This window comes from Amblyomma americanum, chromosome 4 (genome assembly GCF_052857255.1).
Source record: "Amblyomma americanum isolate KBUSLIRL-KWMA chromosome 4, ASM5285725v1, whole genome shotgun sequence".
Lineage (NCBI taxonomy): Eukaryota > Metazoa > Arthropoda > Arachnida > Ixodida > Ixodidae > Amblyomma > Amblyomma americanum.
This window is the reverse complement of record NC_135500.1, coordinates 26,506,191-26,650,369: the sequence shown is the minus strand read 5'-3', so window position 1 is coordinate 26,650,369 and position 144,179 is coordinate 26,506,191. Positions and strand designations below refer to the sequence as shown.

The 144,179-nt window shown below is 48.2% G+C and overlaps 1 protein-coding gene and 1 pseudogene across 1 annotated transcript; both read right to left on the bottom strand.

Annotated features, from left to right (window-relative positions):
* Nucleotides 1-26,121: 26,121 nt before the first annotated feature.
* On the bottom strand, nt 26,122-92,777 carry LOC144130053 (uncharacterized). The gene is made up of 2 exons (XM_077664082.1): nt 92,696-92,777; nt 26,122-26,966 (listed from the first exon to the last, which is right to left on the bottom strand). The coding sequence occupies exon 2, from the start codon at nt 26,851-26,853 to the stop codon at nt 26,491-26,493; it is 363 nt and encodes a 120-aa protein (XP_077520208.1). The 5' UTR covers nt 26,854-26,966; nt 92,696-92,777; the 3' UTR covers nt 26,122-26,490.
* LOC144127761 (uncharacterized) lies at nt 44,090-92,905 on the bottom strand (annotated as a pseudogene).
* Between the last annotated feature and the right edge of the window lie 51,274 nt (nt 92,906-144,179).

The following is a 144,179-nucleotide window of genomic DNA, read 5'->3' as shown; positions in this document are numbered from 1 at the left end:
ACATGTCGGCATGCAGGCGCAAGGGGCAGCCAGAGTGGCAGGTCGAACACGGAGCAGGAAACTGATTATGCCAGCTTGTTCATGAGCATAAATGACAAACTGGAACAGCTTATGACATTGAATTGCACGGTGGAGAACATTGAGCAGTCGGTACTAACAATGTCAGATCAGTATGACAATTCTTCAGCACATTACCCGCCAAGATAAGGACATTGCCGAATTAAGGAAACGGGTTGACGCTATAGAAAGCAGGGAACCCTTGCTTGACTCTGAACAGATAATGAAGGATATTAATGACCTTGAGTGGCAGAGCAGGAAATTAAACCTCGAATTCCATGGAATTTCAGAGAATGAAAATGAAGACCTGTTGTCGAAGGTTAACGCTGTTACGAGCAAGGTGAGCCTGCCCGCGCTGACGGGTGAGCGATGTGGCCGCTGTGCATCGATTGCCAGCAGCTAAAGATAAGGTCCCAGCGATTCTTGTCCGGTTTTCAAGACAATCACACAAAGATCTGTTCTTGAGCAAGAGGGCAGAACTGAACCAAATGAAAACAAACTGCTTTATGCTCGAGAACTAGACAAAAAGGAACAAGGAGTTGCTTAGGGACGCAAAAAACTGGGCAAAAAACAACAACTTCAAGTACGTTTGGCACAGAAATGGGAAAATTTTTGTCAGACAGCGAGACGGGGCGAATGCAATTCATGTTGCGTGTACGGCAGATTTGGATAAAGCTGCTTAGCTTTATTACGTGTTCCTTTTTCGTTAGTCTTTTTCAGTTTCAGTTTTGTCAGTGACAGCGTCAAGGTGCAATTCCTTCATTGCACATGGCGTTGGACACTTCTGATTGTGCAATGCCAAGTGAATTTCTGAATGTTTGCGGATCTCAGAACCCGCAATCATTTAGTGTATTTCATTTAAATGCTCGTTCAGCGGTGGCTAAGACAGCCGATCTCGAGTTGCTTTTTACGCAGTTAGACTTTGATTTTGATACGGTCATGCTGACCGAAACTTGGTATACTGAACATAACAATGTATTCAAGCTTCCTTTGTATGACTCACACTTTATCAATCGCACGAACAGTCGCGGTGGTGGCGTACTATTGATGGTAAAAAAACATTTTCAATCTGAAGTGTTGCATGAATTTTCTTTTGTCCACCCTGATTATGAAGTCCTGTCTCTTGTTATCGAAAGGAAGGTTGTGGCAGTTATCTATCGCCCCCCAAGCGGAAACTTAAAATCCTTTTTTTCCTTTCTCGACTTTTTCTTATCTTTTATAAGCGAAAACAAATACGATGTCATTTTAGGTGGTGATTTCAATATCAACTTCCTTGTAGACAACCCCACGAAAATTGAATTTGAAAATCTATTAATTTCCTTCGCTGTTCAGAACGCGATTCCCAATCCTACACGTGTTACACTGCAGTCTGAATCACTAATTGACCTAATTATAACCAATACGCACATGCCTGTCCTGAACGCAGGTGTAATAAATACAGATATCAGTGACCACCGCGCCACTTTTATGTGCATTCCGAAAAGTAAATTTCCTAATAGAAAAGTGACAACTAAATTATTTCGGGATATTTCGACAAAAAAACTGAACACTTTCAAAGAGGAAGTTAATAGTCATGATTGGAGTGACGTTCTCAATGAAACAGCTGCCGAAAGGGCTTACGCTTTGTTTTTAACGGCCTTTTTACGTATATACAACAAGTGTTTTCCTTATAAACATGCAGAGAAACGTAAGAACATTAGGAAGCCATGGATTACACCTGAATTGCTGAAGAAAATTCGTAAAAAGGACAAGCCTTACAAAAAGTTTGAGAAAACACGAGACCCTGACATATTTAAAGCATTTAAAGTGTTTCGAAATAAACTGACGACGGAAATACGGAGAGCGCGCGATCAATATTTTTGTGACAAGTTTTCCTCTATGAATAAGTCAGATGAATTATGGAGGAAACTGAATGCACTTCTGGGCAGGTCTACAGGTTCAAGCCCAATAACAACAATTCAGAATGGGGGTAAGGAATTGACAGGCATTGACTTAGCTAATGCATTTAACAGCCACTTTACAGATATAACTAGTAATTTCGTCGATTCAAATACTCTTAATACTCGAAACGAGAAATCTATGTTCTTATCGCCAATATCAGAGTCAGAGGTGATATCGGTTTTCATGGGCTTAAAAAACAGTAAAAGTGCTGACGCAGACGACATTGTAATAAAACCAGTAAAGTATGTGATAGAAGACATAGCAGGGTGCTTAACTCAAATATATAACCTTTGTTTATCTCAAGGACCATTTCCGAAGCAAATGCAGCTTGCCAAAGTGAGTGTACTGCACAAGAAAGGAAGTAAGAATGAATTTACAAACTTTAGACCCGTGTCAATACTTCCAGTTTTTTCTAAAAGATTTGAAAAAATGGTTCTCTCTAGAATAACAAATTTTAGTGAACAATGCAATATTCTTCAAGACGCGCAATACGGCTTCAGAAAACACAGATCAACAGAAATGGCACTGCTGGAGCAAAAGGAATTTGTTCTAGAATCTCTCGAAAACAAAGAAGTAGCCCTTGGGGTATACGTCGATTTCACAAAAGCTTTTGATTACTTAAATCACTCTATCCTACTGAAAAAACTTGAAATGTACGGCTTCCGTGGAACTGTGCTATCGCTTTTGACATCCTACCTAAATGATCGAAACCAGTACGTATATTTAAATGGCTACTCGTCCCATGTATTGCCCATTTCTGCAGGTGTGCCTCAGGGGAGTATTCTTGGCCCGTTTCTTTTTAATTTGTACCTAAATGACATCATAAGCATCGATCCCACGATAAAATTTGTCATTTACGCGGATGATGTGACACTGTTGTTCACTGCAGCTAGCGCAGATGAGGTCATCACTAGAGCGAACAAAACTCTTGAGAAATTAGACATATGGGCCCAACTGAACAAATTAAAAATAAACGTTAGTAAAACGAAGGCTGTCCTATACCGTGCGAAAAACAAAATTATTAGCATAGACAGAGCATTAAGTTGAACAACTCAAAGATAGAGATAGTAAGCACATTCAAAATACTTGGAGTATATTTCACCGAAAATATGACGTGGGACAATCACGTGAGCCACGTTATCTCAAAACTGTCTTGCATCGTGGGAGTAACGTACGCAAACAGATATACTCTACCTCCAAAGGTTAAACTTTTATTGTACAATGCACTATTCCGCTCACACATAAACTATTGCCAACTAGTCTGGGGGAATACAACCAAAGGAAATTTGCAAAACATTCTGACATTGCAGAAAAATATGTTAAGAAACATTGAAAACGTCCCCAGAAGTCACCCTTCCCACCTTTTCTTCTCGAAATATTGCATAATGAAAATAGACAGCCTATACTCGCACGGCTTGTGTTCGCGTTATAGGATTGAAATAAAAAACAACACTCATTGTCTATTACGGTTGGCATCTCTTTGTAAAAGGACACTAGCTTATGAATATAGAAGCACACAGCCTTGGTTAGTAAAAACGTGCAGGACAGATTATGGACGACAAATGATAAACAGATTGCTACCACACTTGTTAAATATCTGTTACAGAAACGGTATCACTCCCGAGTTAACTTCAAAAAGAGAACTGAAATTACTGTTCATAGAAAACAATTCCTTCATATGAAGGGGTATTTCTAGCATTTTGCGTATGTACGCTGTACCTTTCCTTGAGCAACGCTTTTCTGTTCATGCGCATTGTTTTCTCCGTCTTTTTCCTTTACTTATGTAACGTTCTTGTTTTTTCGGGCTTTTTCCGGCATGTACTTTCGCTTATCACCGGTGTATCGTACAGTTTAATTAGAATTGTTTTGTTTATTTTCCTTGTACAAGCCGATCTGACTTTGTAAACAAAGCATTTCTGTATTTTGATTTGTGTTGTTATTATGCCGCTCTGCCATTATTTTATTTTTTTTCCTTGTCCTCCCTTTTGTTTCTTGAATTTTTTTTGTAATCTGGGGAGCTGTAAACTAGTCAGGCTGAATTTTCAGCTTTTTTTCCCGCACTCCCTCACTTCATGAGTGAAATAAAGAATTTATTTATTATTTATTATGTTTTACGTCGTCACGTCTGTCCAACTGGAACGATCCGGCCTGACTCGCGCTCTCTGGAGTCTTGCCCCTCAAAATCTCATCATCCAGTTTCTTTAGCTCATACGTATGCGCTGTTTCACAATACTGTTTTACGTCGTCAAGTCTGTCCAACTGGAACGATCCGGCCTGACTCACTCTCTCTGGAGTCTTTCCTCTCGAGATCTCGTCATCCAGTTTCTTTATTTCATGCGCAAGCTGCAACCTTCTGAGCTCCCGTTCCTTTTTCTCTGCCGCTAGCCTTTGTTCCTCTATGTTTCTCCGCTCATCTTCCTTTTTCTTTCTCTTTCGGTCTGCATTGAGGAGTTCCCACGTATCGATTATTATTCCTTCCTCAGCGATTTCCAAGAGCAATTTGCAAATGTCCGTCTTTTTTATCTTAACCCCTACATCTAACCCAACTCTTCACACAATGACAGCAAATCTGACCTTAGCAACTTCATTAAGTCCATGTTTGCTGCTCTGAGCCTTGACTTTGCTGAACAACTGTTGACGTGAGCTACACGCACTCAGACTCACTGATCAACTTCCCTCGATTCCCAGCAGTTCAATGTATTAATTCAAACATTTGAAGCCTGGCGAATCTCAAGCAAAGTTCAAGCACTCACCCACAGAAGCAACACCACGCCGCATGGTCGATCCAACCGCTGCCAACCAGTTGTTAGATGTGGGGTTCCAACCCCATAGCAGGCCACCGGTGTTGGGGGATTGCGCTTCGATCCCACCGCTGCCACCAGTTGTTAGATGCGGGGCATCTCTCCCGTAGCAGGCCACCGGTGTTGGGGGATTGCGCTTCGATCCCACCGCTGCCACCAGTTGATAGATGCGGGCCCCTGGTTCGCCTGTGCCGACACTCGCCAAGGTCGGTGTCCCCGGGTTCGGAATCGGGAGACTGCTGTAGTGGGGTTGACGAAGAGATGAGAGGGTCTTCGAGGTGAAGAAGAGACTGAAAGGTTTATTTACATTTTTACAAATTTCGAAAGAGTGAATCGGGAGCTGGCTGATCACACGCCAGATCGGTGCTTAAATAGGGTCCGCTGTCCCCAGGTCCCTAGTTGGGGAATCTAGTTCATTAAAAATGCGTCGAATCACTGTGATGTAGATCACGTGTCCAGTCTTCCGGGTCCGCCTTCCAGGACGCCCCCAACCACACACTCTTGCCACTTCTGGCAGATTATGGTCCGCGCTGTTCAGGCTTCAGTGATGAATAGCCCGAAGGGGGTCCCATGGCAGCGTCGAAGGTCAGTCACCTGCACTTCACAGCGGTAGCGTGGGAGCGAAAGGTTTCCACCGCAGTTTGCAGAAGCTTTCACGTGGAGCGTGGGACCGAAAGGTTCGCACTGTAGTTTGGAGAAGGTTCCACGTATAAGGAAAAGCACAGTCTAAGACGAAGTTGTTTTCGAAGCACGAGGATTCCAGCGACGTTGGCTTAGTCAAACCCGGCCGCATTTGCCACGGCTCATTTGCAGTCCCGCCGCTCGCCGGCTCCCCCGCCGTCCCATCCGGGAGAAACATGTCCCGGGTGGGTCCGGCGTTGAGAACAAAAGACAGGTTCACCAAAGCCGTTCTCAGACAGCGGATGGCCGTTTCACCCCGTAAACAGAAGGGGGAGGGGGACCCTTGCAGACGCCACCACCTGTACTCGTGGCGCTGCAACCCCGTCGACGGCCCTTTGAAGCCTCTGTCGATTGATGATTCCCAGTGGCTTGAATATTCTTGGCATGTTGGCGCCTCCAAATGTAACACTGTCAACGAACCTACGTAGGGAAAACGGGCAGATGCCTGAAAAAGAGGCTGGGAGAGCACGAAACATTATGCGAGCAAGTAGCAAAATCAGGGAATTTGGCACCACATTGAGCACGCTGCAAATGCACCCCAATGCTAAAAAACACCAAGGTAATAGGTCGGGCTAGAAACAGCCGGGAACATGAAATTATCGAAGCTTTCGCTATGCATGTTGCTCCAGATAACCAATGCTTCAGCTCCCCTTCAGTGATGCTAGGGAGAACTGAATTAAGCTGCCTCAGGATTATTAATCTTGGGCTGTTGTAAAGGCACGTGTTGATCTTTTTATTATATATTTTATTATTATATATTTTTCCTTCATATCGCGCTTGTCAGCGCTGTGTGATCTTCCCTCTTCTGTGTATGATTTGGCGTTAATATGTGTATATAGTGATGCTTCTTCCGAGAATAAACAGTTGTTAGAAAGCGCTTGTCCTGTGTGTTCGTCCCTTTCCGTATTTTGGAGCGCTCACCAATAAGTTCAAGGATGCATTTCCAACTAGCCCCAGTTGTAACTCTCGACTTTAATTTCCAGTACATCGGGCCTGAATGTTCCTCATCTTCCTCCCCTACTAAAAGTGCACTATTTAGTCAGAATCATTGCAGAAGAAAGGTTCCGCACTCGCGCTCTCTCATACGCCCTCAGCCATGGAATTTCCAACACAGTTCTGACAGCGATGCTTGAAGTATGGCCCCTGCAGAAAAGACATCCAGACGGCTCTGCAAGCATCTTCGAGCAAAAAGCTGGAGAAAAATACGACTCTTCAGGATGCACATCAACGTGACATGTGCGACTTTCCTGGATGAAACAGCCTCGCGACAGATGACAAGGTATTTCATCCAACACGCCGAAGCATGCGGCGAACAGCTATCGAAAACCAGCTTTGCTAGTCTTCCAAAAAGACCAAAGAAATTTATGTCTAACGATCACAGAGCAATCAACCTTTCGGGGCGCACGCTGCCTCAACAGGTCAGCAACATCCTAGACAAGGGATCAAAATTTGCACTTCAACCCAAGCCCGGGCCGGCAGAGAACCTCGCGAGGATTCATGGAATAGCAGACAGATTGACCGACAAGGAAAGAGCCGCATGCATTATTGAGGCAGTGCGAACCATCAGACTAGATAACGAGCTAAGCCACGAGACAGCACGACAAAGGATACTATCAACTTTCTGAGAGACAACAGCCTCTGCCTGCTCACTTCGGACAAGACAGGTCGCTTCGTGGTCATTGACAGAGGCGTGTATCACAGTAAGGCTTTGGAAGGACTAAGAAAGAAATTCGATCCCGCCAAAATCAGCAAAAGGAATTTTGCCAAACTTCGAAGCAGTGTGGCTTTGAAATGCGGCTCCACCGGAAATGAAAAGCTGCAGAAACAGAACACAGAGTGCAAGGCGACCTGTCTAAATCCTTTCTTCACAATCAAGACGCACGAAGAAGGCATGCCTTTCAGGGTAATTGTTGAAGACCGAGGGACCTGGCAACGATGCTTGTCTCAATTTTTAAGAGTCCATCTTTCGATCTTTCCGATTCGGGACCCGTTCTTGGTAAAATGTTCTGAGGAAATCGTAATTTTTTTAAGATAAAGACATCGGTGGTGTGCCTTCCAATTGATGAGGTTGACATGTGTTATAGCATTCCACGGAGCGCCGCCTTGAAAGCTGTGGAAGAAAGCATTGAACACTTCGGAACTGTCAGGTTTCAAAGCCAGTGTGGAATGAATGTTAACTGCTTTCTTGAATTGATTGAATGCTACCTGTGCTCCTTGTACGTGGAATTTGAAGGCGAAATGTTTTTGCAAAAAGGAGGCATAAATATTGGATCTTGTTTGGCACCTGTGCTGTCCGACATTCTTTTGGCACAGGGCAATAGGAAGAATCGAGCACACTAAATACGCACAATATTTTAGCTGGCTTTAGGTACGCCGATGATTACCTGCTTTGCTTTTCAACAGCCTAACTGACTCTATAAACGTGTAAAGAATTCTTAATGAATGGAAGAGTGCTTTTCCTGGCCTCGAGTTCTCATCTGAAACCCCACAGGGCAGCCAGATTAGATTCCTAGACCTGCTGTTGACTTGGAGCGAAAACCACATCTGCTGGGCTTATAAGCAGAGGGCCGAAAAACCGCTGTTGCGATTTGATTCTGGTCATTCTAAAATTGTTAAACGACCTGCAGCAAGTTCTTGCCTAAAACTAGCTATAAAAAAATCATGCCCCTACTCGGTTATTCACAGCATTGTTCAATCGTTTTCCAGATTGAGGGCTAGTGGCTATCCGGAGCAGTTACTTGGCAGCATTGCATAATGCTTCCTAAGGGAAGTTACTGGGTCCGATAAGAATAACAAAACCGAGCTATGCGGGACGCCACGTTGTGATGCCGTACATTCATAACATCTCCCACAGAATAAGGAAGACAGCGAAGTACGGAGTTGAGGTGGTTTTTTCAGCTCCCAATAAGCTCATTGGAATGTGCAAAAAGGTAAACGAGAATGTAGATCACAAAAAGAAGCCTGGGTTCAACGTCAAACACGACATCACCTATGTAGAGTTTGAAGAAAATGTCATTTACAGCATTCCACTTAGCTGTCAACGAACCTACGAAGGGCAAACGGGTAGAAGCCTGAACAAGAGGCTGAGAGAGCACGAAAGATTATGCGAGCAAGTAGCAAAATTCGGAAATTTGGCACCACATTGCGCACGCTGCAAATGCACCCCTATGCTAAACAACACCAAGGTAATAGCTCGGTCAAGAAACAGGCGGGAACGCGAAATTATTGAAGCTTTCGCTATGCGTGTTACTCCAGATAACCAATGCGTCAGCTCCCCTTAAGTGATGCTAGGGAGAACTTCATTAAGCTGCCTCAGGAATAGTAATCATGGGCTGTTGTAAAAGCACGTGTTGATCTTTTTATTATATATTTTATTATTAGATTTTTTCCTTCATATCGCTCTTATCAGCGCCGCGTGATCTTCCCTCTTCTGTGTATGATTGGGCGTTAATATGTGTATATAGTGATGCTTCTTCAGAGAATAAACAGTTGTTATAAAGCGCTTGTCCTGCGTGTTCGTCCCTTTCCGTATTTTGGTAGCGCTCACCAATACCTTCAAGGATGCATTTCCAACTAGCCCCAGTTGTAGCTCTTTTGGCAATACGATGCCCTGACAAAAAAATGACTGCAAAGAAATGTGTGTGGTTGGCATTCTATAGTGGGATACAAGTTGAAAAAAACTGCTAATAATTTGGGGTCATTCTATAGCTAGTGCATTACTCCATTAAAGAATTCTTTGAAGTAATTGTTTTGAATGGCCATGCCAAAGAAGGAAGAGGTAATTACTAGGTCACCTTGATATCAATATTTACAGAGGATGGCTGTGAAATAATGACTAACCAAATGTTTCGTAATTGTGGCAGTATGGGCTTTTATTTTCCATATTCAGTTAGAAGAGTGAAAGCCACTCATGGGAGTGATAACATTCTTTAGAGCTGTGGTAGAATTGGTTTGCACAGAAGCCTTTTTCAAAATAAACAATTTCAAATTTGTCATCTGTATTTGCCTGTGTATCTTTCTTGTGGTGTACACTGCAGCAACGGTCTAGGCGCCCATGTGCTGTTTAATGTCAGTGCACTATAAAGAACCCCAGGTGGTAGAAATTTTCGGAGCCCTTTACTGCGACATCTGTCATAGCCTGAGTTGCTTTGAGACGTTAAACCTCATATATACCAGACCGAAATAAATGTAATAAGGCTTCCTTTAAGCAAGTAAATATTCAACATAATTGCATCATGATCTGTCTATGCCTCTCTTTGCTGAGGTGAGCTGCACATTGCACTCAATGCGAACGCTGCCTCCTGACCAGACGCATGACCTGCCGTCGCAATCGTCTTAGATATTCGACGTGCTGATTATTCGGGCGTGCGAACATGTTAACTATTCTACTACGAGCTTGTTTTGCCCGGTTTGAGTCACCTCTCAGTGTTGCCACAGCTGCAGGCTGTGGAGGCTGCCCCAGGTCGGTGCTATCAGAATCACTGCTGCTGTCGTCATCGTCATTGCTGCAGCAGTTTTCAATAGGAACCCCTTCTTGAAGGCACAAGTTGTGCAGAGCTGCACATGCAGCGACGTAGAGGGCTGCACGCTCCGGGCAGTAGTGGAGGGTCCTATAACGCTGCAAGCAGCGGAACCTGCTCTTCAGGATTCCATTGCAGCTTTCTACTACAGCCCTCATTTTGGAATGTGGCTTGTTGTAGCGGCCCTCTGATGTCTGGATGCTTGGGTGCCCGGGCACTTGCGTCATCAGCACCTCCTCCAGAGGATATGCACTGTCACCTGCAGGAAAAACAGTGTTCTATTCCTATGTCTTTTTTTTTTGCCAAGCAGCACTTACCGAGACGTGCTGTCCCTCTGAGAGATCCGCGGTTACTCGTTGTCGCAGGGCTGAATATTGCCAAACAAAGGGGTCGTGGGTTGAGCCCGGCCGGCGTGGATCAATTGCCTGGATGCGCGCACACGAATCGAACGCCTGTTGGGACACCAGAAGAAAACAATACTTAATACCATAATCATTACAGTGTACCACGAATTTGTAGAAACTGACATGGCCAGGATGACCAATCGAGTATTTCAAATTTTCCTCAAGTAGGACATTAACACCCATATAAAAAGCTTGATCAAAATACCAAGAATGCACTTATTTACACAGTACTGCGGACCATAACGATCTATGCAGCAGGGTGTACTGCCAGTTTGCTAAATAGTATGGCATTATTGCATTAAGAATAAAGTTACCCAAGAAGGCATAATAATGCAAAAAAGTTGCAAAACAAAGTGATTGGATGAAGAACGATGCATGCCATAAGCAAAGCTATTTGAACAAAGTAGTGCAGCTTGGCGCTCACAAATAATCATAGTTTGTAATCATGGTACGTAAGCTCTCACTATTAATAATATTGGAGAAGGGACGGAGAATCTTGAGATAACGAGCTGTTTCGGTGCACAACTATACTGACAGTTGTGCTGCCTTTAACATGCATTAACTATCAATACTGTAACTGTACGGCAAGAAGCGAGCAGCTACACTTATTTTGAGCGGCTTTGTGTTGCCACAAATTCGTCCAAAAATTGCATACATCAGATGTTTGGTTATATACTAGTATAATGTAAATAATCCACTTACCAACATTGTATTAAGGGCGTAGTACCTTCTTCTCGTCATAAAAACCTGCGTCTCGCCGGGGCTAACATACTTGGGCGCACTTATGGCAATCATTGTTCCATCAACGCACCCGACGACGCCGGGGATGCGACCACAATCCAAAAACTCTGCCTTGGCGCGGCACTTTTCCTCTGGAGTCGAAGGAAACGACACCAAGTTTTTCTCAGTGCCAACACGCACTATTGCCAGAGCGACGGCCATAATCGTCCGGCTCACAGACGACTGCGGGAGCCGTATAGTTGCCTCACTGCCGACTGCCGCCTGGAAGCCCCCGGTAGCGATGAACCGTAGCGCGCACATTACGTTGAGCTCTGTTGTGAGCGCACTTTTCCTCGTTGCTCCAAGGTAGGGCTCTAGCTCTTCGCATAGCCGGCATACAAGTCCCTTCTACAGCCTGAAATGCCTTCAGAAGGCATCGTCAGGCATGTCGAAGGTACACTCATGCATGCACGACCGCCGATGCCGCCGATCACAGAAGATCGCCGTGAGCGCTCGGAGCGAACGGACGCACCTCACATGCGCGCCGTTTTTCTCCGGCAAAATCCCGTGTTGCCGGCAACTTACGTCCAACGTTTTAGCCCTGGGCGAACAACTACCGCTCCGGACTCGTTGTTGTGTTTTTAAGACGCAGGCAGGCAATATTTCCTGATTTCTTTACCAATTTTGTTTGGCCACGCCAGCATCTGGGGCAGCTAAGCCTAACAGCTGCCGCACGTCCTCAGCGCGTTGGCACGCAGCTGCTGCGGCGCCGCCGCGTCTCGCCGAGGCCAACTACGCCTCGACTATGCCGTATACTGTAGACGGCACCGACATTACCGCCGCGGAGTTATCCGACGGCACATGAACGGCATTCGAGATGCAACGCCGGCACCGAAGACCATCTCCGATTCACCTACAACCCGCTGGAGCCCAGGCTCGACACCTGCTATCCCGAAACCGCGGCCTCGGGGCCACCCTCCACCGCCGACCAAGAAGCGTCCGCTTCCCCGCCTGTCCTCCGAAAACCTCAAGATAGTCCTCCGCCCGCAGGGCACACTCAACCTCCACACCGCCGGCCCCGCACGACTGGCTGTTGCCATCTACGAAGCCGCCAAAGTCGACAAACGCTTGGCAGTCACTGGCGACCAGGTCGAAATTCACCCCACTAACAACACAGTCACAGTCAGCACGCCTGACCGTGCTCGTGCGATGTCTTATACCAAGGTCCAAACCACCAAGATCGACACCACAGACGTACCGGTCGCCGCCGATGCCGCAGCCCCGGACAATTTCGTGCGGGGTATTCTGTACCCGGCCTAGAGCTATGAAAGCGACGCTGAAATCCTAGCCGAGTTTCGGGCTCGCAACTCCGACCTCCCCATCGTTGCTGCCCACAGTATGGGACAGACACGACACTTTGTCGTCACTTTCACTAACGCCAAGCTTCCCCGATACATGCGGTACTTGGGCTTTACCTTCGAGGTGTTCCCTTACAATTCGCGCCCGGAGGCGTGTTTCAACTGTCGCAAGCTGGGCCACAGAGCGGACGTGTGCCCTCAACCACGCCAACCCACTGCCGGCGCTGGGGCGTGGCCCATGAGCCCCAAGCAGCCGGCCAACCATCCACCTGTCAAGCCACGTGCATCGTGTGCAAAGGCTCACATCCCACCGGCAGCAGGAGCTGCAAATACCGTTTTGTGGCCACCAACCGGCCCAAATCATCAAAATCATCCACGGATACTGGCACTGACTCCGGAACCTTGTCACATGGCCGCCAGTCCCGTTCTCGAGGCTGCGGCAACCAACAACGACCCCCAAGAGAAGACTCTGTCCCGCCACTGCGAAGCAGAAGCTCCAGCCACAACACCCGTAGCCGCTCCTCCTCACACTCTCGGGATTGCCGGGCTAACTCTCAGACCAGGTCGGAGAACAAGCCCGCCAAGCAAGTCGGTTGGAAGACTCCTTCACCAGCTACAAGCCAACTGGCCAATCCGCAGGTAAGGGAACTGGCAGACATGGTCAAACAACTACAGCTCCAGTTTCCATAGGCCAATGCTAAAATTCACAACCTGGAGTCCGCACAGGCACACCAAAATCCGCAGCCGAAGCAGATGGCGCGCGTTCCCAACCCGACCATGCCAATTAATCCAACATGGGCAACGACCAGCCCAAATGAACTAAGCGTAAGGCTCTCTCGCCCTCCACCTTCGACAGTGATGCCAAATTCGATGCCTTTGACGCTAGTATCTTTAAAATAGAGGACACCCTCAAACGGCTGACCCCCGCTATTGACCGTCTCACTGACAGCTGTTCCGCCATGGGAGCCAATATCCACACCCTCAATATCCGTCTCGACCGCCTTACGGGGCCCCCGCAAATGGTCGACCTCAGCACCCTCCACAAGGCGCCACTCAGGCCACAAGGCGCACTCAGGCGCCTTGTCTGGCTCCTGCGCCCAGGAGTGCAGCCGCGCGCGCGTGAGCTGGCGGTATTCTCAAAACCGCCATAGCGCTTCCGCAGCGCCCCGAACCCTACCCGAGACGTGATGGCTAGCGTGCCCATCACGGTATGGCAGTGGAACTGCAGGGGCTAAAAGGCAAAGCGGAGAGCCTTGGAGCATACCCTGCAGGCCCAGCCATACACACCCCACATTATCGCGCTCCAAGAAACGTACGTTGACGCCAAATTCACCAGTTATGCCGCCTACGTCCAACCGGTGATGCCGGATCTCCGCCCGAGTACCGCCATCCTCGTGCACCGCAACCTCACAGCCAATAAGCTAGATCTCGACTACGCTGAAGTCGCGCACACTTTCGTGCACGTCCTATCCAACAGCTGAGCCGAATCCCCGCTCAACATCTTAAACGTGTACAGCCCCCAACTGACAAGAGCACTAAGATAGCCTCTCACCTCCGCGAGGCCTGTGCAGGCGCGCCGAACGAGATCCTACTTTTAGCGGGCGACTTTAACTCACCGCACGCCGAGTGGGGCTACCCCCGCAAAGCCTGTGGTCGCAAAGGAGCCAAGGTTTGGGAGACAGCCCAGACACTGGGCCTCACGCTACTCCTCGACCCCGAACGTCTCACCCGTTTCGGCAACAGCGTCACGCAAGACAGCTGTCCGGACCTCACTTTCGCCCGCAATATCCCAAACGCGCGCTGTGAAAATCTCTGTATGAACATAGGCAGTGATCACTATGTTCTCAGCACTACCTTTACTGCCACACACAGCAAGGCCTCCCGTCGCACAGTCGCACACACCAACTGGGATGCTTTCCGATACGTGGGAGCTCAGCGTCCGCAGAGCCCCATAACCGACCTCGACACATGGAGAGAGACACTGCTCCGTGACGCCGCCAACGCCACCTCCATGGCCATCCAGGAGGAGGATGGCCCCACCCCCGGCGCCAAACTCATGCACATGTGGGAAGGCCAGCGCGGCCTCCACGCTCGCTGTCTCAGGCGCAAAAACAACCGTTATCTCAAGCTTCGCCTCGCTCGCCTCGAAGGAGAGATCGAAGCCTACTCTTCCAAACTCAGCCAGGAGCAATGGCACCAGATTTTCGGTCACCTCGACAGGCAGTTGGGATTCAGGAGCACTTGGTTTCTGCTCAAGAACTTGCTTTATCCGACACACACCGTCTGCATCCCACAAGAATCTCAACCGCGTCATACACGCTTTTCAAGGCACCAACGAGGAACTCCTTGTTACCTTGAAAGACAAATACATCAACACCTCCACAGACATACCCATCCCCTAGGAATACACGGGATCTAAGAACCCAAACATGGACAGAGACATCATGGCGTCGGAAGTCCACGTCGCCCTGAACCACATCAAGACTACCGCGGCCGCCGGCGACGACCGCATCACCAACCAGATGCTACGCAACCTCGACGACGATTCAGTCGAAGCACTTGCGGACCTTTTCAACCCCCACTGGCATGAAGGTCGCCTTCCAGACTCCTGGAAGCATGCCAAGGTAATCTTCATACCCAAACAAGGCAAACGACTCGAGCTAGGCAACCTCCGGCCCATCTCCCTCACGTCTTGCCTGGGGAAGGTTATGGAGCACATAATTCTACACAGAATTCACACCCATGTAGACAAGGAGGACCTCCTCCCCCCCATGATTGGTTTCCAGGCTGGACTGTTCACCCAGGACACCACAAGGCAGATACAACAAGACATACTCGACCCGGATCCCATCCGGGCCACGCGCACCATTCGCGGTCTCGACGTCAGTAAGGCGTTTGACAACGTGTCGCACGCATCTATACTGACCAACCTCTCCCAGATGAATGTAGGCACCCGCACCCACAACTGTATATCCAACCTTCTCCACACCCGCACAGCAGAACTCCACATTGGAGACCTCTGCAGCGACAAAATCACCATGGGTACCAGGGGGACACCACAGGGAGCAGTCTTGTCCCCGTTCTTATTTAACATAACTATGCGAAGCCTCCCCTCACTTCTGGACACCATACCCCATATCAAACACTCACTATACGCCGACGATATCCCCCTTTGTACCAATTCCGGCTCGAGCGGGGAGATACAGGACTCACTCCAACAGGCAATTGACACCGTCCACGCTTTCGTGCAGGCGAACGGTCTCGTTTGCTCTCCCACCAAATCCGAGCTGTTAGTCAATCCGGGATAGGCGGGTTCGCCGACCCATCCCCAACCTTCAAGAGCCGATCACACTCCACATCGACACCCACTTCATACCTCCCGTGCAGTCCATCCGCGTGCTAGGTATGCTGATGCTGAACTCTGAAGCCATCCAACGCTTCCGAACCACCGCCCACCAGATCAACGGCCTTATCTTCCGCATTGCCACTCGTCGCACAGGCATGCGGTAGACCGACCTCTGTCGCATCACACAAGCCTTCCTTCTTAGTAGGATTGTCTACTCTTTCCCCTATTACCACCTGCGCCGCAAAGATAAAGAGGCCGTAAACAGCGTCATCCGCTCGGCGTACAAGGCGGCAATGAGGCTGCCCCAGTTCGCCGGCACGCAGCGTCTGCTCCTGCTCGGAGTATACAACACCCTCACAGAGCTTATAGAAGCACACAAGACTGCCCAGATACATTGCCTTTCTCGCACCAAACACGGTCGTAACATTCTCGGCCGTCTTAACATCAACCCTGTAGGTGATATCCACCTCACTTCTTTTCCAACTGGAGTCTATAGTAGGCTGATCGTCAAACCCATGGCCAAGAACATGTTGCCCGGCCGCCACGATACGCGCCGGCAACTCAAGGCCCAGGCTCTGGACGACACGTACTTAATTGACGAACACGCCATGTACATGGACGCGTCGAAATACGACAACACATACGTGGCCTGCGTAGCCACGCAAACCACCACCCTAATCAACGCTTCCACAGTGCGCACAAACTCCCCCGCCTCTGCCGAAGAGTTCGCGATCGCGCTGGCCATCGCAGATCCTTGCACACGCACGATTATCAGTGACTCTAAACGAGCAATTCAAAATTTCTCGACGAACTCAATTTGTCCACCTGCCGCACACATCCTCCGCGGCTGCACTCTCGACCGCACTGTAAGTTTAGTGTGGGTACCTGTGCACACGGGGAACTCTGGGAACGAGGGGGTCGACTGTTTAGCCCGAGACCTATCCAACCGGGCAGACGACCCCTCGAACCCGGATGTTCTCGCCGAGGCCTACCTATCCTATGCGGAAATCACCAACTTCTACATGGAGACGAGACGCGTGTACCCGCCTCCCCACCCCGACCTCGACAGAGCGGAAGCCACCATGCTTCGCGGACTGCAGACCAATTCGATTCTCAGTCATTCTTGACTATATCTCATCACTGACGGGAAATATGACCCCGTCTGTCCTAATTGCGACCACGGAGTGTTTGCCACTCAGGCGCACATCCTCTGGGGATGCGGGGTTAACCCGCCCCACAAATTTTACTGCCAGATCCCTCATTGGAGGGTTGAACCCAACTTCTTGCAAGAAGGGACAAGAAGACACAACTGGCAATCGTCTCGTGGGCTCTAGACGTCGCCCTCACCTGGGGTCCACACTCAGCTCACCTGCCTTAACTCCCAACTCTCAAGTGGCAAATAAAGTTGTTCTCTCTCTCTCTCTCTCTCTCCGGCGATCACATTCGCTGAGCAGCGCGAACAACAGCGGGGCGACGGGAGGTACCGGCATGTTTCTTCTAGCGCTGAAGCGAACGCCACTTCACGAGTTCCACACAGGGCGACCGAACGCGTTCGCTTTCACTTGATTGACATGTCTCGTGACGTAAACAAAATCCTGGTCCCGCCTCCCTCAAGTGATGTCACCGCCAGCGATGACGACACACGGACAATGGAGCGAGGTGGCGAGAGCGAAAGCGAACTCTTTCGTGGAAACTCTTTCGTGGATTCGGCTGGTCAGTGTAGCAGAAAACATTTATTTCCAAAAAGGTAGGATAGAGAGGCGAAAATACAGATTTTGGGCGGAGTACTTATTTTAGGACCCCAATGTCGACCGCAGTTGCTCTTGCTTCGGATATCAGCTTTCGCTGCGTCGCCAAGTCAGAGCAGAGCAGGGCAGACTCCCACTGTTCCTCGGAGTGATGTTTGTCTAGTTCGGGGGGCTTGGGACCGGAGCAGCCCACGTTACATGACATGTTGTTGGAATTCCGCCACACCAGGGGCAGTTGCTGTCATATCTGTCGGGGAAGATGATGTGGTACTTGTGTAGGTTAGGAAAGGTGTTCGTCTGTAGTTGTCGCCATTCCCTCGCCTCTGCCGCCGTTAGCTTACGGTGTGGTGGGGGATAGACTTGTCTTTGTGTTCGGAGAAGGAGCAGGCGCTCGCCTTACGTAGAGGGGAGAGGGGTGAGGTCGGGGAGGTTAGTCGCTTGGTTAGTATATCCTCGAGCTTGACTGTCCACGGCCTCATTTCCCTCGAGCCCCTCGTGCCCAGGAGTCCAAGTGATTTGGTGCTTGCATGTGGAATTTTGAACTTGTGGGGTAGTCAAAATGGGAGCGACGGAGTGTGGAAGTCTGCCAGAGAGGAAGAGGCGACACGCGGACTGGGAGTCGGTAATAATTTTTAAATCATTTCCCGTCGCATCGCCGTGCTTGATTGCGAGGGCAATTGCAGCAGTTTCTGCTACTGTGGGAGAGCAGTTTCGTAGGGAGGCGCTGGCGATTTCCTTGAAATTGGTGTCCAAGACGACCGCCACCGCGTTTGTTGAATCGGGGTACATGGCTGCGTCCACGTATACAGCATTTTGTGCCTGTCGATGTGTGCGGCGCAGATAGTCAAACTCGCGCCTTTCGTCCTTCCTTTTGTGAGTCCGGGTGCATGTTCTCCGTGAGTGGAGCTACATACACGCGATTTCGCAGAGTTGAGGGTAAGTCTCGGTTGTCCTGGACGGCGCGTATGTCAGCCGGGGAACCCACTCTTTCCAAGATTGCGCGTCCAGCTTTGGTGGTGAGGAGGCGTTCCTTTTGCGATGCTAGGACGGCTTCTCGAATTTCTTCTATTGTGTTGCGCACCCGACAAATCCGAAATTATCCGCATTCAAGGCTATGCCTACAATTCACCCGGCGACATGGAGGTTTACCTTGAAGGCACGAGAATAAAGGAAGTCCCTCTTATCCGCATCCTGGGCTTTTGGCTTCAGAGCTACAGGAAAGCCAACCACACGTTACAGCGTCTCCGGACAACTGCCCTCCAGATCTCCCGCATGATTCGGCGCATCACTCGCGACCGAAAAGGCATGAGAGAGGAGGATACAATTCTACTGATACAGGCTCTAGTTATGAGCCGCCTGTCATATGGTCTCCCATTCCTACCACTTCTGTGGAATGAGCGAGACAAAGAAGATGCCATCATCTGTACCGCCTACAAACATGCGTTAGGCCTCCCGATGTACGCGGCCAACTGCCACCTCGAGGACCGGCTGGTCAGTGGCCTTTTATGGAAAGGAGATGACGCCTGTCTCACATATCTCTGTGGGCACCCGAACAGCTCCTTAAGGAAAGGAAACTGAAATGAAAATTGATTTTAAGGAAAGGAAGTGACCCGTCGCGGTGGCTGAGTGGTTAGGGCGCTCGACTACTGATCCGAAGTTCCCGGGTTTGAACCCGACCGCGGCGGCTGCGTTTTTATGGAGGAAAAACGCTAAGGCGCCCGTGTGCTGTGCGCTGTCAGTGCACGTTAAAGATCCCCAGGTGGACGAAATTATCCCGGAGCCCTCCACTACGGCACCTCTTTCTTCCTTTCTTCTTTCACTCCCTCTTTTCTCCCTTCCCTTGCTGCGCGGTTCAGGTGTCCAACGTTATATGAGACAAATACTGCGCCTTTTCCTTTCCCCAAAAACAAATTAATTATTATTATTAAGGAAAGGAACTGACGCGTCTGACATATCTCTCGTTCGGACGCAGTGGGGCACGCATGAATCACGTGGTGAGCGGCGAACAACGCAGCGAGCATCCAAAGCGCGTTGACCACGAAGCTTGCGGCTTGCTGTCCGTTCGTTCGGCGCGGAATCTATGCTGGGCCGGTATTACGGATCGCTCTCAAAAACTCTCTCCATTTTGTGATCGTAACGTCAAAATGACGACACCGAGAGATGCCGACAGCGGAATCGGCCAATGATGAGCAAGGTTGCGGTGGCTAGTCGCAAGGGCTCCGCCCCGGAACCGTATATTCGCACGACAACGGACTGTAGACTAATGTTTTGCTGTAAAGACGCAGTGAATAAGACGAGTAATGTTTTATTTAGCAAAGAAACTGTTTTTCAAACTCAACAACACCAAGCTAAACATGTAATATTTTCAGTTTTGCAATTAACTTTGCTGTTCAGTAACTTTTTTGCCGCGAAGGTGTGCTGTCAGCGGTAAAGCGTGAACATATGTCAGTCTAAACATAAATAGAAACGCAATGAAGAAAACAAATAATGTTTTGTTTTGGTAATAAACTTTGTTGTAAAGGTAATAACACGACGGAAAATTAGAAGCGTTCTCGTTTTTTCAAATAAATTTGCTGTAGGGTAACTTCTTCCGCATAAGGGCGCGCTGGCAGTGGCATCGCGTGATCGTGGTGGCCGGCAAGAAAACAGCTGATTCCATGGCTAGTTCCTGTTTTTTGCATGTAGTCTAAAATCAAGGTACTTTTCGCATATCTTAAGTGCGCAGAAAAATCTGTTTGAAGGCGGTGAATGCTACGGGCCTGCGGTGATCAACTTACAAGGAGTGCTGGCCTAGAAAATCGAGGAGGACAACATATAGTGGTGTGTTCTTCCCTATTATCGATGACAACGATGACCCAAAGATGCTTTTAGGTTGACGCGTGGGATGTGTGGTTCTGTTTTTTGTTTGCTAAATACAAGACGACCGGGAAGTGTGAAACATGGGGCGAAATCAAGTAGTATGGCCGCATGACCGTCTGTTCATTGTATGTAGGTGTGTAAGTAAGGAACGAACAAGCACGAGAAAAACACTTAGGCGCACTCTACCAACCGTCTTGCTCGCCCTTGCTGCTTCTTAACCTTGTATAAGTTGTTGCAATAGAGCGCACGTCTATGCTCTGCTGTGGGAACCCAAGTTATATATAGCGCACCTCCGTGTGAAGGCAAATTGTACAATCCCCATTATTCCCCATTTCATTCCCTGACCGATACCAAAAAATCGCTGGCGGAATTGGCATGATAGACCGTTATCATTCGAAATGGCCATGTCTGTAAAGTCAAGCATGCGTGTCTCGACGGCGCAGTACTAACTCATGGTAGAATTTATTAATCAGCACCCGGCGCTCGCTCACGCTGCCTAACCCCTTTCCGCGGGCTACACGGCTGCTCGCAAGCGCGAGCTGTGGCAGGAACTTGCCAACCTGCTCAACGCCGCAGGCCCCGTTGCCAAAAGTGTGCCCCTCTGCCGTTACACGTGGCAGGTGTGGTGTACCCGGTGCAAGAGAGAGGAGGCGCAGTTCTTGGTTTTTGGCAGCGGGAAGTTGAGCGTGTCAACAACAGTCTGTCGAATGGCCCTTGAATATGCCTCTCCGCACCCTGTCGCAGGGGCACTGGAGGCGGCAGGCTGCCGGGGCTGCCAGGCCGTGTGTGTAAGCTGCGGTCGCCAGAGCTCGTGAAGGAACGTCGCAGCTCCAATGTTCTCTTCCTCCAGCCAGGTATGTGGCAAGCCTCGGGGACGTAACTAATAATGGAGGGAGAATAATAGTGGAGGCTAATGAAGGATAATGAATGTAAACCTTGAGGCCAAGTACTGTGAGCAATGCACGCACAGAATGAACTTCGATACACTCGTGCATGAACGTGGGGCGCTGTGCCTCTTGCAGAAGCAGCCCCATGTGCCCGTGGGGGATGTACCAGGAACGAGCGGCCAGCAGCAGGCAGAGGCACGCTCTCCATCTGGTAAGTGAATTTTTAGTCATTTGATATGTACACCTAACAACTTGTGTACATTGTTGACCTCATTGTGGTTCTTCTTTTAGTTAGGAAGGTATGCGAATGCTGAGGTCACAAACGCAACCTCGAGTTATGTACCTTGCATTATCTTGCCCTCTTGGCACAGCTGTTTTTCCTCTTGTGTCTCAGTACCTAGTAACCGTGCGTTTTGCGCCAATACGTGCTCTGCTGGAACTGTCCATTAAGCAGTGGTGTCTTGTGGAATGAATTCACATAGATGGCACCCTCTCCCCCGCTGTGAAGAGGAGACGCAGGAGGAGCTGGAGGAGGAGGACATGGCTTGTGACACAGCCTGAGAGTTGATGTTCCAATATCAGGCTCCACATTATCCGTTTCACAAGCTACCTAACATTAATACCATTTGCATGAGCACACTATCGGTATTACTTTACAATACCCACAGAAGTGCCTTTCATATGCACCACTGGTACCTTGTGCAAGCTTTTTTCCTCTTAGAACGAAAACTGTGATGTCTGCGATGGTTACACAAATGTGCACATTGAGACAATGCTGTTTTTGTCATACCGCTGATTATGAATGCTTTTATGTACTGCTCCCCAGTATGCATGCCAACAGCCCTCTGATATATTGCCCCAAACGGTCAGGTTATTGCACATCGTGCTCCACTATATGACAAGTGTACTACATTCAGTCACTTTCTCCTTTTGACAGCTACACAGGAGCAACCAGCTGCGGTGCCGGGCCGTCCGAATCAGCAGCAGAGGAGCACCCGGGCGGAGAAGGTGCGCCAGCTGCTGGTGGAGATCCGGCGCAACAATGACGTGCTTGAAGCTCGCAATCTTGAGGACATTGTGTTTAACACACGCCTCCTGGAGGTATGTGCAGACAGCACCCATCACATTTAGTGAAGGAGAAGCAGCTGCATGCAGAATGTAATATCTACATTCAGAGTTCGAAACCTCTGCCTGACCTCTATATGACAGCGTGTTGAGGAACATAGTCCATATTTCAGTAGGCCATATTTAATGTGAAATGAGCCCTCCATGTCCATCAAGTGTGCAAATGAAGCTTCTTTTATGTGCAGCACCGCAGCGAAACAGCAGAAGTCCGTAGCCTCACTGCTGCAGTGAGGAACCTCACTGGTGCCCTGTGAGAAATTGGAGCAGCGATGGCGCGGGCAGCAGAGGCAGCAAGGGTCGATTCGATGCGCCTCACCGAACAAATGCCGCCGCGGCGGCTGAGTGGTTATGGCGCTCGTCTACTGGCCGGAAAGACGCGGGTTCGATCCCGGCCGCGGCGGTCGAATTTCGATGGAGGCGAAATTCTAGAGGCCCGTGTACTGTGCGATGTCAGGGCACGTTAAACAACCCCAAGTGGTCTATATTTCCGGAGCCCTTCACTACGGCGTCTCTTGTAGCCTTTGTCGCCTTGGGACGTTAAACGCCCGTCATCTAACCAAACCAATCACCGAACAAATGGTGCTTGCGGTGGCTTTAATTATGCGTATCCTGCAGACCAGGTACAGCCACCGCAGTAACTTGCTCGGTGAGGCTTCATTTTCTTTTTTACCTGTTTTTTCAGTTTTTTTTCCTTCTGCAAGGTGCAGAAAAATTTTTTAATTCCTTGCCAGGTGCAGACGTTATGCATTTATTCGTTTTCCTTCTGCAAGGTTCAGAATATTTTCTTTAATTACCTGCCAGGTGCAGATGTTATGCATTTATCTTTTCCCTCCTGCAAGGTGCAGGAAGTGTTTCTAATTTTTTTTTTCTCTAGGAGGGGCAGAACTGTCACGTATTTCTTCTTCCCGCTTTCTGAAGGATGCAGTAAGCGTGCATATGACTGCTTTGGATTGTCTTCTGCAAAGTGCAGGGTGTCTATACATTTGTTTTTTATTCCTGCTACCTGTAGGAGGCCTATGTATGAATGTTTTTTTTTCCTTTGGTACTTTTTAACTTCTGTGAAGTGTACAGGGTGTGCAATATTCGTTGTCCACTTTGGTTTCGTGTTTCAATGTGGAAGCCTTGCTAGTCCGATTACGAGAAAACTTGACGGCATGTATGCGCACTCGCAGAGGGTATACAAAATCCCAGTCATGTCAAGATAAATACGCCGTCATCAAGTGGTCGCAACACGCACACAGCAAGCTGAGGACCGACTTTTCAGACGGTCATATACATGACATTCGCCTTGTATATCCCCCACTGGCTGAGCTCAATATGGCGCAACTTTTCCCTGCTAAATTCGTGTCAAAATTGCGACCAACCATTTCTCGTACAGTGTTCCAGGTGGTGTCATACGCACGTGCTTTCGCATACCCGCACATAACCAGTCTGAAGTGTGTGTGTCAGTTTGTTGTGATGGTACCTTGCCACCTTTTGCAAGACGCACAAGCTTTGTGATATGTACTATTTACTTTGATTTCGTTTTTAGATGTTACCTTTTTACCTTCTGCAAGACACAAGAGGTATGCAATATCTAGTCAGTGTTTGGTCTTTCATGTGTTCATTATTTTCCTCCTTCGCACATTCACTTAATTGTGTGCTTTAACGACCCGATGTGACACACGTGCTTATAGGGACACTGTTTTTTGGAGGGCTCCGGGTGAATTTACACAACGGGGTTCTTGAACGTGTCTACACATTGCTCAGCACACGCGCACTGTTTGTCCATCGCAATGTGACCGCCATGGCTGACAGTTAACCTGCTCCAGATCAGTAACAGAATAATTCAAACACTGAGGTGCCACGATGGGGTTTAGCAAGCCATATGCCAAAATATTGGAAGATATATATATAGGAACTGAACAGCTACCATAGTCCTACACAAAGTCACCAATAAAATTCCAATAAGGAAGGGCGTCAGGCGAGGAGACACGGTCTCGCCAATGCTATTCACCGCATGTATACCAATCTATTCCGAGGCCTGAATTGAGAACAGTTGGGGATAAGAGCTAACGCAGAATACCTCAGTGACCTGCGATTCGCTGATGACATTGCCTTGCTATGTCACTCAGGTGATGAACGAGTTAGACAGGCAGAGCAGAACGGTCGGTCTAAAAATTAACATGCAGCATGCCAAAGTAATGTTCAACAGTCTAGCAAGGGAACAGCAGTTCGCAATTGGCAGTGACAGTGACAGGCAGTGATAACTGGAAAGACGAAAATTGGGGGGAGTGGAAATGGCCGATTCTCTCAGATCATGAATAGCAGCTTACCAATATCCCTCGGGGAGGGCATGTAATTGGAAGGGAAGATAACCGCTGCTCCTTAAGGGTAACGGAGTGTATTCCAAGAGAAGGCAAGCATAGCCGGGGGCGGAACAAAATTAGGTTGGTGGATGAGATTAAGAAGTTTGCGGGATCACTGTGGGTGCAGCTGGCAAAGGACAGGATTAATTAGAGACGTGGAAGACGCCTTTGCCCGGTAGTGGGTGTAGTCAAGCTGATGATGATGAATAAGAATTTTGTCATGTTACAGTCATTCTGACAGTGCAACTTGCCATATTCATGATCAATTCAGTTGTGCGTCATTCTTTTCGGAACTGCTAGGGTTCGGCATTGAGCAAAACTTCATCACACGTCATCGTATTGATATTCATGCATCTTGTGGGTGATAAACACTTTATAGTCAGGCGAAATGTATTACACACTTATACAGCATTGCTTTATATGTGTACGATTGTTTAAAACGTGTGCTGAAGTACGTTTTCAGTTTGAATAACTCACGTAGAAGCTGTGGTAACACGTAGGCCGTTAGTCTTGTCATGTTTGTTTATCATGTTGGTATATGTTGCAATTTGTGTACCACTCGTGAAGATGCTATTTATTGTTCATCGTATTGCAAGCAGTGCATTTTGAACCTGCCTGTTAGAATAAAAAGGCTTGTGATAAATGCCGCTCAAAAAAAAATAAAAGTGCATGCTGAAAAGAACCCTGAAATGAGCGGTATGAGCATATTGTAGTGCAAGAGGTGTACAGGCGCTCTATCTAGGTATTTCAGTTATATTTGAAAGGTGTGCTTGTACCCTGTAATTTAGGAATAACTAAAAAATTCCTCCCATTAGCACACAACCAAAGAGGACAACATACCTCACCGCGTGTCCCCTAACTCGATGACGCTAGTTGGCAGACTGGGCGAGTTTGAAGGATGGCCCGTCTGCCCAATTATGTCATCACGGTAGGGGATGCGCAATGAGGTGTCTTGTCCTCTTTGGTTGTGTCCTGCTGTGAGGAGTGTTTATTTATTCCTAAACTACAGCGTTCAAGAACACCTTTCAAATTTTGCCTGAAATACCAACAAAGAGACCCTGTACACAGCTTTTGCACTACAATATGTCCATCGAAAACATTTCAGCCCTTGAATGCATGTCGAGCAAAAAAATTGCTTCAGTGGGACTTACTCATTTCAATAAGCATCACAAACATTCGGAGCCTTGTTTTAGCAGTACACTTTTTATTCACCCACTTATGCACGCGCCCACCTGCACACACACAGACACGTACACACACCAAAGGAGAAAGAGAGGCAGGTGCTTTGACGACAACAACGGCATAGGAGGGTGCACAAAGACGCTTTTCACTTGCCGGACGAGCTGTTTCGATGCCAATTTCGACTCAGGAAGGATACTGCACAGTGCCTGTGTGACCAACTCGCCGATGAACTGGGAGGTGCGCGGGCGAGTGCGCTGTCAGTGCAGCCAAAGGTGTTGTGCACGCTGCGCTTCTTCGGTGCCGGCAGCTTGTAGGCACACACAGGAAACAAACAAAAAAAGTAGGCACTTTTCGGGCTGCGGCTAAGGGCACAGCCACAATGCAGAGTTGCTCACACACAAGTGTACACTGTACACTGACACGAGGGGATGACGCTGCCAACAGTAACCGTGGCTGCTGTGTTGCACAAATGAACACCTCGGCCAGCTACCCTGCGAGATGGTGTCAATGGGCTCAGTGCTGGCGACGCTGGAGTTGCCGCCGCAACTGACGACGCACCGTGCGCAGGCATGTCAGCCTCTGGAGACGGGTTCTCCGAAAAAGCTCAACAAAACCGTTGCGCACGGCTCTCCACCGCAGGTAGGTAAGACGGCCTGCAGCGCCTTGCGTGTAGACTGCAACCGGAGGTGGCTCGTTGTCGTCCGGGTCAGTGGCATCCACGTCTTCTTCTTCTGTCAAGGGTTCATCCAAACAGAGGTTCTGCAGCGCAGAACATGCTCCAATTATGAAGGCCGCTCGCTCCGGCTCGTATTGGAGCCTCCGGTACGTTTGCAGGGACCGGAAGCGGCTCTTCAACACGCCGATGGCGCGCTCCATGACGGATTGCGTGGAGCTGTGTGCTGCGTTGTTAAACCCCTCTGGAGACGCCAGACTGGGATGCCCTGACACAGGTGTTAGAAGCCAGGGCTCCAAAGGGTAGCCACTGTCCCCTGCATAACCAGAAATGATGCGCAGTTAGGCGTGGCCTTTGTCGTCCTCAATCTCAACACTCTTGATACAATGGCAGCACATTAATTGCAATGTAAAATAAAATGCGCGAGGACGACGGGTAAACAAGAGGCACAAAGACGCACACGCAAAGAGCAGAGCTTGGAACTCTGGAACTGACTATTTTGTGAAAACAGGGGCACTTATAAAGGAGGAGGAAACAAGGTACGCACGCAAACACATCATGTGCAGTGCGAATACATTATCGACAGGGCCATGTGTGATTAGTACTAAAAGAAAGCACTAGTATACCCTTGTTTGAAGTTTGAAGTTTGAGGTTTATTTTCACTTGAAAAAGAAATGAGGGACCCGAGACAAAAAGTGAAGGTTAATTCATTTGACAGCGCTCGGGCCCTATTACATGGCAAAACAGCAAGGTGTCGTTGTAACAATTGGTGCACTTCCAATTTAGGCAGTAAATCCCAGTACATTTACAGACATTATAGCTCTTACTACGCATAGTTTAGTCTTTTGTTGTTAAAGGTAAAGGCACAATATGAATGACAAACGTTATTAGCGAATAAGAGCAATTTTACATAGCCACAAACCCGCAAAAAATCAAAAAGACATGAGAGAAACACCTCACGAAAAGCAGAAAAATTACATCTGCCAGAGAAAGAATGAATGTATTCTTTTCTTATTTACATTTTCAATATCAACTTTATTTTCGCGAAAATAGATTAACAGAGTGGGCAGGGTATGTGCAAGCATTTTCTGGCCAAACGTCGTTCTTACGAAAGGTACCATCCAGTTATGAGCAGAACGCGAAGGATATGTTCGTGTAAGTGTTATTAGATTGGCGATCGAAAGCATTGTACTCTCAGTGGTAGTTATGTGCTGTTTGTAGCGAGCTGCTAAGTTATACGAGCAGAGATAATGTACTGACATTGCTTTGAAATTCTGAAAAAGCGGCGCAGTATTTGTGTAGTAGTCTTTTCCAGCTTTATGGCGAATAGCTTGTTTTTGTAGTGCATATATTCTATTTAAATTTCTTTTTGTAAAAGAACGTCTTCTTGGGCGAGTTGGTCACAATTCATCTTTGGTACTAGGCGCGAACACACACAGAACACAAGGAAGGGAACGGGACAAAGCGCCACTTACAACTGCTTTATTCGGAGGCACATCACACACACTTTCTTAAACGCAAGGAACACAATCAAATCAGGATCGATGAGCACGTGCACTGGTTAAAAATTTCTTTCCCGCCTTATATAAAGATACGGATGGATCACTGACGCACAGGTTTCCTTTCTCTCCGATAAACAAAGCTTCAATTAATTCCCGAGCTTTGGTATTTTTACTGGAAGTTAGAATCCTCGCCCCTGAAAAATATGCCTCAAAGGAGCATGATGGGCAGGACCTAATATGCTTGGGTATGTTTGGCCCTTCTTTATTTTGCTCTAGATTTCTCTCATGTTCCCTAATCCGGTCATTGACGCTGCGCCCGGTTTACCCTTCGTATGAGTGACCGCATGAGAGGAGAATTTCATACACCACCCCTACGGGGCACTTCAAAAACGGTCGCCCATGCTTAGTGCCGCATCCTTTTTCCTCTTCACGTACTCTTTCGATACGCGAGGACAGGTTTCTGAGCTTTTGGGGGGCTGAAAACACAAGCGACACCCCATGCCTGCTTGCGACCTTCTTTAAATTGTGGGCCATCTTATGTACATAGGGCACCACTACTCACCACCTCTTCTCGAGGGGGACCTTCACCAGCTCTAACCGCCACAGTCCTCATTTTTTGCAGTAGGCTTTCGGCGACTGCCATCACAACCGAATCAGGGAATCCGACTGAAGACAGCCTGGCCAATTGGTTCTGAAAGCTAACCTGCATCCTGTGAGGACACGATTTCCTGAGGGCGGATTTCCTGAGGGCGGAAGTGAAGCAATTCCTCTTTTTATCAACTTCGAATGGGTAGAGTCATACGGCAGGAGCCCTTTTCTTGCACGAGGAGCATATCCCCAACAAAGCTTATCCTCACAAAACTGAATATTTATATCTAGAAACTGCAGACAGTTACCATCAGGCACTTCACAAGTGAATTGCAAGCCATTTCGATGTTGCCGGAATAAGGTTAAAATATCATGCACTCTCTCTTCGAAGTTCAAACTTCCGTCCTTTGTAAAAAATATGAAAAAATCGTCCCCGTATCTGAACACTTTAAAAACATGTCAGGGCGGTAAAACCTGATGTAAAACTTGATCCATTTTGAAAGAAAAATATTACACAATACCGGTGCCACACAGGATCCTATACATATGCCCGCTTTCAGCAGAAAACACTGCTGGTGAAATGTTATGAAAGTCGATTGCAAGTAAAACTCTAAAAGGGTTAAAAAATTGGCAATAGAAACTCCCACAGTATTCTGAAAGGAAATGGGGTCGTTTTTTTTCTATACACTCTCGGACTGCAGCGAATAGGGCCTTGTGAGGAACAGAGTAAAATAAATCCGCCACATCCACGGAAAAAGCGCGCCCCACATCACATTGCGATTTCAGGAAGTCACAAACTTTGTCAGAGTTCTTTGTAAGAAATTTTTTGATATTTTTTTACCAAGGACGGAAGTTTGAACATCGAAGAGAGTGTGCATGATATTTTAACCTTATTCCGACAGCATGGAAATGGCTTGCGATTCACTTGTGAAGTGCCTGATGGTAACTGCCTGCAGTTTCTAGATATAAATATTCAGTTTTGTGAGGATCAGCTTTGTTGGGGATATGCTCCTCGTGCAAGAAAAGGGCTCCTGCCGTATGACTCTACCCATGCGAAGATGATAAAAAGAGGAATTGCTTCAGTTTGAATAAAATCCGCCCTCAGGAAATCATGTCCTCACAGGATGCAGGTTAGCTTTCAGAACCAACTGGCCAGGCTGTCTTCAGCCGGATTCCCTGATTCGGTTGTGATGGCAGTCGCCGAAAGCCTACTGCAAAAAATGAGGACTGTGGCGGTTAGACCTGGGGAAGGTCCCCCTCGAGAAGAGGTGGTGAGACCGGTAGTGGTGCCCTATGTACATAAGATGGCCCACAATTTAAAGAAGGTCGCAAGCAGGCATGGGGTGCCGCTTGTGTTTTCAGCCCCCCAAAAGCTCGGAAACCTGTGCTGGCGTATCGAAAGAGTACGTGAAGAGGAAAAAGGATGCGGCACTAAGCATGGGCTATCGTTTTTGAAGTGCGCCGTAGGGGTGGTGTATGAAATTCCCCTCTTATGCGGTCACTCATACGTAGGGCAAACCGGGCGCTGCGTCAATGACCGCATTAGGGAACATGAGAGAAGGGCCAAACATACCCAAGCATATTAGGTGCTGCCCGTCACGCTCCTGTGAGACATATTTTTCAGGGATGAGGATTCTAGCTTCCACTGAAGATACCAAAGCTCGGGAATTAATTGAAGCTTTTTTTATCGGAGAGAAATGAAACATGTGGTGTCAGTAATGCATCCGTATCTGTATATAAGGCAGAAAAGAAATTTTTAACCAGTGCACGTGCTCATCGATCCTGATTTGATTGCGTTCCTTGCGTTTAAGAGAGTGTGTGTGATGTGCTTCTGAATGAAGCAGTTGTAAGTGGCGCTTTGTCCCGTTCCCTTCCTTGTGTTCTGTGTGTGTTCGCGCCTAGTACCAAAGATGAATTGTTTTTGTAGTTGTACCCCATACAAGGAAACAGTAGTTTAGTTGAGAGAAGAATAATGAATGTACCTTAAAGGGACGCTGAAGGACTTTTAGAAAAAATTGAGTTCTCTACGTCATTTTATAATTTTAAGTCCACTGAAACAGAATATTTCCTTCATAAAGAGCGGAAATAAACGCAAAAAGTTCTTTTTTTACAAGAAAACGCGCCCCATCGCCTTAGGGCGCCGAGCGAACGCCGCTCTTGCCCGCGATTGGTCGGGACCGTCGTGACGTCATCCACGGGGATCGCCGGCCGGCACCGACGGCGTTGCTGAGTAGCGCGTTGCTTCAGCGGGCTTTTAAGGACTACGTTCTAGAAATAATGGATAATTCAAGCAGTGTTGAACAGTTTGGACTTTCACCATGCATTTTCGAGCCATCAGCAGCTTCAAAAAACGGCGGAACCAACGACGCCGCGGAGTGCGCCGGCAGCGAATGTCAAGTCGCGACATTTTCACGTGTTGAAAATCTCGACTGGATGGATGGGTGGATGACAGCTTTTATTTCCACCGGAAATGGAGACCCCTTACTGCTCACCGCCCCCGGCACGCAGGCCTGGAGGGCGGGGGCCGGAGCCTCCGGGACTAAAGGCTAACAAAGAGACTTTATCTCTTCGCGGCAGCAGCCGCCAGTCGGATTGGCTTGTTTCTGCCGAGCGGGTTCTTCGCTGCGCAGCAGGGCAACTCAGCGTTCTCTGCTATCAATATCTTCGTCGACTCCGGGGTAGTCAGCGCATTCCCGTATTCTTTGCTTCCGGGTAACCGTGGAACCGCCGGGCTGTCGGAATCTGGACGAGTGCGCGCAAACCTATTCAGAAATGGTTGAGAACTACAGACTAAACAGATAACTGGTGCCAACGCCTGATAAGAAGTTAGCAGAGAAGCGACCGCATGGCGGCGCCTGCAAGCCGGAAATTTCGTTAACCCAGTATAGGCCTTTCACGTCCTACCAGGGTAACACGAAAACCAAATCTCGACTGATACCTATGTTTTGCGTAGGCGCGTATGTTTTGTGTAGGTCCAAGTGGCAATAAAAAAAAAGTAAATGGCGCCGAAACGTTTCTGTGTACAGCTACTGCATAATAGCCTGGCCACCAACTTCTTGTAACGCCTGCAAAAGTGATCTAAATCAGATCACCGGCACGCTTACACGAGTCGTGCGAGGTAAAGCTTTTGTTTGTTCATTTATTTATAGTTACTTGCCTAATTTCCCCGAAGGCCTTTTAAAACTACAAAAGAATGCAAAACTGCATGAGTTAGAGTGGGTGCACTGCTGTACTACAGCGCGAAGAGACGAGGCGACCGGGAGGAAGCTAACGTGTGCGCTTTCCTTCTGTCGCATGTTCTGGCTACTGTTCAACCATCAAACTTTTGCACTTACCCCCGTGCGTTGTTTTTTTTTTCATGCTGAACACGCTTTTGAAAATAATTATGGCTGCGTTTCGGAGCTCGCCGTGCTGCTCATCCAAACTAGTGTGCTGCGAGATATAGTTGCTGCTTTTGCGTATCGAGATAACGAGTAGAATTACTTGTCGCAGATATATGCGTACCGCTGCTCGACCACTTTGCCGTTCTGACTCAAGGACAAATTTGTATGAATTCTAGCCCCATTGTCGATCGTCAGCCATGACCAAGCGCTCATGAATGCAAATCTTTGCTTTGCTCAAGTATATATTATAAACGGTTTTTTGTTCAGTTAGGTGCGGCTGCATGTGCTGCGCGCTGATGACAGAATAAGAGCATTGCTCGTGCTGCCACGAGGTGCAAGCAATCAGGAAAAAGCAAAAAAGGCATACAGTGCGTAACGAGCTCAAAAAAGTTCAAGACTATGTGCCTCAGTAAAGCATTGCTGGAAGTGGCTTTAGCTCAGCATGGATGTAAACCAGCTGGAAAAGGCAAAAAGTTTACAAACTGGTAAGAAAGTAATATAATGAAAAGAGAAATATTGCTGCACATATTTTGTGCAGGCATTTTCGTCATGCTGCGTATCACCAGATTGTCTGGTTAACGTGGAAGAGGCTGAGGGAGAACAACCTACGGATTCTACCAAGCTGTGGGCTGTGTGCTGTTCGAAAGAAGTACCATGCCAAAACTGGTTTATATACAGGCTTCAAGCATTATAGCGAACGCCCGAACGAGAGAAAGTAAACGGCGATGGCAGAAAATTACGTTGATCTGTGGTTCGCCAAAGCGCGGGCCGCAGTGAAGCAAGCGCAGCCGGACGGCCGGCCGACTCTCCGTGAATGGCGTCACTTCCGCCAGTTCTCCCTCTCTGCCGTGCCCCCCCCCCCCCCCCCCCCGGCACTTCCGGAAGCGACGAGGGCGTGCCGGCGGCGGGTTTTAAGAAGCAATTGCAGCTCTGTTTGCGGATAGAATCGGGAAAAATTTACACACATGATTTTCAAGGTCCTTTCTTCCCAACCAAAGCATTTCATGCGATTTGAAAACCGTTTCAGCTTCCCTTTAATTTCCGGCGGTAGGAAAAAATGGAGTTTTGCTAATATACCTACAGTTTTGGACAGGCGTGAGATTACTTCATTTATGTGCGTATCCCAGGACATATTTTTGTTGAAATAAACACCACGTGTTTTCATTTCATCAACAACTTCAATAGGAGGATGGTCAAAAATGAGATTATTATTTGAGGGCATGATAGGTATCGGAGACTGCCTTGTGGAAAAAAGCACGGCTTTAGTTTTGGTTATATTTATCTCCAGTGAATTCAGTTTGCTCCAAGCGCTTAAATTTTGCAATGATTGATTAATGTTATATACAAGCTGGCTGTGATCATTGTTTGGAAATAAAAGTGTTGTGTCATCAGCGTGTATTATATATTCTGGCCTTGTACTAATATTTACAATGTCACTGACATAAAGGTTACACAATAGGGGCCCTAGGATGCTTCCTTGAGGCACGCCTGTAGTAACACGCTTAGAAAAAGAAAGATTTTCGCATATTACAACTTTTTGTGTGCGATGCTCCAGGTACGAACGTATTAAGTTCAGGGGTATAACTCGAATTCCATATGTTTCTAACTTTTTTAGTAAAGTCTGATGATTTAAGCGGTCGAACGTTTTGGAGTAGTCAATGTATACACCAGCAACCATCTCTTTGTTTTCAAATTCTTTCAGAATAAATTCTTTCTGTGCCAGGAGGGCCAGTTCACAGGATCGGCCTCTACGAAAACCATATTGTGCAGAACTAATTAGATTACATTTTTCTGCAAATTTAATGATTCTAGATTGCATTATTTTTCTAAGGCCGTAGAAAAAATAGGTAGTATAGATATCGGACGGTAGTTCGACAAGTTGTTTTTGTCACCCCCCTTGTACAGTACGACTACTTTTGATGTCTGCATTTTTGAGGAAAGTTTCCTGTGGAAAGAGCCAAATTATATATAAATGAAAGAGGCGGTAAGATTAGATCTAAAACATGTTTCACCGGTTTGATTTGTATGTCATCGATATCACGAACCGTGCCATTGTTCAAAGAAATGAATGCTGTATGAATCTCACTCTCATCTGTGGGACTCAAGTACTAACTCTCACAGTTTTTATTGATTCCATTTATAGCCTCAGGATGATATGAACTAGAAACTAAATTAACAAAATAATTATTGAATGCCTCCGCCAACTCAATGCCAGAATCCGGGGAGTTGTTTATTGTTAATTCGCTAACGCCACGATCTGTAATAGAAAGGTTTAGGATTTTATTTATGTTTTTCCCGAGAACATCCGGTTTACAGTTGCACTCTGGCTTATCAATGTCCCGCTCACATTTCACAAGCAGCACGTTTGACTTTTCTTCCTTACGGGCAAGGATTTTGCTATCCTTATCCCAGACAAATTTCCAGTTCCTAGCCTTTCTCTTTTGAACAGTTTTACTCAATAGCACCTTTAGGGCTGGGCCGAGGTGCTCATTGATCAAAATGGGGTTACTTGAAGAGTGTCCCAGGTCAGTCATTGAAATTTTAGTTTTTTTGGCTTTCTGAAGAAGCAGGCTGTGTTGCAATTGGCTTTTCAGTTTAACAACAATGTTTGGACAGGTTGAGTCATTGCGAGCCTTTACTCTGTGGCAAACGTCAATGTCATCAGGCGTTATTGTCATGTCTAGCAATTTCGCAACCTTGCACACAGTGCCTGTCACATCCTCATTCCGCTCCCGCAAAACACCGTTCATTTCGACATTGCAGTTTCTAGAATACTGTTCTCCTGCTGTGATCCTGAGATCGTACTCCTCTAGTTGCTTTATTATGTTGTCATATTCGTTCCGCAGAGCCTCGTTTTCCTTTTTCAATGCTGCATTCTCCTCCTCTAGGGCTTCGTTTTTAGCTTTAGCGTCTTCAAAATTGTTGAAGAACTGAAGATTTTCTTTAATATTCCTCAGTTAATTTCGAAGGTCTAGTTCGACCTTGCTCTGAAATTCTCTCATTTCTTTCTTTAACTCTTCCCTGAGGTCCTCAGACAGACAAGCAAACAGGAATGACAAAAACAATACTGGCAGCAGCGAAAGCTGCAGTATGCCGCATAAAAAAACGAACCTTAAAAATCGATGTCTAACCTGAATAGGCAAGAAAAGAGTCCTTTTCTGCCTCGCTGCTGCCTAGTTGCCCTAGGCAACGATGTTCCCAGTTTTTTGTAGCCTTGAGGTGACCACGTGGCAGCTGTCATGCAGGGTCACGCCCCACTTTAGGCGATGATAGTCCGATGTTCTTGGCCTCGCTATCTGATGCAGTCAAAGTGCAGCCGTAGGAACCGGTGCAAAATCGCTCGTTGTCGGGTTGTATCTGAATAGGCAAAAAAGCGCTGTGTCCCCTCTGTGTCGTTGTTTGTGAGTGCCTGGATTTATCATCATGAACGTATACCAGCTAGCTCAGTTTTCTGCCCTAGGCAAGAAAAGAAGATTCTTGGTGAAGAAAGCGTCCTTTGCTGGCTCGCTGCTGCCGAGTAAGATTTCGATGTTCCTTTGCTAGACATAATTCAGACGAACCGACACAGTTGTCACCCCTTTTAGAGGTGATGTAAGCCTCGATAATCTTCAATAATCTTCAGGTTGGAGTCGCGCACCTGAGAGAAAGCACACCACAAGCTTAGTTGTGAAGTTCCAGCGTCAAGGCCCGAGCTTGCAGCTGAACATGCAGTCAAAAACGGAGAGTGAAGCCTGCTCACAATCGTTGTGTTGAGGGCGTAGTAGCCCTTACGACTCCAAAAGGCGGCCTTGTGTGCAGCATCACCCCGTGGCGCCTTGATAGCGATAAGTGTGCCATCCACACACCCAACGACCCCGGGATGCTGCCGTGGCGAAGGAAGCCCTCCTTCGCCGCCGCCTTCTCTTCCAGGCTCGCCGGGAACCGAATACAACCGTCCCGCAACACCACTTTGACTACTGCTGCTGACACCCGCCGCACACACTTGCTGACAGTGGGCTGGGCTATAGCGACGTTGCCCTCATTGCCCACGGCGCCTTGAAATCCGCCGGTGCCTATGAAGCGCGGCACGCACAACACCTGTCGCTGCACTGACAGCGCACCTCCAAGTTCATCAGCGAGTTGGTCGCACAGCCACAGTGGAGTCTCTTCCTGAGTGGAAATTCGCGTCGAAACAGCTCGTCTGGCAAGTCAAAACCGTCCTCGTGCACCCTCCTACGCTGTTGCTCGCGCTGCCAGCCGTGTATGGCGAAGTAAACAGCCGCCATTTTGTGTCTCAAACGTTTTCAGACTACATTTCCCATTGTGAAAAAATCGTATCAATCTTCCCGCATAGTTAGGTGACCAACGACAACACTTTTGGGCCGTTAAAGATGTCAGTCAGTGAAGCAAAAAATCAAAATGGCCACCGCCCGCGGCCGACCAATAGAAGAGGGGCAAATGACACTTTTTGAGACAGTTTCGATTGAAAGAGATCCTTAATACCACGCCTGGCGTTTGTGGCATCGGGTTTGTCAAGAACAATGTGCCGACAAACTAAGACTGCAACTTGAGTCCCTCACATTCCGGCAAGGCGCCTGGCAGCACTTCTACGTGGTTTGCTGCTCCGCGCGTCCGTTTCACCGTACGCAACAGAGCGATTTGTCTAACAGGCAAGGCGTCGCGCCGAACGGCCGATGGCGTTCGGTGGACACCCTGGCAGTGCTGCAACAAGCTGTCGCGTTCCACTCTAAAAGGCGAAGCTTAAGCGTCCTCCAATTTTCTTTCGAATAATGAAGAACGGATGCTGCCTGCTAAGGAATTCCAAACTTCAGTGATATTAGGGTAAAAGCTTTAAAGAATTTAGTGCCGGAATAAAAGGGCGAAATGTTTGGGAGGTTGTGGAGTTCGCTGACCTTTCCGCAAAATCGTTGGTCTTGTGTTTGCAAGCAAGGCCGCTCGGAAGTCGCCAACAAAGGGACCCGTCCCGTCCCAGCCTCCCCTGCTTGCGGCGAATGTCCTTATCTACTCCGCGCCGTCACAGGCATAACCAGCCGGGAAGAACCCTAACCAGATACAGATTTTGGCATGTGTGCGTTGCCAAGGGGTTGCCGAGGCTTCGGGAATGAAGGAGATACGGCTGGGTAGGAGCCGAGTCACCATGAAACTCATTATTCCCGTAACGAATGTCTTCTTCTCTTTCGATGTCTGTAAACAACTTCAGTGATCGCCTCGTCGGCATCTTTGTCGCGTGTGCGAAAGAGAAAACAAATGGCAATGCTAGGAAAGTAGTAACGGCTGTGCCGTGGGTACCGTAGGAAAGAGTGGTCGCGTTTGTGCTGTTTGAGTATTTAATTGTAACCTCTCCTTTCCCAAATGTTTAATCAGTGCTCTTTCACCAATCTGTGATTAGTTGGCGGAAACCTTATTTTCCTTTCCCTAACCACTGATTGTTGAGGTGTGTCGCTTGTAATTTTATTGGATGCTGTTGCCACCAAGGACGGAGACGGAGGGTTTAAAACAAGCGCTCCGAGTTGAACTGGGGCTGAATTCGTCTGATCAACGGTTTAGTCATGAAAATAGTTTTATCCTTTATTTGTTTCTTCTTGTTTTATTTATGTTGTAAGTAAATAGTTAACCTTCTCTTTTCTTCGAGTAACGTAAATGTTTTCGAGTTAGAACCACCGGGTGATCAAGAAACCCTGATTTCATCAACAATGTGTTTCCTCTGATCGCCACCTGAAGCGGGTAACGCACCTGGCGCAGCCGACTAGATCGCAACTTCTTTCTACTCGTGGCATTGGGCGGAAGGTAAGAAGAACAAGCCGGTGGACAAGCTGTTTGTCCTAAAGGAACAAACGTGAAGCTGCGTCGAAAGACTGACGTCGAGAGCTTCAGGATCACGGGTCGAGTTCGAGAGGACGTCGGAGGCTCAAGTCAGCGAGGAGCTGAAGGATCCTAGCAAGGACAAGCCATCATGGGTTCGAGTCAGCTCAAAAGGAACAGACGTCCACATCGAAAAGGTTCAGAAAAGAACCAGGCGACCAAGTCAAGCCAGTCAAACGAGGCAGAATTCAACGAGCTGCTGATAGATCCAGGGCTCAAGTCGCCCGAGGAGCCTGTCGTCATCACTGAGGACGACGAGATCACCGGGGCAGTGAGCAACCAGTAAGGTAGGTGAAGGGTTCGGCGCGCTGTCGCATCTTTTTGTACATGTGTTGCGAATATTCCGCGAGAGCGCAGTGACATAGGCTGCGCGTCCGGTTTTGTTTTATTTTGTTTTGCTTTGCTGCACGCCGTTAGAAGGGGACTCATGCCTTTTTGGCTAGTCTCCCCATTCGTCCTTGCGGTTTCCTTCGCCGCTCCGGACGGCGGGGCTATCTGCCGGCCTCGACCTTGGACCCCTGTCCCCTTGGCGAAGGATTGCGAGACCACCTAGGGACGAACTCGGGGGTAAGGGAAAACGCTGACACCAGTTCTGAGCTTTCCTGTACGTCAAAACAGATGAGCCGCAGTTAGCAGTTTATTTTTACGTGTGGAAAGGGGCGCGGGCATTCTTCGGGGTGTACCCGCGAAGGGAGCCGCGCCCGTGGGCTTTCGTCTCTAGCTACTCCTAGCTGGCAGGCGCTCGGTCTGGCCGAGTGCAGAGCGAGTGACCGTTGAGAGCTGGTGCAAGGCCCGCCAGTTTTACTGTTGGGACGCGGTGTCCCTCGACTCTGTGCAGGCGGTCGGCTAGGCCGGCCGCGTATAGTTGTGGCCGTATACTGACTTTTGTTTGTACCCATCTGTAAATAGCCTGTATAAAAGTTCGTTCTCACTAAATCGCTTCGTCTGCAAGTCATATCATCGAAAAGCCTCCAAGGGGTGCATCCTGTTTCTGGAAATCACCGGACCAACACCACCGGCAAACCTTTTACTGGCGCAGTCGACAGGATTGGTGCTCTGCAGCAGCCCCGAGGAACGGACGAAGACATCCACGGATAGAGCGACGAAGTTCGGCATCCAAGGCGAGATACCGAAAGGACGACAGGCTACGGGGGTACGAAGGTGCGAACCGCATCGGGCGTGAAACGCCGAAGACAAGGCCTTCAACAGACAGAGAGTGGTATCCCTGAGCAACGGCGGCAGTTGGAAGATTCAAGCGGATACGGCTTTCTGCGGAGCGGACACGGGCGCTATGGGACACCAGCAGAGGACGGCACCTTGGTGAGAGGCCCTGCCGCTGCGGCTGATCATCGCGACAAGTGAGCGCCGTTGCGGAGGAAGTAAGCGAGCTCCTGTTGACGGGCTTCGGAGGCTGTTGGGAGCGAAGAGAGGCGTCATCCTGGTGCGAAGCCTCTGGAGCTGTTGGAGTCGAAGAGGGGACGCCAGCTGAGGAGTGTCTTGGACGAAGACTGGTGCAAATCTGCGGAGCAACGAGGAGGCAACAAGAGGCCTCCGAGGAAGAGAGTGCTGCAGCCGTGGGAAAGGACGAGGCGGCATCTGACTGAGAGGTTCGGAGAGGTCGCAGGAGCCATGGGCAGCGACGCGACGGCAGAGCGAGTCCCCCTTCCCATTTGCTTGCCTCCGTAGCGCTCGAGCCGCAGGGTTAGGGAGCAACGGGTGTGATGGCCGCATTCAGGTGTTCGAGTGGGCAATACGCCAGGCGCGCCTTATGGTCCAGGCTGGACGATGTCAGCCTGGAATCTCTCGAGCGCAAACTAGCGATAGCCAAACAAGAGTACAAGGAGATGAAAGAATCTCTCCAGAAAGAGCGAAGTGCGCAGCAGGAGGTGGTACGGCTAGAGCGAGCTCAGAGCCGATCCCCCCTCCGGGTAGAGGAGATGGCAACGAATCGCTGAGCAATGTAACAGAAGAGGTGGTTAGTTGCTGCAGCTTGAAGCCGGTAGGGATCGAAAGCGCTTCGAGCGAAGCGAAAGTCCCGGCAAACAATGTAGAGATTGCTGGCGCTGAGTTGCCGGATGCTGCTCAGTCACCAATCCAGGTTGAAAGAGAACAGCGGTCCCTACCTGCTGGCTTGGAGATGAGCCCCGTGGAGGGGAAGGCCGATAAAACCCATCCGGTGGGCGACGCACGGGAGGGCATGACAAACTTTTGCGCTGAACCTCATGAGCATGAGGAAAAGGGTGGCTCACCAGGCGCAGGCGTCCAGTGTGAACTTTCTTTGCGCATCGACATGGAAGCGGTGCGTCGGGGGTGTTTCACCAATGACACGGATGAAACATTAAGCTCAGCGGTAGCGGCGTCGCTCGAGGCGCAGGTGTCGCAGCTGACTAGAGCTGATTCTGAGACAGCGGACACGGGTACAAGCAATGCTACAGTGTAGAGATTGCCATACGGCAGATCAGCTGGTGTGGACAGAGTCTGCGTCCTTTACCGTGAACAGAGCACGGAAACACGTCAAAAGTTTGCGACGCACGCCAAATCACGGCACGATCTTGGCGTGCCTTTGCCTATGCAGCCCGAGGGACTGGCGTCCAGCGTAAAGACGCTACAGCAGTTGAGCATGCAAAGCATGAAGGCCTCAGAAAACATGGCTCTGTCCATAGTGAAGGCTCGTGGCCTAAGTGCGCTCACCGCCAACGAGGGTCGTAAGTTGGATAGACAGCAGCGCAAACGGAATGTCACTGCGCTGACCGCCTGTGCCGCACCGATATTCGGTCGTAGACGGCGGGTGCGAGTGTTCGACCCGGGAGGACGCCGCTGAATCGTAGGCTGCGTTGGCCATGCCCCCTCCACCTTTAACAGGACTCGCCATGTCCCAACAAGGACCCGTGCGCAGGTATGCAACACGGCTAGCCTTGGTAGCACGTCTCGAGATGAAACAGAAGGCTCGAGTAAGCGCGGATGCAGTAGGTGGGTGTGGGGGATCCAGAGTTGGCAAGACTCAGTGTTCAGGGACTACAGACATGGACATGACCGAATGTTCTTGTGCGGCAGTTATGCTGATTTTACCTTGTGTGCTTCAGTGATTACGGAGAGTGTTATATATACTGCTCGGAACTATCTTTGTTTGCATATTACAGATGTTTGAGTGCCCCGAGAATGATGTGTTGTCTTAGTTACAAGATTGAAAGTATTTGTCATTGGCACTGTCATTAGCATTGTCATTAGCATTTTCATTAGCATTGTCCTCGGGATGGGTGTGAGTGTGTGACGAAGGGTCGCAGCATGTGGGCTCGCAGGCTCCGGTTGCTTGCTCGTGCAGAGGTACTCAACCGCCACTGGCCGAACTCTTTTTGTTGTTTGTTGCCTCGGCTTATCTGTGAATAGATTAGCCGAGCCTTGGGGGGAAGGTGTAGGGTTCGGCGCGCTGTCGCATCTTTTGCGAAAACTGAATGGATGTAGTGAGAAAAGCACAGGAAAGTATCAGTGGTTCAGAAACTTTGACATCTTTTGTTATTGATGTATTCTAAGTGAACCCAGGGGGTAGTAGAGTGTGTTTGCGCTTGTCGGTCTTGTTGCATGGCTTAACGCGAAAAGACGAGAACAAACAGAGAAGCTAACAGGAAAGGCGCTGAACTACCAACAATTTATTGAGAGCGATGAGCAGGTTTTAAAGGCATGCCAGAGCACACGTGACACTAGAAAACAGCTACCAGCACTCAAGGAAAAGAAATATTTATATCAAGACATCATTTATCAATAGCATACCAAACGTTTGGCATGTTTACAGGAAAAATTCGACACTCAGGAAACCTGGAAAGCCGAAACCAAAACCAGTAGAAAAAAAGAAAATAGTGAAAAGTGGCAAAATAAAAAGCGCGATCCAGAATACCATCAAAAACGAAATCTAAAGTCGAAATTACAATATAACAGGAACAAAAACCTGTTATAAAGTCAAGAGTAAAAATAACAAGAAACAAAACATTTCTAACAAGGATAATAGAACACAGCGTAAGCTCCGCAACTCCTGTAAGAACTACGCAATGATAACTACTAACACGAGGCAATTTAACTAAAATGAGCAAAAAAGGGATAACGGAAAGGCAGTCAATACATGAACGTGAAAGCTGTGTCAAATTTAACAACGTTCCAAGAAACCATATCCTTTGTGAGTGAGTAAAATAGACGGGATGCTACAACACTCCTCCCCGGCTTTGGAAATCAGCAGAGCCTCTAAGATAACCCTTTCGATTTCAGTCCGAGAGCACGTACTTTGATTTGCGTACGTGTGTACAGTGGCTCACATTTTTGGCGTGTCTTGAAGTGGTCATCCAAATGGCCGCCGGCCTTGTTTCTTACAGAGCGGCGGTGTGCTAGTTAACTGTCATTTAGCCACCTGCCGGTTTGGCCTATGTACACACGCGCGCTCTTCAAAGGGACCTCATATATAATACACGTGGTCCTTTCCGTGAAAGGATCAACGTCTGCCTTTGCGCATGGCTTATTATTTGGCTTGGTCAGCGAGGTACAGACCTTCGCAAGAGTGCAAGGGTCGAAAAGGGTACATTAACTCCGCATCGCTTCCATACCCTCTTTAAGATGTGCGAGATCTTATGAAGGTACGGAATAACAGCTAGCGGTGGCTTCCTCCCTGCACCCTCTTGCTTGCTACCCTTCTTGCCTTTGGCCTTGAGCTTCTGAAGCAGGGTTTCCGAGATGCTACGCACCAGGTGTGGAGTCTAGCCTGCGCTGTGCAGATTTTCGATCTGTGCTGCGACGCTGTTCTGCATACTATGCGGGTGTGAGGTGCACAAAAGATCCTCGGGGGATTTGTGAACGCGGCGCGTCGACAGTGGTGCGTCGGAGAGCGGAGCGCTGCGAGTGCAGCCCAGCGTTGCGCGTGTGCGCGTGCGAAGGCTGTGTGCGAGGCGACGGCAACGAAGAGCGTGACGAGCACGAGGAGCGGAGAGCTGACGTGTCAGAAAACCGAGGTGTTAAGGAAGACAGCGCAGCGGAGATCGGGGTCATTAAAGTGTGGAGGTGGCAGCCGTCGGACGTTGGGTCCGTGCTGCCTGGACCTCCCTTGGATCACCGATGCAAACCTACTGCGTTCCATGGAAGCGTAGAGGTGGCAGCCAACGGACTCAGGGTCCGTGCTGCCTAAAGGCACCCCTGGATAGCCTGCTTTAAGCCTCCGGCGTTTCGGGCTGCCGTCGACGGGATCTGGCTACGGTTTTCCTGCCGCTGCCAAGTTCTTCGTGTTGTTAACTGAAGACTACCGGCGTCTTCCTGCAGTTTTCTCGGCTCATAATACCACCTAGCTACCTTCCGCCACTTCTGTGGAACCAACGCCTGCGGCACGACGCAGTTCATCAACCAGCCAGAGTTCCGTCCTGTCTACAAGGTATCCCCATTTCACCTGGAACGCTCAGCACAGGGTGAACACTTTCTTTTATTCTGTAGTGTTGTACGCGTGTTGAGTGTGTGTTTTTCTTGTTTTCGTGTGCGTTTCTTATTGGCCCCTTTTCCTTTAAATTATAAATACCGCTTCGTTTTGTTTCGTTTGGTCTCTTTGTTCTTTTGTTCGAACCTACACGCGATAGCGTTCCCCTTCGGAGAGTCGGGGACACGCTACCAATTCGCGAGAGTGAGAAACTAACGCCTGGTCAGCGCTGCTTGGGGAGCAGAACACACATTACCATAATTAATAAATTTTTAGTGCGCGCTATCAAAGGGCAGCAGTCCTTTCTTTGAACGAGAGTGGTATGTCCAACCCTATATACGCAATTCCTTATGACCTCATCCGCACCAGAAGCTTCGAAAAACACAAATATTATCTAAATTCACAAGAAAAGAGACGCCAAGGTCTTGAAACCTTACAGACCGATCAGCTTACTGTGCATTGCCTCCACCGTATTTACTAAGGTAATCACTAAAAGAGTCAGGGCAACCATAGACTTTAATCAACCAAATCGTCAGGCAGGCATTCGTAAAGGATGTTCCACAATAGATCATATTTACATTATCAATGAAGTGATACAGGAATGCGCAGCATATAACCAACCCCGCATATAACCCCCCCCCGCACCATTTCCCGGGAGCGGTCATCTCCGTGGGAAGTAGGAGTTTACTGAGAGGTGCGACGCCCGCTCGTAGGGTGCCTCGATGTCGGCTAGCCGGCTTTTCGGCTCTGGCGCCGACTCATCCCCTGCTGACTGGCGGTGCACGAGGGGTAGAACGGTGACAGTGCATCGCGCGTTCCGGACGCTGTCCAAAGCCCTGGGAAAGCGGGAGAAGGACCCTGAACTGTTTTGTCAGAGTTGCAGGGGGCCGACGACATTGTACCGCTGAAGAAGTTCCTTTGCTCTCAGTGGAGACGGCAAAGCCGATGCGTGGTGGCGCCTCGATGGAATGAACATGCAGCGAGCCGCGTACGCGAAATCGCGCGTCCTGCACATTGCAAGAGGTGCGGGGTCGACTGGGTCGGACTCTGGTGAGCCCTGGGCTCGGCCCACTTACCTGCACGGTGGCATTGCACTGCTATTGGTTCCAATTGGGCGAGAGCTGGTTTAGTAAAGCTCCGCCCAATTATCGAAGGGGTTAAAACCCACTGAAAACAAAGACTTTGGAAGAGCGCACCGAGTCTCAGTCTTGGTCGCTTTTAAACAGCCCTTTTTTTCACTGCTTTATTCTCACTGCATTGTATTTCATCCCTTCTTTAAAAATAAGTTTTGTCTTAAGAAGTTGGAATTGCTGCCCCAAACGGCAACGTGTCGCCAGACGAGCGGACGAAGACCTGGAAGCTCTTAGTACTGCTAACCGCCGTATATTCTATCACCGGCCAGCGTGCCATCATCACTCACCGCTGGCGACGAGCAACTGACCAGCCCAATCCGTCCATCCCATCAGAGAAGGATTGACTGGAACATCTTAACTGCAGTGTTCCACTGTCCCTCAAGAGAAAATTGTACAACAGCTGTATCTTACCGGTACTCTCCTACGGGGCAGAAACGTGGAGGCTAATGAAAAGGGTTCAGCTTAAGTTAAGGACAACGTAGCGAGCCATGGAAAGAGAAATGATAGGTGTAACGTTAAGATACCGGAAGCGGCCGGAATGGGTGAGGAAACAAACGTGTGTTAATGAAATTCTAGTGGAAACAATAGGAAGAAATGGGCTTAGGCAGGGCATGTAAATCGAAGGCAAGACAACCGCTGGCTTTTAGGGGTAATGGAGTGGATTCCAAGAGCAGGCAAGCGTGCAGAGGGCGGTAGAAGGTTAGGTGGACGGATAAGATTAATAATTTTGTAGGCATACGGTGGGTGCAGATGGCAAAGTACAAGGTTAATTAGAGGGACATGAGAGAGGCCTTTGCCCTGCAGTAGGTATAGTCAGGCTATGGTGATGTCTAATAGGGGTCATCAGGCTCAAAAGTGATGAGCAAATCAAGAAACTGAACAGAAATGCCTTTCGGAGGCTCCCAAGTGAAGTTCAGACCTCCGGAATGCTTTGTGAAAAGAGTGCCAACATCAGCTATGATTAGGTCTAGGGAGTCAGTACAGCTGCTTTTCATTAATTAAGAAAACAAACAAGTCAAAAAGACACGCAGAGGAAAACTGAGAAAAAGATAGGAATGAGGCTGGACTACCAAATATTTATTCGAAAGTTCGAGGCTAAAATATATACAGGGCACTCAGTCATGACCCTGTCACAATCGCTATTACGTCAAGCTTCCGTCGTGTAAACCAAATTTACTATGACCACAACACCTTCAGTTGAGTTGAGTTTAGGTGTTGAATGCTACAGGTGGGGTTAGCCTTGCTTTATCTGTCGGCAATCGCTCCACCGCAGCGTCCCTTCTATATTAACAATGTCGCATCTACCCCGATATGCGCACAGTCTCTTATAAGAGCACACATTCTCTCCCGCAGTCACCATCTATGCACACAATCAATACACACAGTCCACATCACAGTCCACTCCAGAAGTCACCATCTATGCACATATTCAGTCACAGTAGAACATAGGGCATTGTAGTGCCACAATCCATACACACATTCACTCACAGTATAATGTAGTCCAGTCCGGAAGACACCATCTACGCACACATTCAATCACAGTAGGCCATAGTCCGTTCCAGCTGTAACCATTTAGAAACAAGATCCGTGTCCTGCAGAAATGTTAAAAGAAGGCGTGAAGCCTCCCTTCTGCATGTCTGGTTTCCACTCGGGTAGACAATGTCCTCAACTGTGCTGTGACGGGTTCCTGTCTTCTTGAAGGAAGTGAACATCACATGCCTTTCCGCGTTGTACTCTGGGCAGTACATAATAAATATGTTCGATATCCCCGAACACACCACATAAAGAGCAGAGCGGAGACGATGCTATGCCGGTCTTATGCATCCATGCAGGAGTGCGAGCAGAGGCCGTGCGAATTCGATGTAGAAGGGTCGCCTGAGATCTTCTCAGTCTTTGGTCACACATGGCTTGTGGGACGCACTCCACAGGGTACTGAAGTGATCGAGCACCGTTTTCCTGCAGAGACTTTTTCCATCCTGAGGTACATTTTTTGCTGGAATCCTTGAGAGAGCTTTATGGGCGAGACTGTCTGCCACCTCATTACCGTTGGCTGCTATGTGAGAGGGCACCCATTAGAAATGTAGAGTAAAGCCTCTGCTGTGCAAATTCTGCACCAAGCTCAGAGAGCATATAGACAAGGCGTCATTAGGGAATCCGCGCTCTAACCTCTGAAGGGCAGATTTTGAATCAGTTAGGATGACAACAGGTTGAGCCGGACAAGACCCTAACTTGCGTAAAGCCGCCTCAATAGCGACACTTTCAGCCTTTGTGGAGGACACGACAGAAGTACAGCGTACGGACCACTTACAGTCCAAAGAAGGAATGTAAAAAGCCACTGCGCTAGCTTGTTTGACCTTGTCCACAGAACCGTCCGTGAAAATTTTTGAAGATGGCAGGCATTCTCTGTTTTCAAGTGTTCCAGTACAAGCGAACGCGTTGCTGCCAAAGGAGAGCTGCACTTTGCACTCACATGGGGAATTGTGACCTTACAGTCGAGGGTCGCAAAAGACCAGGGGGGTTTCAACCGTTTCCTTTGCCTTCGGACATTAATGCCTAAAGAACTAAGAGTATTGAGTGCCAAGTAAGCCTTCGACTCATATCTCTTACAGAGCCGCTGGAGAAGGGATCGCCCAGCTTTCGTCTCTTCTAGGCGGTCAAGATGCATTAGTAGTCTCTGAGAAGCGATAAGGCTAAGAGGTTTCGATAGGGACTCATGAAGTACTGGCTTATTCGTAGCCGCCTGGGGAACTCCAATGGCTCTTCTTAGGCCCTTTCTGTGGACAACTTCGAGACGTTCAAGTTGTGATGCCGAGGGGGAAATTAAAGGCAATTGATACATTATGCGACTGACCACCAGCCCTTCATGAAATTTGACCTTTGAAGAAGGATGGTTTCTCCATTGCTCACGTGCAATTCTACGGATCACTTCGAGACGAGAAGATATAGATGAAACAATCGCGTCTACAGCTTTTCGCCAGTGTAGACGGGAGTCAATAATGACGCCCAGGAAACGCGTGTGGTTGAATTGACGGATGCAAGAGTGACCGAGGTCTATCTTCAACCGCGCTTGACGTCTTCCTACACCTGGAAACAGAACAAAGCCGGATTTTTCCACTGACAGAGACAACCCCACACCTTGAAGGTAAGCTTGTGCGGAAAGTAGAACCTGTCGAGCTATCAGGGCTAATCGCTTGTGTTGGTAGCCAGTAATCGAAATAGAGATGTCGTCAGCATAAAATCACATACGCACTTGCCTGAAACTTTTTTTCAACGCATCAGAAATGCCAGCCATTACGGCGTTAAAGAGCAAGGGGGAATGAATGAATGAATGAATGAAAAACTTTATTGTATAAGGGTTATTTCTCGCAGCGTAGGTGGAGCCCTCAGTCCAGGGCCCCAGCGGCCTTTGCAGTCTTGCGAGCCCTGTCGATCAGCTTGAGCTGCTCTTCAGGCTTCGAGCTGGACAGCGCAGCCTCCCACTGCTCCGGTGTAGGTGTGTTGTTTATCGGCGCTGCCTGCATTTTCTGACAGGCCCATGTAACGTGGTAAAGCGTTGCGTGTTCACCGCATAGCGGGCATTTGTTTTCATAAGTGGATGGATAGATTTTGCTGAGTAAACTCAAATTGGGGTATGTATTAGTCTGTAGTTGTCTCCAGGCAACCGACTGCTGTTTACTAAGGTCTTTGTGGGGAGGCGGGTAGGTCGTCCGGAGGGCTCGTTGGTGTTCTAAGATGGCTCCATACCGTCTAGTGACTGCGTCCAGTTCCCCTTCGGTGCGCGCCTCCCGGTTGGCGTATGCTCGGGCATTGGCGTCCGCACATTGGTTCCCTTTGACAGCCTCATGGCCTGGTGTCCACGTGATGAAGCATCTCGTAAAAGTGATTGTCCTCGCCTTGAGTATGTGAATGGCTGCAGTGGATATGCGTCCACTGCTGTATCTTCTGCCCGCCTCTTGCGAGTCTGTAATGATGTGTGCATGGGGCTCGTCACTCTGCTGGGTGATGGCGAGTGCAATTGCTGCTTCCTCAGCCTCGAGTATGTTGTTGGTTTTTATCGAAGCGCAGTTGATTTCCCTGAGCTGGTGATCCACCACGCTGGCTACCGAGCCATATCGGTGTCTGTATGTTGTTGCGTCAACATATAATACGTCTTTTGCCCCGGCGAAGCTTCTTTCATGGAATTCAGATCTTGCCTTTCTTCTCGCCTTATGTATATCTGGATGCATGTTTTTTGGAATCGGACTGACCTCAATGATCCTCCTGATTTCATTTGGAACGCTCGCTGTGCTATTGATTTCTTTCAAAGCGTCCCTCATGCCCAGCAACCGCAGAGTGTTTCTGCCTGTTGCGAACAGCATCAGTCTTGTTTTCTGCGCGATAAGGTGGGCCTCGATATGTTCTTGTACTGTGTTGTTTATGCCCAGTTTAAGGAATTTCTCCGTCGAAGTGCTGACCGGCAGTCCGAGAGCGCATTTGTAGGCTTTTCTAAGAATTGCCTCCAACTGCTCCTTTTCTTGCTCGAGCGGTGTTTGGTAGGGGACGCCGTATAAGATCCTACTGACCACGAGGGCCTGTACTAGCCTACATGTGTCTTCCTCCTTCATACCGCTTCTTCTGTTGGAAATTCTTGCAATCATCCTGGTGATCTGTGCTGTGGTATTTGCTAGCTGTCTAATCGTGTGATCAATACGATGGTTGCTTTGGACCCACATGCCGAGGATCCTAACTTTCGATACTTCTGGAACCTTCGTTTCCCCTATGTAGATATCTATGGAGTTTTGCAGATCATACCCTTGTCTGTAGACTCTGAGCACCTCGAATTTTTCAGGGGAGCATGCAAGTCCACAGTGTCGGGCGTATGCGTTGACCGTGTCTGCCGCTCGCTGAAGAAAGCTCTTGTTTTTCGCCTAAGGATCCCCTTGTCACCCAGATTGTGATATCATCTGCGTAAATGGCATGCCTGATTCCTTCAATTTCTTCGAGCGCCCTTGCTAAACCAATCATTGCAATATTAAAAAGCATAGGTGATAGCACAGAGCCTTGTGGTGTTCCTTTTTCTGGGCTGTTGAAGGTGTCAGTCCTGATGCCTCCTATTCCAACGGTAGCGGTTCGGTTAGTCAGAAAGGCTTTCACATAGTTGAATATTCTCTGCCCACAACCCAGTTTGCTGAGCCCCTCCAGCACAGCCCTGTGACTGACGTTGTCGAAGGCCGCTTGAAGATCGAGAGCGAGCAAGATGTTTTCTCCATATTTTGGAACGGAAGTAAGCACCTCCTCCTTGATCTGCAGGAGAACGTCCTGTGTCGATAGGTATTTTCGAAATCCAAACATAGTGTGCGGCATGAGTTCGTTGTCCTCAAGGTGGGTCTGCAACCTGTGATGCACAACTCTCTCGTACACTTTTCCCAAGCATGATGTTAAGGAAATGGGTCTAAGAATGTCCAGGTGTGGAGTCTTTCCGGACTTCGGAATCATTGCTATTTCCGCATGTCTCCAGTCGTCCGGGAGGGTCCCCTGTTCCCAGTGTTTATTGGTGAACTCCGTGAATCTTTTGATTGAATTGTCATCCAGATTCCTTATCATGGCATTGGTGATGCCATCCCTCCCTGGTGTTGTGTTCTTTGTGGCGGACATCACAGCGTGTCTGACTTCTTCTATGGTAAGGGGTTCGTCCAGAGCGGGATTCGTTTCGCCCGTGTATGCCAAGCTGCTGTCGGAGTATGTTGCATTGCTGATGTAACGCTGCTTGATGTTCTGTAGCATTTCCTCGTCAGTGCCTTGGAACTGGTGCGCGATCCTTTGGATCGTCTTACGGGTTTCGGATTTTGTGGTGGTTGAGTCTATGAGAGCCCTTAGCAAGGCCCATGTCTTGGCCCAACCTAGAGTCCCCTGAAGTTCGTTGCACTTTTGGTTCCAGTCGCACCTCGAGAGCTCCGTCGCATATTCTTCAGCTTGTCTGGTGACCTCAGCGATCTTACGCTTGAGCCGCCTATTATGCTTTTGCCTTTTCCACCTTTTTAGTAGGCCCCGTCTGGCGTCCCAAAGGTGTAAGAGATGTTTGTCCACCTCGGGTGTGTTGGTAGTGAGGGCGACCTTTCGGGTTAGTTTTCGCCAGTCTGTCTTGATTCTTGCGACCCAGCCTTCTATGTCGGTGATCTCAGCGTCTTCATGCTGTGCCCTGGATTTCCTATAGGCTTCCCAGTTTGTCAGTCTAGCCTGGCCATGTTGTCGCCTGATCGGGAGGGTTTCTATATGGATGCGCAGGATGCAGTGGTCACTGCCTAGAGTTTCGCCGTCGTTTTCCCATCTTGCGTGCCTTACCCCTTTGACAAATGATAAGTCTGGGCACGAATCCCGGTTGATGCTCTTCCCCACTCGCGTGGGTTGGGTGTGGTCAGTGATGAGGGTGAGCCTTCTACGATCAGCTTCCCTGGCTAGATCCCTGCCTTTCGGGGTTTCCCGAACGTAGCCCCAACTTTTATGCCAGGCATTAAAGTCCCCCAGAATAACGATACCGTTCTTGCCTGCTGCTTCTTCTGCTTTGCCTAGCAGGTAGCTGAAATTGGCTTTCCTCTGGCTTGGCGGGCTGTACACGTTAAGTAGGAAGGTGCTTTCTTGGCTTCTCTTTTGGGTAATGATTTCTATAAGGACGTGGTCAATGTCCGTTCCGTCGATGTCGTGTCTGATTGCGGTGACTGCTTTTGCAACCAGCGTGGCGACCTTGCTTTGCCCCTGCCCCTCGTAGACGGAGTACCCCGCGAGAGTGAGTGAGCAGCCGGTTTCCTGTAGGGCGATTATGTCTGGCGGAGAGGTGCAATTTGTGATGTGTTGTTTAAGAAGACCCTGCTTTCGGCGGACCCCACGGCAGTTCCACTGCCATATTTCAAGGGTTTCCAACTTGACCGAGCGTTTACGGTTGCTCGCCATAGTGGGATGGCCTGTTATAGGGTTTTCCTCTGGATTTCATGGCTGTGAATTGTACTAGACGCTCTCTATCCTTGCGCGTCTCGTCTTGGTTGTTGGAGATGAGGTTGCTAAGATTTGCCAGTGCATTGTTAACAGCAACCATGGCAGTTGTAAATTCCTGGCGCCCTATAGTTGTCGCCTGAGCTTCGTCTGTTTGCGGGTTAGTGCTGTTCTGCCTTGTTCTTTGGGCCTTTAGTTCGTCTAACAGATCGTTTAGTTTCTGTCTCAGCTCGGCGTTTTCTGCCCTGAGCGTCTGAATTATTTGTCTTAGCTCTTGAACGTCCTCGTTAACTTCCCCATTAGCGTTGTTACCTATCACTGTTTTCTGTGTGTTTGTGTTTTTTGGAGCAGTGGGAGAGGGGGGGAAAAGATGCTCTTTCCAGCTCACCCTGGTTGCTTCCTCCTTTTTTGGTGCGGTCTTCTTCTGCTCCTGCTTCTTTTTGGTTTCTGGATCCTCCCGGGTCCTGGACGCCGATCTCGACTTTGATCCTGATCTCGATGCCGATCTGGACTTGGATCTCGAACTGGAGTCCTCGCTGAACCAGCGTTTTCGGGCCCGGCCGCGTCCGCCGTTGTCTCCGCCGCCTGGTTCCTCTTTTTTTCTCGTCCGTGGTCTCGGTTTCCTGAGGCGTTCCTTGCACTCCTTTGCCCCCGTAGGATGCGCTTCCGTGCATAGCACACACCTGGGCTCGCAGGAGTGTCCGTCCTCGATCACTGGCTCGGTGCATTTGGAGCAGACGACAACGTCAGGTGTCGGGCATACGTCCGCCCTATGTCCGGCCTTTAAGCATGTATAACACACTTGCCGCGATGATCGATAGAGGTAGCAACGTATCTCGCCGCCGTAGTAATAGACGTAGCGCGGAACGATCTTTCCCTCGAAGGTAATGACCGCGCTTTGGGATTTGCCAAGCATTCTTGCATAAAGTATTTTGACTCCTTGGGTACGTACCCGGAGATGCGATAGTAGTTCAGTTGGCGTGGTCCCGGCGTCCACTCCATGAATGACACCTTTGCACGAATTGTCCGGCGCGGCCACGTAAGCTGTCACTGCATAGTTCTTTGCAGCAAAGCGTAGACTTGAAATACACTGCACAGCACTGGCAGTCTCCATGCTTGGCGTGCTTAGTATAGCGATGTTGGATCCGTTGTGCAGCCGTATAAAGAAGCTGCCTTCGTTGCAGATGTCTGGTTTTCCGCATGCTTTGGCTATAGCCCGGGCCATCTGATGCGTGCTCAGTTCGCTGATGTTGAGTCCATTCTTCGGTCTAAGGATGACTTTGAAGTCGTTTTTTGGCAAAGGAGGTAGCTTCTCTCGCCAAACGGGATTCCACTTGAGTTTGGGTTGGCTCAGCGCTGAATTGTCCGCCGCGCCTGTCCCTGCCTCTGGAACGGCAATCAGTCTCGAGTTCTGGTATTTGGCAGTGAACCATCCCCCGTTGTCGATTGTTCTCTTCTGCGAGAGGTCCGTAGCGTTGTCGGTAGCGTGGTCGGTAGCGTTGTCGGTAGCATTGTTGGTAGCGTTGTCGTCGCTGTGAAGATTCTCTTCGAGCGGTGTCGTGGCTCCAGCCGACGCCGCCGCGTCAGCGTCCGCCATCCTCACGGGTGCGGCGTGAGCTGTAGCAGCGTTCCTTCGGGCCGCCGGCCCGACGCCGCCTAGGCTTAGCGCGGCGTTCTCTGCCTTGGATTTTCTGACGGGCAGAAAATGGCGAAATCTGGACTCACGGATGTAAAGCGGGTATCCACGGATTCCGCTTGATCGGTAGAAAGCGATGGAGTACTCCATTTTCTACTGCGTTGATGTTTGAGGGGTGTAAGGAGGCGTCGAGGCAGGAGCACTTGCGAAGGGCGTTCTCTTCGTCTGGCCCCCTAGCGGCCTTAGAACACTTCCTTGAGGCACACCTCGTGGTAGAACCCTTTCGGTGCTTAACGTACTCCCTAACCGTACACGAACCGCGCGATCACTTATAAACTTGTAAATGAATCTTAACATATGGCCCTGTATGCCCATGCCTTCCAAAATGTTTAGAATTGAGCTCTGAAGCACGCTGTCGTACGCTTTCGCAACGTCAGGAAAAATGGCTAAGGTGGAAAGGCCGAAAGCTCTCTGGTGTTCAATGTGACTGACCAAGTCTAAGACGCTATATTGGGCACTAAGACCTCGGCGGAATCCTGTCATACATGTTGGCAATGCCTTGCTGTCCTCAAGCCACAACGATAAGCGTTCATTTACCAGCTTCTCCATCAACTTAGTTACACAGGAGGTCAATGACACAGGGCGATACGAGGCAAGGTCTGTCATGTCTTTGCCAGACTTCAGTACTGGAACTACATGGGCCACCTTCCATGACGGAGGAGCATCGCCAGTCTCCCAAACTACATTGATGTAGTTGAGGAGCTCCTTTCTTAGTTGCAAGGGCAGATTATTCAGCATTTGATCGGTAATGCCGTCGTGACCTGGTGCACACCGGCGCCGCAGGCCACTGAGCGCAGTCTGAAGCTCACGAAGCGTGAACGGGACGTCCATGATTGACCTGGAGGAATCAGGCGGTGTATATATGTCTATTCCAGAATCAGCGCGTACGAGTGCGTCTGCAAATTCCTCTATCAAGCTCGCAATATGTTTTTCCTTGCGTATTGCAAGAGCTCCAAAAGGCTTCGAAGGACGACATTCTCCAGCAAGGCTGCCAATAACTCGCCATATTCGCGTCATCGGTGAGAACGCAGTCAAAATAGCACAGAATGAGGCCCATTGCGACCTGTACAGCTTGTTCGTGTGCCGTCTAATTGCAGAATTCAGCCTATTGAAGGTCGTCTTCAGTTGCCTGTCGTCCTTCTTCCGCACGAGTTGGCGCTCCGCCCTTCTCGCTGCGCAAAGGTTCCTGAGTTTTAAATCCGGGGCCGGAAAATGATGAGGTAACTTGACCGCCTTAGTTGCTGCTAGCTTATTAGATATCATTTTGTCAACAACATCACGAGAAACACTTTCTGGGTACTCTCTGTACTTGTCCCAATTGACCACATTGCTAATTTTAGGACCGTGCATACGAAAGTCGGCAGCAAACACAAAAATCGGATAGTGATCAGTTCCCATGCGGTCGGGCGCTGTTGACCAACTCACGCGGACGTCAAGCGAATGCAGTGTCAGGTCTATAGCTGTCGCTGAGGCTGGAAGCCGGAAGAAAGTGGGGCTTCCGTCATTGGCAACACACAGGTCCAAACTGTCAATAACCTCTACGAGTTTGCGTCCACGGGAATTCGTATTCCTGTCACCCCAATCGTCATGACGCCTTCAATCACAGCTACCGTTGCTTACTTCTAGTACAAAACCATTGTTACAAAACAGCGTCTGAATAATCTTTGCAAAACAGTCATTTACAATACTACAACAAAAGAGAAAAATTTGGTAAGCTTTCAGAGCATAAGTGTCATACAAGAAGGACACAAACTGCAGAACAAAATTTTTCTTTGTTGGAACACACTTATTCGCTATAAAGACCTCGTGATTTTGAAAGCGTTACTATGAAGGCGATTTCACTAATTCGAATGGGGAACAGAACAATAACTACAGCATGAGTCTTCTTTGCAATGAGAAGCGCCTCTAGAACCTCACAAGCTGTCTTATAGCGACTCCTGCTTTTTAGGATAACAAGAAAGTAATTCATATCCCTAAACATGGATAAGACTTCTGTCCCTGGAAGATTTTCCTGAATATCCTTGTCTTCTGCGGCAACGTAAGCGTCAATAGAACTGGGACTATTGGAGATCCGATGCAGATGCCATTCTTTTGCACGAAGTGCTGTCCAGTGCCTTGTACGACAGTGAATCAAGGTAAAATTCCAGTGAACGGAGGAAGTTTTCACTGCTAAGACCCGATGACTTCTGGAATGGTAGCTTACTCGAGTGTTGGATGGCGACACGCACAGCTGAGAACAGACATATCCTCTAAGTTGATTGTGAATCCGATGGTTGCGTCCTTCACGCCTTCCTTTAGTTGCAGAGCTACTCCGACGGCCTCCTTAAGAGAAAAGTGTCGTCCACACTCACGGTGTTAAGGTGACGCTATAAAGGGCGCCTACTTAAGCTTTCCATGTGCCTTTTTCCGAGACGTCAGTCCTCAAAAGGCCATTCAGGCTTGTGGGTATCTCCCGTAAAGAAGACTTCCAGGGAAGTGCTTCTTTCCTTCTCGGCTTGCGTACTAGTACTTTCAGGATGAAAATTACGAAGTTATTATTGTATTAACACTCAAAGGCTAGAAGCTAGCAGGAGTAGTCGCTGTATAGCACCAGCGTGCCAGCCATTGCAGTCAACGCCCTGACCCCCCAACCCGCATTGCGGTAAGTCGCCACCACGGCAGGCTCGGGCCAGAGGGGGCAAACACGAGCATTCTACTCGGATGAGCGTTTATTGCTCCAGAGCAATAAAAGTAGCGACAACAGAACCATCATAACAAGGCAGTACTGTTCCGCTCGCGCATGGGGGTGATAAGCACAAAAGGGGAGAACGCATGCGAAATGACGGGGCCGGAAGGTTCCGCTCACCTCGCGTGGCTCATCCCTCAAGGCCCGCGGCGGTCAAGTCACGCGCGGTGGCCGGGCGAAACGGTCATGGCAGCGGTCGCCGTGGCAGATCTGAGATCCGTGCCTGTGCACGGCTCCTGCCAAAAGACCAGCAAGCTTCGGGAGAAACGCGCATTGTCCCGGGCTCTGGAGATGAGGTCTCTCAGTTATACGAGGGGAGAGAAAGTCTACGCGGGGCGCGAAAGAAAGAGGAAGGGGGGGGGGGGCAGCGTGAGTGTCCTCCGTGGCAAACCTCCAGAACTATTCGCACATAATATCACGTGATAATTACGCGTAGCTGTTACTATGGGGCAGGGAGTTCATGTGTACTCCCACATCCCCCCTCCTTAAACTAGCGCACAGGGATTCCGCCGAAGTACCAAGCGGAAGAAAACCCGATCGGTCAGGACCGAATTCTGCCGCCGGAAAAAATTCCGCCGATCCTCATCAGCCAATAGGACGGCGAGTACGGATTGCATTCCCGCGGCGGCAGACATGGCGGCGCCCTTCAATGCAGGACGCCTCGCTTCGGACTGAATTTGTGGCCGTTACTGCCCTTTTCAGCGCGTTCAATGGCCATAAACGGGCCACCGCTCTTTCGCTTCGTCTCATCTCGCCCATATGGAAACATATGAGTGATAAATTTGCATATTTTTTTTGTTAGAGAGACAAGCTGCCGCTTTTAGGCTTAAGAGGAGCGTCGTTTTGTTGACAAGAATGGTTCCCCTCCAAGTCACTAGATGGCGGCACTAGGCTAAACTTATCGTTTTAAAGGTGATAATGTTAGAAATGGCGTTACGTCCGGTAAAATATCTGCATTTAGTGTACGTAAGAGAGCATACGTTCATGGTACGTAGACAGCATCGATTAACCCTTGTCATGTCTGTGTACGCCGTGAGCAGACGACACACAGACGACGAGCGGCGACGTGGTGGCCGAGAAGTGTGAACGAGGCAACATTTCGGCGGCCGCGAATTTCGCTCACTCTCGCCGCCGAATGTCAAAGTGTGCGTTCACACTTGTCCAAAAATCCGGCGAGTGAAGCGGATTTTCTCGCCGAAAAAACTAGGACCTGTTCACATCTGTTGACTCCCTGGTGAGGCGAAACCGCCCCGCCGCTCCTGTTTCTCGCTTTTCCGCAACTTCCCGACCACCCCGTCAGCGCTCACGGCGTACACATATATGGTTAGAAAAGAGCATAAATCCATGCTGTCTGTGCACCATAACCGTATGCAGGCTTACGTACGTTAAGCACAGTCACATTCCCATTTTTATACTCGCAACTTGAAGCCAAGCCTAGCGTCGCCATCTGCTTCTCAGGACGGGAACCGGTTCTGCCAGGACGGGAACAAAAACGACGCTCCTCTTAAGCTAAGGAGCAGCAGAATCGTCACTCCAAATAAAAAAAAATTATCATCTACACATTTACGTAAGGATGAGGTGAAACGAAGCGAAAGACCGGTGTCCCCTTAACGGCCCGTGAACGCGCTGAAAAAGGCGGCAACAACGAAGAATTCATTACGAGGCGAGGGTTCCCGCTTCGAAGGGCGCCGCCAAGTTTGTCGTTGCGGAATTTTTCTTAAGGCGAAAATCGGTCCCGGACAGATCGGCCACGCCGCGCCGCTTCCCGCCCTTGTCAGCGTCAAAAGCGACCGAATCCGCTTCGCTCGCCGCATTTTTGCACTAGTGTTAAGAGGGGAACGAGGGAAAGCCCCGCGGTGACGCCGCTGCGGAGAGCGAAAGGAAGCGGGGGCGGCGTGAGTACCTTCGTTCGGAAACCATCCGAACGGCGCACGCATAATATCGCATGGTAATTGCGCGTGGCCGTTACTACGGGCAGGGGATTCATGAGTATCCCCACATCCCCCCTCCTTAAAACGGCCCTACGGCCGAGAAGTGACTGCGTTCGCCGAGGGGTGTACCGAGTAGGAGGCGAAACGCCGTTTTACTTTATTACAACCCATTAAAAAAGGTCAAACTCGCAGCCACCAGTGCCGTCGTCGAAGGCCGTGGACGCCAGGACAGGAAGGCAGTGCGGACAACCGCCATGGACGACCGTGGAACCAAGCAATGAAGGGTGTCGATGATCGCAAGCCCCGCTTCAGATGGTCAGTCGGCCAAGGCAGCTTTCCTGGGACGCGCGGGTACAGGCAGGCTCGGACCAATTACGCACTGTGTTGTTCCGTAGCCTAGCCTACAATTGCAAATTCTTTGCGCAAAAATACGTGGACAAGGTAAAATGTATTTTACTTCAAATATGTGATGTTAAAGCACACTTAACGAGATACTGAGAATCAGAATCACGGACACGTCCAGAAGGGCTGCTGCTGTCATGCTCGAGCCCAAAACGATGAAAATAAGAAGAGAAACGATGTGGCCTGTTATGGCGGAGTGGGCTCGGCGGGCCCAACGTCAGCATGTTGCTACAAAATCCTTTCTGCTGCCTTATGCAGGTTATCTCCTTTTATCTGACCGCAGCGTATGCACAGCCTTATCCATCATCAGGACACACGTGCAGCATTGCTTCAACCACGTCATCGCCACATGGACATCCCTACTACGTACCCTGTGACGTCCCATTTGCAGCGCCACCTTTCGGACACGTGACTTCGTCATAGCTGCCTTTAAAAGAGCGGCCAGCAAGCTCCTGCTTCAGTGGGCTCGGCGGACCCAGCGTCAGCATGTTGCTAAAGAATCCTTTCTGCTGCCTTGTGCAGGTTGGTCGCTATTATTCTGCCATTAAAAGTGACTCTCGCTGTCTACTGGTCGTGCCGAGCCCCAAGAAGCTTGACAAGGGTGGAATGTTGGGCGAGTCGGATTGATAGCGCTCGTGCTGTGTGTTCTGTCTTCGTCCGTCGTCTTGTTTCCGCGCTCCTTTTCTCATAGAACAAGTAGCTTGTTTGTTCTGTGCATGATTTTCAGTGCGTATGCACTTTGCTTTTGTGCGGAGACATCGAAATAAACCTCGGTCCTGATCTATACTATACCATTAGTACTGAACTCCTGCAAAAACTGCTGCTAGGATAAAATAAACTGATAGCTGAGATAGCTTCACTCAGGACGGAGCAAACGAAGACGAGAAAACTTATTTCCGATATGAATCTCAGGTATACGGATCTGGAAAAGAGAGTAGCCGTTGTGGACGCCCTGGAAAAGACAGTCAACATTCTTCAGGCGAAGGTTATAGAAATGGAGGATCATAGCAGGCGCTGAAACTCAGTTATTTTCGGCATTAAGCAAGACGATGATGAGGACGCCATCGCATTAAAAAAGAAAGTTATCACTGACCTTTTTTCTACGACACCTAATGTCAGTTGCACTTCGGTGGGCAGGATTCATAGGCTAGGGAGAGACAGTGGCAACCGACCAGTAATTGTATTTTTCCAGAATTACAACGAAAAACAAGACTCTGCTGAATAACTGTCATAGTTAAAGGGACTCTGACGAGAAATTGAAGTTGGCTTGTATCGATAGAATACAAGCTCCTGGTCACAAAAACACCGCTATTACTGAAAACAAAGCTCTTACAAGGTAGAAAATAGCAAGAACCAAAATACAGGTATCGCCGCCACAGGCCAATCTCGCAAGTACAAGCGTGGCGACGTCATAGGACAAGAGACGCCACCGTGGAGGAATTATCCTTCCTACATACGCGCGAATCTCTGAGGCTGACAAAGGAAGGTTGCTTGGTTCAATATTGAAGTAAGTTTTGTTTTCAAAACCGATAGCACACATTTATCACACAACGAAGGCAGACAAAAGACAACCTGAATGTTGGAAGCAAAGAAAACCGATGCTTAGCGGCGCCACAGGCGGCCAGGAGAGTTTCGATTTTTTATGGCGCTTTTCGCGTATATGAGCTTTGCGTGCCCCGTGGTTTTGTTTCTAATGAGCCTCGACATACAAGCGCCGAACAGCAGAACTCCAAGTGCCGCTTCAAGTGCTAGTTAACCTTTGAAGGAGCCTGTAAAGGTTTGTCAGATGATCGCCACGGTCGATGGAAAACTATGATGGTACCATGGTCGGTAATCATACAAGGCAGTTTGAAGTACAATGAGCACTTGTGTCCTCGCACGCGCGCCCGGCGAAACATTCCCGGCTATGCCACTCAACTTCAAACTACTTAACGGATATTGTTTATTAGGGACGGGAGACAAGGTACAAGGCAATTAAGAAAAATTGCTGATAGCATAGATTTGTTAGGCTAGGATATACGACAGGACTTGTCGGGCTAGTTGGTTGATCATAATGCAAAAAAGACGAACTGCGCAACAAGAACACGGACGAAAGGGAGGCAGACACACACTAACGCAGTTAGTGTGTGTCTGCCTCCCTTTCGTCCGTGTTCTTGTTGCGCAGTTCGTCTTTTTTGCATTAGGATATACGGAGCGAAAGCGCGAAGATTTCTGCATCGGAAGAGTGCATTCACTAGTTGCGCCTTTATTAATGCTTTTGCCATGAGCTGTCCCGGCGGAGTGGTAGCGTCTCCGCCTCAAACGCCAAAAGCCCTGGTTCGATTCCACGGGATTTATTTTTATTCAGTCAGTGGGCGGGGGGTTTTAGTGGCTCCCATAGATGCCGCCACCGAATACGTTGGTTAGCGGTTACGCGCAGGCTCTGTTAAGGCGCGTTTATGATCCGGCGTGACGCGCGCACTCGCGCGAGCTTCACGGCTCACGTCGGCCAAAGCGGGACCCTCTATACTAAAACTGCGCTTGACCGCCGACGTTTCAGGCGGCTTCGGCGCACACTGGCAGCACTGGCGGAGAGTTGGACCATGTCTCTATTTCGCGCCGAGCGCGCCAGCCGCCGCCGGCCCGGCCAGACTGATCGGCTCCACGGCGAGGTACGCGTTGTGACGCAATTCAATAGCTTCGGCAGTTGAGCGGAGCTGTTCTTTGCGTGCTCTCGGCTAATTTAATCCTTTCACAGTACACATCCGAAGGTACATGCAAGTGGGCGAGAGAGCCCGATCCAGTGGACCCGTTGGATCTAGCGGAAGCCGTTGAAGCGTCGTGCGTCGTCTTTAGTTTCAAGCCGCCAACAACTTTAAACGCGACCGCCCTTGAGCACCCATCTGTTTTTTGTGACAAAAAAAAAATAAACAACTTGGCCCTTGCGACCGTGGGAGACCTCGACGCCGCCTGCTGCACCGTGCAACCGCGCCGTTCAAGGATAACAATTCGTTGGCCCCAAAGCCCCGGCCAGCCTCCGATGGGCGCAACGCGCCGACCTTGTCCTGGCCACTCGCGCTCCCCGCTCTGGGGTTATGATATTTAGTTTGCTACGGCTACTCACGGCTGAAGGGGGAAACGACCCGCCTGCGCCGAACCTGACCGGGCTCCCTCAAAAGCATCGCACGCTCTGTGGGGCTGAGGTCGCTGAAATGCAGGCCAGAGTTTTTGCGAGAACTTCGTCGTCGGGTTCGGGAACGGGATCCATCGTAACGCTGGCAAGACGCCGGTGCAAACGTAAACGAAGCGACGGTTGCGACCCTCGATAGATGCCTTCAATGTGCGGCGGCGGTAGCCTTAATTTCGGCAGCCGCTAGACCGCACCGCTAGGCACCAGAAATCACGGAGTCTGCGTTTACGTCACGTTTCACGTCACTCCGTCCTACGAAGTCATAAGAGTTCTCCGTGACGTCATAAGAGTTCTGGAGTTTGATTCGGAGCGGCGGGAAAATTTTTTCAACTTCGAATCGAAATTTCTTTGAAATAAATGCATCTCTTGCTCCCGCACAAGCGGCAATAATGCCATGATATGCGGAACTATCAGATTTTGCTCACAAAAAAAAAATTGAAAGAGCTCTCCTCAGTGTCCCTTTATGCTAAAAGGTGAAAAAATATCGATTTAGAACGACTATTCTCGAGATACGCTCAGGAAGCTACCACTTCTGTAGGAAAGCGCTAAGGAAGGAAGATTGCTGAAACAAAAAAGTGCCCTTTGTGAATGACAAACTGAAGATCAGAAAAATATATGTTCGTTTGGGATGACAATAAAAAAGGAGGAGTTAAGCTGGCCAGAACTGAAAACAACTCGCCTAATTAATGACGTGTCACCCCGCAAGTCATAGACCTGCGCCTGCTGAATTTAAACGCGGGAAGCATCGTGAGCAAAAGCGGAAAACTGGAAGCTGTTTGCTTAGTATATAACCTATATATAGGGGTAATAACGGAAACTTGGTTACATGAAAATACTTATGATGATATTTTTCCTAGCACTTTTCGCGGAGTTGCCGTTCGAGCAAAAAAACCATTGTCTGCTTTTCTTTTACAACAGATTGATAATAATGAGAATGTCACCTTAAATGTCAATTTTGCGTGCAGAGTATTTTGTAATTTCCTGTATATAGAGCACCCGATTCTCACCCCCATTTATGAATAATTTGTGTGAACATCTAGCTATATTTACTCACAAGATAGTATTGACAGCGGATTTCAACTTGCATGACACTATTTGGAACAAACCACCCCTTGACAGCATGCACAACAGTCATTCAAATTATATGTTTGACATAATGCTTGCTAAAAACATAATACAAGTAGTCAAAAAGCGTACTCGGATTACTGACTCCTTTAGTTCTGTACTGGATCTAGTCTTTGTTAGCCGTTCAATTGAAAATTTTGAAGTGACTGTTGAGTCTGGCATATCTGATCACAAAATGGTGCGCTTTTCATGTGTTTTCAATGCTTCACGTGACTTCCCGTCGTACAGCCTGAAACTGTGGAAGAATTTTCACGCGCAAGCGAAGAAAGTGTGCTCGACTATCTTGATCATCGACTAAGTGATTGTCATGGGTCTGACGTCACTGTGCTAAGGCACCAGTTTAAGGAGATATGCAGTCATTGTCTCGACAATTCTATCCTAAACAAAATCAGGAAACGTACAAAACCGACAGCTTGTATTACACGATGTATCTTACAAACCAAAAGGAAACAAGCGTTTGAAACAAAGTGGCGCCTGCCAGCGCATCACTGATCGTACACGAGCCCCTCTTACTCAAGCTGTGACCAGAGCAAAGCGGCATTATTTTCAGGTTGCTTTACCTAACTTTATAAAGAATAAGCTTGATAAAGTTTGGAGCCATTTATCCAAAAAGAGAAATCCAGTACATCAAATACTGCATGGCGGTGCTATCATTCATGACAAACAAGTCATCGCGAATCATTTTAATGAACATTTCCAGAGTGTTTTTTTTTTCATTCTAATCAGACATGCGCAAAGCGGTGTCATTAACCAACAAAACGACGATGAGTGTGACTTGGGGTCGTTACCCGGTGTCTATGCAATGCTTTTGAACTTAGAACTACGATCGTGTCCAGGACCAGATCACATCCAAAATATATTCCTGCATCGTTACGCTGAAATGTTATCAAAGTTCTTAGTCGTTATTTTCCGAGCGCCCTTTTCGTGGGCTAACCCTCCATGTGACTGGCGAGCGGCTCGTAGAGTCCCTATGCTAAAAAAAGGCAACTCCAATCTCCTCCAGAACTGTCGCCCCCATTTCATTGCTATCATCATGTTGTAAAATGCTAGAACACATCATTGCCAATTACGTAACTGAATTTCTAAATAAAAAGTTTTCTAACTCCGCTTCAGCATGGTTTTAGGAAAGGTTACTCAACTGTAGCTCAATTAACTTCAGTTGTGCGCAACTTCGCAGAAATCCTCGATAGATCAGGCCTAGTAGATGTAATTTTTTTTAGATTTTACGAAAGCCTTTGATCTTGTTTCACAAAACAAACTAAATTGTGAAGTCAAATTCGCTGGTCTACCTTCTTTCTTAATCGGATGGATTACTGCATACCTCACTGACAAAACCCAATTTTTTTGTGTTGGTGGTGACTCCTCGCGCTCCCTCCCGGCAACATCTGGAGTCCCTCAGGGAAGCGTCCTTGGCCCTTTATTATTTCTTATCAATATAAACGATATTGTTAACGTTACCACAGAACCACTTCTGATTAGGCTGTTCGCGGACGACTGCGTGTTATCCGCAGAAATTAAAACTCCGGAGGACCAAGTACTGCTTAACTCTATCCTAAACAGCATTAACGATTGGTGTTGCAGACACGATATGAAACTAAATGCTGAAAAAACAGTTTACACGAGAATAAGTAACAAAATACACAGTCTCTCTTATCAGTACCGCTTATCATCACGGTGCCTATCAGAAGTAACACAGTACAAGTACCTTGGTGTAACAACAATACTTTAAGATGGAATGCTCACATTTCTAACATTTGTGCATCATCCTTTCGTAAACTGTATTAGATATAAATAAAACGAGCCCCTTCAGCAACTAAGCTTTTATCTTATACATCAATCATTAAATCAAAATTAGAATATACCTGTACAGTGTGGGATCCTTTCACTAAAACTAATATTCATATGTTAGAAATGATTCAGCGCAAAACAGTTCGTTTTATTTTTTGTAAATTCCGCTCCACCGATTCCCCTAAGACTTTAATGAACGTTAATGGCAGACAGACACTGGAATCTCGAACAATGCTTTTGCAACTAAAATTTTTTTTGTTGAAAAATAACAAGTTATCAATGAGCGCAGACCCTTACATAAAACCACTAGTGACGCGATTAACGAGACATCGTCACGCCCAGTCCTTAACACCATATCATGCCAGAACCAACTTGAATAAATATTCTTATTTTCCCCGAAAATTAACGGAGTGGAATCAGCTTCCTATGAGTGCACTATTAAGCAGTGAGAGCATTGCCAGTTTTTTATAAAGAATTTTGAATATTGTATGTCCAGTTCTGGCAAAAAATTGTGTTCAATTTACCTATTTTTGTTCGAATCATGCTTGTCTTGTCTTTGGTGTGTTTATGTTTTAATTTGTGTGATAAATGTTACCTTGCCTTGCACCTCATTGTGTTGCCCCTCCTGCCTGGGCCTACCAAGGCTGGCAGTATTGAATAAATGAAAATAAATGAAATGCAGGAAGCATATCGGAGGAGAGAATTCTTCAATGCGAGGTACATAAGGGACCCAGCGGTAAAATTGAGTACCGCTGTGAGAAGAATGGCACTGTGCAGACCATCGCATACGGACAGCAGCAAAGGCGCCTCTGGCACAACAGTGGGAAAATTAAGAAGAGCGGTTAAAGCCTTGACGTGCAGCCGAGGCCGCTACAATGCATAATAATAATAATAATAATAATAATAATTGGTTTTTGGTGGAATGGAAATGGCGCAGCATCTGTCTCATATATCGTTGGCCACCTGAACCGCGCCGTAAGGAAAGGGATAAAGGAGGGAGTGAAAGAAGACAGGAACGAATAGGTCCGTAGTGGAGGGCTCCGGAATAATTTCGACCACCTGGGGATCTTTAACGTGCACTGACATCGCACAGCACACGGGCGCCTTAGCGTTTTTCCTCCATAAAAACGCAGCCTGTAATTTCATTACTGACGACACCGCAGTATATGCAAGAGCCGGCATATGCAAGGCGTGTGCAATAGCTGGAAGTACTATTTTACCATAAAGCAAATGGTGGGCCGATGGCTAAACCTAAAAATGTATGCCAAGAACACCGCCAAGCTTGGAAGCCGTCATGGTCATCACTTTTCTGCGGCTTTCCGGTTGCTGCACTGTGCATTGCAGTGGAGCACGCCTTTGCGTCGGCAGGCCTGGCGGCTTGGCCATCGTCGCTGTTTCAGCATAGGCCTGAAATAGGATCATGTGCCTTTTGGCATGGTTGTGAGGTAGAATCTAAACATTTTAGTGACGATCATGCTATCTGCCTGTTTGCAGGCAAAAAAGACGTATCATAACATTCCTCATGGATAATCACTTATTACAGACGGATGTTATACACGCTGAAAGGAGTGTTGTGCCGGGTACGTCGGTGCAGAACTGCAGACGGCGCAAATGCTAGTAAAAGCATGCTTAAATTACGAGTAGTTCGAGCTACTCACAGGTTACGGGACTCTTCACTAAATGTAAAGCGAAGGCACTGACTGTATCTCTGCCTGTGTCGCTTGCGTGAACGGTGTTCGCCGCGTGCAAGCGGGCATTAATCCTTTGATAGTTTTAGCCCGCTTTGGTGGATTTTAAGTGAACAGCGCGGTTCATCACCATCCAATCCAATCCAATCCAATTTATTCCAACATCAATATCAACAGACAATGATGTCGCGGACAATGGACAAAAAGCCTCAAAATAGGGCTTGACAGCGTCCACTGACCGTCTTCTTGGCAACGACACAGCATTGAAAATATACATTAGATATGAACAAAATATGAATTCGAAGAACAAAAGATGTACAAAGAGTAGGTGAGGAACACTTTACATATAAGAAATAATAATTGAAAAGCAGCAATATAATTACACAAAAGGAAAATGTGAATAAACAGCCAATGAATATATGCAAAGAAGCACACTTACAGAGGCGAACGCTTTGTAACATGCAAGGGAAACAAATATATGTGCGTCATCAGTTATTAAGTAAATTCGGCAGTTGAAATCGCAGCATCTGACTACGCCCAGTGCAGGACAAAGGCCTCTCGAATATCTCTCTAATGAAGCCCGTCCTACGCATAGCGAAAAAAGGCTCTGCTAAAAATGCATTTCAAACACGATTATTAATTTTGTATTTTGTGTTTCATTTTTTGTCCCTATGTTTAAATTGCTATACGAATGCTTTTTAAGTATGCTACTAGTAATATTCTGAACATTTTTACAAATGCATAAAAAATGCATTTGCTGTCCGCTTAGTGTACTTATTATACATTAAAAATATATTTAAAATACACATCAACTACGTTTAAAATATACTAAAACTACACATTAAATACGTTAAAAATATACTAAAAGTATAGAGTTAATACATCAAAAGTTTACTAAAAATATACAATTAATACTTTGAAAATATATTCACTTCGGCTCGGCTTACAAAAGGTATGCTAGTCGGATTCGCCGGATAATCCTGGTCAATGTTGTCAGCAGCAGACGGAATGACTGAACTGGTTGTAAGCATCAAGAGGCAGACAAACCCAGATAAAACGCGTCGTCATTAAGAAAGCTATGCCAATGCAAGGTCACGTGACAGTACTTGAAATTGAAAGTTGTCGCCACGCAGGAAATGCCGACAGAAAATGACGTCAGCAAACACGAACTGCTCCGAAAAGCCTAATACTTGGCTTGGCCTATATATATACCCCTCGAGAGGGGGCACATTATCTTGCCCGGTGAGGCGCTTTTTTCGCAGACTGCGGGTTCGCAAATTGTCGCACAAGCGTCAGAGTGGTCGCGTTCGAATCTGCGGTCTATCAAGAACCGAACAGTTAGTCGTAACTTGCGTCAATCATCGTTCAGGAGTCCAACTGTCAATCAACAAATACATGGGCATATATGGGAGCCGATCGGCCCTGCCAGTCAGGATCCTCTTCGCTGGCATGCTCGGGCCCAGAGGTACGCATGGCGCCCTTGCTGGTACAATGCAATCACGCTGTCCACACTTAATCTAAATAAGTAATAACTGCCTTTCTGTTGGAAGTTAACATAAATCAATAGTTGAAATATACTAAGCACGAGTTAACTTCGTACTTACGAAATTACACTTTAAAGGCATTGCCAGCATGCCATTTACCGACACGCGATTTCGAGCACGGACTGTTCAACGAATGCTTGAAGTGTGCTGAAAATACGTTTACGCGGACAGCTCATTCGTTATAATTGAAGTGTACTTTGGACGAATTAATGTCTTATTTGCAAAAGTACACTTGAAGTACATTGCCAACATGCAAAGGCCATTTCTCGAAACGCCATTGCGAGCACTAGATTGTTCTACGGCAGCTAAAACTGTGCTTCAAATATGTTTAAAGGACTGCCCGTTTGTTAAAATTGAGGTATACTTGAGACATATTAATATCATATTTTACGAAACTACATTTTTAATTCACTGCCAAGATGCTATAACCGCATTCATACTTTTTCACGTATTTTAAATGTGCTCGAAGCATGCTTTAAGCGACGTGTTATGGCATATTCTAAGAATATATTTCTAATGCCAAGCATAAAATTTCAGGAACCTATTTACGGCATATTTGTAATGCATTTATAAATACAAAATATGTTTTAAATACATTATAATTATCCCGAAGTATATTCCAAACGTATTATTTTTCGCTGAGGGATATAGCAGCAGTAGCCCCGCTATCCCCGCTAACTTCTTATTCTCACCAAACTTTCTGCCGTCCCCTTTCACTTTTCCCTTCCCTTGGAATCCAGATTTTTACTCTCAAGGACCACCGGTTAGGTTGCCTTCGCATTACATGCCTTGCCGCAGCCCATTTCTTCCTATTGATTTCGGCTAGGGTGTCACAAAACCGTGTTTGATCCTCTGATACACTCTACCTGCATCCTGTCGCTCAACATTACACCTATCATTTTTCTCTCCGTACCTCGCTGCGCTGTCCCTAACTTAAGCTGAACCCTTTTCGTTAGCCTGCACGTCTCTTCCTCATAGGTGAGTATCGGTAATATACAGATGTTGTATACTTTTCTCTTGAGGGGTATTGGTAAACTGCCACTCATGATGTAAGAGAACCTGCCTTTTGCGCTCCACACCATTCTTATTCTTCTAGTTATTTCACTCTCTTGGTCCTCATCTGCGGTCGCTACACACCCCAAGTTATGCACGTGTTCTCTTAACACTTCCAGCACCTCGTTGCCAATTGTGAACGGCTGTTGCCTTCCGACACTGTTGAACAGAAATTTGGTTTCCAGAATAATTTTCAGACCCACCATTTTGCTCTGCCTGTCTAACTCATTGATCATGTTTTGCAGTTCATCTTCTGAGTAAGACGACGAATAATAAAATGTACCGACCAAAAGAAAAATGAAGTCAGGCTTCTGCTTCAACACGAGAGTCTTGTTGACAATGATAGCGAAGCGAGAAATCGTTGTTTTAAATACTGCCCATGTCCGACCCCAGACATCTTGCGTATACTAGGGTAGATTGTCATCTCAACGGTTCGGCGTATATGTTAATTGGATAATCTGCGACTCGAGAGAGCGCCGCGATGTTCGGTTGTTTTCTTTTGCAAGGACACGTGCCTGTTCCCAGTCATTGTTGAGGCCGGCAGATACCGAGTATTAAGCAGGTGCGTTTGAAACCACCCATCGATTCTTCACCTCATTCTGTTGTTCTGGGATTCTTCGTGCAAAATCCCCGGACTCACCGGTGTATACCGCCGCGAAGTCGGCACATGAATTGAGTATACGACGCCAGGAAACTTTTCCTTCTTCTGTTTGTCCATCACTTGCACCAATTCATTCCTATGTTTGCGAGCTGGCACATGCGCAATCTGTGCGACGTAGCGACGCAGTATGCGCACCAGCGTCTCGCTGACCCCTGGGTAACTTAACCTCCTGAATAACTTAGCAAGGCAATGTCAACAACTAATCGCAGATTACCAATTTATTCTATATTAAATGTTATCGCCATCTGTTCTCACTCCAGACCTCTAAATACCGCCTCGTAAACAGGCGGTGAATACAGCATTGGAGAGATCGTGTATCGCTGCCTGGCACCATTCCTTGTTTATATTTTATTGCTGACTTTATGGAGGACTTTGGTAGCTGTGCACCCCCTATATATATCTTCCAGTATTTTGACATATAGCTCTTCTACACCCTGATTCCGCAATGTCTGCACGACTGCTGAGGTTTCCACTGAGTCAAATACTTTCTCGTAATCAATGAAAGCAATATACAGAGGTTGGTTATATTCTGCGCATTTCTCTATCACCTGACTGATACTGTTTATATGGTCTATTGTGGAATATCCTTTACGAAAGCCTGCCTGATCATTTGGTTGACTAAAGTCTAAGGTTGCCCTGGCTCTATTAGCGACTACCTTTGTAAATACCTTGTAGGCAGCGGACAGTAAGCTGATCGGTCTGTAATTTTCCTATAGGTCCTTGACGTCGCCTTTCTTAAGAATTAATATAATGTTAGCGTTCTTCGAAGCTTCTGGTACGGTCGAGATCATCAGGTATTGCATGTACATGATGGTCAGTTTTTCTAGCGCAATCCCCTCTTCGTCCTTCAATACATTTGCTGTTACCTGATCCCCACCGGCTGCTTTTTCTCTTTGCATTGCTCCTAAACTTTCACTTCCTCTTTCGTTTCTGGCGGGATGTCCAGGTGCTGTGCGCTGCCACCTCTCTGATTAAGCTCCGGATTGCATTGGCTATTGTATAGTTGTAAAACTACATGTTCTTTATAAATATCGCCATAGTCCTCCAATGCTTTTCTGGTCCCGAAACACCGGCCAGAGTTTCACATAGATGCAGCCCGCGCCGCTAGTGGCGCAGCTGTCTGAGTGCGGGCGACGTGAGCCACGTTCGCAGCGGCTGTTTTCCGGCCAGCGGACACAGATTCGTTTGATATTTGTGATCTCTGGTGATTGCTATTTCGGCATAGTATGGACGCTACTTTACTGGTTACCAACTGATAGCAATTGGCTGCAACATTAAGACAGCAAAAGCCTGCGTTATCGACGGCGGCCGCTAGTAAGCCTTGCTAGCGGCTGCTTTATCGCCAACAATGAGGCGCTTACTTCCTCACGTTGCTTTTTATCAAACAGCAATTTTTCACATGAATCCAGCTTGCGCATTCATTTTCACCGCAACTTGCCTGAAATGTAACTCTGGAAGACCTAGCATAGCGGTCTCTATTATATTTATATGTGCCTAGGTTGCGGCTGTCTCGGCCGAGTCCTTGCTTTCATGTGCTGGCTTTGGGCTACCAAATTATGAGACAAGCTGTGAGCCGCCATGCAATAAACAAAAAATGGGCAATGATAGAAAGCAACATGTGCAAAATAAAAAGCGGTAGGGGTTTTACGTTTTTAAACTGAGTAGACGTGCGAAAGCATGTGCTTAGCCTGGTTGGCCGCCGGTTTTACTTTGCTAGCTAGGCCGCCTGTACGTCTGGCGACCATATTAGACTCAGATTAAGCTTTGATGGAGGTTTAGCTGATCTGATCTGTTCGTTCCGCAGATGGATGTTGATGAAGACGACGATGTGCAATGCGCAGCGCTAGTGTTTTGCAGTTTAACACGAGGTGCGATCAGCTGCGACGATAGCGTAGATTTAATTTCTGACCTTACGGCTGGAAAATACCCAGGGCCAGATGACATTACTAGCGAGTTCTATAACACATTGTCCAATTGCCTATCGTCTGTCTTGATGGAGCTTTTCCAGGCTTCTTACGAGGTTCGTTTTTGCCCCTCAGTTTCTATTGTGGGCATAGTACATTAATTACAAAAAGCACTGATACAAATCGGTTGAAAATTTTGACAGATATCGTTCAACTTCCCTCTGTAATGTAGACTACAAACACTTTACAAAACTTCTTTACAATCGTCTGCAGATAGTTATCGCTTACTTAATAGGCATGCATCAGGTCTGCGGTATCAGAGGCCGCAGCATACGAAACTATATTCTATTGCACGTTCAGTAGTGTAGACAGTATCAGAGGAGACCGGGCAGGTAGCTCTAACTAAGAATGACCTTGCCAAGACATTTGATAACGTTCGTCATGATTTATTGTTGGCGGTCTTGCGGCACGGAAATATTAGAGATGTTTTGCTTAGGGCATAAATGAGACTGTGCTATAACTATAAGGAGCCCTATACAATCAATAGCTAACCAACCTATTCCACTTGAAGTTATCTGTTCGCAAGCCGCCACGGTGGCTGAGTGGTTATGGCGATCGGCTGCTGGCCCGAAAGACGCGGGTTCGATCCCGGCCGCGGCTGTCGAATTTCGATGGAGTCGGAATTCTAGAGGCCTGTGTACTGTACGATGTCAGTGCACGTTAAAGAACCCCAGGTGGTCGTAATTCCCGGAGTCCTTCACTACGGCGTCTCTCATTGCCTGAGTCGCTTTGGGACGTTAAACACCCATAAATAATCTGTTCGCCAATACTGTCAATTATCGCCTTTGTTGTTTACCTGTACGTTGAACTCCTTTGCCTAAGTATTATTAACAGCGCTACTATCAGTGGTTTCTCCCTTGCGCAATGTGAAATTAAAATTTTATCCTATGCAGTTGATGTCGCCCTCTTTTGTTTTGACAAAAAGAGTGTGCTTGAGGCCTTACATTTGAATGAACAGTTTTGCGAGGTATCAGGTGCGGCTCTTAATCTATAAAAATACAAGGGGTTTTGATTAAGCTATTGGGGTACAACGCAAACTCATTATACTGGCATAAGCTGGGACTGCGGACCCTTCACTGCCTAGGGGTTCCTCTACGCCAAATTCGCAACAGTCGAGCCTACCCGGATTCACAGATAGTCTCCTTGAGGCGACAAACCTAGTATTCGATGATGTTGGGACTCAGGTAGCGTGACTGGGCCGGAGAAGAGACGAGGACGATCGGAGGAATAAAACTTGGAAAACTTTATACAAAGACTATTTACATAATATACAAGTAAGGGCAACTGCGAGTGCCTCTCAGTAAAGGGAGCTTCTTAGCAGTCGGGAGTCTCTCCCAGCAAAGGGTATCTCACAAGAGGGGGGCGGGCTCTCCTTAGTACCAAACCAGCAGCTCGTTAAATACTCTTCGTATTCCCCAGATCTCTAGCTAGGGAATACAGTTCGAAGAATGATGTCCAATCACACGATGGCCCTGATGGTACCACCCACGGAGAGCGGTCCTGATGTTCTCTCGCAGCTCGGTCGTGGGAAAGAGAACAGGACCCGGTCACGTTGTCGTCCACGCGGCCTACAGGTGGGCGCGCACGTGTGTCCGGACCGCGCCCATGTGGACCCGGAAAGCGCCTGCGTGACACAGGAATGGAGGCTGTCTCCCAGCAGGGGTTGAAAGATCTTGTACTGATGACCGGAACGCGGAACCTCTGTCGAAGGCGCGGCACTCGGGCAATTGTTCAACCCCAGCGTGACTGAACAGGGAAACACTGATCTTGTACTTCGTCGTCTGATGACAGGAACGAATACGTGGGGACGCTATTATCGTCGCTGCACCCGATGACCTGTTCGAAGACGTGGGGACGCTATTATCGTCGCTGCACCCGATGTTCCTGCCGCCACGTTTCTTCCAGAGGGCTCAATCACCTTCGCGGTGGTTTTCATGGAATCCTCCCCCATGTTCAACTTCGCTGAACTCAACAGCAGGAAGGGAGCCCGAGCACAACAGCATCCCCGCCGCCAGATATTGTGCCTGGAAAATGAACTGCTCGCACGTAGCTCGGCTGATAGGGAGTGCCAGGAACCAAATGCTCATTTGGAGTCTTCGGATGACCTTCAGTGCCAAAGCTCGGCATCGCTTCCCCTCGTCAGATGGCCTTTTGGGACATTCTCTGCAATGCTAGCCAATAGGGATCACAGACGCCAAACCACATCTGACAAAAGCAAGCGCCCTCAGAACCCACTCATCCCGCCAGACCAAAACTCAGGACCAAAACTGCATTTAGCTAAAAACTTCAACTAAAACTTGAAGAGATCAAATGTTTTGCCTGAATGAACACATGGTGTCTCCCGACGAGGAGTTTAAACAGGGCGCCTGTCCAAGGCTTGTGTTCCCGCTCGAGGTGCACTCGGAAGGAAAAAAAATTCGCTAAATGAAATCAGGTTGGTGCTTAGAGGGTACGCGGCACGGGAATAGGTGACTGGTTTTGGCCGACATGGTGTTCAATTCTGCCCGCCCCAATACCTCAGATTCATGGTACGTTACACCACTCGCTCTTACTTATCCTTGGCCGAAAGAAGGAAAACGTACTCCTAGATGTGTTACCTGATTATGAACAACATTACTGCAAAGAAAGTGGGAGATATACGCTCTCTATTAGGAAAAGAATAAGATATAAAACTCCAAAACTAAACATTTGGGGAACATCCACTTTTGGTAAAATCTTTACCAGCTAAAAGGCTCGCCTTAGCCCGTGGGCATTTGTGTGGAGCTTGATATAGAAGAAGTTAGCGCAAAACTTAGACGAAGACAGAGAAGAAACACACAAGACGACAGACGAGCGCTACTACCAACTGTTTATTGGGTCTTAACACCCGGAATATATATCCGAAAAAACAAGCATGCGCAGACAGTTGGAGGCACACACGTCATACACCAGCGCCGTGACGAGGCGAAAGGTAATCCAGAAAATCACATTCAGAAGTATAAATCTGTAAGGAAGGATCACTCTTGTAGCGAACCTCGGAGCTCTGGTGCTGGAGTGCCAAGCTCCACCTCAGTAGACGACCATTTTTGGGCGACATATCGTGCAGCCAAGTCAAAGGGCAATGGTCCGTTTCTACTGTGAAACGGGACCCGGAGACGTAGCATGCCAGTTTGTCAATAGCCCAAACGAGGCACGCGCATTCTTTTTCAGGCATGCTATACCCCTCTTCCCGCGTGCTGAGCTTGCGGCTCAAGTAAAGAACAGGCCGTGTGTGCCTGCCATCGCTTTCCTGGCAATGAATAGCGCCTAACCCGCGGTTGCTGGCATCACATTGGATGATAAAGGGTTTCAAGAAATCTGGCGCTGCCAGTATTGGGCGCTTGCTTAGGGCCGTTTTCAGACTCTGAAATGCCATCACTTTCTTTTGGTCCCAAGAAAGATTGGTAGGGCTCACTTTTTCTCAGCGCGTCGGGCAGGGGCTGGCTAAATCAGAGTAGTCCTTTAAATAATGTTGATAATAGCCTGCTACGCCAAGGAAAGCCCCGAGTTCCGATTTCGTGGTTGGGCGACGGTTGTCCACAACGGCAGCCACTTTAAGTTCTGCAGGTCTGCGTTGGCCTCGTCCAACCATGTGCCCAAGATAGTTCACTTCGGAACACGCCAGGTGGCATTTTGCCGCCCTTACCTTTAAACCAGCCTCAAGCAGTCGGCTCAACACAATACACATGTGTTCAATGTGCTCTTCCCAGTTTTTTGAGAAAACGGCCACGTCGTCTAGGTAGGGGAGAGCGAAATCTGCAAGTACCCGCAGCACTTGGTCCATTAACTTTGAAAAACAGTACGGAGCACTTTTCAAGCCGAAGCTCAACATTACAGGGCTAAATGTACCCGCGGGGGACACGAATGCTGCGTACCTGCTGGCGCGCTCAGTGAGTGGCACCTGCCTGTACCCACGAACTAAATCCAGTCTGGATATATATTCTGATTTAGCGACTGTTTCAACGCTCTGCTCGATGTTCGTAATGGGGTAGGTCTGGTCCGCTGTGATTGAATTCAGTCTCCGGTAGTCCACGCAAGGTCTCAGATCCTTGCCTGGAACCTCTACAATAATGATTGGTGACGTATAGTCACTTTCGCAGGGCACTGTGACGCCAAGTTCGCACATACGGCGGATCTCCGTCTCAATTATTTCCTTCTGTCTTGGAGAGACACGGTATGGTTTGCTCCTGATCGGCTGTTCGCTGGACAGCTGAATGACGTGTTCGATTAGGGTTGTTTTTCCTGGCTTGTTTGAAAACACCGCCTCAAAGTCGCGGACGACGTTTTCCATGTCTCCTCGTTGACTTTCCGTCAAACGTGGCTCTCTGTCGATTGAATTTAGCAGCTCATTCGCTGCTTGCTCGTCCTCATGAGGAACATAACTTATGTCTGAGATCTCTTCCTGTGGCATGTTCAGCGCCATGTTAACCATGGCCTGACGCTGTACATAAGGCTTCATCAAATTACTGTGGATTAGCCGATTGTGTTTGTTCTTCAATTTTACCTCATAGGTGGTGTCCGATAGCTTGGACACCACCTTAGCTGGCCCTTCCCATTGCACCTCAAGCTTATTCCTTTTTGATGGACGCAGCAACATCACCTGGTCGCCAGGTTGAAAGGTGCGCTTGCGTGCAGATTTGTCGTAGTACACTTTAGACAGTGACTGCGCCGCTCTGACATTTGCTTCCACGAGGTCTCTTGTTTTCGCAAGTCTTTCCAATAGCTTCAGGACGTATTCCACTACACAGGGATCCTCTCCGTAACCCTCCCATGACTCTCAACATGCGTAACGGGGTAATCAAGTCACGCCCGTAGACTAGTTCAGCGGGGCTAAATCCTGTGCTTTCGTGGGGACGGATCTCATTGCAAAGCGTGCTGCTGGAATGCAGCCTTCCCAATCTCTCTTATGCTCAAAACAGAGACCTAAGTATCCGCTTTAGCACTGAGTGCATACGCTCGATTGGATTTGACTGAGGGTGGTGAAAGGAAATGCGGATTATTTTAATCCCACACCGTTCAATGAATGTTGTTGTCAAGCAGCTTGTGAACACGCTCCCGTTATCGCTTTGTATCTCTGCAGGGAACCCAACGCGAGAGAAAATTGACAAAAGGGCGTCTACAACACACGCGGAACTTAGCTCCTTCAAGTGAATGGCCTCGGGAAATTTTTTTGCAACGCACAGTGAGGTCAGAATGTAGCGACAACCAGAGTTGGGTGCTGGCAGCGGGCCGACAGTATCTATTACAAGACGCCGAAAGGGCTCTGTAATGATGGGAACTAATGTCATGGGCGCTTTCCATTTATCCGTCGACTTGCCGACCCGCTGGCAGCTGTCGCAAGATCTAACAAGCTGTTCCATATCTTTCCAGCAGCTAGGCCAGTAATATTCGAGGGCTAATCTAGCTTTTGTTTTCTTTATGCCCTGGTGGCCCGCCCATTCATTTCCGTGTGCGAGCTTCAGAAGCTGGCGCCTGTACTTCTCAGGCACCAGGAGTTGCTCACATGCGCGTCCCTTCGAGTCGCAGTATTTCTGGTACTGAAGGCCTGATTTTTCATGAAAGCTGATTTTCTTTCTGGCGACTCCTCCTCTCACATTATTGCTTAGAGCTCTTAACGATGGGTCGCTTTTCTGCTCTGCAATGAGTACTTTCCTATCAACCTTAGTCAACTTCTCGCAACAAGTCGAAGCAGGAGTTAATGTCGTATCCTTCGCGTTGGTTCCTGTTGTCCCATTCTGTACGGAATCGGCAGTTCCTTGGATTTCATGGGCTACCGCTGGTTCGGGAACACCTTCATGGTCATACTCATGCGGTTTAGACGGATCAGTTTTCATGCAACAATCCCCCGGCTGGTCGAGAGAATGGTTCGGTACCTGCTCATTTATCGGAGCGCAGTCGAGTTTATTTGCGAGCTCTCGCGCTCGATAACGTGTTAGCTCCATGCAAGCCAAGCCCGAGATGAAAGAGAGACCTTTCTCTTTCAGCAGCTGCTCGGATTTGTTCGAAAACAGGTAGGGCAAGTGTGTCGGCAAGTTTACGCTAACTGCCGCTTCCGTGTTTAGCCTGCCAATAGTCCCCTCTAGAGTCACCTTCGCTCTAGGGAAGCATGCACTCTGTTTTTCGGCGACCTCCTTAATCCAGGCGCATTTGCAGGTGTAGTCTGTGGAGGAAACACAGGACGGGTGAGCAACATCCATGGTAGCCGCTGAATCCAGCATTGCTCTTAATTTCTTGCCATTTGTCACCACGCCCCGCATTTATTGCTCCAGCAATTTAAGGTTTTCCTCCGACTCTCGCGCGCACGCGAACGCCATGTTTTTGCTGTTTGCAGTTCAAGGAGATGTGAGCCTCCTTGTTGCAATTATAGCAGACAATGGGCTTTCGCGCTTCAAACGCGCGAGCACCAGGTGCCTGCTGTTTCGGCGAATCGGTTGATTTGGGTCTCAATCTTTTTTTGCTACCTCTTCCTTTTGATCCCGCATCCTCTGTTCGGTGATCCCGGTGTGCTGGTGGCACCCTTCGGTCGATGATTCTCTTTAACTAGGTTTCTCCCTTTCCTAACCTGTTATCGTACCCTGCCTTGATTTGGAGGTTTCGGCGAACGTAATACTCGTCTGCGAGCTGTGCCGCTTTGTCTAGGTCTATATCTGTTCGCCTATCTTGCAGCCATATCCTCAGATCTTCTGGAATCGCGCTATAGTACTGCTCTAGTGCGATGTAATCAACTACCTTGTCATGACTTCCGTGTGCCTCAGCGGTCTTAAGCCACTCGTTTAAGTTGACTTTAAGCCGGTACGCGCAGTCAGTATGCGACACTTTGCCTTTCTTTGCCTGCCTGAAACGATGCCTAAAGGCTTCAGCAGAAAGCCGGTACTTTCTAAGCAGTGCGCTCTTTACCTTTCCGTAGTCAACACACTCTTCCTGTGAGAGTCGAGCCACCACTTCGTCCGCCTCGCACGGAAGGAGAGGAAGTAACTTCTCTGACAAAGCGCTTTTGTCGATGTGCACCTTCCCGCATGCACATTGGAAATTTATCAAAAAGAGAGCAATATCGCCTCCCACGCGGTATGGTGAGACGAGATCCTGCAATCTCTGCCTCCTTTGCTCTTCTACCAAAGCTACAGTGCTAAGCCGCGCCATATTCCCTCCGTTCGACGCGATTTCGAGCTCCTTCATTTTTAGAGCATGTTCTCTCGATTTTTCCTCTGCCTCACGGATCTGCCGTCGCTCTTGAGCCAACCGAAGCTGCTCTTTTTCTTTCTGCTCGCACAACGCCCGTCTTTTCTGCTCTTCTTTGCGTCCAACAATCGTTTCCCAAGCATCGTCGACCTCCTCAGTAGCCACCTCCTCCTGCCGCATAGCCTCGAGAATTTCTTTTTTTCTTTTCGCAGAACGTAGCTAAATCTCCAGCTCCTGGCAAATTTTGAGCAGCTCCTGCACTTTTAACTTCATAGTGAGTTCCACCATGCGTTAGCAAGCCCACTAAAACAAAAGCCCTAGCTTGAAGTTGACATAACAGTTTCTCTAAATCAATTTCCCAGACAACAGGAATCCGCACCTAGCATCTGCCTGTGCTAGTACGGTCTGGCGAAATGAACGGAAAACATTGGGCGCTCACCCTGCCAAGGTATAGCTACCACCCGTAAGTCCCGTAGCTGCCGAGGTCCGTTGGAGCCGGTAACTTCACGTGGACGTCCCACAGCTGCCATCCAGTTGTTGGGATTCAGCTGGCGTGACTGGGCCGGAGAAGAGACGAGGACGATCGGAGGAAGAAAACTTGGGAAACTTATACAAAGGCTATTTGCATAATGTACGAGTAAGAGCAACTGAGAGTGCCTCTCAGTAAAGGGAGTTTCTTAGTCCCTAACAACAGCGCGAACTTGAAAACAGACAGAAGGAAGACAACAGACGGGCTTCTTAGCAGTCGGGAGTCTCTCCCAGCAAAGGGTATCTCACAAGAGGGGGGCTCTCCTTGGTACCAAACCAACAGCTCGTTATATGCTCTTCGTATTCCCCAGATCCCTAGCTAGGGAATACAGTTCGAAGAATGATGTCCAATCACACGATGACACTGATGGTAGCACCCACGGCAGGGCGGTCCTGGTGTTCTCTCCCAGCTCGGTCAAGGGAAAGGGAACAGGACCCGATCACGTTGTCTCCCACGCGGCCTCCAGGTGGGCCTCCACGTGTGTCCGGACCGCGCCCATATGGACCCGGAAGGCGCCTGCGTTACACAGGAATGCAGGCTGTCTCCCAGCAGGGGTTGAAAGATCTTGTACTGATGACCGGAACGCGAACCTCTGTCGAAGGCGCGGCACTCGGGCAATTGTTCAACCCCAGCGTGACTGAAGAGGGCGACACTGATTTTGTACTTTGTCGTCTGATGACCGGAACGAACACGTGGGGACGCTATTATCGTCGCTGCACCTGATGACCTTTTCGAACACGTGGGGACGCTATTATCATCGCTGCACCCGGTGTTCCTGCAGCCACGTCTCTTCCAGAGGGCTCATTCACCTTCGCGGTGGTTTTCAAGGAATCCCCCCCCCCATGTCCAACTTCGCCGAATTCAACAGCAGGAAGGGAGCGCGAGCACAACAATGGGTAGGGAACTGTCAGTGTTTGCTCGGGCTCAAGTCTGCAACATTTTTTTATTTGCAAAAGTTGCCTACGTTCTGCAGGTTCTTCCCTGTGCGAGGAAGAAACTTCAGGTGATGCACAGAATATTTGCTGCATTCGTATGGTGTTCGCAATGGGAACCCATGCGCCGCGATAACCTATTTCTTTCTCTAGAGCCTGGTGGAGTCGGCCTTTTTCGCTTATTCGTGCATCAGCTTGTTTCTGGTTTTTTCTGTTTCAAATCGTCAAACCACCCATTTTAGTTGCTGTGCTTATTAGGCGTATCAGTGCTCATTTGTCTCTCCTATTTTAACCGACTGGGCACACTCGTGAGTGCCTTTATGGGCATTCTTTGAGTAAGTTGCTGACACCTTCAATTTCCTTACACTGCGCTTTTCTTTATACTACCTGTATAGCCTCTGAAGAAGACAGATGACTCGGGTACTTACAGAGTATTTGTTCCCTGTACCGTTGTACCGGCGACCTTTTTTGAGTTCCTTGACAACAGTGTTTTAAAACATGTTAGGTGAATGTGCATTTCTTCTGCTGCAGAAACATTCCTGTTTAAACTGCACACGTCTACGCTGCCTGTGAAGGCATGGCTTCATGCTAAGGAGATGCTTGCGCCATAGTCGGTGAACTGCCGCCTTTGTAGTACACCAGAGACAATTGACCATTGTTTTATTCTGTGCATTGATGCTGTGTTCATCTGGAAAATATATTACAACAAACAATTAAGAAGTGCATTAACATCACACCCAGCAGTATCCGTTTTTTGTCTGCGGAGAAAAACTATGTTGTGCTATATGACCTATTGATGTTGCTGGGACTATTTAGTCTCCGGAATAGCCGCATGATGGACCGCCGCATCGAATCACCACGGTCATAAAAATCTTTGTTTTGTGAAGAATGCACTTTCGTGCTGGGAGTATACCCTGCCCTGGTAGAGCTGCCTAGCTGGCTCCCCTATCTGGATGAATGTGCGTGCCTCACAGACATTTGATGTTTTGGAAGGAGGGGTCAAGCAGGGGTAAGATGGCCTAGTGTTTTGTGGCGTAAGCGTGCTTAGACTTTTCTTTTCGGCCCTATTTCCATACAATAAAGAATAAAAAACTGCGACCATAGCGCAGTGTTCTCGTGCAGTGGCCAGCGAAGCTGATCTTTTCAGAACCCAGTCCCTGCAATAATTATTTTATTTCTGGACCCTCAAAATCAGAGACGCCACACTTGGTTCGGTTTGATCCCGTGGAGTAGTTCTTTCGCTCTAAGTGCCATAAACAGCTGCCTAGAAATGAAACACCGCCACGGATTATTGGTTTAGTACGCTATTAGGCCTTCGAATATCTGGGACGGCGCCGTGCGCGAGTTCCAGCTTCTCGCGTTGCAGTGACACTGTATCTCTGTTAACCACAAACTCCACAAATCCGCGGGGCAAAATGCCTCTCGCTCACACGGGAATGCTTGCAGTCGAGCTAAATCCATCGCTTTCCTGTCGGGGTATCGCCCGCTTTCATATTTCACGCTGTTCGGCGTCGCTCAGCATAGAGAACAGCGAGGCCTTTTCCTGGGTTCCTCCATAGCCGGAGCGGCAACCCGTCACGAAGTAAGTATTCGGCATCGCAGGCTTGCGCGTCACGTGCACTCAACTTGTTTGCGAACGAAGGCAAAATCGGAAGAGGAAAGAGCTTCTGCCACATCCCCGGCGTCCAATTCCGCCTGTAGACGCGCCGCGACGGCCGTCGAAAAGTGGCATGCACCTCCATCCTCCTGGTACTGGCTCGTTCCCCCTCTCAAGCCGAGAGAAAGAATTTCAAGACGCGAAGAAATTGGATTCGGGGGCGCTTAAAGGACAACTTAAACCGCAAAGAAAAGTGGGGGGAACCTGAAAGAGCTCCAAGCCATTAAAGAAATTCCACGAGAGGCCCTCGGTCCTCCTGTTGTTGTAAACCGTAGCCTGCTTCCGACGCGCGCACAAGAGCCACTGCGCGGGCGCGGGTATCTGACATGTACAAATATCTGCGCCTGGCCCGCGCCTGCTCGCGCGTCGTGCCTCGCGCTGTGCAGACAAGCTCCGGCGTACTCCCGAGCACGTAGGCGCTCCGCCCGTACGCCTAGGATGTGTCCATCGAGTTGGGGCTTTAGCGCCACCTCGCGGAAGGCGCGGTCAACATATTGTCACGGTGTTGGTTGTCAAACACGCATCGTAGGGCGGTGATAAAGGGAACTCCCCGTTTATTCCGATGAAGTGCAATATATACAGAAGCGCGAGTCACATGACTTTTGTGATAAGTGCGGGATGACAGCCAGAGAAGTGTGCTCGTGTTTTATCTGCAGGCTGACGTCACATCTTTCCCTTTTTGCAAGCTAAGTACATTCACAATAACTCAACAACACAGTTCATAGTTAATCATTAACTCCAAGTCGTTTCGGCGTCTTGATTATGCGACCGCAGCGGGTGGTTCTCCGATGTCCGGTGGTTTCGCTGGCGTGACCGGCATACTTCACTGGCGTTGTAGCCGGTAATTTGGCGGGCAGTTCGGGAACTTGTGGCTTCGGTGTTACGTCGATCTCTTCTTGATGGTGATCCCGTTGAACCGCCGAAGGAACACTGTCATCGTCTCCCGTCTCTGGCAGTAGGAGGAGATGGCGTCTGTTCCGGCGAACGGCGCCTTTGTCGGTCCCCACCCAGTAGGGCCGTGGCGTTTGGGACGGCCACAGGATAGTTCCGGGAGCACCCTTGTCTTTCAGCCACACTCGATTTCCTGCAGAAAGTCTGGGCAAAGACCTGGCAGCATGACGCTTGGCAAAGTATCTTTTCTGCCTGTTTCTGTATTCCTCATCCATTTTCTGCCACGAAGAGCTAACAACACAGGGTTTTAGCAGAGATTGAATGCAAGGTATTCTTGAGCGCAATCGACGGCTCATAAAAAGTTGTGCTGGACTGTAACCTGTGGGACCCGGCGAGTTCCGGTAGTTCAGCAAAGAAATGTAGGGGTCCTCTGCTTTCTTCAAAAGTAGCTTTATCGTTCTTACCATGCGCTCAGCTTCGCCTTTGGCTTGCGGGAAGAGCGGGCTAGTTGTGACGTGCTTGAACCCGTACACGCTTGAAAAATGCTTGAAAGCAAACGAGACAAATTGTGGTCCGTTATCGGATACCACGGTGTTTGGGATGCCGTGCCTGGCGAAGATACTCTTCAGATGGTTGATAACCGCTTCTGATGACGTATCGCCTTTCAGCAAGGCCAGCTCTGGATATCTGGAATGATAATCCACAACAACAAGATACACGGCGCGTTTTATTTCAAATAAGTCCACGCCGACTTTTTGCCATGGTAGCTCTGTCGTTTCCGAGGGAATCATTGGTTCCGCGAACTGAGCACGTTCACTTGCACACACATGGCAATCAGCTACAGCTTTTGCTATCTGTTTGCTGAGCCCCGGCCACCAAACAGATTCCTTTGCTTTTGCTCTGCAGCGAACGATACCTTGGTGCCCTTCGTGTATTCGTTCGATCATTTCTTGCAAACTGAACAGGTTCTTGAAAACTGAAATGTTAGCACGGACGGGCCAAAATTGCCTCAAAACGTCTGGGAGCCTTTCTTTCTTGGCCACCCGTGGTGGCAGGCTTTCAGCAATGACAAGCATTCCTGGTCCTTTTGTTGCTCAGCTCGTATGAGATTAAGCATGCTTTCTGTAGCCGGTAGGCCCTGAACGATTCCATCGACGAAAGCAGATACGTCTGAGACTGTCAAGGCGCCTAGAGTATGGTTAGTAGCGTCCGCTCGTACTCTTGATAAGGTGTCGGCTGTCGCAATGCTTTTGCCGGGAACGTGCGTTAGTGTGAAGCAGTACCTCATCAAGCGCATTCTGAATCTTTGGATGCGAGGCGGCATAGCGTCCAGAGGATCACGACCGAGCAACGGAAGTAGAGGCTTGTGATCTGTTTCGAACAAAAATTTCATACCTCTTAAAAATTCGTCGAATCGTTCAGCTGCCCACGTCAGAGCTAACGCCTCCTTCTCTATTTGAGAATATTTTTGTTCCGTCTTTGTCAGCGATCTCGAGGCATAAGCAACCGGTCGTCGTTCCCCGGATGGTTGGATCTGAAATAATACAGCGCCAAGACCATATGCTGAAGCATCAGCCGAGACTATTGTCTCGTAGAGACGGTGGTACATGGCGAGGCACCTGTCCGAGCTTACGGTTTCCTTGATTTTGCAAAACGCTTGTTCCTGTAGTGGTCCCCACGACCACTCATTGTCCTTGCACAGAAGGCTGCGTAGAGGCGCGCTCATAGACGCTGCATCTGGAAGAAACCTAGCAAGATGGTTCATCATTCCCAGAAGAGAGCGAACTTCCGTTACGTTATGCGGCCTCGGAAATTGTGTGATGGCCTGCACTTTTTCAGGATGCGGCCGCACGCCACCAGCGCCAACAATCATGCCAAGGAAGGATACTTCTTGCACTGAAAAACAGCATTTTTCTTTGTTCAGCGTCACTCCTTCCCGCTGTAGTTTTCCGAGCACCTTGTGTAAGCGAGAGTCGTGCTCTGACTTATTTGCGCCGAACACAAGAATATCGTCCATTTAGTTCAAAACACCTTCTAATCCTTCCATGACTTGCGTGACCTTCCTCTGAAAAACTTCTGGTGCCGAGGTTATACCAAACGGTAGTCTGCGATAGCAGTACCTGCCGTATGGTGTTATGAAAGTGGTGAGTGTTTGGCACGACTCCGCAAGTTGGATTTGGTAAAATCCTGAGCTTGCGTCTAGTTTCGAGAACACAGAGGCTTCCTGAAAGCTTCCCATGACCTGCTCTACGGTTGGCAATTGGAGGCGCTCTCTTCTTACGAAGTTATTTAGTTGAGTGAGGTCGACGCAAATCCTGACTGAGCCGGATGGCTTCAAAACCGGCACAATTGGCGCTGTTGGGGACGGGGGGTCCTTGAGTGAGCTGACTCTTTCAGCACCGCAGGTCCCTTCTCCGAATGACGTTGTCGGACTTGGTTATGAAGAAAACTGTACAGGGAGTTTATTTTACATTATTTACAACATTTTGAAACCCATTAAAGGGTGATGGGGGAAGGTCGGAGGATCTGAGAAGATCTGAGGATGATCGAGGATTCTTCTCTCACGGCACTCGTCGTCCGGTTTAAAAAGGGTCCGGTCCCTAGGATTCGCCAGGTTCGAGGCGGTCTTCGCCAGGTTGAGCTTGGCCTAACTTGCGTTGTCGTACACACGCGCACACACACACACACACACACACACACACACACACACACACACACACACACACACACACACACACACACATAGGGACACGCCCCCGTCACATGCCCCGCCGGAGAAAGAGGGTGCCGCTGGACAATCGCCCCCACCAGAGAGAGTGTTGTCTTCGCGTCCGAACGACAGTTCTCACGCTCCAGCCGGACACGTCTTCCGGGAAGTCCGAATGGGCGAGGCGCCGGCGAGCAGGCATAGTTGAAGGGGTGAGTCACCCCCTGCTCGGTTCTGGAGGTCGCTAACTGCCTCCGGGCCGCACGATCTTCCGGGAACAAGGCATACAAACGGCAGTGGAATCCTCCGTCTCTAATCCAATAAACCTCGCGAGGACCGGCCGTGGGGACCAAAATGCCTATCGCCGTGCAGGGACCCCGGCTGCAGGTGTCCTGGCCAAATACGCAGCTGAATCAGACCACCGGCTGTCGCCAGAAACCTTACAGCTCCTCCGCGGCCCTAAAAATCTCGAATGTCCAGCGTTGACGACCGCTGGGCAGTAAGAGATGAGATGGCGTCCGTGTTGGTCCTCTGGATTGCAATATCGCCCCCAAGGCAGAACCCAAAGCACCACCAACAAAGGAAAGCGCAGGTGGGATGTTCCAAACAGCAAAGCACTGCCTCACCCGCAAGCGCTCGGACTTCGCCAAAGAATCACCAGGCTTCTTCCATTGACAACAATACACTTTTAAAAAATTGTGTTCAAATTTGGGTTAATTTTGTGCGGACTGAGCGCGCAACATCTCCTTTTGAAACTGCCACAGCCGGATTACTCGGAACAAAGTAAAAAAAACACTCACACAGGAGGAGATTCCTCTTAGTTCTCCCGCTTACATCAGTCTGCTCAAGCCATCCGCATTTCCGTGCAGTTTCCCCTTCTTATAACGCACCGAGAAATTGTACTGTTGGAGAGCCAGACTCCATCTGAGCAAGCGACCATTTTTGGGGGACATCTGTCGCAGCCACGTTAAAGGACAATGGTCAGTCTCAAATACAAACTTTGCTCCGTACAGGTAACACGACAACTTCTGCGCTGCCCAAACTAAACACGCGCACTCCTTTTCGGAAGCGCTGTACGCTTCCTCTCTGCTGGTCAGTTTGCGGCTGATGTACAGAACTGGGTGTTTTTCATGGTTGTAGCCAACTTGGCTTAAGACAGCACCCAGCCCTCTATCACTGGCATCACACTGGACTATGAACTCTTTCCCAAAGTCAGGGGTCCTGAGCAAGGGTCGGGACACGAGTGCTTCCTTCAGGCTTTTGAAGGCGTTTTCTTTTTGGTTATCCCAACTTACGTTAGTAGGGGCTCCCTTTCGCAAGGCGTCCGTTAAGGGACTAGCCCACTGTGAGTAGTTAGGACTATATCGCTGGTAGTACCCAACTAATCCCAAAAATGAGCGAATGGCCGTTTTCGTCCGTGGTTGCGGAAATGCTGCGATCGGGGCAATCTTTAACTCGGATGGGCTCCTAGTTCCCTGGCCTACAACGTGGCCCAAGTACGTCACCTGTGCGCATCCAAATCTTCACTTTTCTGCCTTCAGTGTCAGTCCAGCCTGTCGTAAACTGGAAAACACGGTCTTTACGTGTTCTAGATGCTCTTGCCAGGTTTCAGAAAAAATTGCCACATCGTCTAAACAAGGGAGTGCAAAGCACTGCATGTCCTTCAGTACGATGTCCATGAGTTTCGAGAAGCTGTAGGGGGCATTCTTCAACTCAAAAGTAAGCATTAAGGGTCGAGAGGTGCCCGCTGGGGAGATGACAGCGGCATACCTGCTCGCGCTTTCTGAGAGGGGAACTTGCCAATATCCCCGTACGAGATCGAGGGTGGAAATGAATTTCGCGCCACTCACCCTTTCTATCTTTCCTCTATGTTGGGAATCGGGTATAGCTGATCCCTTGTAATTGCATTAAGCTTTCTATAATCCACGCAGGGTCGAGGATCTTTCCCTGGGGCCTCAGCAAGAATTAGCGGTGAGGTATAGTCACTTTCCGCTGGCTCTACAACCCCTAACTCCAACATGCGCTGAATTTCCGCGTCCATTATTTCTTTTTGCCGCGGTGATACCCTGTAGGGTTTCGACCGTACCTGCTCATCAGAGGTGAGATCGATTTCGTGGGTCAGGAGGTGTGTCTTTCCCGGGCGACTGCTAAATAGGTCAGCGAATTCGCTCAACAACTGCTTTAGCGTGTCGACCTGTGTCCCGCTTAGGAAATCTGCATTCACGGAGTGAGCCAGAATGTTTTCCACGTTGTCACTAGCGTCCGCACCTCCCTTCCAACCCTGACTCTCGCTGTCCAGCTCTTCTGGTTCATTTAGAGTCAGATTGACGATCCCGCTGCGTTCCACGAACGGCTTCATCAGATTGCAATGATAGATTCTCACCTGCTTTCCCCTGCCTGGAACCCTTAGCGCGTAATTCGTCTCCGAAAGTTTTTGCAACACTTCTACTGGACCATCCCAGTGAACTTCCAGCTTGTTTTTTCTCGATGGCCGGAGGATCATCACGCGATCGCCCGCGGTGAAACCTCGAAGGCGAGCGTTTGTCATAATAGACCTTGGCGGCCTCCTGGGCAGCCTTCATATTTCGATTTACTAATTCCCTCGTGTTGTTAACGCGGTCTAGTAGCTTAAGCACGTACTCAACCACCGTCTGGTTCTCTCCTGTCCCTTCCCACATTTCTCTCAGCATTCGGAGGGGAGAGCGGAGGGCTCTTCCGTACACGAGTTCTGCTGGCGTAAACCCCGTAGCTTCGTGGGGGGACTGTTCGTAAAGCGAAAAGTGTGGCCGGCAGACAATCCTCCCAGTCTGCTTTATGCTCATAACAAAGAGCGCGTAGCACCCGCTTCAGCACCGAATGCCATTTCTCTACACTGTCGGACTGCGGATGATACACCGAGCTGTACAACAGTTTTATTCCGCATCTTTCTAGGAATGTGGTCGTCAAGGCGCTTGTAAAGACAGTCGCCTGATCGGCTTGGATTTCGGCCGGAAATCCTATTCTCGTGAACACTAACAAAAGGGCATGAACTATTTCTGTGGAGCTCAAGTCCTTCAACGGAATTGCTTCGGGAAATTTTGTGGCGGGACATAGCATAGTAAGCAAGTACTTATAGCCTGATTTCGTGTCAGGCAAAGGGCCTACTGTGTCTATTACAAGCCGGCGGAAAGGTTCCGAGATCAATGGAACAATTTTCAGTGGAGCCTTCCATGTCTCTCCCGGCTTGCCCACGCGCTGGCACGCATCGAATGATTTTACGTAGCGTTCTGCATCTTTGATACAACCCGGCCAATAATATTCCATTAATAGGCGCTCCTTTGTTTTATTGATTCCCAGATGTCCTGCCCAGCCATTTCCGTGGCAGAGACTCAGAATGTCCGCTCTGTATTTTTCGGGCACGACCAGCTGATCAAATGTTTTGCCTTTTCTGTCCTGGTAATGTCGGTATAGTAAGCCTCCCTTCTCATGCATCGTTATGTTGCGTCTCGCGATGCCCTCTTTAGCTGTAAGGTGCAGTCTTTCCAAAGTGGAATCCTGCTTCTGTTCTTTTGTTAGGGACTCCCTGTTCACCTGCAGAAGGCGATCACAACTACGCTATGTTGGAGATAAAACGGATCCTTCAGCGTTTTCTGATTCCTCTACCGACTTAGTGTTTGAAGTCCCTCGTCGCTCATTTGCTCGGTCAGCTGTCTGGCTTTCATTCCTCGTTGGTTCACTTCCCTCCTCATTTGATTGCAACGATATGCTGGCTGGTGCGTCTCTGGCTACCTGAGGTTCGGGAATCTGACTTAGTTGAGATGCGAGCTGACGAGTTTTCGATCTTGTCAAAGCTTGTATCACCCGGCTTCCAAGTTTCTGGCCTCTCTCGCGTAGCAATTGGTCTGATCGATTCGAGAAGAGGTAAGGATTTTTGAAGTGGCACGGCCTTCGAAACTGCGGCCTCAGTGATTAGCTCTCCAAACGGTCCACAAATTTTCACTCTAGCTATGGGAAGGCATACACTGTGTTCTTCTACTGCCTGTTTTATCCACGAGACTTCTCCCGTAAAATCGTCCACTGACACGTAAGACGGGTGGACAACGTCCATCGTCGCGGCGCTATCACGAAGCACCCTGCACGGTTTCCCGTTAACGTGCAGCTCGTGCAGGTATGGCTTAAGGAGCTCTAGATTCTCGGCGTTATCCTCGACGCACGAAAACACCAAACGTTGCTTTGTACACTTGGCTGCAAAGTGCCCGACACCATTGCAGTTGTAGCAACGAAATGGCCTACTAGCCTCAAACTCTTTTTTCGCGGCTTTGTCTGCTCCCTGTCTCTTCGCCCGTTCTTCACGCTTTTCTGGCGCTACCTTCGTTGCCTCTGATTGCTCCGAACTTCTAGCACTTCGCGTCTTTCTGCTAGGCCCTTTATCTCGCATCGCGTTTCGAGCGTGTGACGCACCCTCTTCAGTGCTCAACCTTCTGCGGGAAACGTACTCCTCTGCTAGCTCAGCGGCCCTTTCAACTGTGTCGAATTTTTCCCTGCCTTGAACCCACAGTTTCACCACTTGGGGAATGCTTCGGTAAAATTGCTCAAGGCAAAAACACTCATTGATTTTGTCTCGGCTTTCATAAACCTCGGCTCCTTTTAGCCACTCTAGCAGATTCGTCTTTAGTCCATACGCGAAATCCGGATAGCCCTCGCTATCGTTTTTCATTGCGTTCCTGAAGCGCTGTCGGAAACCTTCGGCTGACAGCCGGTACCTTTTTAGCAGGCTGGCTTTGACTTTTTCGTAGTCAGCTGCGTCTTGTGTGCTAAGTCTCGCTATGACTTCAGCTACTTCACATGGCAAGAGTGTCAGAAGCCGTTGCGGCCATGTACTGCGAGCAAAGTTCTCCCTTTGGCAAGTTCTCTCAAAGTTTCCCAGGTACAATCCTATGTCCCTTCCACTTTCATAGGGCTGCATGAATCTGTTCATTCTATATGATCGTACATCGCTTGCTCTTTCAGGAGACCCGGCTCTCGAACTGTCGCCTTTTTTCGATTTTCGCTTTCATGCTGCAATCGCTTTAGATTTCTTTCATCTTTTTCAGCTTCCCACTTTTCCCGTTCTTTCTCTTTTTCCCATTCCGCTTCCCTTTTTCTTTTTTCTTCCTGTACCAAATTCCACGTATCTACCAGCTGATCGTCATCTACGTGTTTTTCAATTGTCTTGCATATTTCAAGTTTTGTAATTTTTCCCTGTACTTCTATTGACAGTTCCTCGCATAACAACAGCAAGTCTGACATTGACAATTTCATAAGGTCCATGACAATGCTTTCTCCGCTTTGGCAATGCTATCTTCAAAATGTCGTGAGATTACCCTTTCTCAATTGACATACACTTCCCAGTGATTCTAGATTCTAGATTATTCTCTCAAAATCTGAAGCCTGGCGAATCCTATAGCAAAATGCCGAAACGCTTACCGGTTGAGAAATCACGATGTCGCACGGTCCATCCCAGCTGCTGCCAACCAGTTGTTGGGGACGAGGGGTCCTTGAGTGAGCTGACTCTTTCAGCACCGCAGGTCCCTTCTCCGAATGACGTTGTCGGACTTGGTTATGAAGGAAATTGTGCAGCGGGTTTATTTTACATTATTTACAAGATTTTGGAACCCATTGAAGGGTGATGGGGGAAGGTCGGAGGATCTGAGAAGATCTGAGGATGATCGAGGATTCTTCTCTCACGGCACTCGTCGTCCGGTTTAAAAAGGGTCCGGTCCCTAGGATTCCCCAGGTTCGAGGCGGTCTTCGCCAGGTTGAGTGTGGCCTAACTTGCGTTGTCGTACACACGCACACACACACACACACACACACACACACACACACACACATAGGGGCACGCCCCCGTCACATGCCTCGCCGGAGAAAGAGGGTGCCGCTGGACAATCGCCCCCACCAGAGAGAGTGGGTTCTTCGCGTCCGAACGACAGTTCTCACGCTCCAGCCGGACACGTCTTCCGGGAAGTCCGAATGGGCGAGGCGCCGGCGAGCAGGCATAGTTGAAGGGGTGAGTCACCCCCTGCTCGGTTCTGGCGGTCGCTAACTGCCTCCGGGCCTCACGATCTTCCGGGAACAAGGCTTACAAACGGCAGTGGAATGCTCCGTCTCGAATCCAATAAACCTCGCGAGGACCGGCCGTGGGAACCAAAATGCCTATCGCCGTGCAGGGACCCCGGCTGCAGGTGTCCTGGCCGAATATGCAGCTGAATCAGACCACCGGCTGTCGCCAGAAACCTTACAGCTCACACCATTCCGTCGGATCCTCGACCTTCCTAATCAGGCCTTCCCGCTCAAGCCTGTCAAGTTCCTCCTTAACCGCTTGCTACATCGGGATAGGAATCCTGCGCGGGGTTGACACTGCCAACCGTATCGTGTGCTCTCCTGCTATAGATCCGATTCCTTGAAATAGCCCTGGGTACTGTTTCGCGACCTCGTCGGACGTTTCTAGTTCGTCTAAAAATCGAACTACCTCAAGGGCATTTATTGCAGGTAGCCCTAGTAAAGGCATGTGCAAGTTTTTTACAACATACATTGTCTGCTCACAGCGATTGTCCTTCCACGCGATTTCGGCTTGAAACTTTCCGCACGTGTCAATGCCTGCGTCACTTGGTCCCCTTAGATTTGCTGCTTTCTCAAGATAGCTTGGCATTCCTGGGAAATTTTCCCCCACGACCGTGACTTCTGCTCCAGTATCGACTTTCATTTTTACTTCATGGCCGTTTATCTGTACCGTCACGAAGTGCGCAGACAACTTGCTTTGTCGCGGTGTAACTGTGCCGAGGAATTTGTGCTCGTTATCTGGGTAGTCGTTATCTGGGCAGCCAGGTGCCGTTACCCCGTCAAGTTTTCTTTCCCTGTTTTTAATTCGACAAGCCTTTTCGAAATGCCCTAGCTTCTGGCAGTAAAAGCATTTTTGCTGCTTCGGTGGGCAACTAGTTCGCGGGTGCATCGAACCTGCGCAATAAGTGCAGTTTTTTACAGAAGCGGTCTTCTTGCGACGCGCAAGTGTAGCATTCCATTCTCTCTTCTGTTCTGTTTTCTTGTTCTTTACTGCTGCAACATATGTTTCGGCGCTCGTACCTTCCCGCTGTTTCAAGTCTGCTTGCTGCTGCTTTATCATTTCGCTTGTTCGGGCCCTTGCTAGTGCGGTGGCCAATGTTAGCTTAGGGTCCATTTGAAGGTCTTCCGACAGCGCTTCGTCTAGAAGGCCAACTACAAAGCAATCTCTTATTAAACGGTCCTTTATGTTATCGAAGTCGCATCGCTCTGCTAACTTGTGGAGGTCGGTTGCAAATTAGTCTACAGTTTCCCCTGGCTGTTGACGACGTCTGTTAAAACGGGCGCCCTCATACACTGTTCTTCGTGTGAACAAAATAGGCTTCAAACTTTGCCTTTACGACCTTGAAAGTCTTCAGGTCTTCGTCTTTTACCGCTAACGAGCGAAGAATCTCTTGCCTTCCGGCCCATTGTGTAAAGAAGGGTTCTTACTTGAATTTCTTCCGTTTTCTCGCTGAGACCGGATGCGAAGCTGTAGTCTTCGAATTCCTCAATCCAAGAGGGCCAGTCTGCTGCGTTGTGGAAATCAAATGGCTGCGGAGGCTTTATCCCAGCCATTGTTGCTCGTTGCTGGACGCTCGTTGCTGCCGTGCCCTCCGTGAAGACTTGCACCACTTGCAAGTCCGCTCTGTCGGACTGCATACGCCCCTGACGGTCTATTCCGGGAGCGGCCACCCCACTTCTGACACCATGTCAGACACGCATCGTAGCGCGGTGCTAAAGGGAACTCCCCGTTTATTCCGATGAAGTGCAATATATACACAAGCGCTAGTCACATGACTTTTGTGATAAGTGCGGGATGACAGCCAAAGAAGTGTGCTCGTGTTTTATCTGCAGGCTGACGTCACATTGGTGACAAGACAGGGACCCGGAAAGAGAGGGCTCGGCAGCACGTCCTTCGGTGGGAGAAAACAGCGAACTTCAACTTCCTTCAATCCGCGCGCCAACAGCGTCAACGTCTCTTCGCTTCAGCGCCACCTGGCATTCCTCCCCTCTTAAAAAACGCGCGCAGATGAGCGCGCGAACACAAGCACACTCAAGCACACAAGAAGGGCTCGAAGTATCTGGGGGGTCACCGTGCAAAATACGGCTTCATGCGTAGAACATGGACGATCTCTGGACGGGGTAGTCGACGGCTTCTCTGCTGTGAAAGTGCCGCGTCCGGTAGTACCTCGTAATTAACGTCGCTGACGCGCCGCAAGACTTTATAAGGACCGTAATAATAATAATAATTATTATTGGATTTTGGGGAAAGCAAATGGCGCAATATCTATCTCATATACCTAAATAGCGGCAAATGAGTTTTTCGGACAAGCCTCGCCGTCGAACAGATATCCATACCGAAACCTGGTCGCCGGGATTGTAGAAGACATGTCTGTGGTGGAGGTTGTATCGGCGTGAATCTTTATCTCGTTGCTGTGTGATGTGAAGACGTGCTTGCTGATGAGCCTGCTCGGCTTCGTGGACAAACTCCTCAGCGTCAGCAAAAAGTTGGTCATCAGTTGCGCAAGGGAACATTGCGTCGAGCATCGTCTGAACCTCCCTGCCGGAGAGGAGTCGGCACGGTGTGAAACTTGTCGTCTCTTGAACTGCCGTGTTGTAGGCGAATGTCACGTACGGTATGATTATGTCCCAAGTCCTGTGTTGCACATCGACGTACATTGCCAGCATGTCCGCCATGGTCTTATGAAGCCAATCTGTCAGCAAATTTGCCTGCGGGTGGTAAGCGGTAGTTTTACGGTGGGTCGTACCGATTAGCTGAAAAATTTCGGCCATCAGCTGGGAATTAAAGGAGGTCCCTTGGTTGGTAATGACGCAGGTCGGAACGCCGTGCCGAAGGACGATCTGTTCCATGAAGAAATCTGCAACCGCGGACGCTGTGCCACGAGGTAAGGCTTTGGCCTCGGCGTATCGAGTGAGGTAGTCTGCGGTAATGATGATGTACCGGTTGCCACCCGAGGAAAAAGGGAAAGGTCCCAGAAGGTCCATGCCGGCCTGATCGAAAGGAGCACGTGGTGGTGAAATAGGTTGGAGGAAGTCCAGAGGCTTGGCAGTCAGGGCCTTACGGCGCTGACATTGCCGACAGCTCTACACATAGCGTTTCACAACAGTGGCAAGTTTGGACCAGTAGAACAGCTGGCGTATTCTTCAAAGTGTGCGAGAGTATCCCAAATGGCCAGAGGTTGGTTCGTCGTGGCACGCAGAGAGTATTTCCTCTTGAAGTGTTGTCGGCAGGACGAGGAAGTACGCTCACAAACTGGAACCAGGGTTCTTCTCATAGAGCGCGTCTCGTTGCAGAGAAAACGACGACAGGTGTCGAGAAAAACATTTAGGAACGGTGGCCGACTGACCTTCCAGATAATCAATGAGGGGTCGTAACACTGTATCGGCACGCTGCTGAGTCGACAAATTAGAAGAATGGATCGCCCCAACGAAACTGATGTCTAAGAAGTACTTTCAACTGGGCTTGTTGGTGCATATTCGTGAAAGACATAAGAGCGCAAACAAATGAGCTTTTCGGACAAGCCTCGCCGTCGAACAGATATCCATACCCAAACCTGGTCGCCGGGATTGTAGAAGACATGTCTGTGGTGGAGGTTGTATCGGCGTGAATCTTTATCTCGTTGCTGTGTCCTGTTCCCTTCCTTGTCCGTGTTGCCAGTTTGCGCTCTTATGTCTTTCACGAATAAACTGATGTCATCGTCCGTGTGGGGTGTAGCGAGTTCGACAGGCGCACGAGAGAGGGTGTCGGCGTCTTCATGCTTGTGTCCGGACTTATGGTGAAGTCAAACTCCTGCAGGCGAAGGCTCCATCGCGCCAGGCGTCCAGACGATTTATGCAGGTTGGCGAACCAACGCAAGGAGTGGTGATCGGTGACCACTTTGAAAGGGCGACCATAAAGATACGGGTGAAATTTCGCAGTTGCCCAAATAATGGCGAGGCATTCTTTTTCTGTGGTGGAATAGTTAATCTCTACACGCGACAGAGCGCGGCTTGCATAAGCGATGACTCGTTCAACGCCATCCTGGCGCTGCATGAGAACAGCGCCGAGGCCGATGGTGCTGGCGTCGGTGATTATTTCATTGTCACACCGCTCATCAAATTGGCCAAGAACGGGCAGCCTTTGAAGACGCAGGCGGAGCTCGGCGAAATCCACGTTTTGCTCGTGGGAGCAAACAAAGGTGTGGCGTCGCGGATGAGGCGAGTCAGCGGTTCTGCGAGGTCAGCGAAATTTTCGATAAAACTCCGGTAGTAACTGCAGAGCCCTAGAAAACGCCGAACACCTTTCTTGTCACGTGGGGGTATAAATTCCGCCACCGCTGCAAGCTTGACGGGGTCGGGCTTCACGCCGGCGGCGCTGACGACATGGACGAGAAATTGCAGCTCATGGTAACCGAAATGGCATTTCTGGGGCTTCAGTGTCAAGTTAGCTGAACGAAGGGCTTCGATGACTATCCGCAGGAGTTCAAGATGTTGACTAACGAGTCGGTGAAAACCACCACGTCCTCGAGATAGATTAGACAACACTGCAATTTAAGACAGGCAAGGACAGTGCCCATCATCCGCTGAAAGGTGGCAGGCGTAGAACAAAGACCGAAAGGTAGAACCTAAAGGTCATAAATGCTGTCTGGAGTGACAAAGGCAGTCTTCTCGCGATCCCGTTCATCGACCTAGATTTGCCTGTAGCCACGGTTAGGTCCATGGACAAAAAATACCGAGAGCACCGAAGGTGGTCGAGAGAGCCGCAATACGTGGCAATGGGTAAACGTCCTTCGTGACTGCGTTCAGCTTCCGATAGTCGACGCAAAAACGCAGAGTGCCGTCTTTCTTTTTAACGAGGACGACAGAGGAGAACCATGGGCTGTTGGAAGGCTGCATAACGTCATCTTCGAGCATCTCCTTAACTTGGGACTTAATGACTTCGCGCTCTCTGACTATACGCGATAGGGGTGGGGAAGGATTGGGTGAACGTCATCGTACGTCACGATGTGGTGCTTGGCTATGGTAGTTTGACGCACTTTCGACGAGGAGGCGAAATACTCTGAATTCGAGCAATAGTGCACACAGCTGTTCCCGTTGGCTGGTTGACAGCACGGAGTTGACATCGAGGCTCCCGAGGGAGAAAGGAGGCTGCACTGGTTCTGAGGAGAAGCACTCGGAAACATCGGAGAAGCGTTCCACAAAGGCTACGGAAGTGCCGCGAAAAAGATGCCGATGCTCGTGCGTAAAATCGGTAGCAAGTAACTGTGACTGGCCACTATTAAGATGGATCAGACTGCGGGCTACGCACACGCCTTCTGTCAGCAGTAATGAAATGTTGGTTTCGGCGGTGGCATCACCGTCCTGAAATGGTTCGCACTCAACCGTAATGAAGGCGCAGGTTCGAGGCGGAAGGGTGACAGTGTCAGTAGAAACTCGAAGCGACTGGCTTGGTCGCGGTGCACTGCAGAGGGCGAAAGCATTTTCAGTTGAAAACATGACCTTGTTATCGCATAGGTCAATAATCGCCCCATATTCACGCAGAAAATCGACACCTAAGATGAGGTCGCGCGAACAGTTATCTAGAACAAGACAGCAGACGGCAAATGTGCACCCCCGGATTTGAACTCGGGCGGTGCACATGCCGAGAGGTGCAACCAGATGACCGCCCGCAGTGCGAACGTGTGTGCCAGCCCATGGCGTGAAAACCTTTTTGGGAATGGTGGCGAGCTGGCTGCTTTGGTTAATCAGCACCAGTATCTAATAACGCTCGAACGTGGCGACCATCCAGTATCACAGGTATGTGTAAGGAAAGCCGCTCGCGAGTTGGAGGCTCCGGGGGGGGGGGGGGGGGGGGGATTGTATCGGACACGTGTACTGATTATATCAGCGCGGATGCGCATCAGTGATGCGCAGTGTGTACAGCGCGCTGCGTTCACGGCTTTATAAGCCGCGCTCTCAATAAATATGGGTACTTTCCTGCACCGGCCATGTAGCTGTAAGCGTCGTCTCCCTTGGCACGTTACATGCTGTCAGAAGTTGCTCCGCTGCCTGACGACGCCCGAGGGGAATCGTACCCGCGAAGAACACGTTATGGACCTGCTGAAGGCACCACAGCCATTGCGGCAGACGGGTAACGTCACAAAAATGGAAGCGTTTTAAGCAGAAATTTGAGTTATTTTTGCAGGCAACAGCGGCAAAGGACCAGCCGAAAACGGAAGCATCGCAGTGTAATTTTGGCGTTTTGCAAAAATCCATGATAAGGGACCAGATCGTATTTGGCACACACGATCCTAGACTACGGGAGAAAATGTTTCGGGACAGCCAACTGACTTTGCAAAAAGCAGAGGAAATGTGTAAAGCAGCGAAGATGGCAGCGCAGCGAAACGAAGTATGGCGTAGCGGGGAAGACAGAGTCGACGCCGTATCGAGGCGCACGGCGCCACCCTCAAAAAAGTGGAAGCAAGAAAAAGAACAATTTCACTGTCGTAAGTGCAACCGCTGGCATAAACCGAAGAAATGCCCAGCGTTTGGAAAGAGGTGTCGTTTGTGCCACAAGCTGAACCACTTTGCAAGTAGTTGCGCGTCAGCGGTAGTCAGCGAAGTCAAAAGACAGCAAGACGAGGACTTCGACATTCTCGAGATCACATCTATTCGGGAAAGGGATTTGACAGTTAAAGCTCAAGTTCGCAATCGTGAGATAAGCTCTGAAGTGGACACGGGGTCGCAAGCAAGCCTGTTTCCCATGTCAATTTACCGCCAACTGAGGGGAGCTGAAGAGTTGAAGCCAACAAACTCGGTGCTGAGGGCGTATAACGGCGGTACCGTAGCGTTCTATGGAAAGTCTACGCAGGAAGTAAGGCTTCGTAATACTTCTGCTACGGTCACATTTTTTGTTGCGAAAAATGGCCGTCAGGCCATACTCGGGCTGGAAGCTAGTGAGGCTTTGGGGCTGGTCCAGCGTAAAGTAGATGCCATAGACAAGATTTCCAACGACGGACTTCTCAAGAAATTCAGGCATGTCTTCGAGGGCCTAGGTTGTTTGCAGCAGGCATACAGCATGGTCCTGCAACCTGAAGCGGTACCAGTCGTGCAACCAGCTCGACAAGTTCCTTTGGCACTGGATGAACCTCTAAAGAAGGAACTTTAAAGAATGGTACATGCTGGCATAATTTTTAATGTGACCGAGCCTACCGACTGGGCCAGTTCGTTAGTTCTGGCAAAAAAGAAAGATGGCACGCTACGGGTGTGCATGGACCCCAGAGCTGTTAACAAGTACATAAAGCGGCAGCATTTCCCGCTTCCTAGGCGCGAAGATTTGGAAGCCCGTTTAACCAATGCCGCGTATTTCAGCTGTCCTGACGTGAACTCCGGCTATCATCAGATACCGCTTGACGAGCGCACATCTAAGATCTGCACTTCCTCTTCACCGTGTGGGAGATACCGTTTTTTGCGTCTGCCCTTCGGCATTTCGTCCGCAGCGAAGGTATTTCAACAAACCATGAGTCAAGTATTCGAGGGCCTACCTGGGGTGCTGGTATACATTGACGACATTTTAGTTTGGGGTGCCAGTAAAAAAGAACACGATGAACGATTGACGGAGGTGCTTAAGGGTGCCGAGAAAGCAAGGTTGACTTTCAACGCGCAGAAATGCAAGTTCGGTGCGAAATCAGTCAAATTCCTTGGTGACGTCATAAGCCGAACGGGCATATCGCCTGACCCAAAGCTAATATCGCCTGACCAAGAACTAAGATAACGTGTGACGCATCAAAGGAAGGTGTCGGTGCAGCATTATTGCAAGGCTACAATGGTGATTGGCGACCGGTAGCGTATGCATCTCGTGTATTAACCCGAGCTGAGCAAAGCTATGCACAAATTGAAAAGGAGGCACTCGGAATTTGTTTTGGCTGTGAGAGGTTTCACGAGTTGGTGTACGGAAGAAAAGTGCTTATCGAAACAGACCATAAGCCGCTTGTAGCGATCGCGCGAAAGGAAATCGCCGACATGCCACCGTGAGTGCAAAGATTCTTTTTGCGGCTACTAAAATACAACTTTGTCTTGCAGTACATTCCCGGGAAACAGCTGGTTCTCGCTGACATGTTGTCACGCTCAACGGCTGACCAGGGCAAAGCTCAAGTTGGCGTTACTTGTGATACCACCGACGACGTGGAGATCCATGCGGTACAGTCTTTGGGCTACATGGTCACTTCCGAAACGCAGCGGATACTGCAGCAAGCAACGTCTCGTGACGTATACCTACAGGCCGTGAGGAAGAGCTTAACAAACGGGCAGCCGGTGAACGGGGAACTTAAGCCTTTTGCGAAAGAGCTGTCAGTCGTTAATGGAATAGTGCTGAAGGGCTCGAAAGTTGTAATACCGAAGAGTATGCGGCGAAGCATCCTGAACAGAATACATGCTGGCCACCTCGGGTTGCACAATTGCAAAGAAAGGGCCCGAACTCTTGTATTTTGGCCCGGTCTGAACGGCGAAATAGCTGCGCTAGTAGAAAGCTGCGCAACCTGCCGAAAGTACGCGTACAGGCAACCACATGAACCACTTTTAATGCGGCCAGTTCCAAAATGCGCTTGGTATAGGGTCGGCGTAGATATCTTTTCTTATGCTGGAAATTCGTACGTGGTTGCTTATGACGCCTTTTCAAATTTCCCTGAGGTTGAGACAATTGACGACACAACTGCAGCAACTACGATCGCAGCCCTTAACCCCATGTTCGCCAGGTACGGCGTGCCCGTAGAAGTTTGCACGGATAACGGACCCCAGTTTTCATGCCATGAATTTGCCAGATTTGCCAAAACATACGACTTCAACCATGTAACCTCCAGCCCCCGTTATCCGCAGTCGAACGGTCTGGCTGAGAAACGTGTCCAAATCGTAAAGCGCATCCTGAAAAAGACTCGAGAGGCCAGGGAGGACTTCTGGCTGGGTTTACTAGCCTATCGCTCAACACCACTGGAAGATGGCCATTGTCCGGGTGAGCTGCTGCAAAGAAGGCGACTTCGTTCTATCTAACCTTCCTGACTTCGGTAGGGTGTCCCGGACCCCTGTGAGGAAGCACCACCAGGCCAGGGCCGGGAAGCCTTTGCCAATACTGCGCAGAGACATGAAGGTGAGGCTGCAGGATGCGACTGTGTGGTCCCCAAAAGCAAAGGTCGTTCTTGAAACTGATCCACGTTCCTATTTGGTACGAACGCAAGATCACCGGGTTCTGCGGCGAAACCGCCGACATCTACTTAGGACGGGTGAACAGTATAGCGGCGAAAGTGATGACGACTGCGAGGAGATTCCACCTTGTGAAAGCTCCCGTGCGCCGGCGCCTGCAGCACCAGCTGAACCAACAGCGCAAGCCACCGAGGTGTCATCTCTAGAATCAGCCGTAGGATCAATGCACCAGCAAGTGACGGCGATCCTTCGCCTGGCATCCATCCGACGCAGGCTACTAGAAGGTCGACTCGTGTCGTCCGGCCTCCCCAGAAGCTTCATTATGATGAACATTTTCAGCAAGTGTCATAAGTTTTGGCAAATGTGTATATGTATCTAAGTCTCTTTTATGTGTTGCCCAAGGGAGGATGTATCGGACACGTGTACTGATATATCAGCGCGGATGCGCATCAGTGATGCGCAGTGTGTACAGCGCGCTGCGTTCATGGCTTTATAAGCCGCGCTCTCAATAAACCTGGGTTCTTTCCTGCACCGGCCATGTAGCTGTAAGCGTCGTCTCCCTTGGCACGTTTCAGGGATGACCGGGCACAGGCGTCGCTGTCCGCAGGCTTTGGCTCCCAGTTTTATCACATATATTTAATCTAAGTCTAGAATCCGGAGTGTTTCTACGGCGCATGTAAACTGCTAAAATTACAGCTCTGTATAAGAAAGGCGATAAACTTTGTATTTCAAATTATAGACCAGTCTCAGTGCTGCCAATCTTTTCTAAGAGATTGTAAAAAGTCATTCACACTCGAATAGCATGCTTTTGTGACACACAAAATTATAACAGATTCACAGTTTGGTTTTATTAAACATAAGTCAACTGAGACCGCAATACTCAGCCTGAAATAGTATATCTTGCAATGTTTCGAAGACAAGAAACTTGCTCAAGGTGTTTTCATAGATTTTTCACAGGTCTTTGACTACATCAGTCATAACCGACTCTTGGCAAAACTGTTTGACTACGGTCTCAGGGGTCCTGTTCATGCACCTATTGCGACTTATCTTGAGCACCGCTTTCAGTTCACCAGTATTAATACTTCCGATTCTCGGTAAAAAAAAGTAACCGCTGGCGTACCTCAAGGCAGCATTCTCGGGCCTCTACTTTTTAATTTATACATTAATGATATTGTTAATGAATGCCCTAATGTGAAATGTGTTATGTATGCAGATGATGTCACACTTATTTTCTCGTCGTTCACAGGTGAAGGCATAAACCAGGCAAACAGAACATTGAGGACACTGCATGAATGGTCACTTGCAAATCAGTTAAAAATTAATGCAACTAAGACAAAAGCTCTTATCTTCAGACCAAAATATAAATGTGTTACAACACCATGCGATCCTATGCTTGGTTTGGAAAAGATTGAGGTTGTAGAAAATATTAAGATATTAGGGGTAAATTATAATTGTCAGCTCAGCTGGCACAATCATGTTGACGCTGTCATTAGCCAACTTTCTTGTGTCACGGGTATCATCAACAGGCATCGTCACATGCTTCCATACAAAGTTAAGCTTCTCCTATAAACTCCCTATTTATGTCCCGCGTGAACTATGCTCACCTAGTTTGGGGAACAACCACAGTTGCAAATAAATATAAAATATGTATTCTACAGAAGAAGGCTCTGCGTGCATTACTTAACGTCGGTTATGAAGTAGAAACATGCGATCTATTCAACCAACTCAGTGCTGTAAAAATATTTCAAATGTACCATGTTAGGCTGGCTGAAAGGTACAAAAAAAAAATTCAATCACATGAGCGACATGGCGCACCTTTCGCTAAAACTACAAACTTACCCACACAGACATAGCGAATTGTGGCACGTTCCAACATGCCGCACAAAGTATGGTACCCATAGTCTAGCAAACGCGTTACCCCGTCTTTTAAATATCTTTCATGCTGCAAATGTTGACGTGTCCCGAGTATGCCGCAAAGATGTACAGAGTGTATGTGCTACATTTTAGATTGTAACATGCATATTTCAAAACAAATCAAGTCAAATCAAATCTTTATTCAGCATTCTTCCGCGTGTAACAAAGGAATGCTGGGACAAGAGCAAAAAAGCTGCTACAAGCAGCTTGACAAGGCCCTTGCCACTGTTTGATCGGCAGGGTGAAGGTTTTTCAGTCATGTTAAATGCAAGTTTTTACATATATATATATATATATATATATATATATATATATATATAAATAATAATAAAATTAACGTTCCCCTATGCACCTTGGTTTCGGTGACTGTTGGCTCCCTTCATAAATTTGTCAAACGGGCCCCTCATTTCCTTTAACCTGTCTGCTAATAGCTTAACGAGGGTCTCGGTTCTGGCAGTCTTGATGCCATAGGTAGCATAAGAGGGCTCTCGCACAGTTTCCGCCCTCTCCGTTAGATGACGTTCTACGTCACGCTCGCGGTATTACAGGACGTGCTACGTCCGCCGCTATGGTCGAGGGTGGCGCTGGTGAACACTCTCAAGGCTCGCTCACACGCAGTAAACATAAATACCCACGAGAGCAGCAGATTGGACAGCCGTCGCCGTAGCTCAGTAGGTAAGAGCACCGGACGCGATATTCGGAGGTCGTGGGTTCGGATCCCACCGGCGGCATGGTTGTTTTTTCTGCTGCTTTATAAGTAATTTAGTTTAAGCAATTTATTAATCTAAGTATTATTCTCCCCCTGATAAGCATAACACATTAAAAAAAATAATAATAATAAAATTAACGTTCCCCTATGCACCTTGGTTTCGGTGACTGTTGGCTCCCTTCATATTGTTACGTGCTTTGCACGCACGGGGGTTTATTCAAAGAGGGGACCGGTCGAAGCAGGATGGAAGCAGGAAGCCTAGCAGCGTCCTTCAGCTCTCTCTTTTTCTTCCTCTTTCTCCGCGGGTCAGTCCTTCATCTTCTGCTTCTTCCGTCGAGGTTCTGTGGAAGCACGTTACATTTCCCTCCTCGCAGACGATGCCCGTCGGGCGAGTTAAACAGACCGTCTGGGATGGAATCGCTTGAGGCGGGCTACATGCACCACCTGAGATTGGCGTGACCGTCGACCACTAGCAGTTAGTCGTGCTATAACGTAATTAACGTCACTTATGCACTCCAACACAACAAATGGTCCAGTGTAGTGGGATAGCAGTTTCTGACACAGACCACGCTTGCGTAGAGGGGTCCACAACCACACAATGTCACCAGGAACATAAGAAACTTCTTGGTGTTGGACGTCGTAGCGGTTCTTGGAACGCTCTTGCGAAGATAAAATTCGAACGCGGGCAAGCTGGCGAGCTTCTTCAGCTCTGCAGAGTGTGGTCGCAAGAGAAGGTTCATCGTGGATGAAAAATGGTAGCATGGTGTCAAGGCCGCAGCGAGGCGAGCGAGCATAGAGCAGGTAAAAGGGGCTGTAGCCAGTTGTCTCATGTTGCGCGGTGTTGTACGCATGAGTGATGAACGGGAGTACGCCATCCCAGTCCTTATGATCTGCAGCGACGTACATGGCAAGCATGGTGGTGAGCGTACGATTAGTGCGTTCTACCACACCGTTCGTTTGGGGATGATATGGCGTGGAGTGGCGAAAACTGCAGCTGCTGAGGCGGAGAAGTTCTTCAACAACGTCCGCTGTAAATTGACGTCCACGGTCGCTAATGAGAACTGCAGGAGGGCCGTGCCGAAGAATGACGAATCGAAGTAAGAAGTTAGATACTTCAGACGCAGTAGCAACTGGTATCGCGGCTGTCTCACAATAGCGGGTTAAGTGGTCTACGCACACAAGAATCCATCGATTTCCTTTAGAGGATCGTGGGAAAGGTCCAAGGAGGTCAATGCCAACTTGCTCAAACGGGGCTGTTGGAGGTGTGATTGGCCACAATTTGCCCGGTGGACTTGAAGTCGGCAGCTTAAAGCGCTGGCATTGCACACAGCTGGCTACATAGTGCTGGATGGTTGAACGCATGTTAGGCCAGTAAAATCGTTGTTGTGTGCGGTGGAGTGTGCGTGTCACTCCCAAGTGCCCAGACGTGGCGTCGTCGTGCATCATTTCAAGAACTGTGATGCGTAGGCTTTCGGGTACGACAAGAAGCATGCGTGCTCCTCCAGAAGCGAAATTCTTATAAAGCAAACCGTCGCGAATGCAAAAAGTATTCTTTACAGAATCTTGAGCGGCATCAAACAAAGAGGTTAATGTTTGGTCCTTGCGTTGCTCAGTTCGAAAAACTTGAAGATCGGGGAAGGCTTGTGAAAGTGACGACAAGTATTCATCAAAGTTGTCTGCGTCGTCCTCAGTCGTTAGAAGCGGCAAACGGGAAAGACAATCGGCATCTGAGTGTTTACGGCCGCTTTTATGCACAACAGTGAAATTAAATTCTTGTAGGCGCAAAGCCCATCGAGCAAGCCGGCCACAGGGGTCACGAAGACTCACTAACCAGCAAAGCGAGTGGTGGTCGGTCACGACGGTGAAAGCATTCCCGTACAGATAGGAGCGGAAGCGCTGTACAGCGAAAACAACGGCGAGACATTCTTGCTCAGTAACCGTGTAATTTCTTTCGCTCTTACTCAACGAACGGCTGGCATATGCTACCACGTGCTGATCGTGACCATGGCGTTGTATAAGTACAGCGCCGATACCGATACCACTTGCATCAGTGTGCACTTCAATTGGTGCAGATGGGCAGAAGTGGCGTAGGATGGGGCCCGAGGTCAAAAGAAATTTCAGATGCCGGAAAGCTGCGTCACATTCGCTGGTCCAATTGAACGGTGCATCTTTATGCAGCAAACACGTGAGTGGGTAAGCGATGTCCGCAAACCTAGCTATAAAGCGTCGAAAGTACGAGCAGAGCCCTAAAAAACTCTGCAGCTCTTTCACTGATTGAGGCACCGTAAAACTTTTGACAGCTTCAATTTTCTTTGGATCTGGTCGAACACCTTCTTTATCAACTAAATGACCAAGAACAATTGTTTCACGGTTCCCAAAATGACATTTCTTGGAATTGAGGATAAGGCCAGCTCGTTCCATGCAATCAAGCACAATATCCAGACGGCGGTTGTGCTCACTAAACGTTTTGCCAAAAATTACAACGTCGTCCAGATAACATAAACAAATTTGCCACTTGAGGCCACGCAGGATTGTATCCATGAACCGCTCGAATGTTGCAGGTGCATTACAAAATCCGAAAGGCATAACGTTGAACTCGTAAAGTCCGTCTGGTGTAATGAATGCCGTTTTTTTCCTATCTGCAGCGTGCACGGGGATTTGCCAGTAGCCGGATCTCAAATCAATAGAAGAAAAGTATGAAGCGGAGTGCAGACAATCAATTGCGTCATCTATACGTGGAAGCGGGTAGACGTCCTTCTTCGTGGCCGTATTTAAGCGACGGTAGTCAACACAGAACCTCCATGTGCCATCTTTTTTCTTAACAAGGATAACTGGAGCCGCCCAAGGACTGGAGGATTCTCGAATTATGCCTCGCTTTAGCATCTCTTGAACTTGGTCATCTATTAACTTACGTTCAGTGGCTGAGACTCGATAGGGCTTCTGGCGTATAGGAGGTGCGGAGCCGGTGTTGATCGTGTGATGAATACGACTGGTAGGCGGTGGTGTTGAATCGTCTTTGGCAAAGTCGAACACGAACACGTGTTTCAGAAGGAGTTCCACTAGAGTGCGACGCTCGGTTGGGGAAAGAGCCTGATTAATCATAGCCTTAACTTGGGTCTCCATATCTCTTTTCACGTGCTGCTCACTGACAGAGTTGGTTAACGCCGCGACGAAACCTGACACACCTTCCTCGAAACAGGCGAGTTTGAGGCCCCGGGGCAACACAGCTGGCTCTTCAGAGTGGTTCACTGTCCACAGCTCGGTACGGCCTCTCACCACGGGAACGACGCAACGAGGCACGACGATACTCTTCTTAGAGCAGGCGAGTGTCGTAGGCTCTACCACAGCTTCAAAAGATTCGCACTGATTGTGAATAGAGGAAACCCGCACGAATGCTGCAGAGAAAGCTGGTACAATAGTATCTTCTTCCACCGCAAATGCTCCAAAATCCGGTGTCGAGTTATCCACAAGAGCTGAAAGTAACGAAGAATTCAAAGCAACTTCTCCCGTACGACAGTCTAAAGTTGCACCACACTCTTGCAGAAAATCAATCCCAAGAATCACATCATGCGTTGACCGTGGTAGCACTGCGAATTCTGTTCTAAACGTTAGACCACCAATAACAACATCCGAAGCACACACACCAAGTGGAACCAAAGGTTCACCACCGACACCACGGAATAACGCTGCACGGTCACCACTAAACATCACTTTCCTACCTAAACGATTCTTAAACCTCAAACTCATAACGGATACGGTAGCACCAGTGTCCACAAGAGCCATTGTTTTCACACCATCAATAAACACTTCCAGTTTGTTCTTCAACATAAACACGGGCAGAGGTAGATTGGACGTCATCGACTCGCCGGCGGCCTCACCTCCATCGGCCGCGCCTCCTAGTTTCCCGGAGGCGGAGGGGATGCACGACGTCGAGGAGAAGGTGACCGCCGTTGGCGCTGAGGTGGCGGCGTCACACTGCGGTCAGATGCGGGTGATGAACTCCGCAAATTGCTCGGACGGTACGGGTCCCAAGCGGACGTTGGGGGTCTCTGCTGCGCGGTGTGCAGTTGCCCGTAAGTATTCGCCGGGGGTTGGCAGTCTTGAGAAGTTGGGAAACGACGGCGGCAATATCTAGCGATATGCCCTGCAATGCCACACCGGTAGCACAAAGGTTGAGAGCGCCAGCGACCGCCATAAGAGTCCTGGCGAACAAAGTCGCGACGTTGGCTGAAGCCAGGATCTCGCTGCTGACGAACCACGTCTTCTGGGTAGGTGGGCCTCCTTTCTGTCGGCTGGTGGCGATAACGTTGGGCAATGTTCCGATCGTCCATGGGCAAAGTGCCGTTGGGTGGAGCCCACGGAGTCGACAGGGCGGCAACATCTTCCTCCGGTGCAGAACTGTGCCGCAGATATTGTGTGTGGCAGAAGGTATCCCGGGATCTGGACAATTCCTCGCGCACAATCTCTCGAATCATATCAGCCATAGAATTTGGAGAACTGGCTTCAACACTGGCTATAGAGGTGACATTGGCCAATCTTCCGAATTTAGGGGTGATTCGACGCAGCTTAAGAGCTTCAAATGTTCTGCAATGTTCTATAACGTCAGCGGTGGTGCTCAGGCTCTCTTTGCTAATCAGGAAATTGTAAACATCTTCCGCAATTCCTTTTAGAAGGTGGCCGACTTTGTCTTCTTCAAGCATTCTGGAGTTAACTAGCTTGCATAACTTTAAGATGGCTTCGATGTATGCCGTGCAAGTTTCTCCGGGTACTTGCGCGCGGTGAAGCAATGTCTGTTCCGCACGCTTCTTCTTTGCCGATTCATCCCCAAAATTTTTCTTTATCTCGGTCGTAAAGGTAGCCCATGAACTCAGTGTATCCTCATGATTGTCGAACCAGTCAAGGGCAGTGGCGGCAAGGAAAAACACAACGTTAGCCAGTTTAGTAGCAGCGTTCCATCGATTGTATTTGCTCACCCGCTCGTAGTGTTTCAGCCACTCGTCAACGTCCTCTTCAGGTTTTCCAAAAAATGTGCGGGGCTCTCGATAGTGTGGCCAGTTGTTCGCTGTGGATAGCCCGGGTTGCTCAGCATTGTCGTCTCCAGGCATGTCCGATGGCAGTGGTGGGAAGCCTGCGAGTCTACGGCTCCTTCGGTAGATGGAATGCTCCGTGGTCGATACCCGGCACCTCTCACCAACCTGTTACGTGCTTTGCACGCACGGGGGTTTATTCAAAGAGGGGACCGGTCGAAGCAGGATGGAAGCAGGAAGCCTAGCAGCGTCCTTCAGCTCTCTCTTTTTCTTCCTCTTTCTCCGCGGGTCAGTCCTTCATCTTCTGCTCCTTCCGTCGAGGTTCTGTGGAAGCACGTTACAATATATATATATGTGTGTGTGTGTGTGTGTGTGTGTGTGTTGCATCTCACACATAAAAGCAATACAAAATATATTCGCGTACAACAGCATCCCACGTGCAGGCCAACATATTTGGACACATATGCAGCAAAAGGGAAAGGAAAAAAAAACGAGTTTCTGGTCTAAGTTAGACCATTTACACTCAGGACGTACAGACAAATAAAAGAATCGTACGAACCTAATACAAAAACAAGCATGCTCCAAAATAAGAGAAAACGTTTACATTACAACATTTTTCTTCTGTACTTTTTTCTTAAATTTGGATACCGTCGTTCGTCATTAAAAATTTTTTTCATTGTTTTCTAGTCATGGTGTTTGGGTCTATATGTAACCTTTCAAGGCTATTTAGCAGGAATGGTACACGATATTGCAACCTGTTAAAACCGTTATTGGTTCGGGAAAATGGCAAATCACATGTATCTCTTTTGCCTTACACTGTATGGCAGCTGCAAGGTTTTTTTAAGGCGGCTCATTCGAAGAAAATGCTCTTTGTGTGTTTTAAGCTGCTCTTGTATTTTAAGAACAGTTTAAATATCTATGCATGCGTGACAGTCAAGATATTAAATGATTGAAATAAATCCCGCGTATGGGAATCGTATGGGGCATTTGCAATATGGCAGATAGCTTTTTTCTGTATTAAAAGTAATTTGTGGATGTGTGTAGCAGATGTTGTCCCCCAAACAAGGTTACAGTAGTTTTTATGCGGGAGAAATAAGGCATTATATACATGAAGCTTGAGTTTCGGTGGAATCACCTGTCGCAATCTACAAATCATTCCGCATGCCCTCGCAAACTTTTTAGCTACAAGGCCAACATGAGCGTCCCAAGTTAAATTTTCGCTAAAGATGACTCCTAGTGTTTTAACCTGTTTCGCGAGCTCTATTTTAGAATTGTCAAAATAGATATCCAAGCTACGATTTATTTGATTTTGCACCGGCGCAAATAAAATACATTTGGTTTTCGCTGCTTTTATTTTTAAGGAATTTACTGTGCTCCATTGAGACAACCTATCGAAGGTGGTATTGGCTAAACTTGCGAGTTCCTTAATCTCCTTGGACTGAAAGAAAATGCTAGTGTCGTCTGCATAGATAACAAAATATGCTTGATCACTAATGCTTAATAAATCATTAATATAAAGATTGAATAAGATAGGTCCCAGTATACTGCCCTGCGGAACCCCTGCTTTCACAGTAAGCAAAGATGAATATTCACCGGTAAGAGCGACGCACTGTTTTCTTTGTTCTAGATATGATTTTAGTAATTTTAGAGTTATTCCCCGAAATCCATAACGTGCTAATTTACATAGTAAAGTAGCATGATTAATCCTGTCGAACGCCTTCGAAAAATCTACAAATATACCAAGGGTTACCTTCCTTTCTTCAAATTCATCAAGTATGTACTCCTTTTGCGTCAGTAGAGCCAGTTCGGTTGACACCTGCTTTCGAAAACCATACTGCTGAGGCGTTATAATAGAAAACTTATTACAAAACGTTGTCACTCTATTACAAATAACTTTTTCCAAACCTTTTGATATCACAGGTAATATTGCTACTGGTCGGTAATTGGATAGGTCATTTCTGTCTCCAGACTTGTACAACACCGAAACCTTTGCTAGCTTCATTTTGTCTGGAACAACACCTGTAGACAAACAAATATTAAACAGATGGGTGAAAACTGGTACCAGGAGGTCGAGTACAAACTTGATAGGTCCTATCTGAAGTCCATCTATATCACGTGCTTTACTATTTTTCAGTGACAAAAATACTGAGAATATTTCCTCAGGAGATGCCGGCTCAAAGAAAGCACTGTTTGTAATCTGCTTGTTCAGGAAGCTCGTGGCAGTTTCATCGTGGACGCTATCAACAAGATTTATGAAATATTCATTAAACTTGTTCGCCAAATTTTGTCCTTTAAATGCTTCATTATTAAGTATTATTTCAAGTTCTTCATTTTGACGGCTTCCCCTTTGAATAGTTTGTTCATTTCGCGCCAGATTTCATTACCACGAGCACCCGGTTTCCCCAAGAGGTTTTCAAAATAGCAGTTTTTAGCATTCCGTAGAAACTTTGTCACGAAGTTTCTGTGTTTTTTATCAGCAAGAAGGTCTGCATAGTTTTTTTGTTTGCAGAAATACAGAATACAACGCATATTTTTTTCTTATCATGTTGAGACAATTATTCGTAAGCCAGGGCTTACGTATCTTCTTGGATTTCTTTATCATTTTGAATCTAAAGCAGGTTCTGTAGGCTGCAGTAAGGATAGAAATGAGAATGTTGTAGGCTTTGTTAGCGTCTACACATTCTAAGACAGGGTTCCAATTTACTTTTTGAATTTCTTCCCTAAATTTATTTAATGTTCTCGGATTTATCTCTTGAACAATGAATGACTCAGAATGATTTACACTTTTTTTCATAATCTCACCGTGTTTACAAAACATATAAATAGGTAAGTGGTCACTCACGGCTGCTGAGACAACACCAGAATGTACCGTGTCTTCAATGCTGTTAGTTATGAATAAATCCAGAAGACTTTCAGAAGAGTGGCTGATGCGTGTTGGCTCATTTATAACGTTTTTGCAACCAAATGAATCCAACATTACTGTAATTCTTGTGACTGAATTGTATTTTGCAATAGGTTAATGTTACAGTCACCCCCAATTGTAATGTGCAGGCTATTTAATGACACAAAACTCAGTACGCTCTCAAGAAAAGCAAAAAATGCGTCCAGTTTACCATCCGGTGGGTGCTATAGCACAACAAATACAGATTTCTGATACTGTAAGGATAAGGCTTCATAATCTGGCGTTACTATCGAAAACTCGGTGAGTAAGCTGCATGACATGTGCTCGGATACAAGTTGCAAAACACCCCCACCACGGCGATGTGATCTATTTAAAAAAAAGGTTCGAAAACCAGGCAGGCAAAGTACTTCCTCTTCAGATTCGTACCACGTTTCTGTGAGCATGATGATGTCAAATTTGAAACCAAAGTCAGCAAGAAACAACATCAGTTCGTCATGCTTGTTCCTAGCCGATTGCGTGTTACAATGTAAGAATGAGGTGTAGGCACCGCCGCCTGGGCAGCGAACGTCACCTGATATAATCATCGGAGCAAAAGGAACAAGAATGGCCGCGCCGGCAGATAGGAAAGAACTACATCATCTTTTCCAGGTCAGCTTCGCATGTTACGCGAAGCACACGGGAGTTTTTTGTCTTACGAGCAAAGATTTTGCCTCCCCGCACCCATGCCTAGCGCCATTTCATTTCCTTTTTCTTCGCCACAGTCATTCCAAGTTGCTTCTTTAGTTGAGGGGCCAGATGCTCATTCACAAACACGGGTTGCTCAGCGGCAAATCCCAGCTCAGTTGTAGTGAACCTCGTCTTTCATGCTTTTTCAAGAACTGCGTCCCGTTTAGACCGCCGGTTAAAGACCACAACAATGTTCTGATCCGACCCATCTGTCCCATCCGTTCCGCTGTTCCGTACAGGAACACGATGGCAAACCTCAATGTCCTGCTCACCTATGGGCTCACGCAACGCTACGCTCACCTTTCCAAGAACGTTCAGAAGGTTCTCGCCTTTTTCAACCGGAATTCCCTTCACTTCAACGTTTTGTTCCTCGAATACTGATCCTGAGCTGTTATCCTGAGAGAATTATCACGGACCTGAGCCTTCAATCTGTCCACCTCCTGAGCCAAAAGATCATTGGACACCTTCAAAGCTGCATTCTCTTCCTTGACGCTAGCACATTTCTTTTTCATGTCTTCATACTGTTTGTTTACGAATTCGAAGGATTGTTTTATCTCCCTTAACTCCTTCCGGAATTCGCGTTTTAGGTCAGCTATCTCGGTTCCCATTGCGACAGGTTAGGATCCAAAACACAGGCGTACAAAATTAGACAGTCAGGCAGCAAAAATGAACAGTAAGGCAGCAGAGGCAGTACGTACAACAAATTAGCAGAAGTAATAAGAGTTCAGACCTGTGAAATGCAAGGTGAAGAGAAATCACGCTCTGCTCCGTGCGCTGCCCCGCTGCCAAATGTTTCCCGCGATGCTCGTGGCGTCCTTTTAAGCCAGGCAAAGTGGGCGTGATCCCTCGGTGTTCCACAAAGACCAGTCAATTCACTGGCGCATCAGGACGCCGCCGCTTTATCTTGATGTAGCTGTATCGCAGGCACCTGGTCAGTGGTCGAACGTTTCGCCTGTGAAATGCAAGGTGAAGAGAAATCACGCACTGCTCCGTGCGCTGCCTCGCTGCCATATGGTTCCCGCGATGCTCGTGGCGTCCTTTTAAGCCAGGCAAAGTGGGCGTGATCCCTCGGTGTTCCACAAAGACCAGTCAATTCACCGGCGCATCAGGACGACGCCGCTTTATCTTGATGTAGCTGTATCGCAGGCACCTGGTCAGTGGTCGAACGTTTCGCCTGTGAAATGCAAGGTGAAGAGAAATCACGCTCTGCTCCGTGCGCTGCCCCGCTGCCAAATGCTTCTTTCGAATTCTAACCTCAGACGCGCTTTGTTTGCGATATATTCTTTCTGTTCTTTTGTTTGCTATTATTGCTGTTTCATCCCCTATCTTGATTGCATATGTTTCGCTTCATGTTGCATGCTGCCCTGTGTGTAGGGGCCGAGGGGCTCGTCAAGCCACATCTTACTGACTTTTTTCCCTCGACCCTCTCCATGTGTACATGGAAAATAAAGCATTGAATTGAATTCATCGGCGTGGTGTGTGCTTATTAATGGCGTCAGTGTGTCGGACGAACCGGAGAGCGCAGGCGTCGTAATCGTCGAGGCGCCGTCACGTGTCAGCGTCGATGTGTCGAAGCGAGCGGGTACTGCGTTCCTCGAAACCGACGAAGCGTCGTTGCATCGATTAAGCGTCGCTGTGTCGGAATGAACGGTGACCGCGGACTTCGCAACCGTCGAGGCGTCGGCATGTCGTGTCCGCGTCGATGGGGGGTCCCACGCACAACGATGTCCAACGAGCCCACCCCCTAAGGTCGCTGGCTGCAGTTTTCCCATCGTGGGCTGGGCGACAGGCCTTGCGCCGCCCGGGAAAAACTCCCGGTAGATGGTGAAGGACGACCCCTGGGGGATGGAGATCTAGCCTGCTGGCGACGAGACTGAAACCAACGTTGGTCTTGAAGGAAATCTGCGATGACCCGGGGTCGTTCGCCATAGCGGGGCCGAGGAGAATCGGCGGGAAAGCCTTTGAGGCCCAGTCGGCGGTAGGGGCAGTGGCGATACAGGTGGCCTGGTTCGCCGCAGTGAAAGCATAGGGGGCGTCCGTCGGATGTGCGCCACATGTCGGCTTTGCACGCGAATGGTCGGGAAGCTTCCACGTACTGCAGCACGGGTGCAGGCGGCCCCGGCACTTCAGCAGGAGCCGGAACGAAGGATGCCGCAGCCGGAGCAAGGCACCGCAGGGCTTCGACGTAGGGGAGACGACGGTCAGGCGAGAGAGGTGGAGGGGATGGTCAAGGCTTATCGGCAGGAAAGGACGGCCGGAGCGCTTGCTGCACCTCCTAGCGGACAAAGGTCGCTATGGAGCTTGGAGCTGTGGGAGGGGCCCCGTACAGCTGGCGGAGTTCGTCGCGCACAATCGAACGTATGAGATCGCTCAGCGGGGAGGCGTCGGTGCCGTGGAATGGTAACTAGCCGGAAACGGAGGCGGCGGACACGGGTCGATCGTACGCGGACGCTCTTTGCTGAAGAACCCTTTCAATCGTGGAAGACTCCGTGAGAAACTCGGCGACAGTCTTCGGAGGGCTGCGGACAAGGCCAGCAAAAAGTTGCTCCTTGATGCCACGCATGAAATGGCGTACCTTTTTGTCCTCGGGCATTGAGGCGCGTCATGTCCTCTACATACGCTGCAACGTTTTCATTTGGAAGCTGAACGCGAGATTGCAAAGCGCGTTCTGCCCGTTCGCGACGATCCGAGCTGCCGTATGTTTCTAGGAGACGATGCAGGAAATCACTCCAAGAGGACAATTAATCTTCACGGTTTTCAAGCAAGGTTCGAGCGCCGTCGTCTAGACTGAAGTAGACGTTTCTGAGGTGGGCGGCGTCGTCCCACTGGCTGAACGCGGGAACTCGCTCGTAGTGCTGCAACCAGTCTTCCACATCCTCAAAGATGTCACCGTGGAAGGACTTCGGGATGCGGGGGTTCTGGAGCGTGAAGTTGGGCGTGGGCGCCCCAGGCATTGGAGGGAGGGGGGGGGGGGGGTCGCGGTAAGCATTGGGGTGGTGGCGCCAGACATTGAAGCCGCGCCAAGTTGCTCCGAGGACCTACCCGATGGGTCAGGCTCGGGTGGTAAGTATCGAATCCGGCGGCGAGCACGGTGTACGGGCGTCTTGAGGGTATAGGACTGGAGCGCCGGCTAACCGTTGGGGTGCGGGACGTGAGACCGGTCCCACCTCCACCAGATTTGTCACGGTGTTGGTGACAAGACAGGGCCCGGCAAGAGAGGGAAGGAAGGAAGGCCTCAGACGTTGCTGGCACATACCCACGACGGGGAGTGGCCAAGAAACAGGCGGTTAATTGCTGGATACAGGAAAGTTTTGACGGGAAAAATGAGTGGTAATAGTATGTAGCCTGATAGATTGGAAGACGGAATGACAGGCGTCCTGTTAACTTGGAGATGAGGGACGGGACAATGGCTTAATGTGCATAATACTATACAGTGCCGGTAATGTTTCTACTTCGTACTGACTGATAGCGGTAAAAAGAAATTAGAATGGGAGTCGCTGCGTTTCTTGAAGAAAATTTTGCACAGCAGAGCGCACACTCCTGTCGCTTCGTCCAAGCAAAGAAGCGCCAATGGAAAGAACTGCGGAGGACACAGGAAAGCACAGTTGATGAAATAGAATTTGCAAAAGACGCTTCCTCAAATGAGAGAAACGGCGGCAGAACAGCAGGAAGTGATCTATTGTCTCAGGGTCGGCACAAAAAGGACACAATGGGAAAGCCGCCAGGCGAGATCTGTGAAGGTAGCACCCGGTAACGCAAACGCGTGAAAGAGACCTCTAGTCTGCGCGGGCGCCAGTCTTTGCTACTTCAAGGATGCAGAAGATGCTGATATTCGGGAGATGATGTAACAGCCGAGGCAGCAAATTCCTGAAATATTGTGTTCCCAGCTACACCGCAGCTGTATATGGACTCGTTGGTAGGAAGGACAGCAACAATTGGGCCGCAGAGAGAGGCTCTTGCTAAGGAATCGGCAACCTCATTTAAGTGAAGGCCCATGTGACCTGGTACCCAAAGCAACCTTACCGAATTTAGATGTGGCGGAATCAGGAACTTAAAGAGGCGTAATGCCCGAGAATCAGTGGGTGTGGATAATGATGAGCAAATGGACAGAGAGTATGTCATAACCACGACCTGGAAACGGTAGTTTCTAATTTTCGTAAGGCTAAGATTACTCGTAATAATTCAGCAAGAAAAATTGGAGTGAAGTCAGGAAGACGTAGAGAAAAATACCAATCCAGTGAAGGCGAAAAACTTTCCACACCTGCCTTTTCGCTATCCTCCGAGGCATCGGTAGCAATAAGAACATGAGAGGAAAATGGCCTTAGGTGCTCCTGCAACAGACCCTGAAGAAGCGGGAAAGGCTGCAGCTTTGCATTCGATGGAAAAATGTCATCGAATTCAATCTGGACAGATGACTAGTTGTTATACATTTGGCGCACATCTGTGAAATGAATATTTATGGGATCAAGGAGGGACTGCACGTAACATATCTGCAGAGTATGAAAACGAGACCAGGCGGCACTAAAAAAGGCGGAAGGTCCACTAAGAAATATTATACTGGAAGCGTGACAAGGTGAGTCGCGCAATTTTAAAAATGTTTGAACTGTTAAAAGGCGAAACCTAGCTGATAACGATGGGATACAGGCCTAAATGTGCAGAACAGCATTGGCGACTTATTTTCATTTTTGGATTACAGGCGCGACAACAGACAGACCACAAGGTAGATAAATGGGACGGAGCGCCACTCACAACTGATTTATTCGAAGGCACGACAAACATATATATACCAGCTGACACGCAAGGAATACTATCATGTTCCAATCTGATATGACAGCGAACGCGTGAAAAAATCGTTCTCTGCCCTATACAACGATATGGACGTGTCGCTGACGCACATGCTTCTTTTCTCAGCAATAAAGAATGCTTCAATTAATTCCCTGGCTTTTGTGTCTTTACTTCTTGATAAAATTCGCACACCAGAAAAACATGGCTCACAAGAGCGTGACGGGCAAGACCTTATATGCTTAGGCAAATTTGGCCCTTCCTTATTTTGCTCCACATTTCTTTCATGTTCCCTGATTCGCTCATTAACGCAGCGTCCAGTTTGCCCTATATAGGAGCGGCCGCACGAGAGGGGGATTTCATAGACCACACCTTCGGTGCGCTTCATGAACGATCGCCCATGTTTGGTGCCACACCCTCTCTCATCATTTCGCTCTCTTTCAATGCCAGAACAAAGGCTTACGAGCTTTTTGGGGGCTGAAAATAAAAGCGGCACACCATGCCTGCTCGCGACCTTTTTCAAATTGTGGGATAACTTGTGCACATAGGGCGCCACCACAGGTCGCACCACCTCTTCTCGAGGGACATCTTGGCCAGCTCTCACAGCCTTTCTTTTTATTTTCTGTAGTAGGCTTTCTACGACCGCCGTTACGAGCGAACCAGGGAACCCGGCTGAAGACAGCCTAGCCAATTGGTTTTGGAAAAATCATATTCCAAAATCCAATTCCAAAACCAATTGGCTAGGCTGTCTTCAGCCGGGTTCCCTGGTTCGCTCGTAACGGTGGTCGCAGAAAGCCTACTACAGAAAATAAAAAGAAAGGCTGTGAGAGCTGGCCAAGATGTCCCTCCAGAAGAGGTGGTGCGACCTGTGGTGGTGCCCTATGTGCACAAGTTATCCCACAATTTCAAAAAGGTCGCGAGCAGGCATGGTGTGCCGCTTGTATTTTCAGCCCCAAAAAAGCTCGGAAGCCTTTGTTCTCGCATTGAAAGAGAGCGAAATGATGAGAGAGGGTGTGGCACCAAACATGGGCGATCGTTCATGAAGTGCACCGAATGTGTGGTCTATGAAATCCCCCTCTCGTGCGGCCGCTCCTATATAGGGCAAACTGGACGCTGCGTTAATGAGCGAATCAGGGAACATGAAAGAAATGTGGAGCAAAATAAGGAAGGGCCAAATTTGCCTAAGCATATAAGGTCTTGCCCGTCACGCTCTTGTGAACCATGTTTTTCTGGTGTGCGAATTTTATCAAGAAGTAAAGACAAAAAAGCCAGGGAATTAATTGAAGCATTCTTTATTGCTAAGAAAAGAAGCATGTGCGTCAGCGACACGTCCATATCGTTGTATAGGGCAGAGAACGATTTTTTCACGCGTTCGCTGTCATATCAGATTGGAACATGATAGTATTCCTTGCGTGTCAGCTGGTATATATATGTTTGTCGTGCCTTCGAATAAATCAGCTGTGAGTGGCGCTCCGTCCCGTTTATCTACCTGTGGTCTGTCTGTTGTCGCGCCTGTAATCCAAAGATGTACCAACTTGCCCAGCAAGACGTTCTTTTAAGACTTATTTTCATGTTGGACTTATTTTAATGTTGGACGACTCATGTTAGAGCATGAGGAGCAACGCCTCATGCTCCAACAGCGCAAGAGGGCGAAATTTATAGGCAGGAGCTCCTGAGAATAAAACACACCCGAACTCCAAAATTGGGCGGACGTACATTTTGTAAATCATCAGAAGTGTATGCCTTCTCATGCCTGACCTAGCACTACAAAGCCTGCGTAGGATGCCAATGGTCCGAACTTCTTCGCAGAAACTTGCTTAATGTGTGGCCGCCAGGATAGAGTAGGGTCGTATATTACTCCGAGATACTTCACCGTCTGAACTTGAGGTATTATGTTGTTTCTATGGACAGGCAGATATTTACAGGAACAGAAACCGGAAATACTAACAATGAGCATTCCTTCACATTTAGGAACAGATGAATTCTTCCCAACCAGCTGTCAAGAACATTGAGGTAATTTTGCAGGGTTCGGTAAAGAGTGTGAATATCACCTGCTGATGCAAAAAATGCAATATCGTCGGCGTACACATAAGTTTTCACATTTTGAATGCATGGAATGGAGCTTAGAAAAATGTTAAAAAGAACAGGTGAGATAACTAATCCTTGCGGTACACCTCTTGTCTGTGGAAATCTCCTTGAGGAAATACCATTTTGGCAGCAGTAAAATTCTCTATTTTCCAAAAAACAGAAATCCAGGCTACAAAATTGCTTAGGAAGTTCAGCTCCTGTAATCTTAGTAACAGAGTCAAGTGCTCAACGCTGTCGTATGCTTTACTGACATCCAAGGTGAGAAGCGCCGCAAACTGTTTTCTATTGCGAACTTTTTAATAGGACTCTCTAGGTCAGTGTGAGCACACCAAATTGAACAACCCGGACTGAAACCAATTTGACATGGATTCAAGAGAGCATTTTCCGAAATGAATGACCTGACACGGCTTAGAAGGACACTTTCCACCAATTTCACTAGGTTCGATGTTAATGAAATAGGGCGTATGTTGTTTAAAGTTGAGTCATCCCTTTGCTTTTTAAGATATGGAACTATTTCAGCAAGACGCCACTCATGAGGTATGCAAGGACCTTTAATAGAATGGTTAACTAGAACCAACAGGTCTGCAGGAGATTCATTGAACAGAAATTTGATCATAGATGAAATGACCTTATCGGGGCCAGGAGCCGCTGAGGATAAGCGCAGAACAATTTGCGACAGCTCATGCATAGAGACCTGACTGAAATCACTTGAGGTGCATGTGAATGTAGCAGGAGAAGGTAGAACAGATCTAAAGCGAAGATCTAGGCCACACGCAATATCCTCTAAGTCTTTTGCGATGTCAGCAGGGGACTAAACGAGGGATTCAATGTTGGCAGCCGGTGGAATCACCTTGTTGCTCCTCATGAAATTAAACAAAGCTCGTTTATTTCCTGATTGTGAAAGGAAATCATAATGATTTGTATTATACTCCTCCTTTGCACGGGCGACAGTGCGCTTAAATGTTGCTGCAACATACTTATAATCCAACCAATTTTTTGGGCATTGATTGATGAGAAGTTTTTTCCAAGCTGCTTTCCGTCGTCTATATGCACGCGTGCACTCAGCATTCCACCAATTGTTCGCAATTGCACCCTTGGTTCCCTTAACCAAAAATTCAGACTTTGCCTTGCATGGTCCAGTACTGAACATAGATGTGCATCCTTGCTTTCGGCACTTGTCTGAGCGCAAGGGTCTGAAGTGATTTGGAGGGCTGACTTTAACGTGTCTTTAAAGCAACTGCAATTTATTAACTTCCGCTGATGTCGCTCAGGAAGAGGTAATTTACACGCAAACTTAAACTAATCCGTAGATGATCACTGTTTCTTGCACAGTCAACAGGCGCCCAAGACATAACAGAAACTCCTTGGGAGGAAAAAGTTAAATCCAAGGAAGAGCGCCATTGACTCCGAACAAGCGTAGGGAATCCGTAATTGTTGCAGATCAGGTTGTTGTTGTTGTAATAAGAACACAACACACTACTAAAACAGCACACACAGCACACCACAGCACAGCTCAGTAATAAGAGCACAGCACAGTAATGAGCACAGCGTCTCGATCAACCAGCCGAACCATCCAGGCACAGAACAGAGACCGTGTTCAGTCCAGAGCACGCACGAGCGACCGAGTGTTCGGCGCTCGAGAATCGCAATGTTCGGCGCTTCTCGTCGACTTCGTCGTTGAGCGGCAGCCTCTGAAGATGCTAAAGCCCGTGTCCAGTCTTACATTGTCAGAAGCCCAATCAAATAGTCAAGAACCAAAGTTGTCTGTTTCAAACCCCCACGTCACATGGTGCGAATTGAAGTCACCAAGTAATAGAACCTGAGATCGGCTTCTAGACATGAGTGAGTCAAGGGGCCGAGTGTCACGCACGCCAGACGGGAAATATGCATTAGCTACCGTAAAGGGCTGTTGTCCTGGGACAATGAGGTCAACCGCAAGGGTCTCACATTCATTGTCCGCGTATTGGAAAGAAATGCATGCCCTGTGGCGAAGCTTTCTAGAGATGAGCACTAAAAACCCTCCCCCTCGTGATGACCGGTCAAGCCGGAACGGACGTTAACCTTTGATATGATAATTGAAATTTGTAGTTAGCCATGTTTCCTGTGAAGCAACTAAATCTGGTAGAAGCTGATTTCATAGGCAATGTAAATCTATTGAAGCTGAGAATATAGATCGACAATTCCACTGGAGTACACTTAAGAACCCTATCTTGGCAGGAGTGCCGGAGCCGCGCCTGCCTTTTCTAGCATTCTGGTCTTAGCATTTTGACTTGCGTTACTTTTCTTTGTCTTTGACTGGGGGCAAGATGGACCTGCAATATTCAGAGGAGACCCACTTCGTTTCTGGGCGATATATCAGACTCCATATCCACACAGTCCATAGGGGATGCGTCCATAACACTGTTCGAAGGAGAAGCCTGAGAGGTCTCTTGTTGCTCACATTGTTTTTGGCCCTGTGGAGCGGAATCGATTAGTACAGAAGGAGGAGTAGCCTCCGAAGCCAAAGAAGGCAAGAGCGGAGCGGTGGATACCTGCAGAAGATTGGACGTCTGAGCAGCTATGACCTGCGAAATGCACGTGGATACGGTTTCCATAATGTAATCCATTGCATTTGCCACAGCTTTCTCAACTGCCGCTGTAATAGCGTGGGACCAACTAGAATCCATTATGGGTGGGCATTTGGCGGCCACACAAGAGTAGCCTGAGGCTCTCTCCTTGACTGCGGCAAAAGCCTCTCTCCGCGTGCATCTGCGCTTGTCTATAAGCTCAAGCACCTGAACTTCTTGTGCTCGTGCAGGACAGTCAGACGAATCATCAGGGTGAGCACCACTACACAAACAACATTTCTCTTGCTGTTCAGGACATTCCTCTCTGCAATGACGTTCCCCACAGGCACAGCAGCGTAAGGCCGATTTGCAGGCTTTGCCGCTGTGGCCAAATCGCCAGCAGTTTTGACACTGAAGGGGCCGAGAGTTAAAGGCATTTACTGGAAAAATCAATGGCCACACCTTAATCTCTGACGGGCAAACTATTCCTGCAAATGTGGCAATGGCGGACTCCGTAGGAATTTTTACTCCGTCAACCATCCTGCTGCATCTATGGACAGCAATCACTCCCGAAGGCGAGAGGTTCTCAAGCGTTTCCACAGGGCTCAATCGAGAGTCGACCCCACGGACCAACCCCTAGGAACATGCAAGATGAAGCGGAATGAATGCGCTCACCGAGTGGTTGGCGAAGGTCTTGCACTTTATCAGGTCTTCAATACAGTCTTTATCCGGTGACCTGCACAAAATACCACCCCTGCCGAACTGCCGGACATCAGTAATGCGCATGAAGTGCTTGGATGTGGATTGAAGAGCCACCTGCACTGCCTCCGGGTTGTTCAGTCGGATAGCGCCTCAATCGGAAGGCACTAAAGCGACCGGAATGCTCGAAACTCCACTGCGAAAAAAGAGATCAGTTGGGAGCTGGTCTTGAGGAAGAGATGCTGACCAAGGGGAAAACCCCCGGCCGGGAGAAGAAGTAAATATTCAGCTCTCGTCCCGCGCCCAATCACCCCAGAACAGGTGCAAGCAGGCACAGACAAAAAGAAGGATAAATTTAGCAAGCTAGCGCAACACCGCCAGGTACTTAGTCGCTACCCCGCAGCCTGGGTTGCTGGGCCACGTCAACTTAATTAGAGGGGGCCATCAGTGTTCAAAATATTCAATATGCACGTCCTTCGGTGGGAGTAAACGGCGAACGTCAACTTCCTTCAAGCCGCGCGCAAGCAGCGTCAACGTCTTTTTGCTTCAGCGCCACCAGGCAATATGAAGCTCTCCAATACCATTACGGAGAAATTTCATGCGCATAAATGCATTGAAGGACGATGATATCTCCTTATTGTCATAATAAATCAAAATTAGAAACAATATGAGCGACCAGCGGAAATTAGCCAAACTAATGAAGAAAGCATTAGGCTATCCAACAAGGCAGGGCGACAAATGGATAATACTGATGCCCTGACTGAATTTAGGAAAAGAATGCGGTCTCTGCTTAACAGGTTTTCCCTCATTAATTTCATGTGTTTTTTCGGAAAGCGCCGAGAGCTTCACAATATTTATTTAAATAACATGGCTGAAGTTTAGTTATGCGTACATTTGGTGTTGTGTATAATGTTTGGTGAGTTCTTGGTCACTTTGTCTGTATTGAAACTGTTCAACTTTCACTACTGACTTCCTGCTGAACACAAGGTTTGTAGACTCGTCAAGCTGCTCATGTGTAGGTTTTTCGACAATCCCTCCATCTGTACTGTAATATGGGAAATAAACTGATTTGATTTAATGTTTCGCTGGCACCATAGGCATACTGGATGGGTGCACGTTTCTTTTGTGTTCTAGCTCAAGCCTCGACGGACTGCAGCGCGTCGTTCTTGTGAACGAAGCGCCTGACGGGAGTTTTCTGTGAGGTACTTTTTTATGCTTTTCCCTGGACTTGAGCGAAGCTTGAAGGCCTGATTGAAAAGTGCCGAGGCTACTGATCGCTTTTCTCCTGTTGGTTGCACCGAAAGATAGTAAACTCTTCGCGATACCATTTGTTCGCACGCTGAGGAAGTCGGGCAAGGGGAGGCGCCCATTGATTTCTTTTTCTGTCGTGAACTCTATGTTTTCCTGAAGCGAGTTCAATTGCTCGAGAAATCTTTCGGTGTCCTGTCATCATCATCATTTGTTGGTCCTTAAAGACCCCTGGGTGGCGGGGCATTGCATAAAGGGGGGGGGGGGGGGGAGGGTGGCGTTACATCGCAAGAATACAACAGGACACAATCAGTGCCAAATACATATACTGGCAGGATATAAAGAGAAAATGCACATAAACCCATCAGAGAGAGTGGCCAAACATATATATAGAACGGCAGTAAAACGCAAAGGGACGAATAATCCACATCAGGTTTTTAAGTATGACAGCAGCAATTGGAGGAACTTACATGGATGGCGTTCGATGACGATGCATTCGTGTAATGAATTCCATTCTTCAATGAAAACAGCCAGAAATGACTTGTTAAATGCGTTACTGGAAGCATGCACGCGTAGAATGCTCATGGAGTTGAAGAGAAGGCCCGAAGTTCTGAGGGGCGGAATCAGAATGGAGTCCCGATGTGAAGGAAAACAATGGAATAGTTTGTGGAATAAAGACAAAGAGGAAATTTTCCGCCTGCGCACCAGAGGCTCTATGTCGAGAGATAAATTTATATTTGTAGCGCCAGAGTGTGTGTGGTAGTCGGATGAAATAAGGCGGGCTGCACGGTTCTGAATAGCTTCTAGGGTGTCAAGAAAGTTTGGTGTGGGTTCCAAATAGGGGAGGCAAATTCTAGTTTAGTGCGGACAAAAGTATTGTGGGCCAGTTTTCGGATAGAAGGCGGGGAAGAACCGAGGTGCCACCTGATAAACCCGAGCGATTTCGAAGCATCAGCTGCCAGCTTCGTAATGTGGTCGGACCACGTGAAGTTGTTGGTGATATGAATTCCGAGATACCTATACGAAACGACTTAAGAAATGGTGGTTGAGTTTGATGTGTAGGCGTAGTTGTTGACGTTAGTGCGCTTGCGTGCTACCTGCATGTATTTAAACTTTGAAACGTTGAGCTGCATTAGCCATGTGGAACACCAGTATTCATTCTGCTTAAGTCATTTTGAAGGATTAGCTGATCTTTTTTCTGGGTTATGCGACAGTACAAGAAGCAAGCATCTGCAAAAATACGAATGGTCGATGAAATGCCCGCAGGAAGGTCATTTATGAAGATTAAAAATAGAAGTGGAGCGAGCACTGAGCTTTCTGCTCGATGCTCCGGGTACATGACAGCAGTCTGAAATGACGAATCTAAATTTAGTTTGAGATTGGTAGTGAAATGAAAAGTTGAGTTTCACATGAATAACCGGACCTGAAACCATGCTGATTGCGGGGAAAAGAAGCAGTCAAAATCTAGATGCGAGACCACGTGTGAATATATAATGTGCTCTACTAGCTTCCAGGCAATGCGTATGTTAAAGAAATAGGATGGTAGTTTGAAGGATCGGACCGGTTACCTGCTTTAAAAACCGGAACTACCCGACTGATCTTCCAGTCATCTGGAATTGAACCTGTAGCAATCGACTGCTCGAATATTATGTGCAAAAACTGGCTTGACCTATCCTTGGTGCAATTCAGTATTTTTGAAAGTATATTATCTGGTCCTGGGGCGCTTGAAACCTTAAGCTTATCAATAAGATTTGCAATACCGCTGGCAGTGACAGTAACAGGCAGCATCTGCGAGAATGAAAGCTTTTGTAAGGGAGGAATATTTAAGGAAGGTCCACTGGTAAAAACAGAGGAGAAGTATGAATTCATTACCGCATTGCATTGGTCTGATGGAACATCAGAACCATCATTGTCAACTAATGCGATATTGCGTGAGGAGCTGTCTCTTGTAGGTAGAAGTTTCCAGAATTTTTGGGGGTTGGAGTGAACATTGGTTTCGTTTATTGGTTTATTGGCGTTTAACGTAACAAACCGACTCAGGCTACGATGGACGCCGTAGTGAAGGGCTCCGAAAATTTCGCCCACCTGGGGTTCTTAACGTGCACTGACATCGCACAGTACACGGGCCTCTAGAGCGAATATTGCTTTACACATCTCGAGAGATCGGACGACACAGAAGTAGTCATCAACGTGTCGCAGAAACAATTGCGGTGGCGGGTCGAGTGATGTAAGTTCACGGTACCTGGTCGTTTCCAGGGCCAGGTTGGCACAGACCACGAATTGGGACGTTCCCACTGCTGTCCTGAAGATCTGCCTAACGCAAAGTATGTTTTGGATAAGCAGAATTTCAGCAAGCCGGCAGAGGTCCTCTATTTCCATGGGCGTATGTTCCAGCATAGACGTGTCGTTGCTAAACTATTCTCTGCAACACTCGACTGCGAAGCCCAGAGGCTGGCATATAAATATGGATTTCACGTCGAACGACGCCATGGCATGACTGTCGTCGATATTATTCGACTTTAACTTTTCTACAAAGTGGGCCGAATCTTTGACGTGCGTGCGGCCAAAGGAGCAATTATCAGTTGCAGATATCCAGACAACCTGTACAGTGGAGACCGGGTAAAGTGAAAATTCGGGTAAAGTGAAAAATAGGGTAAACTTACACGTACTTTTTGTGCGCCTTGAGCCGTCCATATATCTCTGACGCGGAGCCGTCCTGGCAGAGTAGGTGGCTGTAAAGGTAACCCTTTTCTGGAGGGACGAACCAAAATACATCTTGAAGTTTTTGCTGGTCAGCTTTTATTTTCTCTGTGGGGTCTCGGGCCAGCCTGTCATATGTCATTCCATCCTCCAGTAGAGCACCCATTTTTCAGTTCAGTTCAGTTCAGTTTATTTCCTTAAAGACCCCAATTCAGGGGTATTACATAAGGGGTGGGGCTACGGATATAACATGAGGTTCTAGTCTAACATCATCTGCGTTATCTCCTGGTGGAATCTTGATGGACAGGTAATGGCGGCGACTTGGTGGGGAAGGCCGTTCCAGTCAGATGCTGCTCGGGCAAAAAACGAGGCCGAGAATGTAGTAGTACGGGAGCGTGGACGGACAACTTGGAGCGGATGACCAGTGCGCTGAGATATGTGCATGCGGCGTACGATGTAAGGTGCTTCGTGCAATGAACCGTTGAAGAATTTGTGAAAAAGGCAGAGGCTAGCAATGCGCCGGCGATGGGAAAGAAGCGACAAGTTAATTTCAGCTTTCAAAGACGATACACTGATGTCGTATGAGTATGCGGAATGAATGAATCTAACAGCGCGATTTTGAACTCTTTCGAGGTTAGCCTTCAGATAGTTTTGATGGGGATCCCAGATGGCTGATGCATATTCAAGTTTAGGCCTTATCAGTGACGTATATGCTAGTGATTTCAAGTCTTTTGGTGCATCACGGATGTGGCGTTTGAGGAAACCTAGTTTTTTGTTGGCCGATGAAATGATGTTGACAATGTGCGCATTCCAGGATAGGTTAGTTGATAGTGTGATGCCTAGGTACTTAAATGTTAGCACAGATTCTATTGGTAGGTTGTCTATTGTGTAAGTAGAACGAAAAGGTCTAGGACTTCGGGTGAATGACATGAGCTTGCATTTGTTAGGGTTAAGAGTCATTAACCACTGATCGCACCATTCTTGTACACTGTTAAGGTCAGTCTGAAGAGCGTGTTGGTCTGGGATGTTAGTTACTGTACGATAAATGACACAGTCGTCAGCAAACAAGCGGATTGAGGAAGATACATGCAAGGGTAAATCGTTAATGTATATTAAGAAAAGAAGGGGACCCAGGACGGATCCTTGTGGAACGCCTGAGGTTACGGGTAGGGGGCTAGACGACTGGCTGTTTATGAGCACAGATTGAGTACGATTAGTAAGAAACTGTTCTAACCATCTTAAGACATGAGGGTGTAAATTTAGGAGGGAAAGTTTTAGCAGCAAGAGTCGGTGGGATACTTTATCGAATGCTTTAGCATAATCAAAAAATACAGCGCCAGTCTGGATGTTACAGTCAAGGTTTGCATGCAGGTCATGTAGAAAAAGTGCCAACTGTGTTTCACATGAAAATCCTTTCCTAAATCCATGTTGTGAAGGATGAAAGAAGTTGCTAGTATCTAAGAAGTTCATGATTTGTGAGTATATGACATGTTCCATGATCTTGCACGGCACGCTGGTTAGCGAGATGGGACGATAATTCAAAGGGGAATTTTTATTACCTGATTTGTAGACGGGAACGACCTTTCCCACCTTCCAGTCGTGAGGCAAAATACCTGTAGACAATGACTGCAAAAATATGAGGCACAAAAATTTTGCAGAGGTATGTTTGATATTCTTTAACACTTTCGAGTTGATTTCGTCGATGCCGGCCGATGATGAGAGTTTAATATTTTCAATTTGGGAAACAATACCACCAACAGAGAAGGTTATGGCCGGCATGTTATTCGTTATGTTTCTGGGAAGGGTAGACGCAGAAAGTATGCCGGTATCCTTAGTGAATACAGATGCAAATGCGCGATTGAATACGGCAGCACTGTCAGCATCTGCGATTATTTCATCACATTCGTTAGTGAGAATAACTTCACGGGGCTGTTGCGGGTGTATTATTTTCCAAAATTTTTCTGGGCTGTGACGTAGGATGTTAGGCAAATCATTTCGAAAAAAGGAGTGTTTTGCATCGCGGGTGGCTGCTAGATAAGCTTTTTCGGCTGCCTAGTATTTATTCCATGCTGAAGTGCTCGGCCTATGCTTGGCTGCGCGGAAAAGTCTTTTTTTTCTTATTTTCTATTCGTTTTATGGACCTTGTGAACCATGGTTTGTGGCGATTTTCACGAAAAGTGGTTTTCGGAATGAATTTGTTTGTTAGTTCGTGTACCTTAATTTTAAAGATAAGCCAGTTGTCTTCAGGAGATCTGTTATGAAATGATGCTGCAAAGGATGGAAGAAAGGCAGTTAGTTCATTATCTATGGCCTCATAGTTCCCTTTGTCGTACAGAACAATCGTTTTTTTGTGAGTGACACGTGGTGTTGGAACAAAGGAAAATGTGGCATGGATAACCTTGTGATCACTGATCTCTGGTAGGAAGCAAATAGACGTTAGGCTTTCCGGATGGTTTGTTAGTATCAGATCTAAAATACTGGCGGAGTTTTTTTCTACACGTGTCGGTTCCGTAATGAGTTGCGTAAGGTTAAAATTAAGACATACGTCAAGAAAATAATTTGATTCAGTGTTAGCAGCCGTTTGGGTACACCAATCAACGTTTGGAAAGTTAAAGTCACCGAATAATAGAATATGTGAGTTAGGGTGTGATGTAGCAACGTCACACAGTATTTTATTTAATTTTGTGCAGAAATCAGGATTGCTGTTTGGAGGGCGGTAGCAGACGCCAAGCAATACTGTTTGGGGCGAGGCTCGAATGAGAAGCCAAAGAATTTCCAGATCTGAGGCAAGGCTAATTGGCGTACATGACAACTGTTGGCTTGCTGCTAATAAAACCCCCCCACCTCGTGTTTCCTTACGATCTTTGCGATAAATATCAAAACCGGGAAAGTCTGTCTGAATTTCATGGTCGCTAACATCGTTGGTCAACCAAGTTTCTGTTAGGATAAGCAGGTTGCTATCGGATGATGACATGAGGTTGAATACGGTATCGCGTTTCGGAAGAAAGCTACGAATGTTAGTAAAGATAACGGAAAATGAAAGCTTATGCTGAGGCGGAGGATGAGAACAGTTTCTTACTCTGGTATCACGAGATGATGGCTACGAGATTTCTTTGACTGTTTCTGATGATGCATCGTAGTAATAGCGCTTGGGGCCAATGAAGAGAGTTTTGAAGGGAAGGGTGAAAATTACTTTTTTGGCTTTTGCAAACGCAACAAGGTGTTTGCGAGCAGTTCTAACGGGCCGTGAAAAATCTTCACCGATACTAACATTGGTACCCTTCAACTTGCGTCCATTAGCCAGGATAAGCTTTTTGGTTTTGTGGTATGTGAGCTTTACGATGATTGGACGGTCTGTGCTGTCAGAGTGGCGGCCGATTCGATGAGCGCGTTCGATTTCTTTTGTGTCTAAATTTATGTTTAAAAGGCTACTGCATTGATCAATGATTAGTTGTTCCGATTGCGCCGAGGTTTCAGATGGGGTTGTATCGCGTATGCCGTAAAATATTAGGTTGTTTCGTCGGGATCTGTTTTCTAAATCATCAATACGGTTTTCTAAACTGCATATGAGCTGGGTAGTTTGAGCTGTATCACCTTTGACGCTGTGAATTTCTGTTTGCAGAGCCATTAGTTTTTCGTACTGACTTTCTACTTGAGCCATCCTTTGGCTCAGATCAAGTAGTTTCTTATCTGTAGCTATGAGTTGGTGCTTCAAATCTTGCATTTCCGCGATTAGAGTGTCCTGACCGGCATTTAATTTCTGTAGTTCGATTAGTACGGCGGCATTATCATTAGGGCCGGGGTTGGTTTCAATATCCCCCGACAATAACAGCAATGAACGGATCACGGATACGCATTCAGTTATAATGGCAAGACAGATCTGAGGGCTCGGTAGCTGTATCAAAGCGTAATTGCTAGATTTTTTAGAAAAGGATTCCGTTTTACTAACCTGCATGGCGAAAACCATAGGGTTAGCTGGCAGTGTTGTGGCACAGCCACCGAGCCCACAGAGTGTTGCTGAAGGTCGCTGTTCTTTTATATGCTGCTGGTGGATTGCTGTTCCTGTCGCTTGGGCCGCCCAACGTCGGTCGAGTTCCCAGGCATCCACGGATGTTGCTTGAGCACGTGTTGCAGCGGCGATGACAGTCACGAAGTCGGTGTCCAATCTGCTTTTTTTCCACTCCGGCGCATGCCTCGACGGCACACTCCAGTGCGAAGTCAGCAGAGCAAGCAACACGCAGGTGAATGCGGCGATGAGCACCTGCATGGCGAAAACCATAGGGTTAGCTGGCAGTGTTGTGGCACAGCCACCGAGCCCACAGAGTGTTGCTGAAGGTCGCTGTTCTTTTATATGCTGCTGGTGGATTGCTGTTCCTGTCGCTTGGGTCGCCCAACGTCGGTCGAGTTCCCAGGCATCCACGGATGTTGCTTGAGCACGTGTTGCAGCGGCGATGACAGTCACGAAGTCGGTGTCCAATCTGCTTTTTTTCCACTCCGGCGCATGCCTCGACGGCACACTCCAGTGCGAAGTCAGCAGAGCAGGCAACACGCAGGTGAATGCGGCGATGAGCACCTGCATGGCGAAAACCATAGGGTTAGCTGGCAGTGTTGTGGCACAGCCACCGAGCCCACAGGTTATCTCCACTCAATCCAAACCCGAGTTTCAGTCCGAGGGATCCGCATGACATTGAAGTCTCTCTTAATATGGTGTGCGTTTGGGCTAGTTGGTAATCCATTCTTGACATCGAAGTGCGCAGAAACCGACGAGGACGAGCAATTTCATAGCAACCGCCTGAAGTCAGATGCCGAAGCATTCTTTGACTGTGACCAATGTGATAGTGTCTGCAAATTATTAACCCGGGTGGTTTCTAAAATATGGCCATTCCCACCCCCAAATGAATGAATGGTAAAAGGTGCCCAAATTTTGATGCGCCTAATGCAATGGTGACCTCCAAATGTGAAGCAGGTCACTCCCAAATTTGGCCCACCCCACCCCCGAAATTTGATCTTTTTTGATTTGGACAAACAAGTACATCCCACTTTGCACCGTCACATATAACCATAACGCTACGTAATACAACACCTGCCTCAAGCGCTCGTCTAATAAAAAAGTGTCTCTACGAATCAGCCAAGAGAGAGAGGGTTTATTGATAAGAAAGGCAGAGAGGTTGGCCTGAAAAATAAATATCTGGCCTGCTACTCTGCTCTGGGGGACGGGAAGAGGAGATAAAAGAAGGTCACGATGGGGGACGATGATGATTGGAGGAGGCATATGAAAAACTACTTTAAAAAATAAAAAAAAAACAAGGCACACTTTCTGACATCACAAACGCGAGACAAGGTCCGTGTCGCTCAAAATGCGTGAGAGCGCTCGCGTTGCCTTTAAAGTTCTAAAACTATCTGGCCAAGCGCCGAGGATCAAATCCTCAGAGAGGAGCGATGTGTCCATAGGCTTCAGAGCAGATGCAAGTATGAGTCTTTCACGTGCATACGCTGGACACGCCACTAAAACATGTTCTATAGTCTCTAGCACGCCACATGTGGTACATTTCGGGGAGTCCGCTTGTCCTATTAAGTGCAAGTATTTGCGCGTGAATGCCACATTTAAACGTAGTCTACGGATAACGCATGCAATAGGGCGAGGTATTCCGCGAGGAACTAAAAAGGTTATCGTCGGATCTAGCCGTTTAAGGCGGATGTGGCGGGTGTCTGGCAGGGCCGAGTACCTAGCCGTCGCCCTCCTCATCAATTCCGAAAGGAGACAAGTTGTGTCCACTATAGAGAACGGTACATCTGTACGCAGGCCACTGCTGAAGGCGCTCCTTGGTTCAGCCTCGGCGGTCTCATTTCCATCGAGTCCGCAGTGTCCGGGGATCCACTGAAACACTATACGGTGGACGTTTCCCTGCGCAAATGATACCAGACTAATGATATCAAGAGCCAGAGCTTGGTAGACTGTGTGGCGTAGGAAGCATCCTAAAATGTGTAGCGCAGGTTTACAGTCGGTGAAAATGCACCACTCCTGAGGCGGTTTTCCGCAGATGTGGCGAATCGATTCCCGAAGGCCCACAAGCTCTGCAGCGGTTGAAGTAGACTTGTATCCCAAAATGAATATGCGGGTCGTCTGTTGTGCAGGGATTGCGAAAGCTGCTGTTGATGCATTTGGAGACGCAGATCCATCCGTGTAGACGTGCACACATTTGTGGTATTCTGACCAGATGTAGGCAAGTGCGAGTTGCTTCAGTCCGCTAACCGGCATCGCAGACTTCTTGATTATGCCAGGGACATGCAGGCAGACTGAAGGCTGAGCCATTACCCATGGGGGCTGCAAGGAATGATGCGGCAGGGGAAAGTCTGATGGCAATTCGGAGCGATGGAAGCGCAATGCGCGTGGAAAACTGTTGTCCGGTCGCTCATCAAAAATCTTCGTCAGCGGGTGACAGCGGTGTGTAAGCGCACGTAAATGTGACAGGTAGACCGATATTGGGCACGCACGAGATTCCTCAATCGTGCCTTTGTTCGAGGCACAACGTGGTAATCCGAGGCATATATTGAGCGCCTGTGCTTGGACACTCTCTAATGTCCGCAAGCAGGAAATACTCATGTTAGAGAGTACAGGAAGGCTGTAACGAATGTAGCCAATAAAGAGGGTATAGTAAAGTCGGAGCAAGGAGCGCTCCGTTGGGCCCCATTTAATGCCCGCCACAAAGCGAAGCACATGGCAAAAAAGAGTGAGTCTTTTCTTTAGCATGTTTATATGCCTCGACTATGACAGATCGCGGTCAATGATAATGCCCAAAAATCTGTGGTGGGAGACGTATGGTATTGCAACCCCTTGAAGAGTTACCGGGTAGTGGCAGACAGACTTGCGCGTGAATGTGACCACAGCACATTTTTCAGCTGCCAAGTGCAAACCCTGACGCCGTAGGTACCTTGAAGTAGATGACACGGCACGTTGTAATCTCTCACGCATTTGCGGACGTGTCGAACCCGACGCCCAGATGCAGATATCATCAGCATAGGCACTGATGTGAATGTTAGTGGGAAGTTCATTCACCAGTCCAATCAATGCCACGTTAAATAGGGTTGAGCTAAGAACTCCTCCCTGAGGAACTCCACGGCAAACCTGATGACGGGTAGTCTCCCCATCAGGCGTAGACATGTAAACAGACCGGCCGTTGAGGTAGCTCCCAATCCACGAATACATCCGGCCGCCAACGCCAATGTCGTCAAAGGCATCAAGGATGGCGTCATGAAGTACATTATCGTAGGCCCCCTTGATGTCCAAGAAGACAGCAGCGACGAGTCGGCGACTACGTTTTTCATGTTCCACTGTCGATATGAGGTCGATTACGCTGTCAATCGAAGAACGTCCCCTCCGGAACCCGGTCATCATATCCGGATAGAGAGCATTCTGCTCTAAAAACCATTCGAGCCGCGCCAGCACCATTCGCTCCATAACTTTGCCATAACTTTGCCACGAATCAGCCAAAGCTTTTTTTAGCATAACCCGGTGGACTAGATACAAACTGGCAGCCCATGAATATGCAACCGCACTTGAAACACCAAAAATAACTTTTTGTACTACTTTGCAATGCATGCTTACCACAAACATAAAAATTATGGCGCATCATTAACCCTAAAGCGGATGACATGATAGCCTTGATTGACAGCTCTTCCAATGTTATTCCTTTTGACCATTCGCAATTTGTTTCTACTAATCACTTACACTAGCAGACAGGTAGAGTGCAGTATGGCGTACCTCAAGGGTCGGTACTTGGCCCTCTCCTTTTTTTAATTCGCATTAATGAACTACTCTTTTCTGTTTCCTCTAGCATTCCTTTTTTCGCAGATGACTGTGTGATGTCTTGAGCGCGTTGTCTTGTCCACCTTTCTTGTGATTGTCTCTTATTTTGCGCTAACGTTTGTACATAGAACTGTGTGATCTTTAGAGAAATTTGTGACAATGAAAAATTTTCTCTTCAGCAGACCTTAACGCTATATCTAATTTTCAGCAATCATGGTGAATGGAACTAAACATTAAAAGTAAATTTCTGCATGTGTCAAGAACTTCTAATCAGCTGCCTTCCTACTACGTTAAAAATGTCCCTCTATAGATCTTGTTTCGTCTTACACCTTGGCATCCATATTACTAGCGACCTCACTTCGTCCATACACACTTCTTACGTAATTAAAATTGCTAATCGTATGCTGGGATATCTAAAACGTTCTTTCTCTAAGTAGCCTTATTCCCTGAAACTACTATTATATAAGTCACTGGTTCGCTCAAAGCTGGAGTATGCTGCAGCAGTTTTAGATCCCTTTCAAAAAATCTAATTTACTTATTAGGATTGATACAAAACAATTCTGCTGTTTTATAATTGTAATTATAACTGAACTGACAGCCTTTCTGCAATGAAATTAGATCTAGCCTGACATCTTCAGCATCTTGCCATAAAGCCGTTCGACTTTCACTTTTTCTCAAGATATTTCATCATGCTTTCCTTCGCGGCGAACTGGCCTCCTCTCCCTAATACATTTCATCAAGGCTAGATCACACTAACAAATACGGAATTCCATTATGTAAAACAAATGCCATGTTTCAGTCATTCCTCCCGCGCGCAGGTGTTGAGTGCAATCACCTTCCCACATCAACCGCTTCAATTGTTGATAACCAACACTTCAAGACCGCATTAGATAAAGTTGTATAAGTAGGAGCATTATTTTTTTACTAACAATTCCTACAGTGAAGTGCTGTACTGTATCCACTCTATTAAATTATATTAACCAGCACATCAAGAACCGATTAGAAAGTATTGTATAACAAGAAGCCATCATTTTTGTACTACCAACTGCTTTGCTGCTCTGTGCGTTGTTTTTGCAACTTTATGTAACCACTCCGCTATACAGTGATTAGGCTCTGAGGCATCAAGAAATAAATATACAAACGATATCCAGGATAGTTCGAATGTGCTTAATAGGGTTGTGACCTCCAAATTTGATCCGAGTCACTCCCAAAATTTGTCCCACCTACTTCAGAGTTTTGACCTCCTTCTATGTAGATCAAAAGCGATTCCAATGCTAATCTGAATGAGCTTAGTACGACAGTGAACAGTGAATTGCAAATGTGCCCCGGGTCGCTTACAAAATTTTACTGAGCCACGGTAAACTTGGAAGAAATGGCTGTGGTTTAGCTCTGGTTAAACCTGGAGTGACGTGATAGCTACAGCCGGCCGAGAGGAACTCGCTCAGTCGAATTGCAGTCAATCTTTCGCCGCTGTGTTTCGCTGGGCTTCATCTTCGTCTCTGGACGTGGATTCACTCTCTCCCCTCCTCGTCCCTCTCCACTCCTCTCCCATTCGGTTTCGCCGGCGCGCCGCGCCGCCGGCAGCTGCCGTGGTGGCCACGGAAACGCCACGCTGAAGGCTCGAAATGCTAGCGTAATGTAGGCGCGCGGCGCGTACACCAGGTGTGTGCTCTGACGTCCCTCCGCGCATGCGCGCAACTGACGGGGCGGGCGGCGTCTGCTCCGCCATCGGCGCAGCGGCGGGGCGTGCGGCCCGCACTCCAGCTGCAGACTATGACGTCACACCCCGCATGCGCACAGTTGGCGCAGCGGTGTTCCACGGCTCTTCGCGCAGCCGCGCAGACCTCGTAAGTGGCTGGCGTAGTGTAGCTATCGCTACAAAACTGAGTACTTGATCCGAGTCAAAACACACACATATCAGCCGCAAGCAACAAGTCAAGCCAAGAGGTAAAATAGAGCCAAATCGTAGTAGAAGCAAGAACAGCTATAGCTCGACCATTTGGTTTAACCTAATTAAACCGTTAGTAAATTTTTGCACAGTGTCGGTGCGGTCCAAAACGACAACGGCGTTACCCTTGTCAGCAGGCAGGATCAAGTGATTACGAGTGGAATCACTTGCCAGCCGATGTTGTACTCACCGACGATCTCGAGCATTTTAAGAAAAAGTTGAGTGCCTGAATTTATTGTTCAAGAAATGTGTGCCCTTCCTTTCGTGGTCCCACATAAACTCTGTGTTGCTGATTTGTAGTTTGCCTTATTAGTTCTTGTATTCTTTTCTTGTTTCTTCTTTTTCTTTCTTCTAATTTTCCATGTAGTTGCACAATTGCGGAAATCTGTTAAACCCAGTGCAGTGATCCATATGTAGCGCTAAATGCACGTAGTGCTGTAGCCCATGACCGTATTTCCATTTCTTGTTATCTGTGTTATTGTACGTCTTGTTTCATTCCCCTCAATAATGCCCATAGGGCCATGAGGGTGTTTGAAATAAATAAATAAATAAATATCTTTGTTCTGCAGCCTGGTGAAGGCGCTCTTTAATCAGGCCTTTAAGATTTGTTTAAGCCCCGAAAAATAACCCAGGAAATCAGCCGCATAAAGAAGGACCTCACAGAAAACGGCGCCTTGACAGAACAACACATGATAAACTAGCATGCATCAAAACAGTACAGAAATAAAACGGCACGCCGGACACAAATTGCACAGCGACAAAACAACACATTAAAAAAACAGCAGAAGACCACAGGGAAAAAACAGCACATCGGAGTAAAGTGCAGCTCTGCTGGAGGGGTGAACTATTACAGCTGGAACCACAAACGTGGACTTCCAGCGCTATCGTGCGCTGAGTTTCGGTTTGGTGCGGCAAAAAAAAAAAAGAAACGCGAGAGATACGCTCTGCAGGGCTTGGAAATGACGCTTTCTTCGTTTTAAAAACATGCGGCAGCGATGTTAGCAGGCCCCGCCGCGGTGGCTCAGTGGTTAGGGCGCTCGACTACTGATCCGGAGTTCCCGGGTTCGAACCCGACCGCGGCGGCTGCGTTTTTATGGAGGAAAAACGCTAAGGCGCCCGTGTGCTGTGCGATGTCAGTGCACGGTAAAGATCCCCAGGTGGTCGAAATTATTCCGGAGCCCTCCACTACGGCAACTATTCTTCCTTTCTCCTTTCACTCCCTCCTTCATCCCTTCCCTTACGGCGCGGTTCAGGTGTCCAACGATATATGAGACAGATACTGTGCCATTTCCTTTCCCCCAAAACCAATTATTATTATTATTATGTTAGCAGTAATCGAGTGCTCGCTTCACACACTTAATAACGAACATTGCAGGGTAATATTCGCGATCTCAAATATTTACTTTTATTATGGCGGTTAATGGAATGAATAAGGGCAAATAAGTTGTTCTGGAAGGGTCCATTATGCGGATTGACCATCGTAGCGCTGAATTCTGGCAAATACGCCCAACGTAGGGCTCTGGGTGAACCAAATGTTATTGTTGTTCAAAACTCAGGCTGTCGCCATTTAAATCTATTAAAATTTCTTTGGAGCGAGCTACAAGGCCTTGATACACTGAAAATATCCACTATTTGATGCTCTCTTTTCATGTCTTGTGTGTTTAACCGGGACGCTGCACAGTGGTTGTCTGAGGCTGACCGGCTATTTCTTTACTTTGCGAAATGGTCTACAGAGCTGAACTTAATATTCATGCATCAGCGTGCACTTGTTGAATGTAGTTTTATATTGAATCCCTTTTTTTAACTTCATAGAGGAATATCTGGAAACAATTTCCGCAACATTTGACAAAAGCACTTTTTTCTCTTGGGAGCTAATTTTATTAAAACAGCGATTTTCGCCAAATTTGACCCTTTTGCTCAGGAACCACAAGAAAACTTAACGAAAACAGATTGGTGTCTACTGAAGCAGAGTTGTAGAATGAATGCAGAGAATTTTTGTCACAAGGATTTTTATTGCTCAATCGGGCAAGATAAGCTACCTGGGGCATTTGACCGCAGAGCAGATGCCAGGGCCATTTTATCTCACTTGGACAGATTCTTCTTACATAATACAGAAGGAAACTAGAATATTTAAGCCAAGTAACCAAGGGCTACATATCCACTAGCTCTGCTATATGCACCGTTCAAACAACGCTGTTCCTCAATTAATGATCCTGCTCTGTTTATTTATGAACCCGCGAAACAAGCACTCGCTAACTGCAGAGGTCGCTGTTGCATGTGTTGTGATTCAACGTTTGCGGTTCTGGCTTTGATAGTTCACCCCCTCCAGCAGCGCTGCGCACCTTACTCCGGTGAGCTGTTTTGTCGCCGTGCTATTTTTTCGCTGTGCTGTTTTTTCGCTGCGCTGTTTTGTCCAGCAAGATGTTTGTCGCGTGCTGTTTTGTCGCCATGCTATTTTTTCCCTGTGCTGTTTTGTCGCTGTGCTGTTTATGTGGCTGTTTTGACGCATGCTGTTTTTTCGTGTCTCCAAAGAAAACGGCTGCCACGTCAAGTCCTCCGTTCAAAAGAACGGTGCGCTGCAGCCCCTCCAGGCGGAACTAGAAGGACACACACACAAAAAAAAGAAACGCGCAACCATCCCCTATGCCCATGGCGCGAGCGAAATAATATTCAGGATATTAGCTGACTGCCACGTCCAAATGGCTCACGCTCCTTCTATAAACCTCCAAAACACCTGGTAGAGTGGGGACAAGCCCTGTCTAGAGCGCGCCGACGGTGCTCTGCGGAGCAAGTGAGCGTCATCTAACGTTAGGCTCTGGGTTTGAGTTATGCGTCCCGTGCGCATGTGCGTCAAAAACAGAGGGATGCCTCTTTATCGCTTCCTTGTACAGCCTCCACCTTGCGAGTTCGTTTCGTGCCGCCAGGGCCGCGCTGCCTGCATTTGTGACGCTGTGACGGGGGCCAGGGCGTCGCCATGCCGCCGTGGTTCACGAGTGTGACGAGATGGCCAGGAAAGCAAGCGCGGGTGACAGCGGATGATCGCGCGTTTCTGCATCTGTACGGATGCTAAATGCAGTGTGTAGCTGATAGCACCGCGCAAAGACACACAATCAAACAGTACGCCTGCAGCGCATGCTACGTGGTAGTAGCGCGCTAACCTTATACGGACAAAACGAAAACGGGCAACCAACTAAGCCCCATTCTCGCCTCTTTGCCTCGAGCGTGATTGAAACGCGCTATCATCCGCTCTCACTTGCTTTTGAAGCGCGCGATCACCCGATATCACTTGCACTTGCTTGCCCAGGCGCCTTGCGATTCGCGCGGAACGCGTTGGTTTTCTGGCCGCTATTACATAATATTCAGTGCGGCCCTGGCGGGGTGAAGCGCAAGCACTGAGAGGAAGTGAGGCCTAGAACCCACGAGCAGGCACCGCTTTATTTTGGCCGCGCATGCGCACGGGACACATATTTAAAACCCAGAGCCTAACGTTAGACGAAGCTGACTAACTCTGCAGAGCGCTGTCGGCGCGCTCTAGACAAGGCTGCTCACCATTGTACGTGTGAAAGACCAGTTAAAAAGATTAGCTACCCTGGCGTCGTCTGCAAGAATCATTGCAAATAATGCGACGCAATCTATGTACGCGAGACAGGGGATTTCAGTAGGCGGTTCAATGAACGTCAATTTGACGTCAAGAACGGAAAAGCGGTTTCCAACGCTCTAGCAGATCACTATCAAAACACTGGCTGCTATATTGACTGGTATTCTGCTCGCATACTTGAAGAAGAAAATCTTCATCTGCGGCTCTGCTCAAGGAGTCCCTTTACACTAAAATGGCAAGCGTAGCGATAAAGAGGACGTTGGGCAATCTACCCGAGATATGCATACGCTCTGTACGCCATTTTTTTACTTCATAAGCAATGGTCCGTCTGTTTATTTCTCACTCTGAACAAGGCACCAGTTGCGGTGCCGAAACGTCAACTGTTTACGTTTTTCTTCATTTGACCTCGGCGAGTGTTTGTTTCTAGATATGCAATGAAATTACATTTCTCGAAACCTTTTTCCGGTGATATGATCCCGTTAAGAAACCTTCGATTGCTGATACTAATAGGCTTGCGAGGCCGGAAGGAGAGGAAAAAAAGGGGTGTTAGTCTTTCCGTGTGTGTCTCCTGTTGGCTTTGTAGTTATTAGAGTTTTTGTTTTTATTTCTTTTTATTATAGTTTTTCTGCTATTTATTTTCCCGACTTCTTTTGCTTGGCTTGTTTGACGATGCTTTTGCTGCGAATGCTTGACATTATTTTTTCTAAGAATTATCTTTTTTGTCTTAAGACAACGATAGCGTTGCTTTCAGGGAAGTGATTAGAAAGGTTATTCCTGGGTTTGAAAGCCTTCCTTTTGCCGGCTGAGCTCGAAGCGATCATGCGATTTCTCGCGTGCCTGAGGTCGGTACTAGAAATATTCATCTTTTCTGTGAAATAAAAACTTTGTAGTGTGCGCATGTGTCGTGCTCTTTCATGTGCTAATATATATATATATATATATATATATATATATATATATATATATATATATATATATATATATATATATATATATATATATATATATATATATATATATATATATATATATATTTATGAAGGGAGCCAACAGTCACCGAGACAAAGGTGCATAGGGGAACGTTAATTTTTTTTTTATTAATGCGTTACGCTTATCAGTGGGATAATAATACTAAGATTAATAAATCGCTTAAAGAAAATTACTTATAAAGCAGCAGAAAAAACAACCATGCCGCCGGTGGGATCCGAACCCACGACCTCCGAATATCGCGTCCGGTGCTCTTACCAACTGAGCTACGGCGACGGCTGTCCAACCTGCTGCTCTCGTGGGTATTTATGTTTACTGGGTGTAAGCGAGCCTTGAGAGTGTTCACCAGCGCCACCCTCGACCATAGCGGCGGACGTAGCACGTCCTCTAATACCGCGAGCGTGACGTAGAACGTCATCTAACGGTGAGGGCGGAAACTGTGCGAGAGCCCTCTTATGCTACCTGTGGCATCAAGACTGCCAGAACCGAGACCCTCGTTAAGCTATTAGCAGACAAGTTAAAGGAAATGAGGGGCCCGTTTGACAAATTTATGAAGGGAGCCAACAGTCACCGAGACAAAGGTGCATAGGGGAACGTTAATTTTTTTTTTATTAATGCGTTACGCTTATCAGTGGGATAATAATACTAAGATTAATAAATCGCTTAAAGAAAATTACTTATAAAGCAGCAGAAAAAACAACCATGCCGCCGGTGGGATCCGAACCCAAGACCTCCGAATATCGCGTCCGGTGCTCTTACCAACTGAGCTACGGCGACGGCTGTCCAACCTGCTGCTCTCGTGGGTATTTATGTTTACTGGGTGTAAGCGAGCCTTGAGAGTGTTCACCAGCGCCACCCTCGACCATAGCGGCGGACGTAGCACGTCCTCTAATACCGCGAGCGTGACGTAGAACGTCATCTAACGGTGAGGGCGGAAACTGTGCGAGAGCCCTCTTATGCTACCTGTGGCATCAAGACTGCCAGAACCGAGACCCTCGTTAAGCTATTAGCAGACAAGTTAAAGGAAATGAGGGGCCCGTTTGACAAATTTATGAAGGGAGCCAACAGTCACCGAGACAAAGGTGCATAGGGGAACGTTAATTTTTTTTTATTAATGCGTTACGCTTATCAGTGGGATAATAATACTCAGATTAATAAATCGCTTAAAGAAAATTACTTATAAAGCAGCAGAAAAAACAACCATGCCGCCGGTGGGATCCGAACCCACGACCTCCGAATATCGCGTCCGGTGCTCTTACCAACTGAGCTACGGCGACGGCTGTCCAACCTGCTGCTCTCGTGGGTATTTATGTTTACTGGGTGTAAGCGAGCCTTGAGAGTGTTCACCAGCGCCACCCTCGACCATAGCGGCGGACGTAGCACGTCCTCTAATACCGCGAGCGTGACGTAGAACGTCATCTAACGGTGAGGGCGGAAACTGTGCGAGAGCCCTCTTATGCTACCTGTGGCATCAAGACTGCCAGAACCGAGACCCTCGTTAAGCTATTAGCAGACAAGTTAAAGGAAATGAGGGGCCCGTTTGACAAATTTATGAAGGGAGCCAACAGTCACCGAGACAAAGGTGCATAGGGGAACGTTAATTTTTTTTTTATTAATGCGTTACGCTTATCAGTGGGATAATAATACTAAGATTAATAAATCGCTTAAAGAAAATTACTTATAAAGCAGCAGAAAAAACAACCATGCCGCCGGTGGGATCCGAGCCGTAGCTCAGTTGGTAAGAGCACCGGACGCGATATTCGGAGGTCGTGGGTTCGGATCCCACCGGCGGCATGGTTGTTTTTTCTGCTGCTTTATAAGTAATTTTCTTTAAGCGATTTATTAATCTTAGTATTATTATCCCACTGATAAGCGTAACGCATTAATAAAAAAAATTAACGTTCCCCTATGCACCTTTGTCTCGGTGACTGTTGGCTCCCTTCATAAATTTGTCAAACGGGCCCCTCATTTCCTTTAACTTGTCTGCTAATAGCTTAACGAGGGTCTCGGTTCTGGCAGTCTTGATGCCACAGGTAGCATAAGAGGGCTCTCGCACAGTTTCCGCCCTCACCGTTAGATGACGTTCTACGTCACGCTCGCGGTATTAGAGGACGTGCTACGTCCGCCGCTATGGTCGAGGGTGGCGCTGGTGAACACTCTCAAGGCTCGCTTACACCCAGTAAACATAAATACCCACGAGAGCAGCAGGTTGGACAGCCGTCGCCGTAGCTCAGTTGGTAAGAGCACCGGACGCGATATTCGGAGGTCGTGGGTTCGGATCCCACCGGCGGCATGGTTGTTTTTTCTGCTGTTTTATAAGTAATTTTCTTTAAGCGATTTATTAATCTTAGTATTATTATCCCACTGATAAGCGTAACGCATTAATAAAAAAAAAATTAACGTTCCCCTATGCACCTTTGTCTCGGTGACTGTTGGCTCCCTTCATAAATTTGTCAAACGGGCCCCTCATTTCCTTTAACTTGTCTGCTAATAGCTTAACGAGGGTCTCGGTTCTGGCAGTCTTGATGCCACAGGTAGCATAAGAGGGCTCTCGCACAGTTTCCGCCCTCACCGTTAGATGACGTTCTACGTCACGCTCGCGGTATTAGAGGACGTGCTACGTCCGCCGCTATGGTCGAGGGTGGCGCTGGTGAACACTCTCAAGGCTCGCTTACACCCAGTAAACATAAATACCCACGAGAGCAGCAGGTTGGACAGCCGTCGCCGTAGCTCAGTTGGTAAGAGCACCGGACGCGATATTCGGAGGTCGTGGGTTCGGATCCCACCGGCGGCATGGTTGTTTTTTCTGCTGCTTTATAAGTAATTTTCTTTAAGCGATTTATTATTCTTAGTATTATTATCCCACTGATAAGCGTAACGCATTAATAAAAAAAAATTAACGTTCCCCTATGCACCTTTGTCTCGGTGACTGTTGGCTCCCTTCATAAATTTGTCAAACGGGCCCCTCATTTCCTTTAACTTGTCTGCTAATATATATATATATATATAGTCGCGCCGCTCGTGTCTCGCAGGAACCACCTAAGTTGACGGAAACACTCTTCTTGGCAAATGTGCGCCCCATAAAGAAAATGGTTGCGTGACTTGGGATCCTGGCACAAAAACACTTATTGGCGGACGTCCGGCAGGGCTTGTGTCCGCAAACTATGACTCGGCTAAAAGCTCCTCTGAGTTGTCCAAAAATATAGTGTGGTCTCGGACAAGTCAGACGCAACTACGGCTGAAGCTGTTTGAAATAAAAATTTATAGGTGAAAGGCTTCACAAAAGGTGCATCTTTAAAAGATCCCAGCTGTATATCGTTCCGTTTAGATGATCCTCTGAAAGTGCAAGAATACCATTCCTGCATAATTGTATTTAAAACACTTTCTTTCCTACAACGGATCATGACTGGAATAAATTGCCAGAAGGGGTTGTCCCAGCTCCACCATCTTCTTTTGAAGATGCTTTGCCGCGCCTACTTTTGCATTAACTTTATTATAACGCGTTAGTTTTGCGGTAATTTCTGAAAGCATTTGCATTTTACGGGTGAAATTGTGTTTGCTACACCCATTTGTATGCTTGATGGTCCTTACATAAGAATCCGTCGCGTTATTTTTGTTTGGTAGTGTGCTTTGTGTATAAATTTCAAACATATTTTTTTTCCATTCCATGTGTAATTTGCTATCATGTACCAAGTATCAGGAGTTTATTTGGCCACATTTAGACTATGCCCCGGTGACATATGAACTGAGCCAAGCAAACGGAGGCAAGTAGATTCCGAAACATCGTGTTCTTTTTTTCATTTTTTGGCTCAAGTTCTTTCTATAGTTAAATTATATTATTTTCCCAACCGGCTCCTTCTACCATAGCTATGCCTGGTGCCCTACCTCACAGCGGCATGGTGCCTAGTGTGCACCTTCAGATCATGGCCACATACTTCCGGCCTATCTTCGCTATTTCACCAGCCCTGCATAACTCACCGCGACATCGTAATGGCCTCCAGTGGGCTTGGCAGCACGGGCGCGATGACATTGCCTCACTGCACACCGCTGTTCTTTGGGCAGGTAACCAACTGTTGGG

Excerpts from the sequence above, each read along its gene's own strand:
- LOC144130053 (XM_077664082.1), bottom strand. The coding sequence starts at position 26,853 with ATGGAGCGCGCCATCGGCGTGTTGAAGAGCCGCTTCCGGTCCCTGCAA.